This window comes from Delphinus delphis, chromosome 6, assembly GCF_949987515.2.
Source record: "Delphinus delphis chromosome 6, mDelDel1.2, whole genome shotgun sequence".
In the NCBI taxonomy this organism is placed as follows: domain Eukaryota; kingdom Metazoa; phylum Chordata; class Mammalia; order Artiodactyla; family Delphinidae; genus Delphinus; species Delphinus delphis.
This window is the reverse complement of record NC_082688.1, coordinates 41,759,609-41,881,504: the sequence shown is the minus strand read 5'-3', so window position 1 is coordinate 41,881,504 and position 121,896 is coordinate 41,759,609. Positions and strand designations below refer to the sequence as shown.

Below are 121,896 nucleotides of genomic sequence, written 5' to 3'. Positions count from 1 at the left end.
GGGTTCCCTTTTCTCCACACCCTCTCCAGCATTTGTTGTTTGTAGATTTTGTGATGATGCCCATTCTAACTGGTGTGAGGTGATACCTCATTGTAGTTTTGATTTGCATTTCTCTAATAATTAGTGATGTTGAGCAGTTTTCATGTGCTTCTTGGCCATCTGTATGTCTTCTTTGGAGAAATGTCTGTTTAGGTCTTCTGCCCAGTTTTGGATTGGGTTGTTTGTTTTTTTAATATTGAGCTGCATGAGCTGTTTATATATATTTGAGATTAATCCTTTGTCCATTGATTCGTTGGCAAATATTTTCTCCCGTTCTGAGGGTTGTCTTTTTGTCTTGTTTATGATTTCCTTTCCTGTGACAAAGCTTCTAAATTTCATTAGGTCCCATTTGTTTATTTTTGGTTTTATTTCCATTACTCTAGGAGGTGGATCAAAAAAGATCTTGCTGTAATTTATGTCAAAGAGTGCTCTTCCTATGTTTTCCTCTAAGAGATTTAGAGTGTCCGGTCTTACATTTAGGTCTCTAATCCATTTTGAGTTTATTTTTGTGTATGGTGTTAGGGAGTGTTCTAATTTCATTCTTTTACATGTACCTGTCCAGTTTTCCCAGCACCACTTATTGAGGAGACTTTTCTCCATTTTATATCCTTGCCTCCTTGGTTATAGATTAGTTGACCATAGGTGCATGGGTTTATCTCTGGGCTTTCTGTCTTGTTCCATTGATCTATATTTCTGTTTTTGTGCCAGTACCATATTGTCTTGAATACTGTAGCTTAGTAGTATAGTCTGAAGTCAGGGAGTCTGGTTCCTCCAGCTCTGTTTTTTTCCCTCAAGACTGCTTTGGCTATTCAGGGTCTTTTGTGTCTCCATACAAATTTTAAGAGTTTTTGTTCTAGTTCTGTAAAAAATGCCATTGGTAATTTGATAGGGATTGCATTGAATCTGTAGATTGCTTTGGTACTATAGTCATTTTCACAATATTGATTATTCCAATCCAAGAACATGGTGTATCTCTCCATCTGTTGGTATCATCTTTAATTTCTTTCATCAGTGTCTTATAGTTTTCTGTATACAGATCTTTTGTCTCCTTAGGTAGATTTATTCCTGGATATTTTATTCTTTTTGTTGCAATGGTAAATGGGAGTGTTTCCTTAATTTTTCTTTCAGATTTTTCATTATTAGTGTATAGGAATGCAAGGGATTTCTGTGCATCAATTTTGTATCCTGCAACTTTAACCAAATTCATTGATTAGCTCTAGTAGTTTTCTGGTGGCATCTTTAGGATTCTCTATGTATAGTATCATGTCATCTGCAAACAGTTACAGTTTTACTTCTTCTTTTCCAATTTGTATTCCTTTTATTTCTTTTCTTCTCTGATTGCTGTGTCTACGACTTCCAAAACTATGTTGAATAATAGTGGTGAGAGTGGACATCCTTGTCTTGTTCTTGATCTTAGAGGAAATGCTTTCAGTTTTTCACCATTGAGAATGATGTTTGCTGTGGGTTTGTCATATATGGCCTTTATTATGTTGAGGTAGTTTCCCTCTATGCCCACTTTTTGGAGCGTTTTTATCATAAATGGATGTTGAATATTGTCAGAAGCTTTTTCTGCTTCTATTGAGATGATCATGTGGTTTTTATTCTTCAATTTGTTAATATGGTGTATGACATTGATTGATTTGCGTATATTGAAGAATCCTTGTATCCCTGGGATAAATCCCACTTGATCATGGTGTATGATCTTTTTAATGTGTTGTTGGATTCTGTTTGCTAGTATTTTGTTGAGGACTTTTGCATCTGTATTCATCAGTGATATTGGTCTGTAATTTTCTTTTTTTGTAATATCTCTGTCTGGTTTTGGTATCATGGTGATGGTGGCCTCATAGAATGAGTTTGGGAGTGTTCCTGCCTCTGAAATATTTTGGAAAAGTTTGAGAAGGATGGGTGTTAGCTCTTCTCTAAATGTTTGATAGAATTCGCCTGTGAAGCCATATGGTCCTGGACTTTTGTTTGTTGGAAGATTTTTAATCACAGTTTCAATTTCGTTACTTGTGATTGGTCTGTTCCTATCTTCTATTTCTTCCTGGTTCAGTCTTGGAAGGTTATACCTTTGTAAGAATTTGTCCACTTCTTCCAGGTTGTCCATTTTATTGGCATAGAGTTGCTTGTAGTAGTCTCTTAGGATGCTTTGTATTTCTGCAGTATCTGTTGTAACTTCTCCTTTTTCATTTCTAATTTTATTGATTTGAGTCCTCTCCCTCTTTTTCTTGATGAGTCTGGCTAATGGTTTAGCAATTTTGTTTATCTTCTCCAAGAACCAGCTTTTAGTTTTATTGATCTTTGCTATTGTTTTCTTTGTTTCTATTTCATTTATTTCTGCTCTGATCTTTATGATTTCTTTCCTTCTGCTAACTTTGGGTTTTGTTTGTTCTTCTTTCTCTAGTTCCTTTAAGTGCAAGGTTAGATTGTTTCTTTGAGATTTTTCTTGTTTCTTGAGGTAGGCTTGTATAGCTATAAACTTCCCTCTTAGAACTGCTTTTGCCACATCCCATAGGTTTTGGATCATCGTGTTTTCATTGTTATTTGTCTCTAGGTATTTTTTGATTTTCTCTTTGGTTTCTTCAGTGATCTCTTGGTTATTTAGTAATCTATTGTTTAGCCTCCATGTGTTTGTATTTTTTATGTTTTTTTCCCTGTAATTGATTTCTAATCTCATAGCATTGTGGTCAGAAAAGATGCTTGATATGGTTTCAGTTTTCTTAAATTTGCTGAGGCTTGATTTGTGACCCAAGATGTGATCTATCCTGGAGAATGTTCCATGCACACTTGAGAAGGAAGTGTAATCTGCTGTTTTTGGATGGAATGTCCTATAAATATCAATTAAATCTATCTGGTCTATTGTGTCATTTAAAGGTTGTATTTCCTTATTAATTTTCTGTTTGGATGATCTGTCCATTGGTGTAAGTGAGGTGTTAAAATCCCCCACTATTATTGTGTTACTGTCGATTTCCTCTTTTATAGCTCTTAGCAGTTGCCTTATGTGTTGAGGTGTTTCTATGTTGGGTGCATATATATTTATAATTGTTATATCTTCTCTTGGATTGATCCGTTGATCATTGTGTAGTGTCCTTTCTTGTCTCTTGTAACATTCTTTATTTTAAAGTCTATTTTATCTGATATAAGTATTGCTACTCCAGCTTTCTTTTTTTTTTTTTTTTTTTTTTTTTGTGGTACACGGGCCTCTCACTGTTGTGGCCTCTCCCGTTGTGGAGCACAGGCTCCGGATGCGCAGGCTCAGTGGCCATGGCTCATGGGCCTAGCTGCTCCCCGGCATGTGGGATCTTCCCGGACCGGAGCACGAACCCACGTCCCCTACATCGGCAGGCAGACTCTCAACCACTGTGCCACCAGGGAAGCCCATGGATCTTGTTTTTGTATCCATTCAGCAAGCCTGTGTCTTTTGGTTGGAGCATTTAATCCATTCATGTTTAAGGTAGTTATCGATATGTATGTTCCTATTACCATTTTCTTAATTGTTTTGTGTTTGTTTTTGTAGGCCCTTTTCTTCTTTTGTGCTTCCCACTTAGAGAAGTTCCTTTAGCATTTGTTGTAGAGCTGATTTGGTGGTGCTGAATTCTCTTAGCTTTTGCTTGTCTGTAAAGCTTTTGATTTCTCCATCGAATCTGAATGAGATCCTTGCCGGGTAGAGTAATCTTGGTAGTAGGTTCTTCCCTTTCATCACTTTAAATATATCATGCCACTCCCTTCTGGCTTGTAAAGTTTCTGCTGGAAATCAGCTGTTAACCTTATGGGGGTTCCCTTGTATGTTATTTGTTGTTTTTCCCTTGTTACTTTCAATAATTTTTCTTTGTCTTTAATTTTTGCCAATTTGATTATTCTGTGTCTCTGCATGTTTCTCCTTTGGTTTATCCTGTATGGGATTCTCTGTGCGTCCTGGACTTGGGTGGCTATTTCCTTTCCCATGTTAGGGAAGTTTTCGACTATAATCTCTTCAAATATTTTCTGGGGTCCTTTCTCTCTTCTCCTTCTGGGACCCCTATAATGCAAATGTTGTTGCATTTAATGTTGTCCCAGAGGTCTCTTAGGCTGTCTTCATTTCTTTTCATTCTTTTTTCTTTATTCTGTTCCACAGCAGTGAATTCCACCATTCTGTCTTGCAGGTCACTTATCCGTTTTTCTGCCTCAGTTATTCTGCTATTGATTCCTTCTAGTGTATTTTTCATTTCAGTTATTGTGTTGTTCATCTCTGTTTGTTTGTTCTTTAATTCTTCTAGAGCTTTGTTAAACATTTCTTGCATCTTCTCAATCTTTGCCTCCAATCTTTTTCCGAGGTCCTGGATCATCTTCACTATCATTATTCTGAATTCTTTTTCTGGAAGGTTGTCTATCTCCACTTCATTTAGTTGTTTTTCTGTGGTTTTATCTTGTTCCTTCATCTGGTACATAGCCTTCTGCCTTTTCATCTTGTCTATCTTTCTGTGAATGTGGTTTTTGTTCCACAGGCTGCAGGATTGTTGTTTTAGTTGCTTCTGCTGTCTGCCCTCTGGTGAATGAGGCTATCTAAGAGTCTTGTGCAAGTTTCCTGATGGGAGGGACTTGTGGTGGGTAGAGCTGGGTGTTGCTGTGTTGGGCAGAGCTCAGCAAAACTGTAATCCACTTGTTCACTGATGCGTGGGGCTGGGTTCCCTCTCTGTTGGTTGTTTGGCCTGAGGCAACCCAACACTGGAGCCTACCAGGGCTCTTTGGTGGGGCTAATGGTGGACTCTGGGAGGGCTCACGCCAAGGAGTACTTCCCAGAACTTCTGCTGCCAGTGTCCTTGTCCTCAGGGTGAGAAAGAGCCACCTCCTGCCTCTGCAGGAGACCCTCCAACACTGGCAGGTAGGTCTGGTTCAGTCTCCTATGGGGTCACTGCTCCTTTCCCTGGGTCCCGATGCACACACTACTTTGTGTGTGCCCTCCAAGAGTGGAGTCTCTGTTTCCCCCAGTCGAAGTCCTGCAATCAAATCCTGCTAGCCTTCAAAGTCTGATTCTCTAGGAATTTCTCCTCCTGTTGCCGGACCCCCAGGTTGGGAAGCCTGACTTGGGGCTCAGAACCTTCACTCCAGTGGGTGGACTTTTGTGGTTTAAGTGTTCTCCAGTTTGTGAGTCACCCACCCAGCAGCTTTGGGATTTGATTTGATTGTGATTAAGCCCCTCCTACCATCTCACTGTGGCTTCTCCATTGTCTGTGGATGTGGGGTATCTTTTTTGGTGAGTTCCAGTGTCTTCCTCTCCGTGATTGTTCAGCAGTTAGTTGTAATTCTGGTGTTCTCGCAAGAGGGAGTGAGAGCATGTCCTTCTACTCCACCATCTTGAACCAGCCTCCCTTTTTTATTTATTTAATTTATTTTTGGCTGTGTTGGGTCTTAGTTGCAGCCCGCAGGATCCTCGTTGAGGCCTGCGGGGTCTTTTGTTGCAGTGCACGTGCTCTTTGTTGTGGTGGGTGGGCTCTTCTCTAGTTGTGGTGTATGGATTTTTTCTCTTCCCTAGTTGTGGCATGCAGGCTCCAGGGTGTGCAGGCTCTAGTTGAGGCATGTGGGCTTAGTTGCCCCGTGGCATGCAGGCTCTTAGTTCCCTGACCAGGGATCGAACCTGGGTCCCCTGCATGGTAAGGCAAATTCTTTACCACTGGACCACCAGGGAAGTCCCTTGCTCACTTCTTTAACAGGGTTTAACTTTTGTTCTTCCTGAGTTGGCTAGAGAAAGTAAAACAGAGAAAAATAGCATACCCTCTATCTCCCCTGTTAAATTGACTTAGTAAAGAAAAGCCAGCTATTCATTGACAGTATAGGGCATAAAGAATGCAAAAGAAAGAAGAATATCAAACTGTCCTCCACATATTCTGGTCCCAAGGTCGGATACTGTCCCTGGCTGATGTTTTGCTGCAGGGTAGAAATGGCCAAAGATGGAAAAGATATGTAGCCAGGAGCTGAGTTCTGCTGATTGAAGAGTGGTTTGAGTTGCTATTATGGAAGACTCTTGGGAAAATTCCCTGTGTAGGTCTGAGTTCCCCCAACAGACACATATAAGATGTTTTTAACAGAACTGGGACTATTGTTCTTAAGCAAAATGCACTAGAGCTTTTGTGTTCCTTTCAGGAAATAGCTTGTCTGTGTTGTGAGGAAGGAGAATAATGTGGTTTTTCTTGAAAGGGCTAAGTCCCTCTGGAAAAATAGGCTTGGTTGTTCCTTTGAAATATGTGTGTGTGTGTGCGTGTGTGTGTGTGCGTGTGCACACACATCCAAAAGAAGTTAAGGAAGATTGTGATTGGCTGAAACCATGAAATTTTAGTTTTTGTGTTGGGAGAAATAACAAAATGGGAGGATTTCTCAGAACAATTATGTTTTCAGAGGCGTGACTTAACTTCTCAGCATAATCCCTGGTTGGCCACATGCTAAGGAGTGAACTTCACCAGCTCTGGACCCTGGGATGGTTTGGCCTGTTGAAAAGTTTCACTCTCAGACAGATGGTGAGTTCTGTAATTGTACTGATATTGTATTTACAGGGAATAAAGAAGCAGCCCATTTCCCAATTTCTGTCTCTCCGTGTGCTGTGATTTCTCTTTCCTGGTGATAAAAAGAATCAAAGGGTAGAGCTGCTCAGAGAGGCATCCCCAGTTTTGGTTGGCCCTAAAAGAGTTGAGTCTCAGTGTCTCTGAATAAGCAAAACATGAACCTGAGCAGTTCTGGCTCGTAGATGGGCTCACCTGCCCCCATCTTCTGCTATTATCTGTCGAACAGGATCTTCTCATCCAAAAGTGTTGCATCAGAAATGGAACATCAGACCTTCTCCTAAGGCCCATAAGGAGGAGCGGGCTGAACAATTACTGGCTCAATTAATTTGTCCTGCTTAGTTATACCAAAAAAAGAAGTGTGTGTATGCACACATGTGTATATGGCCTTTTATTTCTGGTTTCTTTTTTTTTTTTTAATAAATTTATTTATTGGCTGTGTTGGGTCTTCGTTGCTGCGTGCGAGCTTTCTCTGGTTGCAGCGAGTGGGGGCTACTCTTATTTGCGGTGCGCGGGCTCCACATTGCGGTGGCTTCTCTTGTTGTGGAGCACGGGCTCTAGGCATGCAGACTTCAGTAGTTGTGGCACGTGGGCTCAGTAGTTGTGGCTCGTGGGCTCTAGAGTGCAGACTCACTAGTTGTGGTGCACGGGCTTAGTTGCTCCGCGGCATGTGGAATCTTCCCGGACCAGGGCTCAAACCCGTGTCCCCTGCATCGGCAGGTGGATTCTTAACCACTACGCTATCAGGGAACCCTGCTTATTTTTGGTTACTTTACATTCTAAACCAAATTTTGCTCTGCTGTAAAATTTAAAAAGCAAGATGCAAAGAAGTGCATGTAGTGTGCTACCTTTTGTGTAAAAGAGAGGGAGGGAATAAGTATCTATTTGTATTCGATTATATTTGCTAAAGAAACTCTGGAAAGATACTAAAGCAACTGATAAAAGTGGCTACAAGTGGAGACGGGGTGGGACCTGGAGGGTTAGAAGACTAGGACATTTTCCCTGTACACCTTTTATATGTTCAACTTTTTTTTTTTTTTGTGGTACGTGGGCCTCTCACTGTTGCGGCCTCTCCCGTTGCGGAGCACAGGCTCCGACGCGCAGGCTCAGCGGCCATGGCTCACGGGCCTAGCTGCTCCGTGGCATGTGGGATCCTCCTGGACCAGGGCACGAACCTACGTCCCCTGCATCGGCAGGCGGACTCAACCACTGCGCCACCAGGGAAGCCCCTATATGTTCAACTTTTGAATCATATGAATATATTATCAATTCAAAATATATACCTAAACTAAAATTGTCTTGAAGTTTGGACATTCTCTGTCTACACTCTGAATTTCTAGAATGCTTGAGTATTTTAAAGCGCTCATATGTTACATTTGTCTCAGGAAAACTGAAAATAAGGGGAAAACCATTTTAGAACAACAAATGCTATTTACATTTTTCATATGTAAGGAGATCTAGGAAAACAAAGGCAAAGTACCATATGTGTCTCCAGGGACCAAAACAGTGTGTAAACAAGTGAAGTTCAAAAAATAGGGAAGGAACTTCCCTAGTGGTCCAGTGGTAAAGAATCTGCCTTCCAGTGCAGGGGATGCGGCTTCAATCCCTGGTTGGGGAAATAAGATCCCACATGCTGCAGGGCAGCTAAGACCCAACGCAGCAGCCAATAAATAAATAAATAAAAACTTTTTTAAAAAATAAGGAAGAAGAGAGAATCTCCCAAATGCTGGGCCTTCTATATAAACGAGTCTCAAAATTTATATTGCAAAAAAAATTATATTGCAAACCGGTCAGAAAGCTTCTCCTCCGAGCCATCCCCTTAAGGATGATTTAAAATGTCCCCATGGCACTGAGCAGTTGCAGAAAGATTGAGGACTAGCAAGATGGCAACAGCTAACTTGGAGAAAAACGAATGAAAAGAGGTGAGAAGTAGCTTAGGGTGACGAGGGACCAGAGATCTACAGAGAAAAATGGAAAAGCTTAACCAAGGCTGCTTGAGATATCATGGATCAACTCTGGGGCTGGCAGACTAGGAAGCAGCACCGGTTAAAAGTCACAGGAATGCTGTCTGCAGCCTTGCCTGCTGTCCTGAGAGGATGCAGCCTGTTACTGAGGGAGTGGCCGCATTCCAGGGCGCTCGTGTGGCGGCCTCCTCTGCCCACACACTTCACTTTTTAGATCTTGTCTGCTGCTCAGGTTCAGTTCTAGTTCTCTGAGTTTGCTCTCTCCTGGGAGCATTTAAATGACTTTCCTGACAGCTTTAAATCATTTTAATAAGCGGGGAAGTAGAAGGGTCATACTCTCTGGAATAGAAGGGCGATGGTTTGGTGTCCTCTCCTTGGTCTGATTCACCAGATTCTTGGTGACCCTAGACAGGTCTGTGAGCTGGGTTTCAGCCTTTCCTTCTGTGAAATGGGAGAAGAGATTACAAGCAGGTCACATAGACAGCATCATTTCCACCCCGACAGCATCACTTCACCCCTTGGACCATTTTCCTCATCAGAAAGTGAAGGAGTTGCACTAAGTTCCTGAACTCTACAATTTGAATTGATAACAGATACCCAAAAACGTGCGTGACACACTGAAAGTGCTTCATATTTTGATATAGGTAGACAGCCTTAATATAAAGATGGTGATAATTTCATCCCATTCCCCAGTTATGCAAGCCTCCATCCCAATCTCTGGGCAATCCTCTGGGAATAGCTTTGTGCTGACTTCTAGGGGAATGTAATTTTCCTGCCCACCACTCCAGGACAATGCTGGGAGAGACTGGTTCTCAGAATGTGTGAATAGATGATTCTAGATCACATTCCAAGATTCCTTCCAGCTCTGTGAGCTTGAGAAACAGTTGTACACTACCCACCCCCACCCCCCAGCCCTGCTCCTCTAACTACCTCTTCTTCCCCCATAAAACACATCGCTTCAACAGCCTGCAACTCGCCAAGACCCGTCGTAAACTTTAGGTAGTTGTGCAAAGTCAGAGAAGTGGGATTGGATCCAGTGTCAGTTGGATAGAAGGGATTCCATCGTCAGTGAAAACACTGACCTAGAATTCTAACTGCAGGACGACGTGTTCGTACTTGATGCAGCGACCAGCCTTTCAGCCTCAGCAGAAACACCTGGTGGGAGGATGGGCCTCAGCAGTCACAGGCTCTCAAAAGCTGCAAAGTGGCATCTCAGGGTCGCCAGGGCTTCCTGGTGGTCTCATGCCTCTCCTCACCCCACTATTTAAAAATTACCAACTTTTTAAAAGTTGATTAAGTTTTGAATATTCACTATGGAACGTTCTATAAAAATAATAAATATAATCTCTTTCTCCCAGCAACAAAGACTGTCAGCAATGTCATTTCTTCTTTCTTCCTGCCCTTTATAGTCATTCTAGAAGTACCATACCTCATGCTGGGGTATAGCCGTACATAAGGCAGGCGAAGTCTCAGCTCTCAGAGGAAGTAAGTACATTCTAGGGTAGACAATGAATAAGTACATGAGTGTTTCAGAGACTGGCAAGTTATGAGAGAAATGGCCCAGGAAGTAAAATGATGAGGGACTGGAGGTGGGGCTGGGGGTACTTTCGATAAGGAGGTCAGGCAAGACTTGCCAAGATGGAGCCTAAAATGGACAGAGATGGGCAGAGCCAGCCTTGGGGAGGTTAGAGGGAGAGAATGCTGGGGAGGGAAGGAGCCTGAGAGGGTCCTGGGACTGAAGGAGCAGTTTGGAGATTGAGCAAGTCAAGGGCTGAGCGGAGAGGTGACCAAGGACAAGGTCAGGGGGTTTTGTGGGCCCATTAGGAGTGCGGTTCTAAATGTAATGGCAAGCTGTTACAGGACTTTAGCAGGGCAGTTACATGACATACTCCATGCATGTTTTTATTTATTTTTATTTATTTATTTTTAATTTTTTTTTTTTTTTTTTTTTGCGGTACACGGGCCTCTCACTGTTGTGGCCTCTCCCATTGCGGAGCACAGGCTCCAGACGTGCAGGCTCAGCGGGCATGGCTCACAGGCCCAGCCGCTCCGCGTCATGTGGGATCTTCCCGGACCAGGGCACGAACCCGTGTCCCCTGCATTGGCAGGTGGACTCTCAACCACTGCGCCACCAGGGAAGCCCCATGCATGTTTTTAAAAGGTGACTTGCTGCTGTTTGGAGAATGGATTCTAAGGGGGGCAAAGTGAATGCAAGGAAACCAGGTCTAGGAATCTAGAAGAGCCCATGGGAGCCTGGACTAGGCAAGTGTTAGAGAGAAGTAGATGGACTGGAGAAAAGTTTGGAGGTAGAACAGACTTGCTAAGAGACTGAATAAGACAATGAGAAAAGATAAAACCTCCTCTGAACCCTTGCAGAATGGGGTGGGGGTAGTTCATTAATTATGGCAAGCGGTTTTCTGTCTCTAGAGGTGAAGACTTCAACTTTGGGACACACCTTTCTTTGCTTTAGGAAATGTATCACAGTAGATCCAGTATTTATAAATTCAGTCTTTCGCTCAACAAATCTTTATTGTGAGTTTACCTGGGCTAGGCACTGTTCTAGGTGTATTAGTAAACCAACCAGAAAAAAGCCGTGCCCTCACAGAGCTTACGTGCTACCACACAGACAATACACATAATAAATGAACCAATTATGTAGCATGTTAGAGGTGATTTGTGCTATGGAAAGAAGGAGATGTTAGCAAGGTAAGAGACCTCAGGAGCACCAGGCATGGAGGGGAAGGTTCACATTAGGGTGTCCAGGGCAGGCCTCTTTGGGCAGATGGCCCTGATAAAATATAGAAGAATTCTATATAAACATATCAAACACCAGAAGCTCCCAGGAGGGCAGGGACTGTGCCTGCATTATATGTAATACATGGTAAGAATGCAGTATTTGTTGAATGAATGCATTTGTTAATGTCTTGTTAGGAGCTATAAATTTGTCTACATTTGAGTATTGTGACTCCAAAGAGGTGAGCTTTTTTTTTTTTTTTTTAGTATGGGAATCATTGTTATGTTTGGCTGTGTGTGAAGAATAGAGATGGTTAATTGTTCCAGTGGTGGGGGACAGCTTTGTTTTTATTTTAATTTTTCATACTGGAATAGTTCTATGTCATTAAAAAGTCTGTTTGCCATATACATAAACCATGAAACCTTGAACCAGTCTTCCCCTTGTTCCCATTCACTCCCCTCCGGCCACAGTGCCTGCCTTGCTCTCCTTCCATTTCATTTCTGTGATTACAGAAATGGCTCTCACCCATGGCAGCTTTGAATTTGAATTCTTGTTATTTTTGTATTAATCTTTGCTGCCTTCCTGTACCAAACACAAGCCAAAAAATAAATTAAATCACAATCACTGTTTATTTCTGAGGCAGTGTGTGTGGTCCTTCGGAGTTTGGAGTATGAGAAAAAGGGGAGAAGCAGGAAGATCCAAGTCTTGCACTGGCTCCACCCCCCCACCCCATATCCCTGGCTTTGCTCTGTCTCTTTCCTTTGTCTTAGTATTTGATCAGCCCCCAGAAAGAAAAGGAAAGAACAAAACTACCACCAGGTTATTAACACTACAAAAGTCATTTTAAAACTGAGATGATGGGGCTTCCCTGGTGACGCAGTGGTTAAGAATCCTCCTGCCAATGCAGGGGACACGGGTTTGATCCCTGGGCTGGGAAGACCCCACATGCTGCGGAGCAACTAAACCCGTGTGCCACAACTACTGAGCCTGTGTGCCACAACTACTGAAGCCCACACACCTAGAGACTGTGCTCCACAACAAAAGAAGCCACCGCAATGAGAAGCCCGTGCACCACAACGAAGAGTAGCCCCAGCTCGCCACAACTAAAGAAAGCGCACGCACAGCAAGGAAGACCCAATGCAGCCAAAGATAGACAGGTAGATAGATGATAGATAGATAGATAAATTTATTTAAAAAAAAAAAAACCCTGAGATGATGGTTTCTATTGTAGGTACACATAGACTTTGGACAGGTGATTAAACAAGTGTTCTGTGGTCCATTTTCATGCGTCCACGTGGGACCCTGGAATGAATGAGATAGCCCAGGTGAGTAATGCTGATCGAAAAAATGCATATGTATATGACCAGGGCCAGCATGCTGGGTGTGATGAATAGTGTGTCTACAGCTAGAGAGATGGTGCCAGGAGTTTTGTTCCTTTCTTTTTAAAAAAAAAAGTAGTGAAATAAATACATTTTCAGGTTAAAAATATCTTGATGCTTTTTCTATATCAGAATCTTTTTAGGATGTCAGGAGATATAACCAGTATTCAGTTCCCCGTGTAATGTTGCCCACTGGTCCATAGACATCACTTCTCTTAAAATGATCCCCTTAGAGATTTTACTTGTGTGAATCTTGTGGTGGAATGCTCTCTATACTGATTATTTAGAAATGAAGCAAAAAGGGGAAATTGAGGGATGAACAGGCAGAGCACAGAGGATTTTTAGGCAGTGAAACTACTCTGTATGATACTATAATGATGGATACATCATACACTTGTCCAAACCTACAGAATGTGCAACACCAAGAGTGAGCCCTAATGCAAGCTGTGGACTTTGGGTGATAATGATGTGTCAATGTAGGTTCATCAGTTGTAACAAATGTACCACTCCAGTAGGGGATATTGATAATGAGGGAGGTTATGTGTGTGTAGGGAGAGGTGGGAGGTAGAGGGAAATCTCTGTACCTTCCTCTCAATTTTGCTGCAAACCTAAAACTGCTCTAAAATATAGTCTATTAAATAAATGTTTTTAAAAAAGCAAAATGTGTGGGCTTCCCTGGTGGCACAGTGGTTGAGAGTCCGCCTGCCAATGCAGGGGACACGGGTTCGTGCCCCGGTCCGGGAAGATCCCACATGCCGCGGAGGGGCTGGGCCCGTGAGCCATGGCTGCTGAGCCTGCGCGTCCAGAGCCTGTGCTCTGCAACAGGAGGGGCCACAACAGTGAGAGGCCTGCGTACTGCAGAAAAAAAAAAAAAAAAAAGCAAAATGTGTGAGCCTTGAAGGCATTGTGCTGAGTGATATAAGCTGGTCACAAAAGACAAATTCTGTATGTTCCACTTATAGGAGATACTTTTATCACTGAACCAAATTTGGGTTCAATCACCTGACATGCAGCAAAGCTAGTTTACTGACACCCATCTGTGGTGAAGGAAAGTATACCATTACTTGCAAGTGTCAAGCAAGGAGAATAGGCAGCTAATGTTCAAAAGACCTGAACTCCCAGATGGCTTTCAGGGAAGGGTTTTTAAAGGCAACATTAGGGCTGAGGGTTATAGGCGATCAGCTTGCTTGACTGATGGGGTGGTGGGGGGTAACAGGGTGATGTTTCGGGAATGTCAATCATCAACCTTGTGGTTCCAACCAGTCTGGGCTCTATGTGCTGGTGGGCAGTGTGCAGTTAACTTCTCCCACCTGGTGGGGGCTTTAGCACCTGCAAAACAATTCAAGGATATGACTCAGGATATTATCTACAGCCCTTGAGGAGGGGCTAAACGTCCTTGACTTTGTTTTATGGATAAACTGTTTTGTCTTGCTTGACTGCTTTCTTCTGTTTCTGCATTTTCTCACTTCTCTGATACTAAAATTGCCCTTTGGAACTCGGGGAAGGCCTAGGTGCCTAAAGCTGTTCTACAAACAAGAGGCAGGGGACACAGGGGTCTGTCCCCAGGAAGGCCCCATAGGGTCCTGTTCCGTCTCACTTAGAGCAGTCAAATTCAGAGACAGAAAGTTGAATGGTGGTTTGCAGGGGCTGGGAGAGGGGGAATGGGGACATTGTGTAACGGGTACAGACAGAGTTTCAGTTTGGGAAGGTGAAGAAGTTCTGGAGATGGATGGTGGTGACGGTTGCACAGCCCTGTGAATGTACGAATGCCACTGAGCTGTACATTTAAAAATGGTTTAAATGGTATATTTTACGTTATGTGTATTTTATCACAATAAGAAAGTAGGGTGGGGAAATAAACTGAGGTAACACAGTGAGTAGGATAGATATATTTTCCTATCAGTTGGGGTCAGAATGAAGAGTGTAATAGGATTGTGACTTTTAATTTCTTTTGCTACATAAACTGTGATGACTCCCTCGCCCCATTCCCCATTTTCTCTGGAAATAATGATAAGGAAAAAGGATCTTCATCTCCAGCTACCAAAAGGGCAGCAGAGATAACCTCACCTCATTTCAAATAGGTTTCTTCCTTCCTCAGAGTTGCCTTCTCTTCTCTTCCTACTCCCCTCTAAACAGGACACCAATCTGACTGGAAATGGCAGCGAAGTCCACCTTTCACACATAGTAAGGGCTCAATAAATAATCCCTGTGAAGACTGATATTTACAAAATATTGCATTTCAGGAGAATCTACTAGGAGAGGAGGGGCCCACGTGAAATGCAGGGGTTCCCTGAGCTAGCTTTATACACCTGCACTGCAAAATAGGCAAGGGTGACAGGATAATATTTCAAGATTATATTTTCCACAGTGTCTTCCCTTTTCCTGTTCCCTTATTCAGGCAGGGCGAGGAGGGTGTTCCGTGTTGAATAAGGGGAAATACATGGCAGAATACTATAAAGCAGTCCTTAGAAGGAGAGCTGGTGGTCAGCAGGCTGAACCAGGCCTGCAGGGAAGCTAGGTCCGACCCCTCACAATATTGATCTGTACAGTGTTGTCTGAAATTTGTAGGTGTTTAAAAGTTGTGAAATTTCACATAAAAATCTGGGTTTCTGGTTTCTCTTTAAATATGGGAAGATAGCTTGAGCAACCTTGGTTGCCTCACCTGGCAACAACCAGCTGGATCTGAGCTGCAGCTGTTGCATTTAGAATGGTGTATTAGTTAGGATAACATAGCCCTTCAGATTTCAGTGGCATAACCCAGGAGAAGTTGATTTCTCACTCATGTACAACGAGTCCGGAGCAGGTAATTCAGAGACTGGGGCTCCTTCCTTTCTGTGTCTCCACCATCCCCAAGGGCCTTGGATTCTTTGATTTCAGCCTGTGGAATGGGAAAAAGGCAGTGGAGAAGCACACTATTCTCAACCACCTTGGTCTGAAAGTGACGTCCTCTGTTTCATTCCATTGGTGGGTTCCAGTCACATGACCTGCCTTGATGCAAGGGGAGCTGTGAAATGTGGAGCCTGACAGAGACTCTATTCCATGGAAGGGGAGGCATAAATGTATGGTGGGCTGGTGCAGCTCTGCCACAAATGGGCATGTGCGTTTCAGTTCACCACAATCTTAACCACTGTCTTTCTATCCCTAAGTGGCCCCGGCTTAAGGTGTCTGTGGACAGAATGTGAGGAAGAAACATACAAAGAGATGGATTCTTCTTAGAATGCAAAAGAGATTTCCTTCAGTTGGAAGAGAGAGAGAGACAGAGGTCAGCATGTCCCTGGGCAGAGGGTCTGTGTGCCTTACTTCCCTGTAATATCATCTAGGAAACTGCAAGGCCCTCAGAGGAATGACTGCATGGCATGTCTTGGCAGATGGGATGATAGCCACCCTGACCCCACCCAAATTTCCTGTGTTCCTCAGTGGGTCATAAAAGTGGTAGAAAGCTAATTTACTGAAGCAGCATATAGACTTCAACAGTGGAGAAAACTCAGCTACATTTTCTGGGTAAGGAGGACCAAATGGATGAGTGCTTCCCTCCCTATTCCATACCACAGGACTGTGTAAATCCCTGGGATTAAGGACTCCAGGAAGGAGGAAGGTTAGCCTCCCCCACTTCCCTGGTAGATTAGCTGCTAGGGGGTCTACACTGAGTCATATACAATAATGGATATGCGACAATTCTTGCACACCTGAGTTTATGGACTGACATTCATACCCTCTACTCAGTTTTGCAATTTTCTAAATGAAGGTGCTGAGGAAGGCGGTGACCTTGTTCATTTCAGCTTTTTCTAGAAACTTTGCCCTCCACCTCCCAAACCTAAAGCAGTACCTCCTATCCCAGCCCCATCCCTCCCACATACCACAAAAAAGCAAACAAAAGTCCTAGCCCTGTCAGTTTACAGATCTTTTCACTGAGGTGGTTGACGCTGGCTGGTGTGGTGGAAAGCCCCAGGGCAGGCACTGTGTGTATTTCTGGCGCATCACTTTTGCTCAAAGATTTGGGAAAATATTTTTATAAGAAGATGGGTTAAATTAAGGAGTAAAAGGCAAAATTCACATTTCAAAAAAAAGATGAAATTCCAGACTTCAAAGGAACTTTTTTCTTGCAGGAAGGGGACCTCCCTGTTTCAGAACCCCATGTGGATCTCCACTGGAGTTCTTCTGAGAAGAACACTTCTGTGGAAAAGTTTGAGCCGCGCTGGCTCCGCGCCCGGCCTGGCTCTGGGCCTCTCCCCTGGCTTGGGCTGAGGCTCCTCAGGGGTATCGCGTTCTTGTTAATATCTGCTCACGTTTCTAAACTCACAGCTTGTCAGCGCCTACACAACCTGAGAGGTATTGCCAGGTTCCAGCTAGCTCTTTTCCCGAGGGGAAATGGAGAATCAGCAGCTTAAAAGGACTTGCCTGGGAAGCATCCAGGCTTCCCAGGCCAAGGCTTCACTCAGTGTCCTTGGCCACCTCCATCCCTTAATCCTGCTTTAACCCTTGGTCCCTTGGTGTTTTGCAGAGAACCTCATCCCCCACCCACCCACCCCCGGCCCATAGTTCACCCTGCAATTCCATCCTTGGCGGCCCTTCCTCCCCACTGGAGTATCTGGCGCCCATGGGGGTGCTTAGGAAAGTTTGGTGAATTAATGACCGCTGGTTCAAACAAATGCAGCAGAGCCCAGTCTAGGGTCTGGTGAAGATGTGGTTGGATGGGGGTGAGGGGTGATTTACTCCGCCATCTCCCAGTGCAGCCCAGAGAGAGGGGCTAGGGTCCGCGTTGGAGGACTGGAAAGCGCCTCATCAAGCGTGCAGAAGTACCAACGCAAGTTGGCAGGGGTAGCCTCCTCTCGCCGCCCAAGGTTCTCCGGCGGGAGCGCAGCCGAGCCGCCTGGATGGTGCAATCTCCCGCGCGCCTTGCATTGATCAAAAAAGGGGTTGAAACAGTAAACGCGAGGAGGAGCAACTGCTCTCGAGTCTCGACTGGGGAGCACGACCAATGGGGATGCGAGCCCCGTTGCACGAACCAATCAGTGCAGGGCCAGCGACAGCGCGGGCCAATGGGGGCGCCGGCTCGGCGCTGGAAGAGAGCACAGAGTCGACGCCGGCTGCAGACTTGCGCAGCCCACGCTATCGGTCCTTTCCAGTCGACTCCCAGTTCCCGCTTCTGCACCATGGACTCCCTGATGCAGGTGGTCAACTTCGGGCCCGGGCCCGCCAAACTGCCGCGCTCGGTAAGTCCCCTCTAGCGCGCGCCGGCAGTGCGGTCCGGGCGGGAGCAGGCGCGTGGGTGGCTGTGCATCCCCGCACGGGGCTCCCGGATCCCCACTTCCTGCCCAGATTTCCCCGAACGCTCTGCACTGGCGTGCACTCCCAGTTTAGGATCTATCGTGGGTGGGCCTCTAGAAGGATACATTGGGGGAGGAACTCGGCGAGGTTTGCTTGTGCATCTGTCGCTGGCGCCGGCTACGGGTGCGCCGCATGCAGAACCCTGCCCGCCCGGGAGTGCTGGCTCGCTGCGCTGCGCACCTGCAAACTCCGGCGCTGTGCCTTCAGTCCGGCCGGGCCGCGGGCGCGGCGGAAAACAAAAAGCTCCCAACTCTGCGTTCGCCTCGCCCCGCAGTGCTGCGAACCAGGCAGTGTTGAGTGGATGCGTGAATGGACACTGGGAATGAATGGTGAATGAGGATTGCGTTAACTGGAGGGAACTGCAAACTGGAGGCCCGCGCACGACCCCTCGGAAGCAGTGTTGCCTTTAGCCAGCACTTGGAAACATTGCTTTTCAGAAATGGAAATTTAAAAGCCTTCAGTCCAGCCCAGGCTTTCCCTCTTTGTCTCTCAGATACCCCACCCGTCCCTAAAGCCTTTTTTCTCCCCTCTGTTTCACGCGTAGATTTTTTTTTTTTTCCAACTGGCGTGTCCCCTAAAGGCGTTCTAATATTCAAATTCTGGTAGGCCTTGGGCTGCTAGCCCAGTTCGGTTCACTTTGTTCTGGAGCAAATGAGTGACTAAATTCTCCCCTGGGCCATTACCAGACCTTTCAAGTGCAAGTGGAACTTACTCCCTGCCTTCCCAGCCCCTAGCCGGGTTCCGGCTCCTCCCCTAACCTCCAAAACCCACTCCCTCCACATCCATTCTCCCCTCCCACCGCCCAAGCTGTGAAGGGGGCCAAGTCTCTACTGCGCCTTGGATGCACTGACCCCTGCCGCTGCTGTTATATTTTTATTTTTCTAACCAGGATGACTCTGATGATATGTTGTAGCAACATGGTGCATAGCCAAGTGTTTTACAATTATCTGCTGTTGAACTGAGTAGAATCTCCCTGGGACAGAGACTTCTCTGTGTTGTGATAAGAGCAGAGAATCTTAATTGTAGAAGGGGAAGGACATTTTGCTTTTCTGGGGGCAGCGCTAGTAGGAGCTGAGAGTACAGGGCTTCGTTTTTTCTTAGTTATTGCGGTCTGTTTTAGGTGAGATTCCCTGCCAGAGCTGTGCAAACGTTTCCTCTACCCTCACCGTTTTTTCCCCTCTCTGTGTTTTGGAGTCTTCTGCACATTTGTTTCCTGTGTAATTTGTTCTGCATTTATTATAAAGGCAGTTGTTATCAGTAGTACAATTATTTATTATTTATTTTCCTGGGAGGATTTATGCCCTCCTGTGTGCTCTTCAAGCTGGGAGGGGGGGCAGATGTTGCTATTTATGTGTCTTCTTAATTTAATTGAAGTATAAGGATTAGAGAAGCTTTGCAAACTGTTTTTGACTGTAACCACAATGAAAAATATATTTCACAAAATGAGCAAGTACCTGCACATAATTAAAACAAAAGGCTTATGAAATATTTAGCCTAATGACTACAACATGCACAATTTTGTATCCTATTCTGCTTTGGTCTGTTCTAGTTCATTAAAAAATAATGAACTTTTCATAATTGAACTTTTCATTAAAAAATGATGAACTTTTCATAATGAACTTTTCGTTGTGGTGTGTGGACTTCTCATTGCAGTGGCTTCTCTTGTTGCGGAGCACAGGCTCCAGGTGCACGGTCTTCAGTAGTTGTGGCATGCAGGCTCTGTACGTGTGGCTCGCAGGCTCTAGAGCGCAGGCTCAGTAGTTGTGGCGCACAGGCTTAGTTGCTCCGCGGCATGTGGGATCTTCCCAGACCAGGGCTCGAACCCGTGTCCCCTGCATTGACAGGTGGATTCTTAACCACTGCGCCACCAGGGAAGCCCTAGATTATGTTTTATGAGGTCTTTAGCCTGTATCTTTTAAGGGAACCTCCTTTGATGGCAGGATGCTTCTACAGAGGGTTTATCTCACCTATTTTGTGTACATTTTTAGAGCATTTCTTTCTCTCTTTTTACTTTGTGGCAGATTGCTCATACACAAAGGTAGAGAGGGAATAATATAACTAAATTCATGCACCCACCCAAAATTTAACAACTAAGGGCATTTTGCCAATCTTGTTTCAGCGCTCCCTGCCCCATACCCTCTTTCTCCCCTTCTGCCCCTGGATAATTTTAAAGCCAATCACAGATATCGTGTCATTTCACTCGTAAACAATGCAGCATGCATCTCTGATAAGGGCTTTCTATTCTTCTTACTGAAGTGTGTGTATATATATACACACATATATATATGTGTGTATATATATACATATATGTATATATACACATAAATCTACGTAGATACATATATGAAATAGGTGTTTTTCTTTCAGTGTGTAGTAATTTACATTTAATTGCCTTTGGGAAAAAAACAATGAGGCACCTCCCTAGAAAGTGAGCTATGTGTTTGGGGGTGGGGGTAGGGAATGAGCCTTGCCCCCCACCCGTTTCCTGGCAATGGAAGATTGGCCATAAGATGGGTCCCACCTGTCCAGTTGTCCTTGTAAGGCAGACTGTGGTTATGGGATTGCAGTGATCTTACAAGATGGGTCAAGGGGCTGGACTGGGGCATACAGCGAAGTACCTCTGGAGCCACAGCTGAGATTCTTCACCTGCAAATTGGGGATGAGAATATCACCTTCAGGGCTGTTGTTGAGGGGAGAGTGCAGTACATCAGTACCCCTGACGAACCTTAATTCACAGCAGGTGCTTCCTAATTCCCGCCCACCCCACCCATCCCAGCAGACCAAAAAGATGGAAAATTGAGTTATCAGTTTAACTTGGGCCTAATTGATTTTTTTGTTGTCCCCCAGAACTTTATGATTTTTGTGCCTTTGCTGTCAGAGTGCCAATGCAATTGTGGAAGGGACATTTTTCTAGGGAATTAGACTTTTCCCAAAGGTCTGAAGTTGACAGTTAAAGAACTGTTATCAGAAAACTTCTATACTTGATCTTTTTTTAAGTCCAAGTGAGTTTTTATCTCTAAATAACTTCATACCTTTGGAAAAACTGTCTTAGCATCAGTCACGTTGCATAATTTCACTCTCAACTTGAGTGTAAGTTGCATCATCAGGGCTCTGTGGGGATAGGGGGAGGAAGGGGATTGGCTGTGGGCAGGGACACAAGCTTCTTCACAGGCCTGGTGGGTGGATCCTCTCCCCTGTCCCTCCCCCACTGCAGTTTGTATGTCCAGAGTTGTGCACAGCCTATTGAAATCATCTGAAATTTTCTTTTGTTTTTTTCCTAGGTATTGTCAGAGATACAAAAAGAATTATTAGACTACAAAGGAGTTGGGATTAGTGTTCTTGGTAAGATTTACTTTTGGATTCTGTGAATGTCCAGGATTCAAAGGGAACCAATTAAAATGCATCATCAAGCCTAGAATTTCTACTGGGTCTTCCTGAGTTATTTCAAATCTTTGGAAAAGATATTGTAGATATATTTTTAAATTTTAATAACTTCCGTAGCATGTTTGATCGAAGCAATTTTGAAAGCAACATAAATGCTGGTGAGGGATTTATGTCTCAGCTTACAGTCGCATCATTGGTTTTTGCTGTGCATAGGATCTGAGATCGAAAGATCCTGTACGTTTACATTAACAGTGCCCAAACATTTATAAAATTGCTTCACATTCATTTTACAGTTTTTGCTGTTCTTAAACATGAACTCATTAATGTTGAAAAGTACACAAGCCTTTTTTTGAAGATCTTGCATGTTAATAAGTTCATGAAGTTTCTTTGAGTTCTGAAATTTACTTTTTTTAAAATTTAATTTTCTTTTTCTTTTTTGATATTTCCAAAGGCTACAGACTATTAAGAGACTGTAGGTTTAGCTGTGTGCTCATTGCTATTAAATTTTGTTCCTGTGGGTCTGGCACACGCACCTAGATTTCTGTGAAGTGAGAGCACAGTGTGGAATTTTGTGCTGATGCCCTAAGGGCAGCATTTGCATACAATTCCTGTTGGTGAGAAAGATGTGAGTGATCAGAGACCAAAGGATAAATTAGTACATGGCTCACTCAGTGAATATTGCCGCTTTTGAAAAATCATTGTGCTGTGACAATAAGGTTAAAATGTTTGCAGTTTGAAAACCAGTTTGGATTTTCCCTTAAAGTAAGTGTGGCCCACAATTTGAATGGAAAATAACTGACATTTCCCTTTGTTATTTGATTTGCAAATTTTGTAGTTACAGCTACAGTTAACTTTTGTTGCTTTGGTTTTGAACTGGAATTTTTTTTCTTGTTTTTCTTTCCACAGAAATGAGCCACAGGTCATCAGATTTCTCTAAGATTATTAACAACACAGAGAACCTTGTGCGGGAATTATTGTAAGTTTAAAATTTTAAAGACAAAATTGTGTTACTCTTGTTTGGTAATCCATATACGTGGGTGTCTGTTGCATTATTTTCTAGACTCTGCTGTGTGTTCAGAATATTCCATTCTTACAAATAATCTTGTTAAGATTCTCCCAAATTCACTAGATCAGTACATAATGCTTTTTATTTGTTCCTCATCCTGCGTTTGTATTTTTATTTTATGTGTTTTTTTCAAAGATCTGAAATCATTTTATCTGGGAAAGATTTTTTTAGCACTGTGGAAGTTAAACTGGCTTAAAAGGGATTTAAATGACAAAGAAGTGGTCATCTTTTTTTTTTTTTTTTTTTTGCGGTATGTGGGCCTCTCACTGTTGTGGCCTCTCCCGTTGCGGAGCACAGGCTCCAGACGCGTAGGCTCAGCGGCCATGGCTTACGGGCCCAGCCGCTCCGCGGCATGTGGGATCCTCCCGGACCGGGGCACAAACCCGCGTCCCCTGAATCGGCAGGCGGACTCTCAACCACTGCGCCACCAGGGAAGCCCAAGAAGTGGTTATCTTTGTCAGCATAATTAACTATAACTTAGTTCACTGGCTCTTAAAGTATTGCCTCATACAACCTGTCAGAATCAACTCGTGGGGGAAGTATTAAAAAATTCAAGTGCTGGGTCCCATCCAGACCTGTTGAATCAGAGCCTTTGTACAAACTTCATTTTTAACGGGCTCTTTGGGCAATTTTAAGGGTTCTGAACTCTGGGAACTGCTTCTCAAATGAACTTTCCTAGTTATCTGCACTGCTCTTCTTACCCAGAGGAAACTGTGTTCTTAAATAGATTGCTGCTTAAAGGAGAGGTTTTATATATTATATAAATATATTCACATAGAAATATGAATACGGTCATCTTGAAAACAAAACATTGTGGGGTTTTTTTTCTGCTCACAAAACTAGTGCATGTTCATGGTGGAAAGTTTAGGGAAAAAACAAACTCACAAAATCAACCGTAATTATCCATAACCCCACCAGTCAGCGGTAATCACTGTTAACGTTTTAGGGTCCATCCTTGCATTGTTTCATTAACAAAATTGGAATTATACTAATTATTTAATAACTTTCCCTGTAAATTGCATGGATAGAATGCTTCAGATGGGGCGGGCTTGGTGACATTTTTGTGAGGAGCCCTCGAAACCCATGCTAATGTCCGTGTTAGGAGCCGGTAATCATCTGCTTGGGTTAGCATGCCAGGGCTGCCTGCTGGGTCCCTGTCATGTTCACAGAACAATTGCATCCTTCATGGGGTGGGTACTTGGAATGTTGGCCCAAGAGATATGGCATTTGACCCACACGCTTGTGAGCCTTTCCAGCTTGAACTTCCGGTTCAATTTATGGGCCGATTTCTTTGTACCCCTGAACCTAGACCTCTGTCTGGTGTCCTTCCATCCAGTTCTTAGCCTTGTTCACTGCCCTGCATCTGAATAACATAAACCAGGAACGCTGCCTTGGGCTGCCATCCTCCCAGCTGCTGACATGGTTAGAGTCTCCTAAGACCTGTCTGCATGCTTTGCTAGCCTCCTGAGCCCTGGATATAGGCAGGCACGGTTCAAAACCAGATATATGCACGCCATCCCTCGTGTTGGCGAGACCAAGACCCTCTCACATTGCCCTGCCCTTTGGTGTTTTCCTTACACCTCTGTGCTGGAGCTCTGTCCCTTGGCCGTCTGCCTTCTGTGTAACCTGTTCCCAAGCTCTGACATTGCTCAAAGGCTTGGGTCCAGTTTCCCTGGCCTGAGCTGGCCTTACCCTACTGCCTGTAGCCATGCCAATCACCATTTTAATTTTCCATGTTGCAATCAAATATTTTTGCTGTTAATCTTGATATATATTGGGTAGGTGATAGATGCTTAGGTCTAAAGGATTATCAAAGATCCTTCTCCAGTGTCCACCTGGTTCATAGCATGGACCAGGACATATATACTTTTAGGACTTTTGGTTGCAAGTGACAGAAGCCCAGCTCTTGGCTTATGGAAAAAAAAAAAAAAAAAAGAAAGGAATGTATTATCTCATATAACAGAAAAGTGCAGGAGTGATTTAGGAGCTCACATGATGTCAGGAGGGTCTTTTTCTCCATCTCCTGGCTCTGCTTTTTTATGTTGGCTTCACCAGATGGCCACCAGTGGTTGCAGGTTTAGCTCCTACAAGTTCTTTATTTCCCTCAATAGAAACAGCCCCTCTTTTCTAGAAGTTTGGATCTAGGTCTCAGAACCAAACCACACTGGCCAGCTTGGGTCACGTGCTCATCCCCTGGAGCTGGGATTGGCCACCCTTGAACCAGGTGGACCGAGAGTGGCAGCCGATGCTTCCCTAAAGGAACAGCAGGGTTCCTTTAGTAGCTCTGTCCAAAAAGTAACCATAGGCTTCCACCACAGAGCCCAGTAAATATCTGTGCAAGGAATTGAGTAGATAAATGACTGGGTTGGGGAAGGCAGAGATGGGGCTTGACCATCGTTCTTGTAGTGTACCCACCCCAGGGTAAAGTGCTGGAAGAGCATCACTCATTCTCAATTTTTGACCGTGTTTACTGTCACCTCTGCTTCTGCCCAGAGCCATTCCAGACAACTACAAGGTGATTTTTGTACAAGGAGGTGGGTGTGGCCAGTTCAGTGCTGTCCCCTTAAACCTGATTGGCCTGAAAGCAGGAAGGTGTGCCGACTATGTGGTGACGGGATCCTGGTCAGCTAAGGCCGCGGAAGAAGCCAAGAAGTTTGGGACTGTGAATATTGTCCACCCCAAACTTGGGAGTTACACAAGTAAGTGCTGGGAGCTGAGCTGGACAGTGAAATGCTGGCTGGCAGGTGGTCCCTCCTCAGCTAGCAGGAGTAGTTAGTCTGATACCATTTAGATTGGCTGCCTGTTCCTGTTAAGATTACTAACGGGCTGCTGCAGAAAGAGTATGCCTGGGCTGCTGCAGAAAGAGTATGCCTAGGCTGCTGACTTAGCTGCAAAGCCCTGGGGCTGGTTTGGCTTTAGGTATGGCTTGATCAAGGGCCGCCTACAGTGTCTCCCGGTTCTGGTGTCTTTCCGTGTCTCCTCCACAGTCAGGAAAGCTGCCGCCTCCTTTTTAGAAGATGGCTGCAGCTGCTCCTGACCTTGTATTGTCTCACGTTTCAATGCCTTCGCTCATGCATTCCCAGTAACAGTCTCACGTCTCCTGTGTCCCATTCTGTATCAGTCAAGCGGCCTTGCCTGAGTTGCATTGTACCTTCGGGGCTGTGGGTGGAACCGGTTCTACTGGAACTACATGGGCTGAGAGTCGCGGAGGCTGACGCACACAGGAAACTGTCAGTGGACATAGGATGGATGGATACTGGGCAACAAGGGAAAAACCCAAATACTCACCACGCCATTCTTGAAGATTATTTGCCCCCAGTAACAGTCAAAGGGGTGGGATGGGTCATCCCTTTAGGATGTTGGTGGTGATTGTAATGTAAGGTGGATAGGGTGCTTTCACTTGTGAATGCTCTGGGATCTGTCTTCCCCTGCTAGGGGAGGGGCGTCATTCCTGGTTGCCTCCTATCTCCCTAAGGAAAGAGGGGAGGAAACGTGTGGAGTCCCCAACTTGTCTCCTGTGATAGAAATTCCAGATCCGAGCACCTGGAACCTCAGCCCGGACGCCTCCTATGTGTATTACTGCGCCAATGAGACCGTGCATGGAGTGGAGTTTGACTTTATCCCTGATGTGAAGGGAGCAGTGTTGGTCTGCGACATGTCCTCAAACTTCCTGTCCAAGCCTGTGGATGTTTCCAAGGTAGAGTGTAAAAGAGGCCTGCGCCAGCGGGGGACGGGTCGGGGGGAACCAGCCTCTCGGTTTCTCTAAGGACATTTTAATATATACCAGAATGGGGAAAGGCTGACAGTGTGGGTTGTCAGAATGTTTACGTCCTGACATACCCAGCCCTGTGTTAATCGTCGTCTCCCAGGGGTCACACTTGAGTCCTTGGGGAATTCATCTGCCTCTGAGAGTGGCGCTTAGAAAATTCTTTTGTCAACATCTTGGGAGTTACTTGCTGTCATCAAGGAAAGCTTGGGGGGCTATGAATGAGCCCCACCTTGCTTTGTACCCAGCTCAGCTCCAAGAGCATGGACGTGACATGTAGATTTCTGAGCAGCTCCCCAGGTGCATGCCGTGGGGGGTATGATAGCTGTAAGGAATTTAAAACAAACTAAGAAGTAGCCTGCCTTTTAAAAAGTTGTGGTAAAATACACTTACCATAACTTGACCATTTTAACCAGTTTTAAGCGTACAGTTCAGTGGCATGAAGTACACACACACTGTTGTGCAGCCGTCAGCACCATCCGTCTGCAGAACCTTTTCTTCCCAAAGTGAAACTCTGTCCCCATTAAACAATAACCGCGGTCCTTCCTCCCCCCAGCCCCTGGCAACCACCATCCTACTTTTTTTATTGGTCTCTGTGAATTCAACTGTTCTAGATAACCTCACGTAAGTGGAATCATGCAATATTTGTCCTTTTCTGTCTGGCTTTTTTCACTTAGCATAATGTCCTCAGGGTTTGCCCATGTGGTAGCATGTCAGAACTTCATTTCTTTTTAAGGCTGAGTAATATTCTGTTGTATGGATGTACACATTTTGTTTATATACTGCTTTTTACTTTCACTCACCATGCACTGGCAATTCTAAACAATGTCAACTATAAAATACTCCCTGTCGAGCCACACTGTCCCCCCTCCTCCCACTTGGGATGCCACTGAATTTTCCTACAGGTTTCATGGGGAGACATGGAAGAGGGTTCTACATCTTACATGAAAAAATTTCCCGAAGTATCTTTAAACATCTCTTTTTTTCTAAAATTTCTTCTGTCTCAGGCAGCTTGTCCCATTATTTCTCAGTGTCTTCTGATTATCCCTTTACACAAATATAAATGGATAAAAAAATGGATTTCTTTAGGTTACCAAGGACAGCAGTCTTATTTTAAAGATGGGCTTGGACGTAGAAAAGAGGTATACTAGAGTGAATACGAATAGATACAAGGCCTCCACAGTGATGAGTTTGGGCTGGCCCCTCCCTGGAGAGAAGGATCAGATAGATTTGTAATCTGCAGGCTCTGAACTCTTGAGTATCGATTTGCTGTCCCGGATAGAGATTCCTTTAGAGAAGGGAATGCACTCCGAACGGGATTAAAATAGAGTCACTTCCTCATAAAAATTGTACTTTGGAAGGAGATTGGGAAGTTTGACTACATTTATGAAAAATGACCCAGTGCATCTAGAACAGCAAGCTTTCTCTTTTGCAGTTTGGTGCAATTTTTGCTGGTGCCCAGAAGAACGTTGGCTCTGCAGGGGTCACGGTGGTGATCGTCCGAGATGACCTGCTGGGGTTCGCCCTCAGAGAGTGCCCCTCGGTCCTGGATTACAAAGTGCAGGCCGGAAATAACTCCCTGTATAACACACCTCCCTGCTTCAGGTAACTCCAGGGTATGGCTTGGGGACCAGTGAGGAGGTCTCAGTATTTCCCATCAATACTAGTTGACTTTTTAAAGTAGGGCATGATGCCACGAATCAGTGATCTATTAGCCCAGATATCCTATTACGATTCTCTGCCCAGGTCTTCCCTGGTGGCGCAGCGGTTGAGAGTCCGCCTGCCGATGCAGGGGACACGGGTTCGTGCCCCGGTCCGGGAAGATCCCACATGCCGTGGAGGGGCTGGGCCCGTGAGCCATGGCCGCTGAGCCTGCGCGTCCGGAGCCTGTGCTCCGCAACGGGAGAGGCCACGACAGTGAGAGGCCTGCGTACCGCAAAAAAAAACAAACAAAAGAAGATTCTCTGCCCAGTTCACCTCTCCCTTGTCCCCTCTCTGTGCACTGTTTGATCAGCTTTCCTTGCCTTTCTTTTGGCATGTTTTTGTTTGATCTTGGTAGCCTTGGTGGTTCACCATTAACCCGAAAGCTTTCTGCACATGAAGTGTCATGCTTGCTTCTCAAACAACCAGTGCGGCTTTGGAGAAGGACTTTCAGAGGCCGGGCTACTGGTCTTTTTCTTTCCTTACTGGGTCTGCTTGAAGCTGGCTGCCTGGCATCTAACACACTGGCTGGAACAAACACCTCTCTGGTTTTTCACCCAGTCTGCAGGGGTCCTGTTAGCCTGGCTTCCCCTTATCCGAATGAGAGGCTGCATTACAGCACTTTTGGGGAGAGTAAGGCTACCCCACCGTACAGTCTTTTAACTCCCAGACTCAGGTAGTTTGTGAAAATCTTTGTGACACCTAGGATTTAGCAATTGCCTGAGAGATTTTACTACTAACAAGCTGTGTGACCTTGGGCAAGTTGCTTAACCTATCTGTGCAGCAGGTGTCTCCAGGAGTAATTGGTTGCTGTGAGGATTGAATGATTAATACATATGTATAAAATGTGCTTGGTGAGTGCCTGGCTCTCAGTGACTTATAAATGTTAGCTGCTGTATTATTATTGTGGTTTCTGTTTTATCCCCAGCCTTAGCAGCGGGGATAAAAGAGCCAGAGTCTATAGATTATCTTATCTTTCCAGGGCAGCTATGATGTAAAATAGTGATGTGTATGACCCTCTTTATCTCCCAAGCACCCTAGGAGGTGGGTACTGTTATTATTATTCCCATTCTGCAAGTGAGGAAGCCAAAGCCATACTTGAAGAAGTGGCATAGCCGGGGTTTGAACCCAGGCAGTCTGGCTTGAGAGCCCAGGTATGCACACCCTGTATCTTTGTGCTCTTCTCAAGCAAAACTCTCAGTGTGGGTTTGCGTTGGAAAGATCCCATCTCTGGAGAGCAGTTGGCTCCTGGGAGTCCAGCTCTCTGAGTCTCCCGGGTTTTCCAGGGATGGTAGAAGTTCTCTAAAAGAGCGTACGAAGAGGGGCTCGGGCTGGTACAGGCCGCGGCTCTGTGGGGTTGGGGCTCTGTGAGAGGTCTCCCTCTGAGGCGCTGCCTGCAGGAAATTTCTTCCACATAATTTACCAGGGGAGGAAAGGAGCTTTTTCCAAAGTTAGAATTCTGATGGAAATTTTTGCTGGTTTTCTGTGCGGCTCGCATGGGCCGGAGCAGCTTCTCACTTTGTGTCCCCTGCTTTCCTCGGGGCACGGAGGGCTTCAGTGCTTGCTCTCCTGGTCACCTGTCAATCCCACTCTGTTTCACCCCGGTTGAAAGTGCTTCTGAAGTGCCTGGTAGGGATTGGGGGGCAGGGCTGAACCTCTCTCACCTGCCCGTCTTATCTCTGGGGTTTCTGGCAGTGGAAAAACCGGTGACCACCGGCCAACTGGGAAAGGAGCAGTGCCGTGCTGAGCGGTGCAGGACAGTTGGGGAGCCTGAGTGCAGGGCCCCTGGAGAAGGAGCTTCGGCTCCAGGCTGTGAGGTGGCAGGAGGTGGCGGGAGGTGTCTGTCCTTACCTGTTGGAACGTGCAGCCAGGGCCTGGCTTGCAGGCAGGTGAGTCTTTCCGGGGGTGGGGCAGAGGCCACCACAGCTCCGCGAGTGCGATGGTGGGAGAAGGCAAGGAGAGCCCTGGCCCTGAAATGGGGCCTGAAATGGGGTTGGCAGTTCTGATCAGAGCAGGGGGAGCTGTCACGCCCTCTGGCACCTTCTCCATGAGTGACCGGGAAGCACATTTTTAAAAACTCCAATGGATATGTGTTAAGATGCAGTCGGGTAATATTAGAGTGAAAAATCAGCAGAAACAGTGAGAAAGCAGGTCAGTCTGTCTAGTGGGAGATAAAAAGGTCTGGAGTCAGACCTGGTGGGCACTGAGAGAAAGTCCTCCTGTGAGTGACTCAGAGAGAGTCATTCCCCTACCAGCCCCTGTGCAGGCCTCCACCCCAGGCCCTGACCGGTCGGGTCAGCTGGCCAACCTGGGCACCTGGGGTTGGGGCACAGGCTGGGGGAGGGCAGATACTCCCCGCCCAGAGCCTTCCTGCCCGAAGAGTGGGCTCAGCCAGACACCCAGAAACAAGGGTGGAAAAGGGGCGAAGTTTCCTCTCCAGACAGATCAGAAGAGTGAACACTGAGACCATCTCAGGGCAGGATCGCTAACAGTATTTGATCAGAATCATATAAACGTGGAGGACCAAAGAGATTGGGTTAAAGGTATTCTGACCCAAGACACCCCTTGGTGTCTTGCTTTCTTTTACCCCGAAAGAAGAGAAAAGGAGAAAAGTAAGTCTGTATAATTGAGTAGTTACCCTAAATCTATGACTTGAAAAACTTGGATTTCATTTGGGGTACTTCAGCTTTCAAGATTAGAACATTGTAGTTCATGCAGTGAGAACAAGCAGTGAATGGAGAGAGGAAGCTTTGTGCAGAGCACCCTCCCCCGGCCCTGGATGTAAGAGGATAAGGCGCCCAGAACACTGCAACTTTGTATTACATGGAAGCCCTTGAAAATGTCCCAAGTTTGAAAAGAAGCTCTTTTTTTTCTTTTAAACTCGGAGCCAAGTGACCACAGGCCCCGGGCGGTTTGAACTGAGCCTTCCTGTAGTTGCCTGTAGCCCTGAGCAGTGAATTGGGGTGGAATAAAGGACGGCGTGGGCGTTCCTGGGCACTAAGCCCAGTTCATGGACAAGCAAACGGATGCCTAAACTTCCCTTCTAAGCCCACAAGACATTTTTACTTACCACGACTAACTAGCTGTAGTGTGAGGTAAAGTAACTAATAAGAAGCAAAATGACCCTAGTGACCCAGGCCGCCTTACTTATCAGCATAGGAGTGTGGGCTGCCAAGGGGGCCTAGTACTTCAGAACAGCCAGGGAGAGTTTCCCGGGGAACTTTCTGGTGTGCTTTTCTAATCCCTAGTGCCCACAGAGTATTTCTTGTTGCCTTAAAAAATTAACACATGGTCTTGGCAAAGATTCCTGAGGCGAGCAGAGCCTGCGGGGTAACCATTGTTAACTGCTTGCTGTGTAGGGCATATGCAAACAGAGCCGTATGTTTAATTATAAAGATGGAACTTTACCATATAGGCTGTTCTGTGAATTCTTTTTTCTATCCAGCAACGTTCTGTGAACACTGCCATGTCAGCTCAGACGCCTGCCTTTTTTCCCCCTTTGAATTGCTGAGTGATATTCCAGAGAATGGATCTGCTGTGATTCATGTAGTCATTTAATGCGCAGGCTGAGACAGTGTACCTGCACTGTGTGGGGCAGGGGACATTTTAGAAGTGAAGCCGTACTCAGTTAAAAGTTAACCCTGGTTAGTGGGGACCAAGTTTCAAAGCTGCATAAGCATTTTAGGGCCCCTGTGTTTTGAAGCTTTCGGATTGTATGGGGGTAGAAGCGTGAGTTAATAATGCATCGGCAGCTCCAGTCGACTCACAAGGCCGGACATCCTTTCGCTCCAGGGGCATCTGGTCTCCGGGAGAGCCTGCTTCCTCTGAGCCCCGTACCTCACGCTGAGGCTTTGTAGACCAAGGCTAAAGGTGCTGGTTCTGGGCAGCGTGTAAAATGGGTGGGCTATCTGCTGACTGTGCCTGCTCGGATCTCATTAAGATCAGCCAGAGGGCTTCCCTGGTGGCGCAGTAGTTGAGAGTCCGCCTGCCGATGCAGGGGACGCGAGTTCGTGCCCCAGTCGGGGAAGATCCCACATGCCGTGGAGCGGCTGGGCCCGTGAGCCACGGCCGCTGAGCCTGTGCGTCCGGAGCCTGTGCTCCGCAACGGGAGAGGCCACAACAGTGAGAGGCCCGCGTACCGCAAAAAAAAAAAAAAAAAAAAAAGATGAGGATTGAGAAAGGGTCTCTATATCTGGCAAGCAGTTCATTAGTAACCTTGAAGATAACAATGAATTATTGAGGTTGGAATCAGATTCCAGTGGGCTAAGAGAAAGAATGAAGGCGTGAAGGGAAATTTTCCAGGAAGGGGAAATCAGGACAGATCAAGGTAAAGTTCTTTAGGATGGGGCAGAATTAAGCTGACTAAGGAAACAAAGTTAGTATGGTAACCATATAAAGAAACAACGGGGAACTTCCCTGGTGGCGCAGTGGTTGAGAGTCCGCCTGCCGATGCAGGGGACACGGGTTCGTGCCCCGGTCCGGGAAGACCCCACATGCCGCGGAGCGGCTGGGCCCGTGAGCCATGGCCGCTGAGCCTGCGCGTGCGAAGCCTGTGCTCTGCAACGGGAGAGGCCACAACAGTGAGAGGCCCGCGTACCACACACACACACACACACAAAAGATTAGTCAGAGAGCGTGGGCAGTGAGTCTGGGCATAGGGGTGAGTCACACAGCAAGAGGGAAGTGTGTTGGTGCTGAGGTCTGCCTGGGACTGTGGACCTGGCCTGAGCCTTTGCTGCAGCCTTGATTTGATGAATCAAATAGCAGCAGCTTGGGAACCCTGGGGTAACAGAGCTGCAGGTAGAAGTGAAGCTCGGCTTCCAGAAAGTGCTGTTGAACCGGCAGCCACCCGCAGGTGGCTCGCTGTGATTGGATCACGTGGCAGGGTGTGCGGCTGTGGTTTGTGGGGGAGTGAGCAGTTTGGGGTTAGATGGAAATTCGAGAGCACCTTACGGAACAGAGAAGTGGGAGGGCAGCACTGTATCTGGAACACATGCCTACACGTGCACACACGCGCACGTGTGCTGTGATGCCCCTGGAGCGGCTGCTCTTGGCAGCTGTGTCTGGCTTGGTGCCAGCCTGGCTGCCCCGCTGGCAGGTGAGAGAGTGGGTGAGGGTCCTGGAGCCCCTAGTAACCCAGAGGCCTTTGTTACTGTGGAAAGAGCTGGGGCTTTGGAGTCGGACCATCTGGGGTTGGAATCCTGGCTTTCTCAGCCACTTATTAGATGACTTTAGCCAAGTTAAGCTGTCTGAGCCTGCCTGTTTCCTCATCTGTAAAGCGGGATAATGGTAGTTCTGGCCTCGGATTTTTTTGATCAATATAAGGGAGAGTCCTGGACCGCTGAACAGTCCTTCCCCTCTCTTTCTTCTTTCTCCTTTGCTCCTCTGATTTCTCAGCCCTTATACAGAGAGCTCCAGCCGAGGCTGGAAATTATTCAGAGGCTATTTTCTGCTTTGAGCTCCCTCGCCGCTGCCCCTAGCTACCATTTCTCATTCCTCCCAGGGCTGTCTGGGGAGCCAGGCTGGGGAAGCTTCCACCGGGGCTACCGCATGGTTCTGGGTGCTGGCTGTTCCCTGCCCAGTGCCCGCTGGGCAGCCCAGCGTGGGCTCTGCTACCTTCTGGGGTAGAAACACCGGGATTCTCCACGCGCCTGGAGGCAGTGAACGAGCCAGTCAGGTATCTTGGGCTTCCCTGGGACAAGCTTCTGGTGTTCGAGCGTTTTCCCCTCCCCACCCTGTCATGGTGTTAGTAAGTAAGCGAGGAGGCAGCTGTGTCTGGGGGTCCCCACCCCAGATCTCTGCGGGACATTGATGCTCAGCAACTAAGTTTGCACAGATTCTTATGGGGGGCCTTTGTCCCACTCATACAGAGGCCATTGCTGAGCACAGACCTTTTCCACGCTCCCAGTTCGAGGAGGATGGTCTCTTTTCCCCAGGAGACCTCTGCTCCTGTCCCGTGGGCTTTCAGTGAGGTGCACAGAGAGCCCTCAGCACCTTTTTATTTTTTATTATTTTTTAATTTTTTGGCTGTGCCGCGTGGCATGTGGGATCATCGTTCACTGACCAGGGATCGAACCTGTGCCCCTTGCAGTGGAAGTGAGGAGTCTTAACCATTGGACCGCCAGGGAAGTCCCCTCAGCACCTTTTTAAGCAGAGGGGCTTTCAGAAGATCACTGGGAAAACCATCCGCTGCTCTTCAACGTCTTGTGTTTTGGGCTTAGTTTTGAGCACTTAAACTAGTAAAGATACTACTAATTACACCTGCCATGTGCCAGCCCTGCACTAAGCCCTTCACCCAACCCATTTCCTGCAGTCCTCCCAAGAGCACTGAGGTCTCTAAGGGACAGAGTTGATATTCTGGCTCGGTAAGCGATGCACCCAAGCTCTATGCAGGGCCGAGGTGCGGCGGGTCCTCCTGGAACCGCATCCCACCCCGTCTGCACTCCTGTGTCTCAGATGAGCCTTCCAGAACTGCAGGGTCCAAGACACGGGCGCCCAGGAGTAGAGAATAAAGAGCCAGTGGTAAAAACTAGGGGAAGTGTGGGCAGCGGGCTCTGGGCGTTCAGAAAGTGAAGAGTTAACTGGTGGGGGTGGGGAGCTAGGTGTCTGAGGATGCTTGTGGCAGGGATAAAATGTCAGCAGGGGTGGAGACAGGGAGCTGTGTTCCAGGTGTCATGAAGAGTTTGCGTTCGGGCTTGGGCTGGACTGGTGGGCACCGATGTGACCTCTAGTGAAGAGTCTAATTAACCCTCTTTTCTGAATGGCCCCCAGGGGCCTAGAGTTGGGTTGATCTTCATTTTTGCTCCGTGACACACTCCTGTCCTTGGTGTACACATGGCCCACTTTCATCTTGTCTCTGTCTAATGGTGTCTTTAAGTCTGTTTTAGTACGACTTCAGACTGTTTGCTTGGGTGTCTTTCCACTTGTGCAAAGCTGAACTCAATGGATATATGTACTTTTTAAAAAATTATTTATTTATTTATTTATATTTTAAGATCTTTATTGGAGTATAATTGCTTTACAATGGTGTGTTAGTTTCTGCTTTATAACAAAGTTAATCAGTTATACATATACATATGTTCCCATATCTCTTCCCTCTTGCATCTCCCTCCCTCCCTCCCTCCCTAACCCACCGCTATAGGTGGTCACAAAGCACCGAGCTGATCTCCCTGTGCTATGCGTCTGCTTCCCACTAGCTATCTATCTTACATTTGGTAGTGTATATATGTCCATGCCACTCTCTCACTTTGTCCCAGCTTACCCTTCCCCCTCCCCGTATCCTCAAGTCCATTCTCCACGTGGATATATGTATTTTTTACTCTTTATTTTAGCATCTATGTCATGGGCTTGGTCCTGGAGTGGATTAAGAACAACGGCGGTGCAGCAGCCATGGAGAAGCTTAGCTCCATCAAATCGCAAATGATTTATGAGATTGTTGATAATTCTCAAGGATTCTATGTGTAAGTTGATGGGGTTTTATCTCACATTTTGCCTCTTGTGAATTTAAAAATGGGTATATGCCATGTCCTTTTGGAACATGGGTGCAGCCACCTTTCGCTGAGACACCGTACTCCTCAGGAGCATGAGTTAGCTAAGTCTTCCCTCCTGCATCCCATGCCCAGGAATCCCGGGCTTTGGGACCTGTCTCCCAATGGGTGGTAACGTTTCTCACACCACAGACCCCGGGGCAGACCCCTCTCCCCAGCCTCACCTCCTCTGTATGTCCCCTGGGGACAAAACACGTACTTGCTGGAAGCTCTCAGCTTTACCTCAGGACTCCCTGGAGACCCTTGGTATAAACACCCACTCCTGGCCTCTCCCCTGGGTTATTTACCTTTTTAGGAAAGTTTACTCTTTCGCTTATTACAGGACAAACACTCCCATCCCAGGCCTGCAGTTGGTGAATGGAATTGGCTGTGGTATGAGTTGACTCCTAGTTAAATGTTTCTGTGACGAATTGATTCATGAGCATGTGTTGACCGCTGGACCAACACACCAGAGCGCGTATGGGCCTTGTATTGATCTCCTAGGGCTGCCAGAGCAAAGTACCACTAGCTTGGTGGCTTAAAACAAGAGAAATTTATTTTCAGTGTTCTGGAGCGCAGGAGTTCAAAGGCAAGCTGTCAGCAAGGCTTTGCTCCCTTCAGAGACTCCAGGGAAGAATCCATTCCTTGCCTCTTCCAGCTTCCAGTGGCTTCAGGCATTCCTTGGCTTGTGGCTGCCTCACCCCAGTCTCTGCCTCTGAGAGGCCTTCACATGGCCTCCTCCTTTCTTGTGTGTCTTGTCTTCTGTCTCTTACGTTGGATTTAGGGCCCACCCAGATAATCCAGGATGATTGGTCTCATCTAGAGATCTTAGCTTAATTGCATCAGCAGAGACCCTTTTTCTAGGTCACATTCGCAGGTTCTGGAGGTGAACACGTGGGTAAACCTTTGCAGAAGCCACCGTTCAACCCCCTACAACAGACCTGTCACCAGAATGCCAGATATAAAGTACCTAGTACAGTGCCTGGCACACAAGGAGCTTGAGAGATGATGTTTTCATTTGTTTTTCCCCTCCTTCAAGGTGGGGACGCTGTGGGAGGACCAGACTTTATGCTCTGTATGCACGTGTGTTTATACACTTACATGCGTAAACACTTACACTCATTTGCCGAGCCAGGACCCCCTTCTTAGCGGCCTTTACTCTTTGGAGTTCAGTGTGTTGTAAGAAAAAATATCTGGCTGACCATAACAAAGGAATTTTCACTCTTTGAAGAATTTAGTGGGCCTCGTAGGACAAAAAACTGGTGCCTCAATCCTGCCTTAGAATTGTACGTTTTACCCAAGATTTGCTAACACATCTCCATAAGCATCCGTGGGTGGGGTTGTACTTTTGGGACAGGCCTAACTGCTGCTGTCCCCTCTGCCCTTAAATGCCTGCCTGCTCCTGTGAGTTCTTGGCGTGTGATGACACCCCAGCCACAAGCCCTCAGGGAGTCTGGCTTGGCTGAACGACTTGACCTTTGGGGTCCTCTTCCACATGCCATCTGGGGGAAGGGGTACACACTGTGCACTTCTGCCTGCTCTGTGGTTCTGTGGCTTGGCCCTTGGGAATCTTCCACTTTAGAGCCTGACGTGTGAGAGAGGAGGCCAGGGTACTCCACTAGCGCTGACTGGAGCCATTGTAACGTGCGTGATCAGCAGTAGACGGTCCAAGGAGTTCATGGCCAAGGGCTAAATAAGGAGCCTTGAGCTGGGGGCAGGGAGATACTGCTTTGGCTGGAGGCGAAGGGAGGGCTTTTACACGAGCTTGAGCCTTGGACAGGAGTAAGAATTAGGCAGAGAGGAAGGCGGAAGTACTTTTAGGAATTTTTAGGAAGGCAGGGAATGGCCTCTGCAAAGCACTGAGGGAAGAAAGTAGAGTGTTTGGAGAACAGAGAGTGGGCTACCTGAAGGGCACGGCTCGTGCTGGGATTGGAAAGAAAGTCTGGTCTGAAGACATGTTTAATTCACTAGCTCATTTATCCATTCGTCTATCTACCCATCCACCCACCCATCCATCTACCCATCCATCCACCCACCCATTCATCCGTCTACCCATCCATCCATCCATCTATCCGTCCGTCCGTCCGTCCATCCATCCATCCATCCAGTGGCGCCTGAACACTCCTCTGTGCTAGCCTTGTTCCAGGCTCTGGGGATACCCAGAAGAATAAGTCACCTTTCCTGGCTCCATAAGAGTGATCAGGATCTGAGTGTGAGTAAGAGCACGTGGCAGCTGTTGTGGAGGGGAGACCAATTTTCTATGGGCTTTTGGCTCCGTATGTTTCTCGGGAGATGTGAAGGCACAAAATGGGAGGACAGGAAGCATGGTGATGCCTCCAGAAGAAATCCAGGAAATTAAAAACAAAATAAAGCATAGGAGGAACACCAAGAATCCCCTGAATTCTCTCCCCGCAGTTGAGATCCTTTAACTGCAAGCACCCAACCTGGCGTTTCCCAGAAGGCAGCCTGTCGAAGCCAATGTGGCAGGCAGGTCATCTCCTGAGGAATCTCATCACCGTCCCATGCAAAACTCCTCATTCACTTATGAACAGTCTTGACCCCGAACTTGCATCCTCTTCCGAATAAGCCTCTTTCTGGGAACTTCTATTCACCCCCTGGGCCGCCTGCCCAGAAAAGGTCATCCGGCTCATGGTGTTCCTCTGGGACCTTGTTACCAGGGTCAGTAGCAGGCTTTGCTCCCTCTCTCCTCTATGTTAGCAGTTGGACGCTCACTAGTTGTCTCTGTGTGCACTTGGGTTTTCAGGAAGTTCTTTGCTATGGAAATGTGGCCCCGAAGAGGAGGTGAGCAGTTAAATGCGAATGCATGTGGATAAAGAGTATGTAATGTAGACGTTAAGAACATGGGCTCTTGCACTGGGTAATTTGTGTAAAGCACCAGAAACCGTATTTGGCACTTAGGGAGCATTCCTTAAGGGTTAGCTCTTAATAGTATTTGTGGTTATTATTGAAAGCACCTAGGATGTTCCTGACACATCGTGTTTAATGTGTATTAGATATTAATTTTAATATATAAAGCTGTTGAAGTGATCAAATCCATATCTACATCTGAGGTCACCTTTTCTCACTTTCATGTGGGGTCCAGACCTTAGGAAAGAGAGGGAAGCATGTGATGTGTCTAGTGACAACCCCAAGCTAAAATAAAGCAGGCAGAGCCCTTGGCGCTTTACAGCTATGAATACATTTTATTGTCATCACAACCCTGTGAACAGACAGTGTTTTACAGCAGCACAGACAGGTTAGGGTCAGGTGCAGCGGGGAAGTGGGATCAGGCAGGATAAGAACATGGGGAGAGTCAAGGGTGCTGGTTCCAGAGCCTTTACTAAGGAAACAACAAAAATCACAAATGATATTGACTTTTTATTTCAAAATGCAGGAATCAGTGGAAAAACTAGAAATGATCATGCTCACAATTGTGATCAGTTATGTCTAAATATATAAAAGTCAGTTACTTTCCCATACTTCAGAAATAACAATAAAAAACAAGGAAAGATCCCATTCGCAATAGTCACAAAAATTAGTAAATATCTAGAAGTCAGTTCAGTGTTCACCTGAAAAAGTTAGTGCAAAAGGATAGATGAAACATTTTAAACATACATGTTAACATTAATAAAATGTAATGTTAACATATGATCTATTAACGTATAAAGCCACTGGCAGAGGGAAAGACAGATCGGTGGAAAAGTCCAGAAACTGGTCCATGTTTACTTGAGAATTGCATTTTAAATTAGACAGTTTTAAAGTCTAACGTGACTTTTTGTCTAATTGACTGATTGAAGCATTGATAATTCATTTAAACAGAAATTAGATATTTGCATCACAGCATACACAAATTCTAGTCCATCGAAAAGATGCAAATGCAACTAAATGCAAGTAGCAAATATAAAATACAGGAGAGAATTTATGTGTAAGTGTAGGGAGTACAGAAGCCTTCCTAAATAAGCCATAAAACTCAGAAGCCATAAAGTAAAAGATATTTAATTACATGAAAATTTAAAACTTTTCTACAGTTCAAGACATAAACAAAACAAAATGACAGACACAAAGTTTGGTAGCGTATTAACATATAAAGGTTACTGTTGATATAGAGAAGAACCACAAATAAATGAAAAAGGATAACCAAATTTTAAAAAGGCAGGGGGTGGTTTCTAACTGTATGAGCAAACAACTCAGAAGAAACACAGCTGGTTAATAGATGAATGAAGAGGGACCAACTACTTTAGGAAATGCAGATTAAAACCATGGGATTTTCTTCCCCTCTGATCAGCAGAAATTCTAAAGACTGATAACATCTGGTGTAGGCAAGGGAACAAACACACTTTGGGTATGTTAAGTAAAAAAATGTGTTCAATTTTGGAGCGAGGTTTGCAGCGTCCATCAAAGTTCAAAACTCTGCTGCTCTTTGACCAAAGACTTTTACTTCTAGGCACCTGCCCTCTGCCAGTACTCTGCCTTGCCCAGAAGTGTGCACAAAATTGGGCACCCGCAAGTCCAATGCGGGATACTTACGTTAACGGGGAAAATCTAGAGACAACCCGGGTGTCCTTCAGGAGGGGTCTGGTGAAGGAAATTAAGATCCATCCGTGGTATGGAGTAACGTGTGCGTGGAGAGCGGGGAAGGTCTGTGAGCAAACTGGGAAGATGACCTGATACATCGTCAGGTCAAAAGGAAAAAGCAGGTGTAGAAAAGGACGTCTATTATCCCACTTAGAAACCCACAATGTTTGTATTTGTAAATACTATATATGTATATATGTACATGTGGAAACACACGTATATACATGTGTACACATTTGTGTATCTGATCCTGAAAATGTGCAGAAGACTGTTCATGGCAACCACCTCTGTGGAAGGGTAGATCTTCATATTTTTACTCTAGTTTTCCTAATCGTGTGCAAATTTAGAATTAATTTTTTATTTAGAAGTTAGGCAGTCAGGAGAGGCCTAGTGACTCTTTTGTGGGCTTGTCTCACCTCAGGATGCACTCTTCACGCCCTTCTTGTTTCTGGTTTGTCTTTTGGAACAGACACCGCTGAAATGAGCGTCTTGTCTTCGCTTGCCAACTGCCTGCGGTTTTCTTGCGCCCTCCTAACCCTCGCCACCTTTGTGAGATGCTGTTTCCCACTCAGGCGGTGCCTTTCCCCTCACACATGCCCCTCTGGTACCTTGGGCAGTCCCGGGGTTTCTCAGTGGGCATTCTAGAAGACTCATCCCAGAGATGCAGTGGGTTTTTCAGCCACGTGCATTTGGGGAAAACTCTGTTCCTGTATGAATTATCCTCTTGGGAGTTCACGATTCACCGGAGCTCTTGAGACGCTCTAGGAAGTTGAGTCAAGAAACCCGTGTAGCCCTGTTCGTGCAGGATTTTCTAAATTTCTAGGACTGACTGTGGCACCGCTTTTCCAGTCACAACCATCCTTATCAGCTTCCGTCATAGGCTCCCTGGGGAGCGCTGCTCACACTCTGGCCTGGAAGCTTTGCAGTCCCAGGATGACCCGCTGCTTCCACGCCCACCCGGCCCCCCACCCCCGTGCTAGCGCTCTGTCAGCCTGGCACCTTCTCCCTGCCCCCAACTCATTCAGGCCACAGGCCCTGCCCTCGCTCTGGGATTTAGTGATAACGCCTGGGAGCGGTGGACCAGCACAGCCCACGGCAGTGCTCGGCATGGCTCACAGGGTTTAAAACACACAATTTGAGCCCTTACTGGAACATGGGAAGATGATTTAAATCCAGATGTCTTATTTCATAATCCCCATGTCTCTGAAAGTGGGAGAAAGAGACTGGGGGGGCCATATGTTTCAAGCAAAAGGGAGACTGTTTCTCTGTGGAAGAACAGGCCCTCACAGTTAACAGGTAACGTAGGGAGTTTGTGCTGAGTCTGTCATGTTGGGCCTGTTATACTCATTTATATGACCGTTGGGTCCCTATTGGCATTTGAATTTGCTGCCCATGCTTGAAACTCCCCAGTGTCCCTGTCTTGGTCATCAGGCCTAATTCTGTTGACCTAGAAAGTTCTTTGTGGGAGCTTTCTAGCAGGGCTCTCCCGCAGTGTCCCCACCCTCCAGCCCCTATGTCGTAGTGCTTTTTCTAAAACACAGAACTCGTTGCGCAGACCTGATTGCTCCTTGTTGCTCCAGGATCCGATCGATCCAGTTCCCAGGAGAGTGTGTCTGCAGGGCCCTCCGCGGTCTGCAGTCCTGCCCCCAGCCAGGCACACAGCACCCCAGGTGCTGCAGAGAACTTGCTGGGGTCCCCCGTGCCTTGGCAGACACAGCTGTCTGCCAGATGCCCTTCCTTCATCTCCCCCTGTCCTGACCCCTCCCACCTCCCTTCCTCTGAAACCTTCAACCTTCCCTCGGGCAGAGTTACTTGCTCAGCCCTGTGCTTCCACAGCGCTTGTCCTGTGGAATTTGAATTCCCTCCACAGCCATCTTGCTAGGTTGGGAGCAGCTGATTCCCCTTCATCTTTTTCTTCCTTCCCTCAGCCCCACAGCGGGGACACTCTCGGGCACCGTGCAAATTTAATCTTCAATTTCTAGTTGTTATGACATAGTTGCTGTCATGATACCATCTACGTTCACAATAGGATGAGTAAATGTGTGCGGGACGACTGTAAATACAGACTCTTTGTAAATCCAGGTTCTTAATTCTTCCCCCTTTTTAATATTTTTTCCCCTTAAATCACATGTCCTTTTTGCTGCTCCAGCTCTATAATTGGACTCTCACCTGGGGAGCCTGAGGCAGCAGAATATCAAAGAGGGTAGACACTAAATTTTTAATTTAAATGTCAACCAGGATAACTACTACCTGTGCAAAGGGGGGCCCAGAATTCAGGTTCAAAGCCTATTACCAGATACTTGGTTTCCCTTCTTGTGTCTCTTCTGTCCATCGATGTGCACTTGACTCCTATTAACTTTAACAGGAATTATGTGTGTGCCCTGAGGGGCGAGCATAGCTTTTAATGGGGGCGTCCTCACACTGCTTTTATTTGCTGTTTAATTTTAATGAATCCCACCCTGTAGAAGGGGAAGAATGAAATAGGATGTGCTTGAGAAAATGGAGAGAGTTATTACATATCTTCCTTGTAATCCAGAGTAGCATGTCATCTGTTCTTCTGTTTGTCTCCTTTGGTTGTCAATGGAAGATAATTTTGGCTTGCTTACTTTCCAAATCAGAAACTGAAGTCAAATACTAACGTATCCTAGATGAAATTTGACTCATTCATTTTTGAGAGTCTGTGAGCCCTGTGTAAGGTGCTGAGAATAAAAAGACAAATTTATTGACTTCAATAGTTATTTACATAGCATTGAATGTGTTCCAGACACTGTTCTAAATTCTATCAGTTATCTACTTTTGCATCATAGAACACTTCAAGACAGTGACTGAAAACCACAGCCATTTCTTTTGCTCAGGATTCTTTTCAGTCAGCAGGTGGGGCTGGGCTCAGTGGGGTGGTTTCTTCTGCTGGTCTCATCTGAGATCACTTATTCAACCAAAGTCACCTGGTAATCCACCTAGAGTGTAAATGGCCCCCCTCATCTGTCTGGCAGCTGGTGCTGGCTGGCTGTGGGCTGGGCCTGTTATTTCCAGCAGGCTAGCTCGGGCTTGCTTACACGGCAGTGATGTTTTAAGAGGGCAGGTATAGAAGCCGCATGCCCCTTGAGGCCTCAGCTTGGAAGTTGCACAGCGTCACTCTTGTTACAGTCTCTTGGTCAAAGCAAGTCCACAAGGCCAGCCTAGATTCAAAACGTGTGGAGCACAAGACCCCACCTCTTGCTGGGAGGGCTGCAGAGAATTTGTGGCCATTTAGTCCTCACATCAGAGAGGCACAACAGAGAGATTTAGTAACTCGTTCAAGGTCGCACAGCTTGGGACAGTACAGTGTTTTAAGTGCTTTGAAAGCTGCTGCTCATTATTTTTAAATCTTACGGCCACTATTCGGACCAACTTATTTTTTTTCTCTGCAGCCTTGTAGAAAAAGGGTCATTCACATTGCTGTGTGGCTGCCATGGGTTGGAAGCTTCATATATGTTGTATCACTGAACTGTCATAACTAGTATGAAATGGAGATATTATTATCATTCCCAATATTCAGATGAGGAAACTGAGGCTCTTGGAAATTAAGTATGAGTCGTATAAGAGAATGTTAACTCACTGTTCCATATGCAAGAGTGATCTCCCTAAGTAAATTATAAATGTCCTGGCGCAGATCTTTTTTTAATCTCTTGTTTGCACCTGGAAAATGGTTTTAAAAAATTTTCTGCTGACAATTAAAACAGGATTAGATAGCAGCTGTGCTTTAGGGCATCCAGTTCACATTTATTACATTTACTTCATAGCCTACTTTCACCCTAACTAGTGGCAATAGAATTGCAAGTTGATGGGAACAATCTTACTCTAATCACCTGTACATTTCAGTATACTCCATTATGATGTTTAAATATATAACATACTATTAAAAGAACATTAAAGGGAACATAGAATTATCCCACATTCTCACATCCTGAACACAAATATTTTCTATTTCTCTATGCTTCCTTAGAATCTTTATGTCCACATTTATACTCTAATTAGAGTACCCATGACATCTAAAATTTTTGACTTATTAGATCACAAACCACTTCCATTTTGCAGCCTAATCTTTATATTTATCTTTTTATGTGGCATCTTAATATTTAGTTATAAAGAAATGTTATAATTTATTTTATTTCTATGGTGGCCGTAGGTCGTTTCTAACTTTACCTGTTGTAATTAATTACAGAATATATGGTGTTCTGGATGGGCTTTAGTTCAGGTATTTTGTTTAATTCTATCTCTAAATATGTACTCTCATATTTTTTGAAAACATATGTTCTGAATTTGATTCCCAGCTCCTGTCAAGAACCATGTAAATGTGTGTTGTGTGTGTGTGTTGTGTGTTTTGTGTGTGTGTGTGGTGTTTGTGTGTGTCTGTCCGTGTGTGTGTGTGCGCACGCCAACAGTTTTACTCTGGGAAGTTGACTTAAGGAAATAGTTCAAACATACAAAAAATGTCCAAGTAATCCAATGTTATGATGTTTCTTCACATGTTAGCATAACTTTATTTTTTGTAACTAATGCTTTACTTTTTTTTTCTTTTTGCTTTTCTGTAACCAAATAACTGACATAGAGTTCATGTGGGGTATAAGTTTTCGATCTAAATCAATTTTCCCTATACAGCACTACAATTATCCCTCTCTGTTTATTAAATAATATTCACTTTCCTGGAATTATGTGATCCTTATTTTACTGAATGCTTAAATATAATATATAAATGGGTTTATTTGGATTTAATAAAAATTTTTTTTTCTGTTGCCTTGTTAATGGCAGTTGCACATTGCAGAAAAAGAGCTGGAACAAAAAACATGTTTTTCAGATGTCCAGTGGAGCCCCAGAATAGAAGCAGGATGAATATTCCATTCCGCATTGGCAACACCAAAGGAGATGATGCTTTAGAAAAAAGATTTCTCGACAAAGCTCTTGAACTCAATATGATCTCCCTGAAAGGGCATAGGTGAGTACTTGTCCCATCCAGAAGCTGGTCAGAGAATTGGTTTAGTTTTCAGACGCAGAAGGAGACACATCTAGGAGCCTACCCATCCTGGAGAAGCAGTTATTGTAACTAGTTGGGAAAGACCATTTGTTACGGGGGTTCTCCTGCTGCTTACAGACCCCTTAGCGCGATCCCACGGCCGAGAGCATGGCGGCGGGGGCCACATCTTCTAGGAGCTTTGGTCAAAATTACCTTTGAAAATCTCTGCTCTGACAGCACAAAGAGTGCCATCCCAGCTCTGGTGCAGCTGGCACAGCCTGTTCAGTGTACGAACAGACACTGTTGCTCCCCTGAGCATCAGAGAGAGTAGTTAATTCTGTGAGCTCCATGGAAGATGTGTGTTCTCACGCATGAGAATAGCTGCCTGCTCCCTGCCCCCTGCACGGCAGGCTCATCAAAGAGTTGAGCTAACCTAGGTTCCATGTGAGCGTGACGGTTCTCCACTGCGTTGGAAAGGAATTTTTTAATGACTGAGATGTGTGAAGCTCCTGGCCACCCGCGGGGGCTTTCAGGTGGGAGGTTGGACACGATAGTCTCAGGTGCCGTGACTCTCTCAGGTGCTGATGACGGGAAGGAGGGTTGTCTTGATGCTCAACCAGATGCTCCTGTTCTTAACAGCTGCATCTGTGGTTCTTCTAGGTCCGTGGGAGGCATTCGGGCCTCTCTGTATAATGCTGTCACCATCGAAGATGTCCAGAAGCTGGCAGCCTTCATGAAGAATTTTTTGGAGATGCACCAGCTATGAGCACATCCTAACCAATATACACTCTGCCCTTGAACAATGTACAAAATTGAAAGTCACTTGGGCATGGCTAAAAAAACGAAAGAAACACAGTATTTTTCTCGAATGAACATGCTTCCGATAGATTTTCTTCTTTTTTCAGAGAACAGCAAAACATCCACAGCTGTCCCAAGCTGTTGAAACTTAACCTTAATTCTGACCTGAACTGGAAGCTTTTAAAAAATCTTCTCTTGCTTTTCTACCAAATTCTAACTACTGTTGTCTTTGCTGCTACTTTTTCTGCCTAGATCTCATATTCAAAGCTGTCTATGAGTTTAATTATATGCAAACTGCAGGTTATTATTTTTAGAGACACACAAACACACAGCACGGAGGGTGGGTGGAGCCCTCTCGGTGCTGAATTTTGATCCTTTGCAAGATGACAGCAGTGGGGTCTTCTGAATTCTGCAGCTATTAATTCAGGTCACCACCGACCGTGTTGTGATGTTCCAGACTGAGAGGCAAACCGGAGATCGTTCTTCATACCGTTATTCTCATAAAGAGATAAAAGTGGCATACTATATGTTTCTATAGCAAGGTCTGTTTTTAATACCAAATAGTTTATATCTCTATGCATTTATATCTCTGTGCCTTTATATTTCTAATAATACGTTTCTTGTTGATGTATGTTGAGACTTTGAGAAGCTGTTGGGATCCTTGACCTTGTGCATTAGAGTGTTACGTTCTCAACAGCTGTGTGCCTCCCCTTCCCCCTCCCCTCTCCCTTTTTAAGCTGCTTCACAAGATTTGGAAGCTCCCTGATTCACTTTTACTTTCCTTTCAGTGGGTAGAAGAACGGTTGGTTGGTTGGTTGGTTGGTTCTTTGTTTTTCAGTTGTGCTGTTAAACTAAACATCTCTGTTAAACTCCCTTACTGTTTGTTCACGTGACTGTTCTCTTTCTGGTGTTTGACCAGTGATGCCATGAGTTCGGGAAGATCTTTGCTGAAGAGTCTTTTCCCCTCTTGTTTATCCATTGTCAGTGTTTTATGTTGACCGTGCGAAGGACATTAAAGTCCTAAAACATCTAAACCTTTGTCAATGAATTTCTTTACATGCTTTTTAGACAGATTGTTCTTTTAAAAACTTTATGTTGGGAAAACTTGAGTCTAAAAATAGCATCTGTGAAGGGTATTTTCTTCAAAAAGGTGTAAGACTCGAGTCCTGTACATCCACGTCTTTAATGATTCAGCACACTGGTACCTTTCCGTTGGCTTTTGGAATGGACAGTATCAACAAACCACGTTACAACACAGCTCACGGTATAAAGTTCTATGAACTTTGTCCCCTTTAGGCTGGGAACATGCCGCTAGGACAGTTCTGAGCTATCTTCGTGTTTCGTTGGATGTGTAATGAGGACTATCCTGATCTTTCGTCCCAGCTCTGCACCAATTAGTTGGGTTAGTTGGGTTTCCTGCTTAGGGCTAAACCTTACCAATCTTGGTTCTCTCATCTGTGAAAAGGAGGATTGAAATAACTCCCCCACTTATCTCAGGGATGTTTGAAGAGCTTAAAACGAGGGCTCAATGCAGGATGTGACTGATAACCACAGTACATTTTTAAATGGCAAAAGCCGGCCAGTGCTTGGACGCCATCCAAGTGTTCACATATAATAGTTCTCAGAGTCTATTTTCCCTCCTTCCTCATCCATTCATGTGATGGTGACAAGTCCCTGTGTTTTGTACCGGCCCCAGATCTCTTGAATCTCCACTTATTTCCATTCCCATTGCCACAGCCAGCTCTGTCAGCCCTCAGCGGATCATTTCAGCAGCCTCATCTGCCCCCACCTGCCCCTACCAGCACAGCCCGTTGGACCATCACTTCCCCTTCATGCTCCTCCTTGGTTCATAAAAAAGCCCAGGCTTCTGAGCCCAGCGGTCACAGCTTTGTGGTATCTGGTCTGGCTGCTTCTTTCTTGTGTTTCTGGTTCTTGGAATGTGGCGAGCGTATATGCCCATGCTACGTCGGGTAAGCCTGGAGTTCCTGCCCCCGCTCAGCAAGACTGACGTTCCTTCAAGACACCTGCCAACCTCCTGACCTTGTTTGTGTCTCCTGCTTTGGAAGGATGCGCTTTTCCTTTGTTCTTATAAGCGTGACCCTTTTATCCCGTCACAGCACCTCCATTCTGTGTTTTCCTGTGCCGAGGGTGTCTGCTTACATGCCTTCCCCATCAGAGCAAGGAACAAGCCCTGTTTCTCCACCTCCGTCACCTGGCATCCTGCCTTGCCCTTAGGAGGAGCTCAACGACTGTCCGTTTAATGAATGGAAAGACAGAGCTTCCTGAATTTCGCAAACAGCCTGCAGTAAAGGCAGAGGTACAATCTCACATACGAGGATGTTTTAACTTTTCAAAAGCTTACTATGTAATTTCATTTTTTACTAAAATGTAGAATCTTGGATGGCTCCCAGACTCTTCTTTATATTTGTGTGAAAGTGTTTGGAAAACGGTGAGCAGCTGCGTTCATACCAGGACAAAGGGTAGTCGCTGCTGTCTGGAGCTCAGGTCGCTGGAAGATACTCACTGAGCGAAAACCTTGACCTTTGAATGTCTCGAGTGAGTGAACGGACGCCAGTCTGCTGACCACGTGGAGAGAGGTGGAAGGGGAGATAAGGATGCAGGCCCCGGGTCAACAGGCTGCGGGAGCCACAACTGGCCAGTCTTTAAGATTAAAAGCAAAGTGGACGGACAGGTGTCTTTCAGGCCTTGGGACATCTGTGTAAGGCTTGGTGGCCTCATCTTCCTTTAGATCTTCCAAAGTGTCCTTCTCCCAAACTGATTCTGACTATTTTTCTCTTTCAAGATTTGACAACGCATAATCATGTTAATACCACCTAAGTGAGAAAAAACAGATTTGTTCCCACGTTGCTTATGTTTACCTCCACACACTGCTTCATCCCCAGCACTGCGGCTCTGTTCTTTGCCTGCACAAGAAACAAAATTGGAATTGTTCTGTTCCGTGCTAGTCTGTGTTGATCTAAGTATCTAATGCTGTCTCGTCACAACTTAGCAGATGCTGGAAGGTTTGGCAAGCCCTCAGGTGAACTATGTGATGTAACAGATATTCCCTTTTTTCCCCTTTAGAGCTTAAGGAGCCACTAAGACCCCGTAAAATGGACAAGACCCATTGATAGATGTCCAGCTCTGCCGGAGGCCCTTGCAGGTCTGGCCTTGTATCACTGTGTGATTAATGTTTGTTGTATTGTGTTCTTTGGAAGGAAAATAAAATGAAGAAGAATTTTCTCACACTTGATCAGAATGAACATAATTAAAAAGCGAAATGCTACCCCGTCTGCAAAGAAATCAATCACTTTAATTGGAAAGAAGATTCCTTGCCTCTGTTTGTAATTGGGCTCTTGGTAAGTTAGAATCGGAATCCATGACAGTTTGTGATAAATGGTCTCCTTTGGGGCTAAAGAAGGTAAGAAGTTCTAATTGCCCCTGGATTATTCCAGAGTGGGTGGAAAAGCTTGATCAAAGAGATACTGGGAGAGAGCTAGAAAAGCTAGCAGTGAGCAAAGATTTATTGAATTTCTTTCTAAGAAGCTAAAGAATAAAATAGTTCATTTGTTGTGACAAAAACAAGAGCCTCTGGTATTTGAAATCCCAGAGCAAATTGGATTTTCTAAGAAAATAGGGAACTGGGCATATTAGAAAAAGTTTACTTACACAGAGGTTCTATAGTTAGGTTATAGAAATTGGCTTTGCTTACTCGTTAGCACACGAGAAAATTGACAGCCTTGCGCCTCACTTGGGGAAAAGTATGGAATTCATACTTTGAGTGTTTAAATGTATAAGTAATTGGCACTGAGTTTAAGGAAGTCCAAAATGTTTTATTCAAATGAAAGCGTAATTTAAGTTAGTAGACATGTACTCAGGGTCCTAGTGAATGAATCTACTGACCCAATCCCTGTTGGTATCCTAGCCTTTGTCTCTCTTCAGCTTGCCTAACAATACCTGAAGAATAAGGCGGATTTTAGGTTGATGTATTTATTTTGAATTGTGTGTGTTTATTTTACGTATCTATATAGAGGTAGTTATATAGTTATAGATATAATTTCAAACTTAAAGAAAAGTTGCAAGATTAGTACAAAGAACTCTTGTATATGCTTTACCTAGATTCACCAATTATTAATATTTAGCTTTATTTGCTTTGGCATTCACTGTCTCTCCATATATACATGTTTTTTTCTCCTGAACCCCTTAATGGTAAGGAGACATTGTGCCCTTTCCCCTAGAAATAGTGATTACTTCCTAAGTGAAACAACATTTTCTTACCAAACCACAGCACAGTGGTCTAAGTCAGAAATTTAACATTGATACTGATCTACCGTCCATATTCAAATTTTGCCACTTATTCCAGTAACAATGGCTAATTTTTTCAGGCCAGGAACCAGTCTACCATCATGCATCGCACTTAGTTCTCATGTCACTTTGGTCTAAATATGAAATAATTCTCTAGCCTCTTTGTTCTTCATATTATTGAGAGTTTGTGACGAGTATAGGCTGGTTGTGGTGTAGAATGATCCTCGGTCTGGGTTTGTCCTCTGTTTCCTCATGGTTGTTTCATGTTCTGTGCTTTGGATGGGGCTCCACAGAGGTGACGGTGTGTCTCTCTGTGCATTCTTACAGGAGCCCCCTCATGGTCATCTGTCTCATTAGCATCTTGGTTAAGGTGGTGCCCACGAACTTTCTCCACTGTCAAGTTTTTATTTGTTCCTTTGTAGTTAATAAGTAATTTATGGAGAGATATTTTGAGACTCAGAGTATTCTGTTCTTCATCAAACTTTTGAATTACATACTGGTTCATAGAACCAGTAATTCAGGTGGATTTATTTGATGGAGAAGGTGAAGTGATTCTTAATGCTTATTTTCCACTAGTAGTTTTACAAGCCACTCTTCTCTCTCCCAAAGGAAAAAGAATCCTAAAATATAAGCAGGCGTGTGCAGAACAGTTCATTGAGAAGTCAAAAGGCAACCGTTGGAGGATATATATTCCAGGAGCCCTGAGAGTAACAAACATATTTTGAGAATGTGAGCAGTATGGGCAAGTGTGCTTTTTGGTGAACCAGGGAAGGAGGAAAAGAATCCCCTGATCAGGATATAGGGACCAACTTGTAGACTTTTCCTTCCCTGTCTAGTCTAGTTTGTTTATTTCTCAATAGTTTTAGAAGTACAACCCTTTGGCCACACAGACCTTTAATCTAATAACCAGATCATGAACCACAGAGCCTGATTATGCTTTGAAAGATGTGCTATATATAACAACCTAAAGTTAAAATTGCTTCTAATGACTCTAGCCTAGCAGAATAGCCCCCAAGAGAAATGTAAAATCTTGGCTTCCATCTAGCCAGGTGAAAAGCCATAGGCATCCCGAGAAATGAAACTTGAAGTTGAAACGTAAGAAATGAAGTTGAAATGTAAGAAATGTTACAGGTCATTCTGGGGGAAAAAAAATAATGATCTTATCCAGCAGAGTAAAAAGCGGCTAGAGGCTGAATCATTCTTTCCTGTTCCCTTCCCCCAGTTTAAAACCATAGTTTCTTTAGGTTGAAAGTCCAGAGGTTGAAGCAGAAATCTTTAGGAGTTCTTAGGAAATGACAGGTGAGCAGGTTAATAACCTCAGGTAGCAACTATTCTGCTGTAAAACACACCGGGGAAAACACTCCTGAATTTCTGATGCATTTAAATCGAGGGCAGTCTAACGTATTTTCTGAAGAACTGTGTTCAAATTGAGGCTCCAGCTGATGTTACCCATTCACCTCCCCCATTAAGCCATCCCCAGTTCTCCCAATGGCATATTGTTCAAGATATGGTGTCCTCCATGAGCAAGGTTCTTGTGGATACAGGGGCAAGATATATCAATTAGGATTTCGTTAGTCACAATACATAGAAAACTTGGTCCGAACTGGCTAAAGCAAAAAAAAAAAAAAAAAAAAAAAAAAGAATTATTGGTTGACGTAACTGAAAAGTCCAAAGATGAGGGCCAGCCCAAGTCTAGTTTACTCCAGAGTCCCGTGGTGCGTATTCTTTGGAACCACCTTTCTGGGACTCTGCGTCTTTGTCCTCCTTCGTGTCACGCTTCATGATAACCACATTGGTGACATTGCCTCTTCAGAACAGGTCCGTAGCTCTGCTTTCCCCGCCAGTGTCCAGGCTCACTCTGCTTGGGCTGCCTTAGGTCAGTTTCTCATTCCTTTGCCAATGAGTAGGACCCAGAAGAAGGGACATGTTAACTGGCTGGAATACAATAGGACCCATCCTTGGAGCTGGGTAGGTGGCCAGTCCCACCTAAACCATATAGAAGCCTGTGCAGTTTGCCAAATAAGTTCTGCTTTTTGTTGCCCTTATGGAGCTTACAGCTTAGTCAGGGAGGCAGGCAAACAAATAAGCAAATGGATACAAGATATGAAGTAAAAGAACAGAGCTGTGAGACTAAGTGTCAGAGGGAAACAGTCCAGACGGAGAAGTGGGAAGTGACATTTGAGTTGAGATCTGAATGGTCGAGCAGGAGTCAATCAAGAAAAGACGTTAGGGAGAGACAAAAGCCACGTGAGCATCTGGGGAGACATTTATCACTTTACTTTCTCTTAAGAGAGTTGGTGTGTGATGCTCAAAATATTGAACAACTAGTGTGGTACCCTAGAGAGGCCAAAGTTACTAGTGGCCAAAGGAGGATGACTACAGGAAAGCACCAGCTCGCCGTAGGTGGCCACAGATGAGTGGCCCACTGCTGGGGTCTGAGGCCCACAGGGCTAGGGATGGGGCAGAGACTGTTAACCAACTAGGATGGAAGTAGTAGATAAGTATGTAAATAACTGGTATGGCAGCAGAGGCGTGTACCTGCTGGATTTCAAGCCTGACTGTACCGTGTTCTTCTGGGCCTCTTTCCACTGTTTACTGACCAGCAAACCTTCCGTATGCGATATTCAATAAACATTGACTAAACATATAGATGACTATATTGATAGCATGGGAAAATTATCTACATTCATGCCTGATGGATATTGATAGAAGATTTCGCCCCAGAGCAAATTAGCAAATGCTTCCTTAGATTCCGCAGGGCATCTTAGACGTTGATTTTCAGCTAGAGGCTTCTGGGGTTTGAATCAGCATCTGCCTGAGGTTTGCAAGTTGAGGGGAATCTCAGCCTGGAGATACACATTGATTCCACTGTAGAGTGTTGGAAGCCCGCACGGAGAAATAAACTTATAGTTGTGTTTTGTTTGAACCATTTAATACTTACTAACTTAATGGGCACGTTAAAAAAAAATCATGAGATGAAGCCTTAACATCCTGATTCCTGTCTTTTCTTGAAGGGGGAGCAGATTTGGGCCTGCATTTCAGCATGGAGGTTTGTCTGCAGCCAGTAGAGGCTGCCTCTTTAGATGGTGTGCTCTAACTTGCCTTTCTTCCGCCTTTCTCACTGTTTTCATACTTGTTACGTACTGGCCCTTGGGTACCGGGTCTGAAAATAGCAAGATTTAAGCTCTCTATTAGGAAACCATCGCAAGGTAAGAAGAGTACGATGATCCTTGGCATCACCCTTCTGGCCTTTTCCACTGATTTAACCCCAGCAGCAGGAGCACAAACTTTCCAGCTGTGTGGAGGACTCAGAACTGAGCCAGAGCGATGCCCAAACCAGCTGAAGTTAGTCTGTTAGCTTTGTGCAGGCTGAAAGCTTTAAATAATCATTTCCAGTCATACCTTCTGGTCATTTCCCTTTAGTGTACAGTTTCCACCTCCAAGTTCTTCTCTTACACCCTGAGAGCCTGGCCCAGAACTAACCTAGGAGCCTCCACTTGGGTGAGTAATTGTCATTAGCCTCCTTTTAGTCTCTTAAGCATCTCCTGTTTAGGGCTGAAGTCTAGTTCTATACGATTTCAAGTAAAAACTCCCATCCACAAGTCACTGATCCATTCATCCAACTTTACCTATTTATTTAGCAAAATGGGGAATCATATTGACAAGATCATTATCCTTAAGCGATTCGGAGCCTAGAAGGGAAATTAAAATGTCAACATGCAGTTGTCATACTCTGGGACAAGTGCCTATCAGGTAGGGTTGCAGATAAAATACAGGACACCCGGTTAAACTTGTGTGGTTTATTTGTTAAATCTGATACCCCTACCACCGGGGAAAGTGTTGGGTGCAAGGGAACACAGGTGAGGAGGACCAGGGAAGTCTTCCTAGAAGCACTGCCATTGAGGCCAACACGAGAGGGGTTAAGTCAGAAGAGGTGCAGGATAGGGGAGGGCTCTGTGAAGACAGAGAATAGCACGTGTGAAGGCCCTGACTTGAGAGTCGCTCCAGGAAATTCAGGGGCCTGAGGTTCAGGATGTGGGAATGTGGAGGGTGGAGGAGTATGTCAGGGGAGGGGAGACTGGAGACGCGATGGAGTCCTGCCGTGGAATGTGGACGGGATCCCAAGCACAACGCACAACGGGCCAGCCATCGTAGGAGTTGAAGCGGCAGAGTGACGTAAGATACGCATTTGAGAAAAATCCTTCTGGCTGGAGTGTCGTGACTGATTCGAAGAGGGAGTCTGGAGACAGGAGAAGGCAGAGCGGTGCTTGCTGCAGTAACGATAGTGGGTGATGGCGGTGGCTGTGAGGAAGAGAGAGGAATGGATGAGCTACTTAGACGATGGGTGGGTAGATGTGGGAGATGAGGGAAGAGAAAGGTCGTGCATGAAGATGGTACACTCAGTGGGACAGGAGAGGTAGGGAGAAGTGGGCACTGCGCTGCCATTTGCCCGTTTGCTTCAGACCGGCTCCCTGCCTTTCCACTGCTCTGCTCCGTGTCACAGGGCTGATCCTGCAAACCCCATCGCCCAGATTTCCTGGCCAACTCTTTTCCAGGTAGGTTCAGCCAATGGAAAGCATTGGCCGGAGGTTGGAGGGCAGGGGGTTGGGAGAAGCCAACGTATTTTCCCCTCGCCCTCCGCTCTCTGTTGAGGCAGCTGCAGCGGGGCTGGTGGCCGCTTTGCTCTGAGTGGCTGCCCCACCAGGAAGCCACGCCCTCTGTGCCTCCAGCTCCTGCCTGGCAGCTGTGGCAACACCACTTCCTTCTTTGCCCCCCAGCCCGGCAGTGGGGTGGGTGTGGTTTCCTCTGCTGTGACTCTCTGGGATGTCTCACCATCCCATTTGGCCTTTTAGCTTTTTCATCACAATATGAAATTTGTCGTATTGAACCGTCTGTCACGGGCTGTTTTTCTGAGTGGACATTCGGTAATACGGACGTGATGGATTTGAGGTGCCTTCTGAGATTTAAATGGAGACGTTTAACAGGAAGTCGTATATAGATTGAAAGGTGCAGGGAGTGGTCTTAGATGGAGACAGACTTAGCTGGTAATTGAAAATCGGGGAGAGGATAAGGTCCTGCAGGGAGGTGGCATAGCAGATGAAGAGCAGAGAGCCTAATACAGAGCCCCGAGAAATACCCCTAGGAAGGTCAGCTCAGAAAGAGACTGGGAGGGTGCCGAGAGAGAGAAAACTGTCAGGAGAGTTGGGTGGCGCGGAAGCCAAGGAAAGAGATTTTCAAGACAGAGACGTAGTTTAAGATATAACTCGGCTTGGCGGTCACATAGATAAGGATTGAGTCGTCCCCTGGACTTGTCAATGGAGAAATCATCGGGGGCTTCAAGGAGATCAGTTTCATGAGAGTAGTGGGGCAGAAACCAGGTCGCAGTGTAGATGGGAGGGGAGCAATGGGGGGGCAAGTCAAGAAATTGATGGCAACGGGAAAGAAGGAAGGGGTGGATGAAGGACAGGAGAATAGAATGGAGGAGGGCATTTCCTTGTGACTCTTTAACCTGGCTGGGAGGGGCCAACAGAGAAGGAGAGCGTGAAGATGTAGGAAGAGAGGGTGGCATCCCGAGCCCAAGGAGGACTGGCCCCTGTCTTCAGCTCCCACCAGCTGGAGGTCCCCTTCCTCTAGCTTTCCACGTAGGCTGTGGAAGTTGCCCCTTGCCTCCTTGGATCAGCTGCCCTTGATTCGTTCGTCCTTTTCTTATTTCTCAGCACATCTGGGTCATACATTCTGTGAAGACAAACAAATCACTACTGATGGTTAATTTTCTTGAAAAATCCCCCAGGCAGGTACCATTTTGGAGAACCACATATTGTTTCTCAAAAAGCCAAAGTAGCCCATTCTTCCTCTGTCATCGGGAGAGATTGCTGTTTCTTGGAGAACCCGATGAAGAGGGTGACTCGCACTTAGGAATAATGTTGCTTGAAAAGTGCAAAAGGTGAGATAGTTTGGCTATGAGGGGCGTCTGAGGCCTGAGACTTCCTGAGAGTTGGCAGACTCACAGCTCCCATTTCCCTCTGACCCTGGGCTATGAGCTCATTAAATGATATAGTAAATAAGATCACTGACATGGTTTAAATGATAATTTTGTTCTCTCTTTTTCATTCAGAGCAAATTTAATGGAATTTGTATACAACACATGGATGAAATATCTATACGATGGGGCTTCACTATAGCCTCATGATTCCCCTTCCCTTTTCTACATCTGGCCCCTTTAGCTCTGCAGACTTGACCCCACACCGTCAATCCACCCAGTCGGTCCGCTGAGCGTCTCTTCCTCCTTCGCATCTGGTTGCTGTCGTCACCTTGTTCTCCACTGACGCCTCCTGCAGTAGCTGTTAGGTCCAGAGAGGTTGGTTCACTGTGAGCAAGTAACTGTCAACTCTATGGACAGGCGGAAGTGACTTGGCAGCCTGAATGAGCCCACCCTGAGTTAATTATACCAATGAAGGTATACCAATGAGGGTATACCAATAATTATAACAATGATAAAAAATAATGTCGTAGCTTGACAGAGTGGTTTATAAATTATAGCATATGCTTATGCTCTTAATTCTTCCTCACAACCCTGCTTATCATGGCTGGAATTGCTCCTACACCTGTGGGGTCAGCGGGGGGCTGGCTGTCAGCCGGGCTGGGGGCCTGACTGGGCCACATGCCTCTTATGCCCCAGCTAGTAACTGGGGCTTGTGCTCATGGGGGTAGCAGGGCTCCGAGAGGGAGAGTAGAAGCATCTTGGGACCTAGCTCTGAACTGGCACACCATCGTCTCTGCTGCCTTCTACTGGCCATGGCAAGTCACCTAAGTTCAAGGGTGGGGAAATCAACTCTGCCTCTTGATGGGAGAAGTTGGAATGTCACATTGAAAGAGCAAGGACCCAAGGAGTCAACCTGGAGCCCTTTTTGCAATTTGGGATGTGGCTTGGTGCCTTCCTCGAGGAGGTCGTCCAAAACCATTTTTCAAACATCCCACGTTCCTATAAACCTCCACCTCTGGTTTGGTGGCCCCTAAAAGTTCCCAGTCAGTTTTGGTGAAGGGACACTTGGTGACAGCGTTGTCTTTCGAAATGAGTAGTTCCGTTACCGACATTACATTGCTCCCCATACATTATTTATAAGGTTTCCCTGTTTGTATGTGCAAAATATTTCTGTGTATATTTTGAGAACTAAATTGTACAGGCCTCTTTTTTTCTTTCACACACCCTAGAGATGTTATACAGGCAGTAAAAGTGCCCAAAGTTTTGAGAAATTGGAACAATCAAGAGTTCCCTGTATGGAATGCTGTTAACGATGGCGATTCCCGCTACAGTACCTTTCATCTGAGACACTTAGGGTCTGTTAACAGATTAAAAGAAGTAAAAGACACGGACCTAGAGAATTTTCATTATCTTGTGCTCTGAAAACTTGGATTTTCATTGGTTTGAATGGGCCTGAAAATGCATTTTTATTACTAGGGGCATAGAAGCCTCCAGCGGTATTCTTAATAAAGCAAGGTGAGTTATAAGCAATCATCTGATGGAGGGTAAACGTATCATACTCCATTTTAAGAAAAATACAATATAAAAGTCTTACCATGGAAGAAAATCTTTATATGATCTTTAAAAAAAAAGACTTCAAGAAAAATAAAGACATGACACTATATTAAATTTAAAGTCAATGACTTCTAAGCAAAGCAAAGCAAAGCCAGTCTGATTAAGGCCGTTGCATTGTTCTGGCATTTTTTACGTCTCACCCATTTCTGTGGCCTTGATAGAATGTAAGCTTTCGGGGCACAGAGAACAACTTCATCTTGATGTAGGACTGAGCAAATGCACGGAGAGGTTCTCAATAAATAGGCATTAAATCCTAAGTCCAGAAGGGACCTTGAGATGCCTTCTCTTTACTCCTTAGTAGAACTGTTTTAACCAGCCCAGAAAAACAGATTTTTTTTCTTTAAATCTCAAAATTCAGAGATTCCACAATAAGAGCTTACTTCTCACATCGCCTTGTGGTCTGCTGTGGGCATCTGTCGAATGGTGTGACCTCTGCGTGGGGAGCCTGGCCGACCCTCCAGGCCCGCGGTTTGGGCTGCTACGGTGCCACGCGGTGCTGAGGGGCTCCAGTGAGCCTTGGTCATGTTCTTTTTTTTTTTTTAATTTATTTATTTATTCTTTTGGCTGTGTTGGGTCTTCATTTCTGTGCGAGGGCTTTCTCTAGTTGCGGCAAGCGGGGGCCACTCTTCATCGCGGTGCGCGGGCCTCTCACTGTCGCGGCCTCTCTTGCTGCGGAGCACAGGCTCCAGATGCGCAGGCTCAGTAGCTGTGACTCACGGGTCCAGTTGCTCCGCGGCACGTGGGATCTTCTCCGACCAGGGCTCGAACCCGTGTCCCTTGCATTGGCAGGCAGGTTCTCAACCACTGCGCCACCAGGGAAGCCCTGGTCATGTTCTTTTATGGAACCTTGGGTGCTTGACCGCTCTGACCCTCAGTCTCATTTGCAGGTTCTGGGGAGGATTAAATGAGCTCATGTGATATCCAAGTGACGGAGGCAGAGTAGGCTCGGGATGAATCTTTCCTTCCTTTTAATTAGCTGTGGAGAAGAACATGACCCTAGGGATGAGCTACTAGGACTCCAGCTTGGTGCCTCTCCAACTTTAATGTGGGTATTCCTCTCTTGTGTATCTTGTTAAATGCAGGTTCTTATTCAGTAGTTCTGGGTGGGGCCTGGATTCTGTACTTCTAACAAGCCCCTAGGTGACGGTGACCCTGAGAGCAAGGGTCCCGCTCCTGCCTTTCTCCCTTCTTTCTAGTAGAGCAGGACGTCTGCCCCCCGGGAGGAGAAAACATCTGCACCCTGACTACTGTTAACCAGCTTCCCTCACAGGCAAGGGACCTGTCCCACTGCTCCCTACCATTTTGTCTGAGGCGCAGCAAGCCAAAACACTGACACGCTGAGGTTTGCAGCAAAGAGGAGGTTTATTCACAAGGCAGCCAAGCAAGGAAGAGCGGGGAGAATAGGTCTCAAATCCGCCTCCCTGAAGGCAAGGGGCTTGGGGCTTCTGTGGGGTAAAGAATAAAGAAGCAGGGCAGTATGAGGCGTGGGGAGCATGAGGAAAGGTGATTGGAAAAGGGTGCGCTCATCATTGTTCTGAGCTGGCGTAACTGTGCCCGGGGCTCGGCACATTCTCAGGCTGGAGTTTTCGGCCCGCTGGTGGCAGGAGGTCAAAAGGCACTTGCCCAGTTGGAGGGTCAGTGGTCCTCTCCAGTTTTAAGCAGCTCAGCCTAACTAGACACAGCTGACTCCAAGTTCCTGGACAATACTGGGGCAAACATCTTATTGCTTATGCTACATGCTACTTGGAGGACGTACAAGTCTTCAAGCTACCTTGATGAGTGAAGACAGGATTTGACTAATCATTACACATGGTTTGACCTCCAGGCGAGCAGAAGAGAGTCTGCCCCCTGGGACCTGGCATCGGAGGCAGATGGTTTAAAAACGGGCTCTCCCACCCTCTGTGTGATCTTAGGTAGATTACTGAACCTTCCTGTGCCTCTTTCTCCACCAGCAGCATGGGGACACTCAAAGTCCCTCTCTTGCGGGCTGTTATGGGGGTTCAATGAGATATAGATGCATGCACAGGCACACGGGAGACACCCAGTGTGTGTTACCTTTGTGCTTATTTTTATTAGAAGACCAGTATTGTTAGAAGATACGGTGCCCACAAGACTAAATAGCCTCTAAAACAAGCTCCTACAAAAATGTCAGCCTCCTTCCCTCCTGCATCTTGAACACACAGGAAAGAAATGGGTGGAGTAAACAAGCCCACACTAGGGGCCTCTTGCCTCTAGCAAACAGGGTCAAGGGACTGCCTTGAGGGCCAGTGTGTCGGTCCCTGTCACTCCAGTCTTTTCTTTGATTTCTCCTCCTTATCCTCTGTGGGCGGATTCACCTCTTCTTGCATTAAAACAAACCTATGCATACTTGGAAACTTCAGTACTTTTTAAATTGAAACAACTCCCCACCAAGAGGAAAGAGCCGATTCAGGATTGACTTTAATTGGCCATTAGTGTGCTTACCAGGTGGTGGAAATCGCTTGGCCTTTGGCTTCAGACCATGCCGGGCACCCACGGCAGGCATTAATAGCCCATTAACGCACACCCTGTCATTGCTTTATTTCCTAATTAATACCCCCTGCTTTAGGGATAGGAGAACACAGCTATAAAATTATCTATTGCTTCAGCAATGAGGGAGAAAAAAATGTTATCAGCACCTCGTGCCTGTCACATTAATGGCTGAACGAGAAAATCAGAAGGGTCAGCACAGGTTTTATTTTCTTCATCTTTACCTCAGGGTGGAGAAAGGTCAGTCCCAAAATGAACCCCAAGTTTAGGTCAGGAAGCCCTTGGGTTCCTTATATTAGCTCAGAAATATGGGAAACTAGAAAGGAATGATAAAGTGTAGTGCAGATTAGCCTCATTTTCCTGTGAAGCTTGAGGAGAGGGAGGGAGGAGGTGGATGACCATGGGCAGTTGGGCAGGTTGTGCACTGTACAACACCAGAAATGTAGAACGTTTGCACGTATTATTAGGACAACTTTCCGACAGATGGAAATAGTGTCTTGAGGAAGTACCTTTTTCTGTTTCTCTTAGAGAAATGCTTCTCAGTGGGGGTGATTTTGTCCCCTAAGGGATATTTGGCAATATCTGGAGACATTTTTGGTTGTCACAAGTAGCTGATGTGTTACTGGCATCTAGTAGGTAAGGACAGGGATGCTGCTAAACATCCTACAGCACACATGGCAGTCACACATAAAAAAGAATTAGCTAGCTCAAAATGTCACTAGAGCCGGGGCTGAGAAACCCGGGTCTAGAGGATGAAGGTGAACCTCCCTGTCTCTGGTATCTTTTCCCTGCTTGTTCTGGAGAAATGACTGCTGGAGAGGGAGTGAACCATTTCTGACTCTACCTCCAATATGCTCCAGCAACCTGTAGTATACCATGTACACATAGGGCCAACGTGCCTGGAGGAACCCAAGGCTACCTGATGGCAGAGCTGTGTCCTGCAGAGCTGTGGATCAGGGTGACAGCCATCATGGGAAAAGCCTTCCTGCCTCCAGGCCTTCGGTTCACCAGACCCAGGTGTCTCTTCCTTCCGTCCATGGGCCTTTGAGATGAACCAGCTTTCCTTGTCTCTCCTAAGCTTCCCAGGTTGTGATTCCTTGCCTCTCAAGAGTGGGGCACAGTATCCTCAGGTTTGCCTTCCACGCTGCCTCCTGGACCAATTTTGGAAGGTTTGTGGATGATCAGTTGGGGGATAACAGGTAGAAAATTGAGACAAGACAGAGAACTCCGAGACTGGTGACTGTGTTCAAATTCCAGCTTTTCCACATGTCAGATGTATGGCCTTAGGCAATTCACTGAACCTCTCTGTGCCTCAGTTTTCTTGTCTGTAAAATGGGGGTGAGAATAATAGTGCCCACTTCATAGGGCTATGGTGAGGATCGAGTTAGTATTTGGCATGTAGCAAACAACATGTAAGTGGTAGGTGTTCCAGGCCTCATTCTGTGTTACTTTTTGGTATCTGTATTAGTTTGCTAGGGCTGTCATAACAAAACACCACAGTGTGGGTAGCTTAAACAACAGAAATTTATTTCTCACAGTTCTGGAGGCTGGAAGTCCAAGGTCAAGGTGTCAGCAGGGTTGGTTTCCTCTGAGGCCCATGAGGGAAGGACCTGTTCCAGGCCTCTCTCCTTGGCTTGCAGAGGGGCTGCCTTCTCCCTGTGTCCTCACATGGCTTTTACCCTCTGGGCAGGTCTGGTGTCTCTCTGCGTGTCTAATCTCCATCCCTTATAAGGACACCAGGCAGTTTGGACTGGGATCCACCCTAGTGGCCTCATGTTAACTTAATTACCTCTTTAAAGGCCCGATCTCCCAATACAGTCACATGCTGAGGTACTGGGGGTTAGGGCTTCATCCTGTGAATTTTGGGGGGGACACAACTCAGCCCATGACACCTGATAAGGACCTGGTAACAACACCAGCATGATCCTGAATGTTTAACGGTAATACCAGATGCAAAAAAAGCCAGGGCAGACCTTGAGGCCATTACTCTAAGTGAAATTAGAGAAAGACAAATACTGTATGATCTCACATATATGAAGAATCGAAGAAAACTGAGCTCACAGAAACAGAGAACAGATTAATGGTTGCCAGAGGTTGGAGTGGGGGGTGATGAGAAAGATGGTCAAAAGGTACAAACTTGCAGTTATGAGAGGAACAACTCCTGGAGATGTAATGTACAGCGTGATGACTATAGTTAACAATACTGTTTTTTTTTTTAACATCTTTATTGGGGTATAATTGCTTTACAATGGTGTGTTAGTTTCTGCTTTATAACAAAGTGAATCAGCTATACATATACATATATCCCCATATCTCCTCCCTCTTGCGTCTCCCTCCCTCCCACCCTCCCTATCCCATCCCTCTAGGTGGACACAAAGCACCGAACAATACTGTTTTTTAATTTGAAAGTTGCCAAGAGCCTAGATCTTAAAAGTTCTCATCACAAGAAAATAATTGTAGCTATGTGAGGCGATAAATGTTAACTAAATTTATTGTGGTAATTATTTTGCAATTTATACACATATCAAATTACTATGTTGTACACCTGAAATTAATATAATGTTATATGACAACTATATCTCAGTAAAATGGGGGGGAAAAAGGAATCCAATACCTCAGGTATAAAGCCTCCCTCCTCCTTCCCTTTCACATTCCCGGGAAGACCTCAGGCCCCGGCCTTACACCTGCCTTGATTATATTCCTATTAACTGTGTCAGTAAATGGTAGCTGCTTCCCTTCCACACCTTCCTTTGCTCGTCATTGGGGAATATGCTAGAGCTACACTGTAAGAGTGATCACATATCTCAGATTTTTCTGAACAATCATGGTTTCAAAAATTCTGTCCTCTTGTCCACCTAAGAACGCTGGTATTTTTCATACCACAGGTTCCAAACTGTGGTTCAGAAGTCATGGTCATGGTGCCTGCCATGCCAGGATGGCAACTTGGAGGGATGGGGAGGGCGTGGCCAGAGGCAGGTGGGGAAAGCCAGCAGCCAGAAGGAGGAGAGAACAAAGAAAAAGACCCAGGAAATTCATAACTCTAGAATAAATTCCCAGATAGTAATAGTTTGCTGTAGCAGCAGGTCCTAGCCTCCAGTTTACTGCTAAATCTAGTCCTCAAGTAGCACAGCCGTCAGAACATTTAATACAAAGTTCCCTAGCTGTAAAACGGAAATATTAATACCTACTTGTTGTGTTTGGAAGTTATTTCAAAAAGTAATGCTAATATCAATAAAGTCCTTTATAAATGAGCTAAAGGAACTCGGTAAGTATTACTCTTTTTAGTTTTTCCATCACTCTTCATAGCTACCAAGCAGTAACAGCTCTATTTGTACTGAATCCCAGAAGTGTCTCTGTATCCTGGAAGTATTGCGAAGATCGTCTTCACACCTGCAAAATATTCCTGCACCATGTATACAAATGATTATGGCTCCGCTCTCGGGCCTCATCTAGGAGCTACTGCATGTGAGGATCAAATTGATACACATTAGGGCATCCTCAGCAGTCTTTGGCAAAGGCCTATAGATTACTTCGCTGTCCAATTTGTTAATTGGACAGCAGACCCTGAGTGGAAAGAACAATGCGCTCGTCAGTTGGGAAAAGCTCCTCCAAGTATCAACAGATACAAGCAAGGCAGTCTCAGTGTGAAGGTTGTTTAGAACCGGGTTTGTATTTTGGACAATAAACTCTATTAATGATAGTCTCCCAGTCATTAACTGTCTCTGCTGTAAGAGAAAACTGGGGCTATTAACTTCTCCAGATAGAACCAGAGGGAAAAGCAATCATTTCTTTTATAAGCAGAAGGGAAGGTTCTGCTCAATAAAGATCAATTAAACATCTCTGTTAAAAGACTGCTTGGAGCTGGTGCCAAAGGAAATTCCACTGTATTAACCCGTGCTCCCTCCAGCCCTCCCCACCTCTGTAGCTTGCACTGGGGAAAATTTTAAGAGGACACTGGCTATTGTAAGATTTATAAGGTGACAGTAGCTCTCACATCCGTGGCTGAATGATCTTTGATGTTGAGCGACTTTTTATGCATTTAGCAGGAGTATTCCCAGAGGAGGGCAGGCAAATCAAACGCTCCTCTGAATTCAGCTGAGCATCAGTCATGCTCATGAGGGAGTAAAAAAAAGAATATAACAATAGGTACGGTGGTCCGAGCTACTAATTGCCAGGATGCAGGAAGAGTTTTGGGGGCCCTCGAAGATCCATTGCACAAAGAAAACCCTCCACAATCTCCACCAACATCTTATACTTACCACCTCATTCCTGTCCTTTAAAATACAGTGTGCTTCTACTCTCAGGCTTAGACTGCATCCTCTCATGTAAATTCCATCTATTCTTGCTTTCTGAGCTCCCATATGGTTTTCTTACACTTCAATTATAATACCTGCCTGGCAGTTAATTTTCCAAACGTCTGTCCCTCCTCCAAGGTGTAAACTTGTTTATCTTTTCATCCCCTATCGCCCATCCACCCCCCAATATCTGGTTTGATGCTTTGCATATGACAGGCGTGTTGAAATAAGCCTGCAAGTTGGTTTTGGGTAAACATTATTGCAGTTGGTATCTTGATAATCACATTCCTGAAAGGTGGGCTGTGCACACTGGCCTGAGCCACATGGGAATTCAGACAGAATGAATGAATATAGATTTAAAGGGACACATCCATCTATATTTAAACCCAGAAGTTATCGGACTTAAAAGTCCCCAGCAGTTAATTCCGACATCAAAGTCCTGGGCATCTCTGTAATAGTTTTCTATTGCCTTGTAACAAATCAGTACAAGCTTAGTAGTTTGCCATATATAACTTTATTATCTCACAGTCTCCATAGGTCAGAAGTCCAGGCATGGCATGGCCGAATTCTCTGCTGAGCTGGGAGTCTTATCCGCTGATGTCAAGGCCTTGGCCAGGGCTCCAGTACTAATCTGGGGCTCAGTGTCTGCTTCCAAGCTCACACTGGTTGGAAGAACTCAGTTCCTTATGGTTGTAGGACTGAGCACCCGTTTCCTTGCTGGCTGTCAGCAGGGGTGCTCTCAGCTCCTAGAGGTCACCCACTGTCCTTGCCACATGGCCCCTCCCTCTCTAACTCCAGGAATGGAGACGCTTCCTCCATGTTGAATCCTCCTCTCACTTTAATTCTCTCTGACTCCTCTACCTCTGAATTCCAGACTCAGGTTTAAAGGGCTCCCTTGATTTGATCAGGTCCATCAGGGTGATTCCCCTATCTTAAGGTCAACTGATTTGGGACCTTAATTGCATCTGCAAAATCCCTGCAAAGTAGCACTTAAATTAGTGTGATTGGATCATTGGAGGAAGGTGTGTATTCAGCAGGGGATGGCGATCCTAGAGGCCATCTTAGAATTCCACCTACTGCACTCACCAATGCCAAAGTGAAAGCTTTGCTCATCTGCTGGTGCCTGACTTACGTTTTCCCCTATGTGACAGAGGATGTCACAAGCCTGCATCCGACATTAAAAGTGCTGCTCCCTAAAGAGGGAGGGAAGACACAACCTTGACTTTATCCCTTGATGAGAGTGATGTTTCATGGTGTTGGGAAGATTTTCATTGGGTCAATTGCCTGATTGAGACATAGCCTTAGTGAGGTGACAAATAGCAGGCATTAATGTCTCTTTTTTAATGGTATGATGAATGGTCTAAGAGAAGGGTCAGCAAGCTGTAGCCAGCCGCCTGTTTTTGTAAATAAATTATTGGGCCACAGCCAGGCCTGTTCATTCATGAATTTTCTCTGGCTCCTTTTGCGTTGAGTAGTTGCGACAGAGACCTAGCGGCCCACAAAGCCAAAAATAACTCCCTGGCCCTGGCCACCCCCTGATCTAAGACCGTTCCCATAGTCCTCTGATGATAAGAATCACCTGGATCATTGGTTAAAAAGACAATTTCTGGATCCAGCTTGGAACCCCTGAGTCAGAATCTCCAGGGTAGGGGCTTTGGGAAGGTAGAGTAAACAAGCTTCCCAGGTGATTCTTATCCTCAGGGAACTACTGGTCTCAGGTGTGCCTGCCTACCAGTTGAGGAGGAGGTTTTAAAAGAGGCAGTGGGCGTAGGGTTGGGGGGAGTTTGCCTTGGCGGGCCCAGGCCTCGCGATTTCACTGCTAGGACTGCATCCCGGCTCCGCTTCTCCCTGAACTTCGCCACCTCAGGTAAGTGACTTTTAACTCTGTTTCCTCCGCTGAGAAATGAGGGTAACGGTGCCCGGTTGGCAGTGTGTGTGTATACGCTGAGAGCCTAATACAATGCTCGCTAGTGGTCACCCTCGTAAGAAGAGCAGCGCCGTGTAAACACAGAACACCCCACTGTGGAGACATCTCCTAAATAAGACAGGCCCAGCAGGGCTTTTCAGTAGTCCACGGTGTGTAGCTGTTTTCCTCAGAAGGAAAAACTCCCTTAAAGGAATCTCCCATTACGTTCAGGACGGTATAAGGCCCTTTAGAAACTCACTTCTCCGCAGAATGCTGAGTATTACAAGAGGTTATCATTGGCTGTTTTAGGATATAGCTGAGTTTGCAAAGGGATATTTAATTTTATGATTGAAAACTCTGGTACTTAGCAGGAGACATATATATATATATTTATATGTATTCTGTTTGTGAGGTTAATGTTTTTAAAAAATCTTTGCCTGACGAGATCAAGCAATTTCAGCCGTTCGTGTAGCTGTTGAAAGACAGTTTTTAGATAAATTGCCCATAAGTCCTTGCAAGATACAGGACCCAATAATACTTCAGGTTACCAGGGAGTTTCATATTTTACTAAAAGGGGGGAAAAAATCAATCATGAATCTTTTAGTCTGATGACCAAAGAATTGCTCCATTGATTTTGTTCAGCTACTCAGGTGGGTGTGCAATTGATCCTGATTTGATCTTATTTAAAGTTTACTTTTTCTGGGAAGTATTAATTCGAATGTAGTATGGGTAATACTGGAATACTAGAGCCTCTTTAAAGCCACTTTACACAGCTTGTGTAAACATCCTAGGGTAGTTTCCTCTTAACGTTTTCACAAATATAGAACTTGAGTTTGCTGTATGTTTTTCCTCTTTTTAACAGAAGAGGGAGGCAAAGGCTTGGCTAAACAATGTACCTAAAACCCAGGCTAGAGGGAAATGGATTCATATTCTTAGAGGAACAGGTAAATAAGAACAGGGTGAATTCTGCTAGGTATGATTTAGGTTTGCGAAGGAAGGAAAACAAGCAAAATTTGCAAATGAGTGTGCTTTGCTGATTTCTTTATTTTTAAACTTAGTTTTAAAAGAAAGTACCAGTGGGAACGGAGAAAAACGAATCTGCAGAGGGCAGGGGGAGGGGTATTCTTCATTTTTATTAAATGCGGGGTTGGAATCGTGCTGTGCCCTGAAACACAGCTGGGTGAACAGGGTGGTTCAGGGTCTGCCTGGATTAACTCCCTAAGCAAATTTCTAGGTTGCCAGGCCGGCTGGTTGAGCTCCAGGCTGGTGGCTAGTGATGCGGTGTTATTCCTTTCCGCTCACCTCAAGGGGAAAACCCTGAAGTGCTGACTGCCAGTAGCTGCATGCACCCCTTTTGGGATGTCCAATGCTGAGAGATTCTCTTAGGCTCATGTCTCCTGTGCAGATGCCCGCCCCCCCCCCAAACTCCCAGAGTTCCCATGGCTCACACCTGGTGCCAACCAGCAGCAACGGACCTGCCCGTAGGCCCTCGTGAAGGCCTGCTGCTCATCCTGAAAACCTGCTGCTAATAGAGAATTCAGAGGAGCTGCTCCTAGTGGGGCGCCATCTTGGCTAGAGGCTGCCTATATCTTCTGTGGGCTCTGCCTCCGTGGTTTCCAAGGGGGCAAATGGGAGATGCAGGGCCTTATTTGATGGGGGACATGAATATCTGGGCTAGGTTCACTTCAGAGATTCATTGCTTTCCTGATAGGTATGAGTGATAATTTTTGTTTGCTTTGTTTTGTATGTGGGTGGTATCGTGGAAATACTTGGGGATGGTAATCATTGGAGTCAGCTGAACTGAGTTTGCTGTCACTTAGCAGTGTGATCTCGGACGGGTCTTTTAACCTTTCTGGTCTCCATCTGTAGAATGGGAATTATAATACCAGTCTCATTTTCCTCTGAGATTGTCATGAAGAGCCAGTGAAAGTGCTTTCGGAATGGCAATGTACTCTGTATACAGTGTGTGTGGCAGATAGCATCCCAGTTTGAATTTCAAGGAGATTCAGAACTGTGATTAACAAGGCAAGCAGAGCCAGGATGGGGTGAGGCAAGCAGGGTGGGCAGGGCGCTAAGTGAAGGAGGTGCTCCCTCACGGGGGTGTTTACATGCGGCTCTGAACCAGCAAGATGCTGAGAGTCAGGGACTCCTTAAATTTTGCACTCTAGTCACCCTGCTTGCCTCACCCAAATCCCTGCCCTGAGTGAAAGTAAAATACATGCCCATGAAAATTACACATGTGATACACTTTTGTTGTAACAAAGTCCACCTGTACCTAATTAACCTTGGCCGAGCTTACCACTGGGACAATTTCTGGGGTGTCTTTCCTGGCGTTTTTCATACATGTACAACCTTAAACTAGCTTTTCTCACCTCATGGGCAGCCCAGAAACATGGGGAAGAAACACCAGTCTGATCCCAAAACCTCATGCGTGTCCTAGATCTTTGTCATGGGTGTATTTGTAGACTCTGGAGGGGTCACACAGCACATGACACAGCAAAACATACTGAACCTACGTCACCCAGCTTTCCCTGCCGTACACCAAGTCTTCAGTAGCTGCTCCAGGACCTCCCCCTCCCCCCTCTTTAAAAACTCCAGGTACTTCTTTTCTTCCATCTCCTGGTTGGCTGGCTGGCTGCCTGCCTCTCTCATCCACTACTTCCTCTTCCATCTCTTCTCAAGAAGACAAATTGGGCCATTTGAGGACTCTTAACACTTGTATCTCTCTGTCTCCCAGATCAGTTCCATAAAGGATCTGAGTGGTAAAAAAAAAAAAAAAAAAAACGGCTCCCCTTCAGGAATGGGTGTGAGGGAGAAAGGTTGTCAACAGTTCCATAGGTTTTGTTCCTGACACATAATGTCCACATGTACATCTCCCCTGCCCCTCCTCCACATTTTTGAAATGCGGTCACGCTGTCCCTAATGTCGTCGTCTTTTTTTTTTTAACATCTTTATTGGGGTATAATTGCTTTACAATGGTGTGTTAGTTTTCTGCTTTATAACAAAGTGAATCAGTTATACATATGTTCCCATATCTCTTGCGTCTCCCTCCCTCCCACCCTCCCTATCCCACCCCTCCAGGCGGTCACAAAGCACCGGGCCGATGTCCCTGTGCCATGCGGCTGCTTCCCACTAGCTATCTACCTTACGTTTGTTAGTGTGTATATGTCCATGACTCTCTCTCGCCCTGTCACAGCTCACCCTTCCCCCTCCCCATATGGATTTTAAGAAGAGAAAAAAATGTCACGACGAACCTAGGAGTAAAGACACAGACCTAATGTCTTCTAACTCAGCGGTCCCCAACATTTTCGGCACCAGGGACAGGTTTCGCAGAAGACAGTGGTTCCACGGGGGAGGGGGGGTTGGGGGCTCAGGTGGTCATGCAAGCAATGGGGAGCGGCAGATGAAGCTTCGCCGGCCTGCCCGCCGCTCACCCTGGTTCCCAACAGGCTGTGGACCCCTGTTCTAACTGGCATTGTGTCACTTAACTATGCATCGCAGAGATCTCCAGTGGTACTAACAAGCTGACATCATTGTTTTTAACAGCTGCCTATATTCTACCCTGTCAGTGTGTCATAATTTAACCCCTTCTGTACTAGGAGATGTGTGTTTCTCCTTTTTCACTCTTGCAAATAATCTGCATTGAAAATCCTCCTACACTTTTCACTTCCTTGTGTGCTTAAAAGTTTAATTTGCTGGGTCAAACGGGATGTGCATTTTTTTTCTTTTTTTTTTTTTTTTTTTTTGCGGTATGTGGGTCTCTCACTGTTGTGGCCTCTTCCGTTGCGGAGCACAGGCTCCAGACGCGCAGGCTCAGCGGCCATGGCTCATGGGCCCAGCCGCTCCGCGGCATGTGGGATCTTCCCGGACCGGGGCACGAACCCGTGTCCCCTGCATCGGCAGGTGGACTCTCAACCACTGCGCCACCAGGGAAGCCCGGATGTGCATTTTGATAGCACATTATGGGAAGGTTGATTGTGAGCACAGCATGGGCTCTGTCCCTGGTATTTTTCTTCCTGCCCAACCTGCGCTAGATTCACCTTCACATACAGTTTTCATTTACAGCTTGAGGGCTGTAAGTAAAAACTGTAAGAGCTGTTTTTCTAAAATACTCTCGGTAAGTTATCGTGTATGGCACCAGTGTGACTGCTTTGGGAATGGTAGCTCCCAGGAGGAATGAGATGTTTCCCCCTCTCCATATGGACCGTCCTGCAGTTTGGCCTGCGGAGGCCTCGGGGTGCTTGAAGGCGAAGGAGAGGGAGATGTGTGGACCCAGCGCCACCCAGTGGCCGCTGAGAGGACGACGGCGTTGTTTGCAGGCACAGACACCAAATTCCTGGCAACTCCTAGGAATGCTTAAGGGGCATTTTACTGGACGCTGAAGTGCTGCATGAACAGCAAGGAGATTGGAGCTAGTGACATTTGGGTTATTGTTAAAATGACTCCATGTGTAGCCCTGGCGCCTGAGGCAACTCAGGTGACTGTTGCTTTGGGGTGAATTTGCGTTTTGTGTCTCACACGGTATCTACAGATAGTAGAACGATACAGTGGCAATATACCAGGAGCAAGTCGTTTCTAAGCAGTGCTTATCTGACTTCAGGGACCTCTGCTATAACTCTGTGATCCATAAGTTGGGAACCACTGAGAAGGGATATTGAAAAGCTGAGTGAAAATGAAATCATTAACTCAATGTCAAGGGGAGCGTGCTCTTTAAAGGAATCCTGGGGTGAGTTCTCACCATACGGAAGGAACACCTGGTTACTCCTATTCAGGATCCTAAAATGACTCCCTAATGTAACAAATCAACTTCTCTGGGCAGCTTGTTACCCCTTCATAACGAGTACCCACACTGTAATGAGCCCTGCTTCCCGTGGCCCTGATCAGGGCAGGTGCTGTCACTGCTACCGGCAAACAGAAGGCTTATTTTTGCTTCTAAGTCATTGCTTCTGCTTTTTGTACCTCCGTGAAATGCCACCTCTGCCCCTTTAGTAATCTAAAGCCTACCATCTCTCCTGCCCTTTTTTTTTTTTTTTTTTTTTTTTTTTTTGCGGTACACGGGCCTTTCACTGTTGTGGTCTCTCCCGTTGCGGAGCACAGGCTCCAAACGCGCAGGCTCAGCGGCCATGGCTCACGGCCCCAGCCGCTCCGCGGCAGGTGGGATCCTCCCAAACCGGGGCACGAACCCGCGTCCCCTGTATCGGCAGGCGGACTCTCAACCACTGCGCCACCAGGGAAGCCCTCCTGCCCTTCTTAATGCCCACTGCTCCAAGTCCTCTCAGCAACTTGGGCTTTTAGCGATTTTGGATTTTGTGAGCTCCTCAAGCTTTTAGACTTGGTGTCAGACATTTGCTGTGGTCTCTTTTTCGGGTCTGTCACTTGTCTTCTCAGCTAGGCTGTGATTTCTGACATCAGTGATGCTTCATGTTTTCATAGCTCCTTGAAGGGAGATGCTGGACACAAAATAGTGTAACATTTCAGTGACTTGCATGATGAAAAAATGAAAGCCTTTTTGTAAACGGAGATCTTCATATATTAGATCTGCTTTATGTAGGAAAACTTCGATCACGCATGCGCACGCACGCACGCACACATATACGTACACACGCTCACCCAGGGGTGGTCCCAGGTGTAGGCATAGCCTTCAGCTCAGAACCGAGACGTGTTCCTGCGAAAAGCGTGTCCACCAATGTGGTCAGTCAAGCCGATGGCTCATAAAAACGGAGCCAGTCGGGCTTCCCTGGTGGCGAAGTGGTTGAGAGTCCGCCTGCCAATGCAGGGCACACGGGCTCGTGCCCCGGTCCGGGAGGATCCCACATGCCGCGGAGCGGCTGGGCCCGTGAGCCATGGCCGCTGAGCCTGCGCGTTCGGAGCCTGTGCTCCGCAACGGGAGAGGCCACAACAATGAGAGGCCCGTGTACTGGAAAAAAAAAAAAAAAAAGGAAAAACGGAGCCAATCTGCGTGGATGGGGACTGGGCATCCAGACCACGTGAAGCACGTGTCCACTCTCCCAGGCCTGGCGTGCTGCTCGGGAAACACCTGTTGGGTGAGTCGTGGTCACATATCTACTGGACTCAGCTCTGCTTCCTCTTGCTCCGCTTTGTGTTGACTTTATGTGAACAATGTATTGCTGGCTTCTGCGTTAAGAGGAGTTATTTAATGCACACAGGCCAATGGACAACCGCTAACTGTTGTGAGTTCAGGGGATTTATACCAATTACTTAACTGCCTGAATACCAACCTTCCTATTAGCTTTATAATAAGATGAGCTTGGGTCTCACGTTTATCCCGAGAAGACAGACTTGTCCAAATCATCTATATTTTAGCAGACAATACCAAACTTCAGGCCTCAGAAACACCTTTTAAATAATTTTTGCCATGCCATATATTTTAAGTATCATTAAAAAGCCATTTTCTTTTAAAAATATGTGTGCAGTAGATTTTGTGAAGCCTATAACAAGTCTATGAAAAATTGATTATTTTCCCACAGGGATATGTTCCGATTTTCATTCTGCTTGCCAAATGAAAAATCTAGCGTGCGTGGGTCCCTTATTTTATTTATGCCGTCTGAGTATAATCACCATGTTCCCAAACAAACAGAAATGGGTTACTCGGTTTGAGTAGCCTAATCCCTTCCTGTGGTGGGCAAAGGAGTTCACGCAGCTCTAAACGAGGAAGCATGGATTTCCCTTTCAAATGCCTCATTTTCTTCTTTGCCTTTCAGTCAGCTCCATGTAAACTGCGTCAGAATATAACATGGGTGCTGAGGTGAGGTTCGGCTGCTGGTGGAATGTATGCGTGATGGAAATAGGTCGCTTTAGGGCCCAAGGATGATGCAGAGAGAGGTTTACAGTCGAAGATAATAATTGTTCTGTCCTTTAGTAAGCATCCCTTTTTTAAGTTTTTATTTTTGACTGAACGATATGCGCCAATGGCCCCCACGTACTTTCGTCTCAGTTCTCTGGCCCTCATTGCTACAAGCTGGTTATGGCGTTGGCTGCTTTCCCAGAGTTCATTCTCTCCCTGATAGTGAACCATGGCTCAGCACCTTGGTTGAGGGATAGGGAGGGATGGGGTATCCTCATGCTCCCCTGTGCCTAAGTCTCTTCTGAATTACTCCCTCTCCACCCTTCCATCTGAGAGTCCTGGATACTTGTTAAGCCCCCAGAACAGACAAGGTGGGGGAATTGGGCACCTTGTGCAGGTGACAGTGGCATAAATAATAGCGCCTCACCCATAACTAAGGGGGGAGTAGAAACAGCCTTCTGAGCTGGGGTGGCGGGTGCGCACACAGCTCTCACTTCACAAACAAGGATGAAATAGGCAACACACAGAGGCTCGAGAGACCGTCGTGATGAGTAACTCTGAGTACAGGGGGCTGCGGCGGTGCTCTGTAAGCTTGGACACTCACACTGGGGCTACATTGTGGATGATCTCAAGGACCATGGTGGTGAGTGTGAACCCATTCGGCCTTGAGGGGCCAGGAGGGTTTTTCAGCTGGAGACTTTTGAGACTGTGATTTGACCCGAGGCTTTTGCAATTGTCTTAAAGACAATTGAGAAGTCGTCCTGTCTAGTGGTTTTAAACCTTTGCTTTGATGGTCTCCCGGAGGGGCTGTTCTGGTGGGAGGATCTGGGGAGAGAAGCCGAGAGGCTGGGACCTTCGGCTCCTTTTCCCACTGATTTAGCAGTTCCGCCTCTGTAAGAGTCCTTTCATCCATCCATTACCTCTATCCTTTCCTCCTTTCCTCCCTTCCTGTGGTTAAACACATAAGATGGAAAATTTTGTTAACTGTATTTAAGTGTACAGCTCAGTAGTGTTAAGTGTACTCAGTGCTAAATAGATCTCCAGACTTTTTCCTCTTGCAAACTGCAACTCTATTCTCTTTAAATAACAACTCCCCCTTTCCCCTGCCTCCAGCCCTTGGTAACCACCATCCTACATTGTTTCTAAGAATTTGACTAGCCAAGCAGCCACATAGCACAGGGAGATCAGCTCGGTGCTTTGTGACCACCTAGAGGGGTGGGATAGGGAGGGTGGGAGGGAGGGAGATGCAGGAGGGAAGAGATATGGGAACATATGTATATGTATAACTGATTCACTTTGTTATAAAGCAGAAACTAACACACCATTGTAAAGCAATTATACTCCAATAAAGATGTAAAAAAAAAACACAATCAAGCAGCTGAGAAGGTTTGATAACCTCCTGATGTGTCCATCATTCCTCACTGTCCGCACCCGACCCCCCAGACAATGAGGAAACTGAAATCCCGGAGGTCCTGGGAGGCCAAGGTGGCCACACAATACAGGTGTTATTCACACGGATACTTAAGCCGGATTGCTACGTTCAAATTTTGGTTCTGATGCTCTGTATGTGACACTGGGCAAGTGATTTAACTCAGTGCCTCAGTTCGCTCATCCGTTAAAGGGACATGATGGTAACAGAATCTGCTTTATCTCCTTGTTGTGAAGATTAAGTGAGGTAATCTATATAAAGCACTGGGAATAGGGCCTGACACTTATATACGTGTCTGCTATGATTGATAAGTGACTGCCTAGCATGACACAGTTCCTTTTAAGGAGAGCTGTGACTTTGGGCCTACAACCAGCTCCCGTGGTGCATGTCTTTTGAGTTTCCACTTAAGACTGAATAGATAGATAGCTTTGACTGGCAAGATTTCCTCCTACACATCCCTATCTCTCATCTAGGGCATGCCATGGATCTTGAAGTGTGCTCCATCAATATCTTAATCCTCAGGGAGAAAGCCATGCAGTTCATATCATACAGCACAAGAAGGACGGTCATCTGATGGCATTAATTCAACAAATATTTATGGAATGCTTTGATGTGAGGACACCTGGGGTAGATGCTGGGGGCACTGAGCAAACCAGCCCCAAATCCCTGCTCTCGAGGAGCTTGTGTTCTCTTGGGGCGAACCTTTGTAATGCAGCCCTTTTAATAAATGAAATGTTTTTCCTGAACTCATCTAGCTAAGGAAGACGAAAAGTTGGCTTAAAAATATTCAGGTTTGGAAATGAACGCTCTAGACCTGTTGCTGATGGTGCTTTTGAAAACTGGTTCGTAAAAATAGATACTAAAAATGGTGTAGAAATACTGGTGATTTCAGATTTGAGGCGATTTTTCAGATAAAAGTTTGCAAGTTGGTTGACCTCCAGTTCTTATTCTGGGGTTGTGTGTATAGTACAGTCCCTCATACTTAGAACTCGGTGAGGACAGCATAAGACTCACTTTACCTGTGCTTCGATCAGATGTCAGGAGGAATGTGGGATTCCTCCTGCCTACGCCTCTCCTGGGCTTCCTCCTTTCCTCCTCAGTGTGGGCAGATGACATTCAGACTCAGAGGAAGCAGAAGCAGGCGTAGTGCGGTTGGGACTGATCTTCTAGAGGGAAGAAAACAGGAATTGCCATCACAGGCTGGGGCTTTCCAGCCACAAGGAAAGATCTGCGGTCCAGATACCATGCTGCTTGCTCCCTCCTTGGCTATTTGGGTCATAGCCGGTGCTGTACAGTACAGCTCTTCTTTCCTGGGGTCCTACAAGTACTTCATTGGTAGGTACTTCCCAACACAGCGTTTCCAGGGTGCCACTGCTAGTCAGTCAAGGTTGTTGGATGATAGGCATCCCATGTACTGTTAGAAACTGCTGGGACTGATGTGGTGGCCTTAAAGCTAACAGACACAATCACCAGCAGCTGTGGCCCATTGTTCATTGCCCGCTATCCCCACTTCTTTCCCTTTAAGAGACTGCTCTTTTGTTCAGGTAGGGTGGAGAACCCTTGATCTTAGGGAACAGGGACCCCTCTTTTAATCCTAAGGGATGAAACATGGAGGTCTGGGCCAGTTATAATAAACCCATTCCCGAACCCAAACCCATCCTCCTTTACAACTCCAAGTGGCAGTGCGATACTGGCCAACGAGTCTGGTGGTTTCTAGGAAAAATTTTTTAAAAATTTCCCATATAGGACTTCCCTGGTGGCACATTAAGAATCCACCTGCCAGTGCAGGGGACACAGGTTCGATCCCTGGTCCAGGAGGATCCTACATGCTGCAGAGCAACTAAGCCCATGCGCCACAACTACTGAGCCCGTGTGCCACATCTACTGAAGCCCGCGCGCCTAGAGCCCGTGCTCCGCAGCAAGAGAAGCCACCGCAATGAGAAGCCCGCGCACCGCAATGAAGAGCAGCCCCTGCTCTCCGCAACTAGAGAAAGCCCGCGCGCAGCAGCGTAGACCCAACGCAGCCAAAAAAAAAAAAAAAAAAATTCCCATGTAAAGACAGAACGTAATGAAGTAGCCTTATGCCCCTCCTTCTTCCCAAGGTGGAATGCTATTGTGATGATACAATATCTGGAGCAGTAGCAGCCAATTTACAACCCTAAGTTTAAAAAACGTGAAAATCAGAGAAACCAGGTGAAGCCTGACTGGCAGGCTATTACCAAAACTGGACTACCCACTCCCAGATTTCCTGTTCCGTGAGACGATTAGATGTATTTATCACATGTGTTATTCTGGTTCTGTTACTGGAGAATGGAGGGATTCTAACTGATGCAGCATTTTATAGTTTTTTTGTTTTTTGTTTTTGCGGTGCACGGGCCTCTCACTGTTGTGGCATCTCCTGTTGCGGAGCACAGGCTCCGGACGCACAGGCTCAGCGGCCATGACTCACGGGCCCAGCCACTCTGCAGCACGTGGGATCCTCCGGGACCGGGGCACGAACCCGTGTCCCCTGCATCGGCAGGCGGACTCTCAACCACTGCGCCACCAGGGAAGCCCTGATGCAGCATTTTAATACTCGTCTTTGAGATTAGATGCCCCCATCACAGATGAGTTTCCATTATTGTGACTATTATGTAACCAAGAGAGCACATGGCCTAAATGTACTGAGTCACCTGACTTTTGACACAGGATCATTGGACTTTAGTGCTGGGGAAACAACTTTAGAGAACTTCGAATCCTGGGTTTCCTGCGTTAGGTTCAGTGAAACTTGTAGGCCTGTAAGTCACTTCCACCTAGAAGGGTTCCATGCCCAATTAAGTTTGGGAATCCCTCCTATGACATCCCCCTCTCAGAGGAACAGTTTGTGTGTCTATAGTTCCATTCCATCTGTCACTGCTTTTGTTCAGGACCCCTTTTCTCGCTTGTTTGGACCTCTGCAGTAGCCTTACTTCTGGTATCCTTATTTCTGGTATAAGGCAATCTGGAATAGCCTTATTCCCCACCGTCTTTGATTCATCTTACATGTTACCTCCATTCACTTATGGCTAAGCACGTGCTGGATGCTGGCACTGTTCTACTTGCTGGGGATACAACAGTATCCTGCCCTCATGGAGCTTATATTCTAGTCAAGGGAGCGATGTAGTAGTAAAAAAAAAAAATACAGAGAAAAATATGCAGTATAGGAGAGAATTAGAGCTTTGGAGAAAAAACAAGGAAGGGAGAAGAGGTACAACTTTGAATAGAGTTTCATGGCAGCCGTTTCTGTGAACATAACATTTAGGTGGAGGCCCAAGGTAAAGCTCTCCAGGGAGAGAGAACAGCATGTATGAGGGTTCTGAAGTGGGAAGATTTGTGGAAGAATGAGAAGGAAGGAATCATGGAGTGGAGGGAGGAGAGGAAGTAGTGGGGCCTGTGGTCAGCTGAGGAGTGGAGACCAGTCACGTGATGGCCGCTGGACCCCTGCAGGGACGTGGCTGTGCTGACGGAGGTGGGACGTGTCAGGGAAATTCTGAGCAGGGGAGTGATGTTAACGGACATATATTTTAGAATGAAGTGTCTGCTTGCTGCGGTGAGAGTCGATTATGGAGGTGGTGCTGAAAGGGAAGTAGAGGAGACCCAGTCGTGGGTCACTGCAGCAATCCAGGCAAGAGATGATGGCTTGGACCCCATGTGGTTGCAGGGGGAGAAGTGAGAATTGACTGGATTTCAGATGTATTTTTTAAAAAATATTTATTTATTTATTTATTGGCTGCATTGGGTCTTAGTTGTGGCACGCAGGCTCATTAGTTGTGACGCGCGGGCTTAGTTGCCCCGTAGCATGTGGGATCTCAGTTCCCTGACCAGGGATCAAACCGACGTCCTCTGCATTGCAAGACGGATTCTTAACCACTGGACCACCAGGGAAGTCCCTCCAGTTTGTATTTTGATAGTGACAGGATATCATGACAAATTGGACATAGTTATGTGAAAATGTAGGATCAAGGGTGATTGTAAGCTTTTTTTAAACTATGCAACTAGAAGGATGGACTTTCCTTTTATTATGATAGGGAAGACTCTGGGAAGAGCAGGTTGGGGGGGCCGACAGGAGCTCAGTCTTGGACAACCTTGAGATGCTTGTTAGACATGTAAGTGGAGATGTTTAGTAGTCACTTACGTATAACCCCTCGTAATGCACATCTGGAGTTCTTGGTCGACCTACAGGCTGAAGAGGCAGTCAGCAAATCCATCGTACTAAGTGCAGTGAGACTGGCTGAGAACACCCAGGAGTTAAGGGTAGGTGGAGAAGAGAAGAGGTACAAGGACTAAGTCCTGGAATGCCCCAGAGTTTACAGATCAGGGGTCAGTAAGAGCCTGCGAAGGAGCAGCTAGAGGGAAGAGGAAGAATAAGACATGGTGGAAGCTGAAGACATTTCCAGGAGGATGGAGTGATCAGCTGGGTCACTGAGAAGTGACCCGGGGTTTAGCAAGGAGAGGTCACTTATGGGATTGACAGGGAAGTTTTGGTGGAATGATGAGGGCAAAAGTCAGAGTGGAGCAGAGGAGAGGGACAGTGAGTCTAGACAAGTCCTGGAAGGAGTTTTGCTGTAAAAGGGAAGACAAATGGGGAGGTAGCTGAACGGGAAGGTGGGTCCAAGAGAAGATTTTGTCACAGCAAAAATTATACTGAGCAAAATTAAACAGGCAAGGAAGATTTTATTCAAGCTATTGCAATAGGGAAGAGAGGCCAGATCTCAGTCTGAGCCCAACTCAGATGAAGCAGAGGGTGGTAGGGTTCTAAGGGCTGTAGTGAGAGGGAGCTGTAGGCCATCCATGTTTGCTAATTGGTTTTACCCCAAGGAAGAGTAAACTTCTCATATCTCAGTGATAGGAGGGAGTTTTACAGCTTGGAGCAAGGTGCCCACTGAGGTTAGGCTCCTACCCTTTCATAGAAACTGGGTGATGAACGTGCTGTCCCCTTGGATTGTATTTCAAGAGAAGTTTCCCAGGACCTGGAGAAAGACAGTCCTGGGCTGAAAACCAAGAGGCTTTAAAAAAGATGTACGTACTTTTTAAAGGGGGCAGAGAGAATTTACAAGTGTTCTAAAGAAAATGCTTTAAGAAAAGGGAAGTCAGGGACCTAATGTCAGGGAGAATCCTATCTCAAGTTTAGTCAGCTTGAGGGGATTAAGGCCATCTTGGCCAGTTTCTAAAACAGATACATCATCTTCCTATTAAATTTCTGACATCTTCAGGATAATCAAGACTCTTTCCTAGTCTGCTACAGCCTCATCTGTATCCACCCTGCCTCTTCCTGAGGCCTACTGATCCCCCCAGCACTCTTGGCTGTGTCTGGACCACTCTAGAAAGTGTTGCACAGCCTTACCTCTTCCTACGTGTTTCTCCTCTCTGCACAGGGCCCTCCCTGTGCAGGGCACAGCTCTTTTCTCATCTTCTCTGTGGGACTCTCCCTGACACTCACACCCAGGAGGATCCATGGTTTTCTCATCTATGGACTCCTAGAGTCTATGCTGCTTTTATGGCATTGCCTCAGTTGATTGTGAGTTCCTCAAGGGCATAAGCATATTTTATTCATCTTACTGGTTCTGGCTAAAGAATTGGTTCTTGGTAATCATGTGAGTAAGATATGTATATAAGGTTGTTAGAGACTTGTTCTTTCCTGCTAAAACAGAGATCTCATCAACTAGGGAAAAGGCATAGAGCATTTTATTTATAATACTTGGCATGCTATGCAACTAGTGTTTATTTTGAGTACAGGTCTTCCAGCAGTTTCCACTGCCTAAGAAGTATGTGTGATACAAAGGAAGTAATTGCCTATGTTTCTGCTTAATGGCAAGAATTTGATTCTGAGTCTGTAAGCCCTACTAGGAGTATATTTAATAATTTGGCTACTATGAAATGTGCTGGTTGAGATCTCATGACTTTGAGGCTTCACCCACCATATGGATTCTGAGTAAAGAAGTTCACAGATGATTCCTATTTTAGATTGTATGATGATACACAGAGAGCCGTGCCAGAGCCAGTTTCTATTCCCCAGCTGTGTAAGTTGAGTGTGTGTAACTCCATGAATACAGACTGACAAGTTGGTTTAATATCACCTCGAGAGAGAGCTTCAGCTACAGCATGTGGGACTGATGACGTAATACAGCTTTGCAGGCTGTAATAGGTTTGGCAGGAGGTTTCATAGGGTATGGGGCTTTAGGGTTCAACTTTGGAGCCTCTGAGAAGGGCTGATGCTTTCACCTGTAACTGCTGGGGGAGCTCCCTATAATTAGAGCTTCAGACCTTTGAATGGGGCTAGAGAGGGAACACAAGGCTTTAGAGTTAGCAGGAGAAAATGAACATGAAAAAAAAAACCAATAAGCGGTCACGGAGCTGGCAAGAGTGAAGGCAATAATGAGACAGAATTAGTTCTTACTGACAACTTGAAATTGCCTGGAACATTATAAAATCAATCAGCCTGTGAAAAGCAGACTCACAGTGACCACTGGCTGGTGTGATATTTGCAATTTGTCTGGACACAAATTTAGAGAAGCCAGCGGAGATTTAGCCTAATAAACAGCTTTTGGCTGGTACAAAGCTTTTGAAAAGAGGGCTCAAAATTAGCTTCAACCAGGGTTCTCTTTCTCCAGCAACCTTGAAATCAGTAGAACTGAAATTGGTCGATTACCCATTTTTCCCTTCAAACATCTGTTGCTGTTTTGCTGTCCTTACAATGAATTACAAAAAGTCGTAGTGTCTTTTCCTATTGAATATTCCTTTGTGGATTGTTTCTCTGCTTTTTATCCTCTCTAGTGGCATTTAACACTGTTGGAGTGGCCCTCAAATTTTTGATGAACTACAGGAAACTATTATCCTACTGAAGTTACTCTTCTAACAGTTGCAATGGTTGCTGAGCATATAGGAACTCCTCAAGGAGTTTCAGTCTCTAGAAAGAGGCAGATGATCAGCCCTCAACTGCAATAGGTTCAGAGAGGTGTTTGATTGTATTTGGTGGGTAAGACTTGGCAGAGCAGGGATCGTGTAGGGTTCCTAACTTTATCCCCCGAATGTCAGTAGATGGAGCTTTGCTTAATGGTTTAAAAAAAAAAAAAAAGACTCCCAAGGAGGTGGATGTGTTGAGAAAGGGAATTTCAGACACAGGGGACAGCAAGTACAGTCACAGGAGTATGAACAGATCTCCAGGTTTACGTGATGGCCGGGTGGTGGAGGGCTGCGGGTGGAAGTGCCTGTGGAGGAGGCTTACGTCGGGAAGGGCGCCCTCTGCAGGCCACGTGGAGCAGCGCAAGTTCGTGCACACAGCAGGCGCTCACAAGTGTTTACCACGTGGCTGAAGGAACGAAAGGAAGGACTTCAAAGTAGGGAGACCCCCGATTAGATTCGTTTTAAATTTCTCCTGCCTGCCACTGTGAGGAATGGTCTGGAAGGGGTGAGTCCGGAACAGAATCCTCATGGGGTGGGGGGATAGTGTCCCCCAAGGGACACTGGATAACGTATGGAAGTGTTGTAGGTTGTTATAACTTGGGGCTTGTTACAGGCATCTAGGTACACATCTTAGAATGAAGAGGACAGCTCCTACCCCGACCCCCCCAAATTATCCAACCCCAAGTGCAGATAGTGGTGAGGCTGAGAAAGCCAGGTCTAGAATGAGAACATCCTTAGCACACAGGCTGTAAATTTACTGAAACTACTACTGAAATGTATAGAGAAGATGTTTCTTAAATTTGCTTAGAGCTGGTCTGATATTCCTCAAGAGCCCCATTTACCAGGTTGAAGGAAAAAAATGAACACTATGAAGTCTAATGTGGTTTAGAACTTGGTAGGATCCAGTAATTGTAAAGTCCCTTTAGAGTGTGATCAGTCTTTGGGAGATAATTGCACAGTCTCTTCTGTTGCCACACCCCCTCCTTCATTTTTCCTGATCTTCTCCAATTTAGTATCAGAGTTTTTGAGAGGGGCTCATGGGGGCTCACGAGATCTAATGGTGCCTGGAAAATTCTTTGAGGAGCTCAGGGACCACTGCTGGGTAGAACTGCCATCCTATGATTTTCAGCCTAGACTGGCCCAGCAATATATTTTTTGGTTTACATATTTGGGTTCCATGTAACATTTTGAGAAAAGGGCTGTTCTGCTTAAAAAATAAAAACCCGCGGATTCAAAACACCTTTGAGGCCATCTGCACTGGAATGTGAATTAAAGGCTTAGATTGGTGTCCTGTGACACATGAAGGCATTTTTATGGGTATCATGACATTTGTTTCTAGGTTTTGTTCCTGAGAATTGGGCTACCCAAACCTTTTAGTCATGTCCAATTTTGTCATCATCGTGTAGATGTGGATAAAATCTTTTCATCATGGTCAATATGTTCTTTACAAATGTAGCAATTTCTCATTGAAAACTGCCCTCCTAAGGGAACATAACAGATTTCATAGTTCCCCAATGAAGAGGGAAGGTGCTAACTAGCCGTGTGGCTCCGAGTACATCATTATAGTAACTGCTTCCCTTTAAGGAATGAAGAGCTGGTATTACAGCCTTAAAATTCCCCTTTTTTTATTTATTTATTTATTTATTTATTTTTTTGCGTTACGCAGGCCTCTCACTGTTGTGGCCTCTCCCGTTGCGGAGCACAGGCTCCCGACGCGCAGGCTCAGCGGCCATGGCTCACAGTCCCAGCCGCTCCGCGGCACGTGGGATCCTCCCGGAGCGGGGCACGAACCCGCGTCCCCCGCACCGGCAGGCGGACTCTCAACCACTGCGCCACCAGGGAAGCCCTTAAAATTCCCTTTTAATACCAATAAAAAATCATTTTCACACTTGTTCTGTGAATAAGGTTTCTTCAGTAACTCCTGCATGGCTGAGTCTCTTCTGTTTCACCTGTGAGATTAGAGGACAGTTAGATGAGAGAAGGCTTTTGGAACAGGGCTGCGAAGGGTTTATGATGAGGCATTAATAAGTGTCAATTACCATGACTATAATAGCAGTCCATATTTATTGCTTGCTTACTATGATCTCAGCATTGCTCTGAGCACATCTCATCCGTTAACTTGAATCCTCATCGCAGCCCTACAAGTAGGTGCTGAGACGGGGAACCGAGATGTGAGGAGGTCAAGGTCACACTTGACCGGACTCCGATTCAAACCCCTGTGGCCTCGTTCCAAGGTCCAAGTGCTGGGTTTTCTGTGTGTACTGATTGTTCTCTCTGCATTAATGCTTTCTGAGTTAGGATCGTCCATCTGCCTGCACTAGGAAAGCAACATCATGTCATCAGTGTCCTTAAGCAAAGATTAGGAACACTTACATCTCCCTACCTTGCACTTTAAATATCTATTGGGGGGGGTTTGGTGAAAATTATTCTTCTAGATATCGAGCTGTAAGCGCCAGAACTCTTCCCATTTTATGACTGTCCCATTGTCATGGGTCATCTACCCTGGATTTGTGTGGCTCGGGGACGGGGGTCTAGCAGGGCATTGATGATTCATTCATCCATGCATTTAGCAAATACTTCAAGTCCATGATGGACACAGCACGTGCCAGCATTGTGGGGGTTAGAGAGAGAGATGCCTGCTTCTTCCAGAAGGATTTGATGTCAATATATTTGGTAAAGAAAGAAGATGCACATTTATTAAGCACCAACTGTGTACCAAGTACTGTGCTAGGCATTTTACGTTCTTATTTGATCCCTCTAACAACCTTGAGAGGTAGGTACTGTCTCCATCTGATGGATGGAAAACAATCTCAGAGACTGAGGCAATTGTTTAAGGTCACACAGCCAAAATAAGGGCAAAGCCAGGAATTCAACCCTGGAGCAGATTAAAAAAGAAAAAGCTTTCATGAGATCTGTTATGTACAGATCTCGCCACGTCCAAAGAAAAGAAGAACCAGTTAGTTCTGGAGAACAGTGTTTTTTCAAACCACTTTCCATAGAATTCGTTCCAGAAGATGTTTCTTCCAGGGGTGGTGGAGGGGAACCAAATTGTTTGGTAGTCCAGTGTGAGGAGTGCCATTTTCTTCAGTGGTCCACAGTGCTCATTAGCATGGCGAGACCCCCAAAAGTACTGCAGAAGGAAGTTTTTTGCCTTTGTTTAATCCATGCAGTGTTTCCAAACTTCAAGGTGATCAGCAGAAGACCAGCTTGGGAAATTGTGATTTGAAGGAAGGAACCTTTAGGGGGAGAAGGAAGAATATGGATAAACTACCACTGGATAGTTAAAGCCTCCTTGGGTCACATTAGAGGCTGAGGGAGAGGGGGTCCAAACCACGCAGCACAAACTCTTCTCTGCCAGGAGTAATTTTATCTGTAAGGTCACGTTTGCTGCCTGTTTTATATATATATATATATATATATATATATATATATATATAAATTTTCAATGAATGTATTTATTGGTTGAGGTACAATTCTCAAAGCATAAAACTCACCTTTTAAAGTATACACTTTGGTGGTGTCAGGATATTCATAAGGTTGATATAAGGATATTCATAAGTACAACCATCACTCTGATTCCAGAACATTTTCATCACCTCCAAAAGCAACACTGTACCCGTTATCGTCACTCCCCATCCCCCTCCACCCCACTGCCTGGCAACCGCCAATGTACTTCCTGACTCTGGGTTTGCCTATTCTGGACACATCATATAAATGGAATCACGTGTGGTCTTCTGATGCCTGGCTTCTTTTGATTAGCCAAATGTTTCCAGGTTTAACTGTGTTAGAAATATGTATCAGTACTTCATTCCCTTTTATGGCTGAATAATGTTGCATTGTTGGGTGCATCGTCTTGCATTTGCCATTTGGGAAAGAAAGATGGTAGCCGGAGAGGACCCTGTCTTCTCCGCGACTGGGGAAGGGTGTGAGGTGGACAGCTATCGTTTTTGCCCCTCTGTTCCTTGCTCAGAAGCCATATAAAAGCTGATCCTCAGGCCAGGGCAGGGGAACCAGGCCTGGTCCATCAGAAGCTTGGATCCAGTTCAGGTATGTGACCCAAGCCGTACCTGGATTGGTTGGAACAGAGGCCTGGCCCTCGGCTGGGGTCGCTGCGGGACAGTGTGCTAACCTTTGTCAGCACTTGCAGAGAATCTGCCTGAGCGTGGGTGTGACATAAAGGAAAGCAGGGGTCTTGTAACCTTACCTGAAACAAGTGGGTCGTGTGAAACCCTGAGGTGGTGTTTGACTGGTAATGTTAACCAGCAGAACGTTTGAGGTGGGTAGGGCTGACTGCTCTCTAACCTCGCTTCCTGATGATAAGGAAAACCGGTCTCACACAATTCTATCACGTATACAGACAGCTAGTAAGTACATTGAAGTGTGACCAGGAGCCCCGTAGTTAGATTTATTCTATTAGCTTTATGAATTTAAAACTCCTTATTGTTTTAGGTCCGCAGTAAAGAGTCTGACTTCCTTTTTTGATGTTTGCTGCCAACTTTTAAGCCTCTTTCCTTCCTCTTCCCCTCCTGTCCCACACGTGGGTAAGCAGGTCAGAAAGCCTGGGTGCTCCTTCCTTTGGTGAGGGGGTGGGATTCAAACCACGCACCCTTTTCCTTGTGCAAACTCTCTCCCCATCCCCACTTCCTAATCACAGTAAGAACGCGGGCCAGTCTCCTCTTCTTCAGTCTTGACCTCCGAACCCAGAATTCCACTCTGAATTTCTAGAGTGCTAGAAATTCAGCTGGTGTGACTTGGGTTCCTGTCAGTTACTCCTAAAACACTTCTGAACAAAATAGAGTGCTAGAAATTCAGAGTGGAGGGTGGACAGGCCTATATTTGTCCCTCCTACTCTGTTTCTCAGTTTTCTCCAACAATTTCTGAAAAGCACAGGAGTTCCTCCTGTGTCTGCAGAGTGGCCACATCAAGGTCTTTGTGTGGAAGGTTCGCTTGAGGCAGAGATGATGGTATCCCAGAGGCAAGATTCTTTTCCATTAAGATCAGCATAAGTAACTAGAAATCTTCCAAACCCATGGCTTGGCACATGCCTGGTTAGGGGTGAAGCCCTGGGAGGGGATTGCCAGGGGGTAAAAGCCAGAGGTCTTGCAGAAATGATAAGCAAACATTATTCTTGCAAGGTGAAGAATGTCTCAAAGATTTGCCAGTCCATATATCTTGAATATCTTTAACTTGACTGTTAAGAACTTAATCCTAACATTCATCATGTTCATTAATTAGCCGCTATCTTCTTAGTCTTACTGTTAATTGGCAAAGCCTCTGTGTTGATAGAGAGTTGGATAATAGAACTGTGTGTAGTTGTCTCTTGTAGGTTCCCTTTTTTTGTATAATGTTTCTATTAGGGCTACAGATTGTCCCTAGAGTTGAAGCTTAACCAACATAGACATGATTTCATATGTCTGTGCTGAAGCATTTGAAAATTACAGATCTTCTAATACCTGACCTTTGTAGAGATCCTGGGTCCAGTTAAGCCTGATGCTAGATCTTTCTGTGAACTTGACAATTTCATGAGCCAATCAATTCCTTCTATGTTTCAGCTTAAGCTGGTGTGAATTGGGTCCCTGTCAGTTACTCCTAAAACACCTCTGAACAAAACAGAGTGCTAGAAACTCAGAGTGGAGGGTGGACAGGCCTATATTTGTCCCTCCTACCCTGTTTCTCAATTTTCTCCAGCTAAACAAGTTCTGAAATTTGTGTAGCTGAATTTTTAAGGAAAATAGTAAAACCTTCAGTGTTCTTACCCAGACCCAGTTCTTAGTGGCAGAAAATGCAAATCTCCTTGGCTGCAATGTTAAGTATTGTTCTAAATTTCAAAGCTGTCTTACTGAAATCATGTTCCAGCTTTATTCCCCTCCAGCCAAGCTTCATGGGTGGGCTCTTTGTTCAACAGTTTTTCTTAGAAGATTGAAGCACTGGGAGGAAAATGGGAAGCTCTCCTCAGCCTCAGAGCACATGTTAACAGCACAGGAGGTACTAGGGTCCTCAGAAATAAAGATCATTACAAAAGAAGGGTACTTGTTTGCTTTTCACGCAAATCAGCATTTCCAGAGGACTCCAACATTTAAAAAACCAACTGAGGTTAAAAAAATGACAGAGTGCTCTCCGGATAAACCCCTGCCTCTGCTCCAGGGTGAAAACAGGGTGTCTTCCATGGGGGTCTCTGCCTTTTTGGGTCTTGGAGTCATTCAGTGTTGATAACAGGAAGAAGAGCCCCAGTGGTTCGGGCAGCACTTCTGATGCCTAAATGCAAGGTGCTGTGCTCTGCGCTGATGCGGTGATGGAGCGAGAGACAGACGTGCCCTCATGGCCTTGCCCTCATGGCCTTGCCCTCCAGTGGGAAGTGGGCAATGAGCAAGGGAAGAGACACGTGGGTCTCTTTTTTTAAATTGAGTGAGTAGTGCTACAGAGAAAACGAAGCGTGCTGGACCTGTTGGGAGTGACAGGGCTGAAGGATGTCGGGGGGGCGGGGAGGGAGGACTCCTCTGCCTCTAGAGGTGAGCCAGGGGAGCCTTCACATGAGAAGGGCTAATGACCCATTTGTCTGCGCACCTGAGTTGTTTCTAGTGCTAAGCAGCCTAAGTGACTGAGGTCTTACCGTGGGCTTATTAGACAGGAGAATTGGTAGGCAGACGTAGTCATTTAACAACTGGTCGGTGGAGGTAGTCATTCAAACCTTGTATTGTGTACTAAGCGCTGGCAATATGACATAGAGGCTGGGTTTGGGTTTGAAGGTCAATTAGGGCCTGGCTACTGGGAGCGTGGTCCACTGACGGGCAGCAGCGGCATCCCGGGGAGCCTGTTAGAAATGCGGACTCTCAGGCCCCACCGCAGACCTGCTGAATCAGTCTGCTTTTTAAGTAAGATCCCTAAGACTCAGGGTTTGGAGGATCCTTAACGTTGGAGAAGCACTGGCTTAGGCAGCAGAGTTAGGAATGAGCAGAGCTGGAACCTGCCCGCAACTAGATCTTGAGTTTGTTGATGGAGACAACAGACATGCAAATACATGACTTCCTAGTGTGAAAGCTACAAGCAAGTAACAAGGGGCTGGGAGTAGGGAAGAGGGTGTGAGTTCCGCTCACCTGGCCCGGGTGGGGTGGGGAGGGGAGGAAGGTCAGGGGAGGCTCCCCAGAGTGATGACACCACAGCTTGACGGGAAGAACTGGTCAGATGCACACACGACTTGTAAACGGGGAAAGGCCGCACAGGTGGGCGTTGGAGGCACTGCTGGGTTTGTGGGAAGATGGAGCGGGGGAGGGTGAAGCAGAGCTCAGGGGGCCAGTGTTCCAGATGAGATGAGAAGGACCTGAATCCTGGTGGTCGGGTTCATCCTGGCTTGGGAGGCCTTGGGAGGAAGCACCGCTTGAAAGTCTAGGAGAAGACAGCACGGAGCAGGCAGGCCTGGAAGACTTGGAAAGAGCACGGTGTGCCCTCTCGCTGCTTGAGCCGACTGGACTCAGTCTTACCAGAAAAGCTGGGAGGTTCCCCGGTTCCGGATTTCCCCCCAGCTGGCCGGCTCCCTCCCTCTGCACAGATCTGCTGCCTTTGCATGTGGAGGTCAGGAGTGCGCTGACCCAGCTCAGAGCTAGTTGGCCTGATAGGGGGGTTGGTGGAGACAGTAGGGGAGGGCAGCCTGCTTCAGTGATTGGCAGGTCATCACTCCTCCTTTCCTCTCTGGGTTCCTTGCTCATAAACACACATAGACTTCCTCAAAGTGTTGGAGAACTTTCGAGGGAAGGAGAAAAAACAGTGCCATTGACTGTTTGCAATTTAGTGATTCTGTATTTAGCAGACGGTGAGAACAGATCTGAGATGGAATGCCTGTTGCCAGGGACCAAGTCTAAATGTCTCCATGACTTCATTTTAGAACAGTGGTTTCCCAAACTCTTTTAAACAGGAAAACTTAAAAAAGACCTGTTTCACATACTGAGCTGCTGTGTTAAGCGGTGCTCCTGCTGCTTTTGGGGGTTGGCGAGGGTGGTGATCATGAGACTCCCCCGCAGTGGGCCTCCTACTTACCCAGAAGGACTGTGGAACCACAGGGTTCTTGAGACACCAGTTGGAAATCAATGTTTTGGTGTAAAAAGAAGATAGGCCAACTCAACTCCTATATAGAGTTGCATGTATGCATATAAGCATATATACATATTGCTACAAAGCCATCAATGTTATCCTCACACAGTAGGAGTAAAACTAAAAAAACACCCCGAACAGACAAGACAATTGACCGCTATATAAATGCTTAACAACGTGGATTTTAAAAAAAGACATAAACTGTAAATTGAGTGTTAAGTCATGAGGAAGCACAGTGAAAGTTCTTGAGAAGCCGGTGGGATGTCTCCCAGCCCATTTCATTCGCCCCTCACTGCGGGGAGGGGAGAGACCCCGGTTTAGTCTGCCCGCCTTTTTTCCTGTATGATTAGGTGCTGGCGGGAGCAGGGCAGCCGCAGGAGAGCCCAGGTAAGCTGGCGAGTTTTCTAGCAAACAGCCTTGCGGGGCGAGTCAGTCTGGCCTCCCAGGCGGCAATCTGGAGGCCGCGATGGAATATGCTAACACACATATATGGAATCTAAATAAAAAAAAAAAAAGGTTCTGAAGAACCTAGGGGCAGGACAGGAGTAAAGATGCAGAGGTAGAGAATGGATTTGAAGACACGGACAGGGGGAAGGGTAAGCTGTGATGAAGTGAGAGAGTGGCACTGACATATATACACTCCCAAATGTAAAATAGATAGCTAGTGGGAAGCAGCTGCATCGCCTGGGGAGATCAGCTCGGTGCTTTGTGACCACCTAGAGGGGTGGGATAGGGAGGGTGGGAGGGAGGCGCAGGAGGGAGGGGATATGGGGGTATATGTATATGTATAACTGATTCACTTTGTTATACAGCAGAAACTAACACACCATTGTAAAGCAATTATACTCCAATAAAGATGTTAAAAATCAAAAAGTCTGTTTGCTTCTTCCTTCGTCCAAGCCCCAGCCTCCCCTCATAGACTGAGAATTCGTTAAAAAAACAAATCAGGGAAATTCCCCAAAGAGCCCTACGGGAGGGACAACAAAAACATCCACTGTAAACAGCAGGTTTGTCTTCTGACCGGTTTTGTTTGCAAATGATAACAATCACAGGTAATTTTTCATTTCAATTGGAGGAGCTGGTGTTAAAAAGAGAGGGGGGGGGCGGGGGAGGACGAGGGCCAGCGCATCTCCCAAGTGCCTTATTCACTCCCAGGTCTACAACTGAACGCGAGCGCGGAGGGCTAGGCAGTGCCTCTCACTCCATCAAGCGAGATCTAATTGTGGCGGCTCGGCCTGTTGGCAGATGCAGTTTCTACATAACAACAGCCCAGAGACAGGGCTGCGTGATTAATGCCTCCAGCTGTCGTATGCCCCATTATCTGTGCATTTGCATAACTTAATGGTTCAGGACAGGGGAGAGAGGATGCTTAATTTAATGTTTAGCAGGCCCTTGATAGCTGAATAATTTGAGAACTGTCAAGGGGGGTCAGTCCTACAGCGATTCAGCAAGACGGCTATGATTTCTGCATGTCGTTAAAATTCTTACTTAGGATACATTTTTTTTTTTAAGGAAAAAGAAAACAACAATGCCTGAAAGCAAGCACTGATTCCCGCCCCCGTAACCATTTCCTCCCCGAGGCAAATGGAAATGTTGTTTTTGACAGCAGTTAGATGTCTGAAGACAGCTGGGAGGGTGGGTTCACACTCACCTCCTTCCTTCATCTCTCCTCCCAGGACCCCCAGGAATCTCCCCTCTCCCCCTCTGAGTTTGTCTCCTCTTGTTCTTTTTGTTCCCTCAACCGTCTCCCCCTCTGTGCTGTGTTTTATGACCCATTTGCAACCCTTCCCCCTCAAGCCCCCGCCCCGGCCTCTAGCTGAAAGGCGGGGGAGGGGGGAGGAGCAGATTGCTTGAAATCAACTAACAGCCCAAACTGCTTTCAGTAGGAAACACTGTCAGTTTCATTAGTTGCTAATGAATATTATTAAACTAATCTGTCATTTGTTTTCTAATTACGTGTCACCAGGCATCACAGTGGCAGCTGAGGTGACTGCTGGTGAACAATTTTCCTCCTTGAATCCTGTTTTTAAAAGAAGTGCTAGGAATGATTAGGAATAATTTGAACCTGGTAAGCTTTTCCGCCTTTCCCCAGCCTGTCAGCAAATTTTCTCCCCCACGTTTATAATACTACCAGGACCTTATCACCACCTGGCCTCACCAAGCTGCTCCCAGGGTGAGACCCCAGCCCACTCCAAACTTGGGACAGCCCTACTTCTGAAGTCTTCAGCTCCACTGAGACCCACATCATTTCCCATCTTGGTTTTGTGAGTCTGGAATGTAGGCAGGACCCAGCGTGTTGAACGGACTGGGTCATTCAGTGCTCAAGTGGTCTGGAGGGTCCTGGTGGGTTTTGCTCGCATGCCTGGTCCCCTGACGGAAGGGGCTAATTGGATGCAGGGCTCAGCTGGCGCCCTGCTCTCTCTGTGTGGTCTCTGCCTCACCACGTGGTCCTCCAGCAAGGTAGTTGAACTTCTGCCAAGGCTCCAAGAGAGTGTTCCACAGACCAGAAGTAGAAGCTGCCCGTGTCTAAAGGCCTGACCTAGAAGCTCACATAGCATCATTTCTACCATATTCTGATGGACAGTGCAGTCAGGGTCTACCCAAACTCGGTCTACTCCTAACTTGAGCTGTTGAGTGCATCCCAGAACATTGCACATCCCTACAAAGTGGCCCCTCTGACAGCAAGTGGGTTCAGATCTCAGTTGGGTCATCAAAGCTTCCTGGTCAGCCTTCTCTTGTGTTTGATTTCTCTCCCTTCCTGTGATAGTTATAAGAAACGTTTACCCCCTCCTGGAATGCCCAGTGTAGCTCTTCCTCTCGAAGGACCTCATTTGAGCTAATTCTTAGCAGGTGGCCTTGCCTTCTGTTTCTCAGAGGTATGAACATTCTCTGTCACTTGAACACGTCATCTTCAAACCCCTGTCTCAGAGATGTCCTGCCCTCCTTTCAGATTGGCCCTATACTATTTGTACCCTTCATTTCCACACTTTTCCTCAAGGTCTGACCAGTATTAATCATTCTTTCTCTGGGTCCCTTCTCTCAGCCTAAAAACATGCTCAATCTTGTCATTGAAATACTAGCGCTGTCTTTTTTGAAAGAGTTGTCTGTATGTCTAGAAATTGGTCTCACTTGCTTCCTTGCTCATTGCAATCAAATCCTTGGATCTTCCTGACAAAGGTTACCAGGGGCCCCTGATCGCGGTATCCAATGGTGGAACTAATTTTTAGTCCTTACCTTGCTTGGTTTCTCTGCACAGCTCACCACTCCTTTCCTCTCAAACTTCTTTTTTCGGCCGCGCCGCGCAGCTTGCGGAATCCTTAGCACCAAAAGCAGATCACTGGTGGCCTGGGGTGGAGGGAGGGAAAGACCGCAAAGGAGCACAAGGAAATCTGGGGGCTGGGGTGGGAATATTGTGTGTTTTGATTGTGGTGGTGGTTTTTTATGAGTGGAAGTATCTGTCAGAACTCGTCCGGTGGTCTGCTTTGATGGATGATGTTTATTGTATGTAAATTATACCTCGATAAGGTTGACACCTCCCCCCTCCAAATCAGTCGGGGGGGCGGGGCCAACAGGCCTAGATACATTGGTCTGTCACTAGTAGACAAAACTGAGTCATGACCCTGCCTGCCCACCGGACTGTCGCTCTGAGCTTGAACCCAAGTCCAGCCTGAGCCCTCCCTCCCAAGCCAGTCTCCTCAGGAAAGAGCAAGAGGGGTGTCCCAGTAATAGGAGTGGGTGGGCAAGGGAGAAAGGGGGGAGCGTGCGGGGTGCTGGGCTCCAGTCAGTGGCCATCCAGGGGATCTTTCTTCTGCTCTTATGTAACCTTCATCAGCGGCCTTTGGGACAGGCATACCAGACCCATTGTCACCGGAGGGTTAGGTGCAGTATGCGGGATCTTAGTTCCCTGACCAGGGATCAAACCCGTGCCCCATGCAGTGGAAGCACTGAGTCCGAACCACTGGGCGGCCAGGGAACTCCCTCCTCTCAAACTTTTGCTGGTTTCAGACTCATTTTACGTTTTTTTTTTTCCTTGACTTCTCCCTCCCTCAAATGTTAACATTCCCCTGAAGTCTGTCCTCGGGTCTTTGTCATGCTGTCTGCTTTCCCTCCATGTGCAATTCGTGGGCGTGTCAATTGCTGTCTAATCTGAAGACCCTCAAGCACATCTAGCCCAGATCCCTTTCCTGAGCAACAGGCTTATATATAGAGAATTACCCACTAGACATCTTGGCCTGGATGTCCCACAGACAACTCAAACTTACATATCCAAAGTAGGACCTGTCACCTAAAGAAAAACACAACCTAAACGACAGACCGATTTCTTAGGCTGCTTCATTTTCCTGTTTCGAGCCTTCAACCTGCAATTCTTGTACTCCTTTTCCTTGCTTTTCACATTCACTTAATCACTAAATTGTATTGATTCCCTCTCCTAAGGATCACTCATCTTGCCTTCATATCGATCCTTATCATCTGGTCAGGATGATGACAAATAGGTAACTGGCTTCCTTTCTCTTCATCTCCTCTACCGTTATTCTGTTACTCACAGAGCCACCAAAGACATGCTTCCAATCGCAGATTTGAATAAATCATTGCCCTACTCCTGATCCTTCAATGGCTCCCCATTGTCTAGAAATTAAAGCTCAAACTCGTAGCCTGGCATAGTAAACACTTTCTGCCACGCAGCTGCCTCCCTCCATTCCCTTCCTCACACCCTACGCTTCAGCCTCATTCCTGTTTTCTTACCTTTGCATTTGATGTTTTGTTCCTGCCTGAAATCCCTCCCTAGCTCTCTCATTAGGCAATTCCTACATACACTCTAATTCTGCACTTACGTTTCTGTAAGAGATTTTAGATCTTGCTCCCTGAAAACATTTGGCCATGTCTAGAGAAATTCTTAATTGTCACAAGTTGGGCATGATATCAATCAGGGCCGCTGCTAAATGTGCTGTAATGTAAAAGAGAGCTCCCCACAGCAAAGAATTCCCTGGCCTAAAATGTCAGTAGTGCTGAGGCTGAGAAACTGTTTTAGGTCAGTTTTCATTGTGCTACTATTCCTTGATATTGCTAAGTTTTTCCTGCCTACTGTACTGGCTGTTCTTGAAACTCTTATCAGTCATTTACACTTTAGAGTGAATGAGGCTTGGTTGGTTTCTTGAATAGATTGATTGGTAAAGGAAAGTAGCTTGAGAAAGAGACAGGATGCAAAGGAAGCACTGCAGTTCTTGCTTGTCTTGCGAGCTTATCCTCTTCCATTCTCTAGATTTTCAGCTTCTCCCTTTTCTTCTTTATAGTCGCAAACAATTCTCAGAACATCTCCAGGCAACCTTTATTTGCCTTAGTTTACTAGGACTTCTGACAGTGAAGCTCGAGAGGAGAAGTGCTACTTAACAGTCTCTTGGCTTCAGGCTCCATTTCCACTCTTCCATGCTCTACTGTGTGTCGTGGCGGGCTAGAAGTCTGACAACTGCATCTCTAAAATCCCCCTGCCCAATGGTTTCTAGCTACTTTCTACAAATTGGAGGCACAGGTGGGAGATTGGGAGGCATGAGGAAGGAAACACTATTTTATGCGCTTCTCCAGTGCAGCAGAGATGGTAGTGGTGGTAGACAAGTCTAGACTCGAGGCATCCTGCCCAGGCGGTGGGTATTCCAGCAACAAAGCACCAGTAGACTCTGGTTCCAGTAGCAACCATGACTGCTGTGGACAATTTTAGACTCAACTTTCTACAAAGAAACCCTGGCTGTTGTCCCAGCGACACCAGCATGGAATGTTCTGGCAATGGTGTAGGGATCGTGGATGCTGAGTAACATTTTCCTTTTGTTCCTCCAGTCCTGGGATGGGAACAGCATCTTGCAATTACTGGCCTGTGGCTAAGTTCATCTGTTCTCTTCTCTCTCTGTCAGCTCTTTCCAGACTTTTGCTTCCTGTACTAAATTTCCTGTCTGCAATACCTATAGTGGTTTCCGTTTTCCTGATGAGACATGGAATGGTACAGCACTAGTACGGCACAATCCCATTCCCAGGAATTTTTCATTTTTCTGGGTTATTGAGGTTTAGATTAATCACTATAAAATTTTACTTCCTGGAGATTAGGGTGTGAATCCTAGTAAATGAGCTGTTTGAACTCCAAAATAAAGAGAAAAATGGTCTCTTGCAGAGGTAAGATTTTAAAAACTTTTCTGATTGAGAAGTGCTTCAAAGCAAGATTCCCCTACCTCACTTCCATAAATCTTTTTTTTTAACATCTTTATTGGAGTATAATTGCTTTACAATGTTGTATTAGTTTCTGCTGTATAAGAAAGTGAATCAGCTATACGTATACATCTATCCCCATATCCCCTCCCTCTTGCGTCTCCTTCCCACCCTCCCTATCCCACCCCTCTAGGTGGTCACAAAGCACCGAGCTGATCTCCCCATGCCCATAAATCTTTATAGTCTTCTGACACTGAATGAATTGATAGGTTTGATCTAATTGTCTCTTCTCTGAAGTTAAAAGCAAGTCCTGATTTTATTTTATTTTTCTGAGGAAATACGTTCCTTGGATACAACCACTCTGAATACCAACCACAGCGGTACCTGCTTTGACAACCTTGCCTGCTGTATTAGCATGAAATAATTATGCAGGAACCAGAACAGCCTCATTTGCTTCATCACGTAATCATGTACCAAGCAGGCATCTTTTCTGAGAAAATAACTGAAAACTTCTGATGCCTTCCTTCCTATGATAATTAGAAAACAATTCAAACTACCCTCGCTGTCCGTAGTGAGGTCCTTGGCTCTGCTGTCCCCCACCCCATGCCAAACACTCACATGCTTACCATGCAGGCTGCTTTTCTGTTGTTCAAATACTAAAAGCTTATACCCGACTTTGGGTTTTTATATTTGCTTCCCAGAAATCCTCTGCCTCTAGATCTTCTCGTGGTTAGCTCTTTACCGTTCAGTTCTCAGAGTTAATACCACTTCTTCAAAGATGATTTCATTAATGTACCTGTACAGAGTTGTTCCCCGCTCCAAGTTATTCTCCACTCCATAATTCTCTTTAATGTTTCATAGTTCATATTGCTCTATCATCATCGGAAATTATGTAATCTGTTTACTTGTTAATTATCTGCCTTCTACCACTATAAACTCTACCAAGACAGGGAGTTTACCTGTTTGCCTTTACGACTTTATCTCCAGAGTTTAAGGTGCTCTGTGGAAGACAGTAAGTGCCTAACAGACAGTTGCTGAATGACTTGATTACTGTCCTCACTGTGCTTTCTATTCTGTTCAGCAAGTGTTGATGACGTCTGCACTCTGGGGATGGTACTGTGGTGAGGGGCAGAGGACACGGTGCCTCTCAGCTAGTGTTCAGTGTTGTGAGAATGGGGTCTGTCAATAACTACAGCCTCCTCCCCAACAGAAACCAGTGTCTACTCAGCACTCACAATATGCCGGGTACTTGGCCAAGTGTCTCCAGACTTCATCTCATTCAGTCCTCTCAGCACTTCCTGACGTAGGTATGAATCACCCCATTTTACAGGTGAGAGAACTGAAATCTAGAGGGGTCGCAATTACCCTAAATCATGCAGGGAGTACATGACAAAGCCTCAGACTGCACTTAAGTCGGCCTGAGTCTAAAGCTGTACTTGTTACCACTTTACAACACATGTGTTTTCAAATACCTTACTTTGCTTTTCAGGATACTTGTTACATAACAGGTAGGATTTGATTCGTTAAATCACCTTCTCAATTTGAAAGAAGTAGATGAGGGAAAGAGAACTTTCCTGTCGTAAGGCAAGGATGTGGGTTAGCTAAAGAATAAGGATTCCTCCAAATGCTGGGTTCTTGCCCTTGACTTTTGTGCTAACTCAGAGCTCCCTCTTATTCTTGATCTACTAGGAGAAAGTAGTGAGGAAGAAAGAGATGAATGGGGTGCAAGAAGGAGGTAGATGTAGTCTGATAAAGTTGAGAGTTCAGGCTAAAAGTGTGCCTCTTCCCCGCAATGCTTAAGGAGATTCTCTCCCCTTTTGTCTCATATTCTGCATTTCTACCAGCTAGAAATTCATTCCTATTACCTACAGTACACCTGGAAGCAGAGACTAGCTCTAGCTAGACTAGCTCTAGGATGGCTATCAGCCACTCACACCTCAGGTCAATTAGTTTAAGCTTTAGAATGCTTTCCACCTATTTGGTCTCTGTTGATTAGAGGAAATGGGACATCTGATGAAAGAGGATTTGGGGGACCTGCGTTGGGAGGGGAGGTGATGTTTTAGGCTGTTGTGGGACTGTCACATAACTCTAGGGTGCTGTCTGGTTTGGGTTCAGAAATGGGGGTGATGCCTAGTGGGAGAGAGGATTAGGCACCCAAGGTAAATGGTTTTCTAGCTCAAAGGACCAGAGGTGACTGGATCCTATGGGGCATATGGTGATAACTCTGACATCTTGTTTGCCCATGCCACAGCAATAATACCCTCTCTCCGTGTGCCGGTATTGGAAACCCTGCTTTCATCTTCCTTCTCACCCACTTCGATTACACCATTTTTTCAAGGGAGATGAAGGGAGCAGAGCTGGCCTGTTGTCTCGAAAATTTCTATCTAGTTATTTGACAACCTTGGGATTTCCCTGATTAACCTTCTGAAGTCATTCACCGCTAGTCAGAGTTACCCCTCGGGGTGTGGAAAGAAGTAGAAAAAAACAGGAGAGGCCACACATAAGCATTAAGAGCATGGAGTGATGATTCTCTACAATATTCTTTGACTTAGTTCTTTGTCCATGATTCTAGAATGAGCTTTGAGGGGGGTTGGGGATGAGGATAAATCTGCTTTCATTTCAGGGGAAGTGGAAGAGAAGGAAATCCTAGCTTTCACCAACTTTTTGTAGGAAACAGATCTGCTTCACTCTCCTGGAAACTATCAACTTTAAACAAACAGACTCTAGGAAGCTTCTCCGTAGTGGCAGAAAAAAATCTGTCCTTACATTTCTCTTGAAACAACAAGGAGATGAAATACAAAGAAGAACCCTTGCGCTCGCTAACATAAATCAGTCCCGTTGTTGCGCTCAGCACAGATGGTGTGATAACGTTGCCCACTGCTCGGAGACCCACTGATGGAAGGCCAGATGCGCTTCCACAAGAGCGAAACACAGCGGGCCTGCTTTAAGACTCCGTGGCGGCCTTGACGCTGAACGTCATCGTAGTTGTTGCTCTGTGTCTCTGCTTTAGCCCTGTTCTTACCACCATAGTCTCTCACCTTCCCTCACTCTTCCTTTCCTATCTTTCAGGACTTGAGAGGGCTGGGTAATTTAACAACTTGGGTCTGGACTTTGTAGAGTTCTTTTCGTGGGCAGTGGGCTTGAGGGACAAGTACCAGCGATGGATGGTGCCTTTAGGACAGAGCGAGCTTCCTGCTGGAAGATTTGCCTTCCCCCTTCCCCTAGCTTTATTGAGGTAGAACTGACGTAAGACAATTGTATATATTGAAGGTGTATACCATGGTAATTGGCTATATGTATACATTATGAAATGACTACCACGGTCAAGCTAATGAACATCTGTCACCTCACATAGTTACCTTTTTTTTTGTGGTGAGAACACATAAGATCTACTCTTTTTACACATTTCAAGTATATAACACAGTATTAACTATAGTCACCATGCTGTACCTTAGATCCCCGGAAAAAGACTAATTACAGGGAGTTACAGGCTTAGATTTAAACAAGGATGGAAAAGAGGTTTTATTTATCCCCCCGGACCCCGCTTTCTATTTAAATGTAGACTTTGAAAAAAGTGGGAGGGTCCAGTGTTCACTTTCGTACGTAAACTTAAAGTACATGCATGAATGAATGAAGCAGGCTACATAGGTGCTTGTGTTACTGCAGGTACGAGCACAAATGAAAACCAGAGAAGTTATCAACAGGACCAGATGCACAGCATGTCTCTTGGGACCTCAAAGAACCTTGTGCACAAAAATGCATTTATCTTTGGAATGGCCCTTTGAGAGTGGTATCTGGTTAACATATTACTCTGATTTGCAAGGGCTCACACTTAGCTTTTTTTTCTATTCACAGGAGATCCTAGATAGGTCTGAACAAGCCCATGATAAACGCCAGACCTCATGTACACAAAGATTCTAATAGGAGAGAAGTAAACAAACAACAAAGAAAGCGTACTTATCTTTTGAATAAAAAGCAATAGTCTAGTTGTCATATGAATGAAGACCTAATTCAGTTACATTGTTTTCTGGGTCCCTGCCCGTGGCATCCCCACCAGACCAAGGTACCTGCCAGGACCCTGCTGTGCAGACCACGTGGCACCTCATTGTCCAGCTGAGGGACAAAGGTTTTGTTATGAGGCCCTGCGTATCCACACAGAGGGTTTTCCTTGCTAATTCATCCTATGCCATTTCAGGGCTATGGAATCCTATGGTTTCCAAGTTAACACTCACCCTTTAATCCTTGAAACCTTGGAAGTGGCAGCCACCCTGAAAATCATGTGCTATGTTTAGAGACCTTTTCTGGACTTGGGAGACCACTGACGTCCCAGCTCTAAAAGGGCTTGTGGCTACGCCCGCAGCAGCCTGACGCGGTGGGATAAGTGCCGACTGTTTTAGGTGCGTTAGGTAGGGAGGGCTGGCAGTGTTCAGGGCAGAAGACTTCCTCCCTGCTTCCACAGGCTGTGGGCTAAGTTAGCCGAGGCTTCCTCAGGGCTGCACTTGTTTCTGTTCCTCATGTTCACGGTGGCACGACTGACAGAGATGAAAAAGGAGTGGCTCCCCATTTGTTTCATGAAACGCTCTTGTATTTTCCTCCTCTGTTCTCATCAGAGGCCCGGTGGAGTGTGATGTAAAGCTCCAAAGACAGGCGAACGTCGGGGCAAACCTGCACCTCCCAAAGCAAAGGGGCTGAACTGCAGGCGAGGGCACATGCTCTTACCATCTCACCAGGATGGGATTGGGGTGGGTGGCATAGCCAGAGACCCAGTCTCTGACCCAGTACAGAGTAGAACCTAAAACAGCATGCTGCTTGAAAAGTTAAGGAGTTCTCCTAAATGTCTCTAGATGGAGAGAGACTATGGAACTGAAAGTGCAGTCGTCCTTGGAAGTCTTTCTATAATCTGGGGTAGGTACTCTTTGCTGATCAACGACAGTAGAGCTGATGCCACTTCTTATGATGAAGGAGATTGTCTTCCTCGGTCACAAGGGTTCAAACATTTCGACTCCTCATTAGAGTGAGCCGTACAGGTTGCTGGTGACAACGAGTGTCTTTTATCTCCCCGGAGAAGGGGAGGTCAGGAACTCCGTGTCTGATTTTTCAGGCTTGGCCCACTTGGATGGTTCCAGAAGCCAGGATTTAACATAAGTCAGTAAGGCAGATGGTGGAAGGCCTGGTTTAAGGGCATGGCTGTCATTCAGCCCCAGTGATGGTGGCTTTTTGGGAATGTGAACCCAGCGTTGCCAGATCTTTTGAATTTTTCCAACAGCAACTGGAGTTCCAGGTTTTCATGATGGCGGACAACTCAGATTATATATATACACATACCTTACGTGCTTTTGAGGGTACCCTGCTGACCAGTACTAGAGTAGCCCCCTTTCCATGTTTATTGCTCATGTGAAAGAACCCCTTGAGCTTTTGGATGATTAGAAGTAAGCTGAGGTTGCACACACGCAGAATGCCCCACAGGTTCCGTCTGTTCTTCATGTTTATTGTGATGGAATCCAAATGATAGAAGCTTGAGGTTAAAAAGTAGGGCATGACATGTGGTCTAGCTAATCCCTCCAAGTGACCGTGTGGGAACTGGGGATCTGAGCGAGATTCAGCAGGACTGCTGCTTATGTGGCCTTTCCGTTGAATAACACAGTATACAGTGCTCCTTGGAGCTGTGTGGTGGGAACCACACAACTGCACAGTCATCCATGTTGGTTTAATATCATAGAGGTTCTTTCTGCCAGTGTTGGGTGTTCTATCATGGACATACTTCCTCTTTCCCATACCCAATGGCCCCTAACCTTGGGGCTAGGTCCTTTTTTTTTTTTTTTTTTGCAGTACACGGGCCTCTGACTGCTGTGACCTCTCCCGTTGCGGAGCACAGGCTCCGGACGCACAGGCTCAGCGGCCATGGCTCACGGGCCCAGCCGCTCCGCGGCTTGTGGGATCTTCCCGGACCGGGGCACGAACCCGCGTCCCCTGCATTGGCAGGCGGACTCTCAACCACTGCGTCACCAGGGAAGCCCTGGGGCTAGGTCCTTTTAATGCTTTCCCTTCACCTGAAGTTCCTACCTCCCTTCTCTTCCTAAGCTGTGGCTTTCCCCAGATTCCTCCATACTTTGACCTACAAAGTTGGGTATAAATCATAGCTGTGACCTTCCTCCTACCTATTTTCACTTTTGGGTCGGGGTGAAACTTAGAATGCCGAGAATGGTAGAGGAAGGAAAGGAAGTCATGGTGGCCTTGACACCAGGTGGTGGCTTAAAATTTTTTTCCCCCTCTTTTAGTTTCTATGGAGATCTGAAAAAAATTTAGGTATCTCTACTGTAATATTTAAAACTTGGCCACTAAGTCAACATATGAGACACATTTGCCACATCTGCATAACTTGTAGGTCTTATTTTGCTAAGAGAGCATCTGTATCCTTTGTGATTTCAAGTTGTATTACAACTTGCACTACATATCAGTCAGGGTCCTGGAGAAATCAAATGTCATACCCTAAAGGGATTGATAAAGGGATTATTTATGTGTGGAGCAGAATCCCAGGGAGTTGTGCCATCTGCTGGGGCTAGAAACAGTGGGTTGTTTGTGGGGGTCTGTGAGTACTACCCTCAATGGAAATACCAACTTGTGGAGCCAGGTTGTATGGAAGTGGCTAATGACAGGAGACTGCCAGCCTGCGGTGGCCCTGCAGAAGGAAAGCCAGAGGGATAAGTATTCCAGCCTCATTCTCCTGTCTACTGTCTGTTTGCTCCATTGGCCAAACCCAATTGGAAGCTTGTCAGTATAGATCGTATGGGTCACAAGGTGGAAAGGGTGGAGAGGGGGCCTGGAGAGGCACATGGAAGCTATCGAGCACAGCATTTTAAAATATCAGGGACTTCCAGATAGGGTAATGAGATGCCAGTGTGATGTGGATTCGGGTGAGTGTAATTCTTAGTTTTAGTTTGAACAGACTAGTATGGAAATGCTATCTCAACAGAAGCATTTGAATAAACACTATTAAAGGAATGAAATACATGACAGAGGGTTAACCACATGGTTGTTTATAAAATTCAACAAATATTTATTGACTCCTTACCACGTCCCTAGTATTGCGGTCATCTCATCTATGAACCATATTGGTATCACTGTAATAAAGGGCAGGATTAAATGATATTTATGTGAGGTTCAGCTGGCGCTATCTTTCCTTTGTAAACTTGTTTGGGTAAGAGATTGTCCATCTGCCCTTCGTGTATTATGTAAAGTGATTCATTCTTCTGTATCAACCAACCTCTATACTGTTGTTATTCTATAGGAGAATGGTTTTAGGAGCACATAAAGTAATCTTTTAACAGCTCAGTTATTAATGTGCAAGTTTTAATTTATGGAACAAACATTAATATTGCACTTACAGTTACCTCCTTGTAAAATGGGGATTAAATGACATAATGCATATATCGGACCCTTTGTAAGCTCTTAATGAAGGTGAACTGATTTGGAATAAAAGAAACAACTGCCAACCTTCCTACCCTGAAAATCCAATGTTTTCATGTTTCCTTATTCTCTTTTAAACTTGTTCTTGTGCCTATATAATTTGTGCATGTTAGGAGGCTTTTATTAGCAAGTGAAAGAAGCCCAAACTTCAGGTGACATTAGGAGTGAGGTCATCAGGACATTGTTTGCATTTCTTTGTCTCAAGAGGTCTGCCCTTCTTCAGAAGGCTCCATCCTCAGGCTGGCTTTCTTCAGGGGATAGAAAAGGCCCCTCCTGTTTCAGGCTTCACACCTACATACCGTGTGTCCTGGTCAGCTTTGGCTGCCAGAACCAAATACGACAACCACAGGAATTTATTTCTCACCATTCTAGAGACTGCAAGCCCGAGATCAAGGTGCCAGCAGAGTCAATATCTGGTGAGGGCTCTCTCCTTGGGTGCAGACTGCTGCCTTCTCTTTGTTCTCACATGGCCTTTTCTTGCTGCCTGTGGGTGGAGAGAGAGAGGAAGCAAGCTCTTTGGTGTCTGTTCTTATAAGGGCACTAATCCCATTAGGGGCACCCCCACCCTCATGAACTCCTATAAACCTAATTACCAACTTAAGGGCATATCTTCCAATGTAATCCCATTGGAGGTTAGGGCTTCATATGAATTTGGGGGTGGGGGATGCAGTTCAGTCCATAGCACTGGACTTGCCAGACAGATCTTTTCCCCCAGCTGTCAAACAGAAGCTCTGTCTTCACTTTGATTGGACTAGACAAAACCAGTCATTGTAGCCAGGGAGTGCCACAAACTGATAGGCTGGGTTTTTGCCCACAACTGATAGAATCATTGTAGCAAAGTGTGGGAAGATGAGATGATTCGCACTGGCTTGTATTGGGGGTGGGGGAAGTTCTGCCCAAGCAGCCTGGCTGCCACACAAGGCGGGAAGGGAGGCGTCAGCAGCATACCCTACATTTAACTCATCTGTTCCCCTATTATTGGAGAGTCAGCTTGTTTTCAGTGATTCCTGTTCTATAACATAACTAAATTGAATTTCAAAATTTCACATGAAAGAGCATTAATGTTAGGTTCTCAGAAGTTTTGTCTGACATGCTCAGCAGTGGTTGCTGCTTAATGGACAAAAGCTAGTACTACTGAAACCAAGTTTTCCAAAAAATCAATATTACTACAACTGTGGAGCCCTTGCCTTCCATCTAGTCACGCCATAATGAAATTCAGTCGCAGCATGAGTTTTGAGCTGCCTTTCTCAGGTCACATTGTTCTACAGAATATGTTAGTGGGTTATTGTCAAAGCTCAAGGCTGTAACCTTTTGTTCCCTCCTAGAAGCAAAGGATATTTAAAAATTAATTATTTATGGGTCCTTAAATGATGAATTAGGTCATTGGCGTTGGGTTTGCCACAATTAAGACTGATGTTTACTTATATTGAGGAAACTGGATTGTAATCCTCAAGTCTGACTTTTTGTTATCCCATTTTCAATATTTCATTATTATACGTAGTTATCTAAACAACACATTGAAACTCAGCCTCTGCTATATGATCAATGTCATGCTAGATACTCTGGGGAATAAAAATGTGTGAAGGCTACTGTCTAGGTGGGGGAAGCAGACTAATCACATGGAAATGTTGGCCAAAACAACCCCATCCTGAGTGTGTGATAGAAGAAGATTGGAACAATAGAAATTTAGAAAAGATCGCAGTGGGCTGAACTTTCATGGGGGCTTCATGGTGGAGTGGCACTTGAACTGGGTTCTGAGGGATGGATATGCAGGTTCTGGTAGGAAAAAGAATCTGGGAGGGGCATTTGCCAAAGGGTGAGAATAAGTGCTGGCGTGCTGTGTGCTGGGATCCCTGAGAAGTCCAACTGGAGGGGCAGTCGTGTGTGTGGGAGAGGTGGGACAGCAGGGTGATGGGTAGTCGTTCTTTCCTGTATCTCTTAGTCCAGAGTCTAACTGAAAAAACATGAACACAGGGCAGAAAAGGATGGAAATTGAAACCAGGAACTAAATGCAGGAGTGCAGGGCAGGTGGATTCTGACAAGTTAAGAAATTAAAACAGTTCCGTAGATTCTAAAGCAAACCTATAGTTATGGGTTAAATTAACATTGATATTTTCATTGTCAGTATTTAGGTGGAGTTAAACTTTGGGAATATTAAGACATGATACATTTATATTGATTCTTCTAATTGACTTAAAGCATAATAAAATGTTGTATGCATAAATGTGTATATATATAAGTAGATGTTTTCCAACATTGTTAGAAAATGAATTTTAATTTACTGAAGAATCATCTTTCATGCTTATTGCTTGAAATTTTGAATTTAGATTTTTTTTACTAACTTCTGGAGATGTCTATTTGTAATCACGTCTTGAAAATTTTCTTGAAAGTGGCAATATATGTGTCTGCATCCAAGGCAAGCCACAATGACTCTGGTTCAATGTTATTGCTTTGGGTTCTTTGATTTACTGTCCAGTGGAATGCCAAGTCTGCTTATATTCTAAACAAATGAATGGTCAATAGAATTTATTCTCCTAAAATTTTTGTTGGGTTTATATGAAGACTGGCATCTGAGTAGTAATTGGAAGTAAAGTATTTTGTGAGGAAAAATGGCTCAGTGTTCCACCTGATAGGAAAACAGGCAATTGTTCTCAGCATTTAAGATAGGTGAAACTTTTCTATACTCATCTTGATTGTGACATGTTCCATTTACACAAATGTAGTTCAGTTAACTGTTAGTTTATTTATATATTTGTAGTTTTTAACCTGTAATAATTCTGATGTAGTTAAATTGCCAAACATTATTTTGGGAGTTGATGCCTTAGGCCTTTTTCTAAGGTGGCTACTTTTCTCCTAATCCTCAAATTTTTCTCAATCCTAGCCGTTAAGGCTCTCTTGCTCCCTGCTTCTCTCCTTCTTTTGACTCAGCTCATTATTATGAGCTCACCTTTGGCTCCTTTAGCAATGTGGTGGTTATGAATGTACGTTTAGGAGTCTAATCCAGTTGCATCACTTAGTTGCTGTGTGATCTTGGATAAGTTACTTAACCTTTCTGTTTCTCCATCAGTGAAGTGGAATCCTAATAGAATCAATCTTACTTTTGAAGAGTAAGTGAAATAATGCCTGTGAAGTGCCCAGCACTGTGACTGACCCCATAGTAAGCATGTGTATTAGCCAAGGTAGGCTAGTTGTGTTATTGTAACAATCAACACAGGATTTAAGTGTCTTTAAAACACACACATTTATTTTTCATTCACATAATATTGGCTGTGGGTCTGGGAGACTCTTCCAAGGGTTGGCTCAATGGTAAAGGCTGCTTCAATCTCGTGGCCCCTCCATCTCGACACATACTTCCGTGATTGATGATGTAGGTGGAGGTGAGTGGAGGGTCTCACTGTCTGTCAAGTGCTTTGGCCCAGAAATGACACATATCACTGCCCCTTAGAACCAATTGGCCAGAACTAGTCACAGGACCCAAAGGTAAAAAAAGTAAAGATGTAATCTTTCCCTGTGCCCAGAAGGGGATGAGCCCCACACTCGATGTCTCCATAGATAAAGAAAATGTCGCAGTACACAATGCAGCCGTATACCAGGCGAATGTCCTCCGGGAAGCTGGCTGATGTGGGAGCCACAGAAGTTTGAAGTTTTACATTAGGCCTTAAAGAGACCTTATGTTTTTCATTAGTCCTCATAATTGAGGGTTCCGTATGGCCTGGGTAGTCTAAAATAAGGCCCAAATTTAGAATAAGGATGTTTCATAGAAAATACATGAAGGATAAAATGAGATGATTTGTAGTAGTTCTGAGAAATCTGGTGCTGGTAATGAGGGTGCGGGTGTGACGATTATTTATCTATATCCCACGTGGTGTGGTTCACTAAGGACATAGATCTGGTATTTTTTTGTTTGTTTGTTTGTTTTTGCGGTACGCGGGCCTCTCACTGCTGTGGCCTCTCCCGTTGCGGAGCACAGGCTCCGGACGCACAGGCTCAGCAGCCATGGCTCACGGGCCCAGCCGCTCCGCGGCATGTGGGATCCTCCCAGACCGGGGCACAAACCCGTGTCCCCTGCATCGGCAGGCGGACTCTCAACCACTGCGCCACCAGGGAAGCCCCAGATCTGGTATTTTGATCTTTCCCTTAGCGTTATTTTCCCAAGGGAGGGCTTGGCACTGCTCTTGATGGAGAGGTTGGAAAGACAGCCCAGTGCATCTTTGGGCCTGTGAACAGGGAGAAGTCCCTGCGCCCCGATGGTTGGATCAGTCCTCTGTCACACCAGCACTGAAAGTTAACAAAGTACAAAATAAGCCACGGACGTAGAGTCAGGTTTCCATTCCAACAGGACTGGCCCCAGCAGTCAGCAGTTAGCCATGCGCCACTAATGGGGGCTGGCCGGAGAACCTCATTCACTGTGTGTCACTAATAATCCTGTTCATCAGGGCTGGGTCCACTAGACTGCTTTTGGGGTGACACGAAAGGAACTGGCATTTCTTGGAAATGTTGAACCTTTTTGGTGCCGAGCGGAGAAGTCCCTTTGTCAGCGCTGATTTTGTTTGGAGCAAAGGTGTCAAGAGTGTGAATATTCCTTATCAGCTCAGGGAAAGGAATCACTGAACATGGAGAACTGGAACAGAATTGCTATAGAAACTGAGATTCCTTGATTTTTAACATCAACTCCTATAATAACTTGCTGTGAGAACTTGGGGATGTCACGTAATTTTGTTGGACGTACTTCTTTTTCTTTTTTTTTTTTTTGCGGTACGCGGGCCTCTCATCATTGTGGCCTCTCCCGTTGCGGAGCACAGCCTCCAGACGCGCAGGCTCAGCGGCCATGGCTCATGGGCCCAGCCACTCCGCGGCATGTGGGATCTTCCCGGACTGGGGCACGAACCCGTGTCCCCTGCATCGGCAGGCGGACTCTCAACCACTGTGCTACCAGGGAAGCCCGGACCTATTTGTTTTATTAAAAAAAGAATAAATGCTACACTACCTACTTTAGAAGTTTAATGGGAAAAGCAGATGAGAAGAATGCAGCCCCTTAAAAAAGCATGAAGGTGGTGGAATGGATATTTTTCTTGTTACAAAGAAAAATATTTTATGATAAAATTTTGGAAAATATGAATACGGGTAAGTAAAAATGTAACATGAAAATCTTAAAACCAAACAGAATGCCACCACAGAGATAATGGCTGTTAATGAATGAATGGGTATATGTCTTTCCAAGAGTTTTATAATCTACTCTTTCTATATAAAGTACATTTTGAACATCTTTTTATTTCATTACGTGTTTTAAGTGGATGTGTGGTATTGCACCGAATGAAGATGAATTGTAAAACCAGTGTCCGATTTACAGATATTTTAGGTTATCTTCAGTTCACCTGGCTCTAGTGGTTATTTAGAACTTCCCCTTGTCCACTGCCTGTCAGCTACATGGTCAGGGTAGGATTTCCCTTCTCCCTCCCTGCCCCAAATCAGCCCTGCTTGGTGTAAACTAACCCAAGGTGGCCCCATGCCCTCTTGCCACAGGGACTGGGTCAGGAGCAAGCAGGGAACCGCAGTTAATTCCGCTGGAATGAAGCCCAGTACTGTGTTCTGTGGCTAGGAAAAGGGGAAAAAAATGCCTCTCCTCTAACAGCTGCAGCCATTAAAAAAAAAAGGCACATGGAAGCCAAGTTGAGGACAAAGTGTGCACTTGGAGGAAGGCAGAGCTGGGAGAAGTGGCAGAGAAACCCAGGTAGAACCATGGTGGAAACTCGAACTACTACTGAACCTTTCAGTGGGTGAACCGGCAGACTCCCTGTATTACTGAGCCCAGTTTGAGTTGAGGTTCCTGTTACTTGAAACCAAAAACATCCTAGTTGACACATCCGTTTAAAACAGCACTGCAACAAACATACCCAGTTAAATCTTTGTGCCCATCCATGACTTTTTCCTTTGCCTATATTTTAGTAGAATTGTGCAATTAGGGGGTGTGTGTTTGGCCAGATTCCCTTGAATTCCTTTTTACAGTTTTTATGTTCCCACTGGCTTTGATGTGCTTTCACTGCCGCAGTAGGTACCTGGGACTCTTTTTGGGAAAACTGCACTTGGGCTACTGGAGTTTGTCCGAACACCTGGAGAAACGGAAGTGCCTGAAGGTTGACCGTGGTGCCTGGAAATCACTCTGGTGTAGCCCTTAGCCAGTGACGGGTAGATGAGGGGGTAGGAAAGCCCAGCTCTGAGGTACAACTTGCACTTCAGAGTACCCTGAGGGACTCGGGTGTAACTCCCCTCTGCAGGACCTGCTGGGCGTGTGTCTTTGCGTGGCTTCCTCTCGTCTGTCCTGCTTCCCCCCTCCCCTTGCCAGTCTCCCTGGGAGCACATGCACGAGTCCTCGTCTTAGGGTCTGTTTCTGGGGAATGCAATCAAAGCCAGCTTGTGAACGATCTTCAGGTTTCTGACGGCACAAACGTTTAATGTAAATGATTAAGGGCTAGCATGCCTGCTAGTCAGATGGGCCGTTACGATGGTCTGGCCGGTGACATTGGATCTCAGGTACGTTGGGAGGTAGATGAAAAAGGGAAGAGGCTTCACAGCTTCTGACGGTGGTTTGCCGAACACACTTGAGTGCAATTTTGAAACTGGCTTTGGATCGCTGAATGGATGTATCAACTCTTCCTTTGGGAAACTGAATATTATCCTGTCTAATAGAGCTCAATATTATGGTCTTTTTTTGGCTGAAGTCTAAATCCCCTTCATTTAATACCATCCCATTTTCCTTAGTTATAGTCTATTGTACCATCCTAAAAGCTCTTTATACTTGGTCCTAACGATTCTCATTTGATACAAGACAGGCTGCTCTTACATTGGAAAATGCATGAGTCACCCTGCAGGAGAGAGTGATGGGGAGGAGGGTAATGGCGTATAAAGCCCTGCGAGGGGCTCTTCCGGAAGGCGTCTCCAGCCCCCGTGTGCTTGGGTTGGTAACATTAGTGCTGTCTTGATTCCTCTCTATCCTTCACAAGATCTTCTGTTCGTCCTTCCAAAGTCCCTGTTGTCCTGTCCTTGCATTTCCATTGTGATCACGTGCTTTGGTCCAAGTTCACACCGTTTATTGGGAACTGAATTGTATCTCCCCTGCCCCCACCAATTCCTGTGTTAGAGCCCTCACCTCTAATGTGACTGTATTAGGAAATAGGGTCTTTAAGGAGGTAGTTAAGGTTAAATAAGGTCATAATGGCGAGGCCCTAATCAGACTGGACTAGCGTCCTTATAAGAAGATAGAGCCATCAGCGGCCTCTCTCTGTCCATGCACACACACAGGTAAGACCATGTGAGGATGCAGTGAGAAGGCAGCTGTCTGCAAGCCAGGAAGAGAGGCCTCAGAAGAAAGCAACTCTGCTGGCACCTTGATTTTAGACTGCAGAATTCCAGAACTGCGAGAAAGGAAATTTCTGTTGTTTAAGCCTCCAGTCTCTCGTGTTCTATTATGGCAGCCCAAGCAGACTAATGCACCATTTTATGTTGTTTTTTTCCCCCAGTAGAACAGTACCTATAATAGTAGACTAGCATCCTGGTCCCCAGGTCATTCTGGTTCAGTTAAATTCTTAAAGCAGCACTTACATCTTACCTCACACTGAAATAAATCCTTTTGTAACACGTGGGTGGTACAGAGTGGAGCTTAAAAATTTAGCGCGCCATCGTGCTCTCTCTAACCCACGCCTCGAACCTGCCTTATAGCATTCTTCTTTCTCTGCTTCCCAGTCCAAACCCTATGTTCCAGTCTTTTCCCTGCCCCCCATTTATAGTGCCCACTCCTTCCTTGCCCAGTTGGAATTTTCTCTAGCTTCCATGGCGACTGTCCAAACCCCATCTGTTCTTTAGGGTCATCCTAAGGCTTACATCTTTGGGGTCTCTTCTCAATTTTCCAGCCAACCTCTGCATCACTCTGGTACTTCCTGCCTTTGCAGAATTTAACAGAAAGAGAGGAGGTGATTGAGGGCATTGTGCCTAAGGTCTCAGGTGGATGAGAATCTTCCCTGCAGGCCAAGTGTCGGGCTGTAAACAATACCTTCAGGGCCTAAACTGAGAATAGAGGGATAGGAAGTGACTCCACTTTGGTGTATGTATGTGTTTATACCCATGTACGTGAAGACTGTGTTCTTGGAGTAGAGCCCCATTCATTTAGAGAGAAAAGAGCCTGCTCCAAATTCCCCGTCTGGAGCTAGAAAGTTTGTCCTTAATGAGGCACACGTATAACACAGGTTATAGATTAAGACTGACCTGAAGAGCGCACACTGACTTTCGTCTAAGCACATCACACGTCAAAGACAGCTAGACGTGGGAGAAACCAAGAAATCAAGTGTGGGATTTCCCAAACTGCAGTTAGTTACCAAATTAATCACTTTTTTAAACCTTATTCCCATTGCATCAAAGGGATGCTTTGATGCACTGCTGAGGTCTTCTCAGCAAAGCTCATGGGAATTTGGTACATGAGGATCCACACTAGCGATCCGTTTCATCGGTGTCAATACTTCTGGACAGTTGGGGTGGAAAGGACAATTCCTGAAGGTGCGATACCTTCACCGCATGTACTAGCATTGGGTCTTGCTTGTGTGTGTGTCACTGACTTTAGCCTTGCTGAAGCAATAATAGCTAAGATACTGTAGAGCTGAGAGATATTTAAGTATTTATTTCCATGCTTGGTAGTTATAGACATAAGATAAAAGCACCTAACTTTTTCTACCTATTGCTTAATTTTCATAGTGGTGTGCACAGCACACTTTAGGAAACAGTGATGTAGTCCAATTGGTCTTCTCATCTGAAGATGAGAAATGAAGGTCTGGAGACCTTTCATTGCTCAAGGTCATTCGAGTGTTAAAGGGCAGGATGCTGGGGTTCCTGACTTTCAGGGAATCTAACTCTTCTCTTCAATTATACTGCCACTTAACCTCTTAGCAGTACATAAAACAAATATTGGTGACCTGGTGGCATGCCAGCCCTCGGGTGAAATGGAGATCTGTGATTGGCTCTAATCTCAAAGTTTTAAGAGATGGGAGTCTAGGAAAAAAACCCCAAAACAGTCATGCAAAGACTCACTGGGCTGGAAGGGAGCCCGTGGTCATCTAGCTCAGTGCTGGGCTGAATCCTGGATCGTCCAAGGAGGGTCTTGGAGACCTCTCTGCAGGCCAAGAAGTCAAGGCAGGTTTGCTTCTGTGTCTTCATGTTATTTTCATGTAAGATCGCACTGAAAATTTCAAAACCAACACTGGAAACGTGCTGTGCTTGTCCATTTTCATCTTATAGATAATGACATGAAGGCTCAAAGGGGGATCGTCTTGTTCTAGTTAATAACAGACAACATTCCTCATCCAGCATTCCTATAGCTTAAAAAAGCAATAGAGGCAAGTGGGTCCATGAATGTGGGTTTTGTGGTCACGCAGATTTGAACTTGCATCCCAGCAGGGCTTGACTGGAGTTTTCCTCTCCAAATTAGGAAATTGTTTATTCAAGGATCATGGGGCAGTCAGTGTTGTTATAGGGGAGTGAGGTAAAAGCATTTTCCTCACCATATCCTGCCCCAGACATGTTATCTGAAAGGAAGCAAGGAAGGGAAAATGGGAGGGATATATGGAGAAAGAAGGAGGAAACAAAGGTGGCAGAGAGCATTCCTAAACGTCCTCCGTGTTACTTCCGCTGTGCTTCCACATGCTCCTTGGGACCTCGCTTGCCAACAGAAATGTTGATTAAGCACTCTAGTTCTTACGTACTTTCTGCATTGGGAACACTTATAGTTAGGTTTCAGGGCTCTGAACTCCACAAACTGGGGAACTTGTCATTAAAAAAACACAAGTGCCCCAAAGTTTAATGGCATTAGATTTTGGCAATGATTTCTTTTTTTAAAAAACTTAATTAAATAATTAATTATTTTTGGTTGCATTGGGTCTTGTGCTGTGTGCGGGCTTTCTCTAGTTGCGGCGAGCAGGGGCTACTCTTCATTGCAGTGCGCAGGCTTCTCATTGTGGCTTCTCTTGTTGTGAAGCACAGGCTCTAGGTGCATGGGCTCAGTAGTTGTGGCACACGGGCTCAGTAGTTGTGGCTTGTGGGCTCTAGAGTGCAGGCTCAGCAGTTGTGGCGCACGGGCTTAGTTGCTCCGCGACATGTGGGATCTTCCTGGACCAGGGCTCGAACCTGTGTCCCCTGCATTGGCAGATGAGTTCTTAACCACTGCACCACCAGGGAAGCCCAGCAATGATTTCTTGAATATGACACTGAAGGCACAGGCAACAAAAGGAAAATAGAGAAATTGGACTTCATGAAAATTTAAAAAAATTTGTGCATCAGGACACTATAAACAGAGGAAAAGGGTAATCACAGAATGAGAGAAGATGTTTGGAAATCATATATCTGATAAGGGATTAATATCTGAAGTGTACAGAGAACTCGTAAAACTCAACCACAAAGCAAACAACCTGGCTAAAAAATGGGCAAAGGACTTGATTAGACATTTCTGCGAAGAAGATACATAGATGGCCCATAAACACCTCAAAAGATGCTCAGCATCACTGATCATTAGGAAAATGCAAGTCAAGACTACAGTGAGACACCACCTTACACACATTAGGGTGGCTGCTATGAAAACAAAAATAACACGGATTGATGAGGATGTAGGAAATTGGAACCCTGTGCACTACTGGTGAGAATGTAAAATGGTACAGCCATTGTGCAAAATATCATGGTGGCTCCTCAAAATTAAAAGTAGAATTACCGTACGATCCAATTCCACTTCTGGGTATATACCCAAAATAATTGAAAGCAGGTTTTCCAAGGTATTTTGTATACCTATGTTCACAGCAGCATTGTTCACCATAACTACAATGTGGAAGCAACCCAGCTGCCCATTGACAGATGAATAAGCAAAACGGGGTGTATACACAACAGAATATTATTCAGCATTAAAGAGGAAGTTCTGACACAGGCTACAACATGGATGAACCTTGAGGACATGATGCTAACCTACCAGTCACAAAAAGACAAGCGCTGTCAATTCCACTTGTATGAGGCACCTAGAGTGGTCAAGTTCATACAGACAGAAAGTAGAATGGTGGGCGCCAGGGGCTGGGGGTAGGGGGTTGCTGAAAGGACATAGAGTTCCAGTTTTTCCGGAAGAAAAGAGTTCTGGAGATTGGTTGTCCAACAACATGAATGTCCTTAACATTGCTAAACTCTACACTCATAAATGATATGGTGATAAAATTTTATGTTATGTGCATTTCACTACAATTAAAACCCAAACATGGACTTCCCTGGTGGCGCAGTGGTTAAGAATCCACCTGCCAATGCAGGGGACACTGATTCGATCCCTGGTCTGGGAAGATCCCACATGTCGCGGAGCAACTAAGCCCGTGTGCCACAACTACTGAAGTCCATGCACCTAGAGCCCGTGCTCCGCAACAAGAGAAGCCACCGCAATGAGAAGCCCACGCACTGCAACGAGGAGTAGTCCCTGCTCGCCGCAACTATAGAGAAAGCTCACTCGCAGCAGCGAAGACCCAGTGCAGCCAAAAATAAATACATAAATAAATTTAAAAATTAATTAAAAAAATTATTAAAAAACCAAACACAACACAAGTGCCCCTCGGAGACACAGTAAATATTTTTGTCGTTCACAGTTCAGAGCTGCCTCATTGTCAGGGTGCTAGTCTTCAGTCAACTAGCTGAGAGCTGGTACGGAGGGGATGGGAACTTCCATGAAAGAGCTTCTGAAGCTAAGTAGCCTGGTGCATTTCCTAATTTCTTAAACGAATATCTGAGTGCTTGCTGGAGCCAGGCACTGTACTTGGTCCTCGAGATAGATAGCTGTGAAAAAATTATACAAAGATCCTTGTAGTCTGGGAGTGAGAGGTGCGGGTAGGGAAGGACCCCCAAATAAAAGCATGGAAGTTTTTAGCATGTCACCAGATGATGAAGGTTACGGGAACAATAAAGCATCAAAGGGAAAGAGGGCTACCCTAATTAGAAGGGGACACGTGGACAGACTGGAGGGAGCAGCCCCTGTAGATATGGAGAGAAAGAACATTCTAGGCAGAGAGAATAGTAAGTGCAGGAGGCTATGGGGAGGGAGCTGCCAGGGACAGCCAGGGACAGTGCGCCAGTGTGTCTGGAAGGGCTTGAGGGAAGGGGAGGGACTGTGTGTGTGTGTGTGTGTGTGTGTGTGTGTGAGAGAGAGAGAGAGAGAGAGAGAGACAGAGAGAGAGAGAGACAGAGAGAGAGAGAGAGACAGACAGAGAGAGGGATGGGGAGGGGAGAGGGGGAGAAGACTGCTTTTATTTGAATCCAGGTGGGAGCCTCCGAAGGGTTTTGAGCTCCGAGTGACACGATCTGACTAGGGACTTACCAGGATCACCGTGACCTCTGTACCTAGAACAGATTGAATGGGAGGGGGCAAAGCAGAAATTCGGAGAGGGTGCGCGGAAGGGGAGAGCAGGGCTGGTGGGACCTGAGGGGAGAGGTTTTCTGTCCCTTGCAGGGTGCCGGCTAGGGTCTAGTCTGGGAGTGGCGCCCCGCTCCCCGTCTGCAGCACTCTGCCCTCCTCACCTCCTGTAAACGGAGGCTAAGTGCATCCTTGAGGCTCTCCCAGAGAGTTGATGGCCTGCCTGGGACAGTCCTGAGTCACAGCCCCTTGGCTGTCACCAGCTCCAGGGATGCTCCTGTCCTGAGCATTAACCTCCCTCAGGGGGAGTCCTCATTCTCCAGGGAGGAAATGGATATCTTGCAGCTGTGGGCTCTTAACTCCTGTAAAGCTGCAGGACAAATGACTTCGCTGAACATGCTTCATGCAGGGAGGAGTGGGTAATCTCAGAAAAGGGAATAAAACTTCTCAAAACTCCGAACCAGGGGATTGCAGAGAAGCTCGCTGTCTTCTCTCTTGGGTGCTGTGTGTGAATCGGGGAAGGAGAGGGCGGGCACCGATTTCGGTCTCGGTTCGCCCCCGCGGACCATTCTTCCAGGGCAAGCTTTTTCTTAGCGTCATTCGATTTCCTGAATTGGGAGAATGAATACCCAGTGTAGAAAAGGAGGGAAGAAAAGCGTGTTAGTTAGCATGAAATATGGTCATCTGATGACTTGTCCATTATGTATTTGAGGAAGCGGAGATTCTGAAGACCTTCACCTACTCAAGGAGAGGAAATTGCATCTGTCTAGACCAGGACCTCTTACCTTTGCCACTGGTGACATTTTGTGTCCGATAATTCTTCGCTGTCCTGGGCATTGTAGGATATTCCTATAGTGTCCCTGGCCTCTACCCAGTAGACGCCAGTAGTACTTCCCCAGCTGTGACAAGCAGAAATTGTCAGCCGTCCCGGGGGCGGGGAGCTGGTGGGGAGGGGTTCAGAGTTATTCTCAGTTGAGAGCCCTTGACCCAGGCTCAGCAGGCACATGGGTGAAGTCAGGACTGTGTATGTCATGTCCTCTCTGGTCTAACAGTCTATGGAGTTAAAACTAATAGTGGTTTCTGCTTGGTCCCTGGGATAGCAGAGCATTCACTGTTCTTCTGCCTTGAGAGAACAATCTTCCTGTGTTTCAACTAGTAAGGCCCTTGTGATGGCTGGACTCTGGGCACCCCAACTAATAAGCATGCCTGTAAGGCAAAGAAACCCAAACCAACGTCCTCCCTGATTGCCAGGGTGGGGGCATGTTTTCTTTCCCCTCCCTCTCCTGGATCCATGCAATAATTAGCCAAAGTAAAATGAATATTAGCTCATGCTTAATTGCCTTTACAGCGTACTCGCCAGCACTGACCCAGTAGTGCTAAACCAATTATTTTTTGAACTTTATGGCTTTAAATAATCCTTTGCTCTGAAATTCCCTGTACCCCTGGGCTACTTAACCACAGGCCCCTCTGCCCTAAATCCTTTTCTTATACTTTGTAGCTTTTTAAGCAAGGCCCCTCTTTAAGAAGACATAATCCCTTCTCTGTAGAAAACATGAAAGACCTTGAACAAATCAAGATTTCTCCATGGAGAATTCAGCTAATCCTGTGCTTAGCTCCTAACAAGGAAATCCATCTCTCCACCAAGCACGCCATTACCCGGACTAATGCCTGACTTGAATAACAAGCAAATTATTGTGCTTTTAATTGTACCCTGCTCGGTCACAAAGCACATCTGAGAGAGGAATGTGCCCAGCTTCTCCAGGAGAAACAGGTCAGGCCTCTAATCCTCCTTTTCTGTCGCCTTCCCCTCCCCTTTTCCAATCCTTTCTCTTCCCAGCAGAGCAGAGGGGAAAAAAAGAGACAGCTAAATTATGTTTCAAATGAAAGAGTCTAAAAAGAAGAAAAACGGTGGTCAGTACTGACTTGGGAGAGGATGCATTATCTATCCACAGCCTCTGCAGTGTGGCCCATTTGAGGACAATCAGTGTTCTCACCGGCCTGCTGGAGGGCGATATCTGCGAGCCTAAACCAGGCTTTCTCAACCTCAGCACGACTGCTGTATGGGGCTGGATGCTTCTTTGTTGTGAGGGCCTGTCCTGTGCATGGAAGGATTTTTAGCCTCCCCTTAAGTTGTGACAATCCAAAGTGTCCCAAGACACTTTTAAATGTCTCCTGGGTGTAAAATGGCCCCTGGTTGAGAACCACGGCCCCACACCCTTCCTTATTGGGATATACTTGCTCTCCCATTCTCTCCCCCCCACCCCCGTACACAAAACCCAAGAAAATCATGGTTCCTGTGTTAAAACTGGGGAGATCAAGGTGCTCCTCATGTAGGTAGAATGAGCGGAAAGGAAAAAGACACTGACTTGTGTGTGGGCAGGAGACAGTGGGAACCCCCTCAACGCCAAGACTGAAAAGACTCTTAGAATCTGGGTGTGTTTCTGGCTCCCGCTGGGAAGCGGCAATGCCCCTGGTTGAACAAGCCAACTTTCGAACGCCTCTACCCTGTGCACTTTGGAATCGGGCTTGCAGTGGGCGAGATGAGGAGTGAGGGCGAGGCTGCAGAGATGAAGGTGCCTGTGAAGGTGCTGACTCTCTCCTCCCATACTACTTGGGACAGGGGAGAACTACCCAGCTTCACAGAGGTACCCATTGCTCAGACAATGACAATCCTGTCTTGGACCCAAACATCGGGATGAAAGAGGGCTACTGACAAGACAGACGTTGTGCAAGCATGGGGTTGCACTCTCATTACAGACATTGAGGCCAACATTTCACTCCTGGTGATATAAAGAGACCCCCCTATTTTTAGGAACTTACAAGAAACATTATTGCTTGTCCTTTCCGGCCAGAAGGAAAAGCGGCAGAACGAGCACACTGCAGTGAGCCCCCATCTCCACTAGATGGCGGTGTACATCTTCCTCAGAAGTCAGGCGGCCAGAGCTCACGACAGCTTGTTGGCGTAAGCAAGACAAGGGCCACTCTTCTTTCGGGAGACAGGCGTCTCCTCTCATTGTCGGCACAAACAGCCCCAAACAATTGCACTGACCACACAGCTCTAAGCCACATTCCAGGGCACTGCCGTCTGTTCAGGAGTGAATGCTGGGAAAATGAACCACGCTGCTAATTTGCTTGATTGGGGGGAAAAATAAGATCTCAAGTGACAATGGGTGTAATTTATTTTTCCAACAAGAATAGGGGCAAAGCCATTTCATCCCCCGCCTCACAACTGCTACCATAAATGAAAGCAATCACCTAATTAGTCCTGAATTACTAACTGGCAGGGTAAAGATCTGCTGGAAGTCAAGCTGAAGTGGGGAGTCTGGAGAAAGGGATGTGATTTCTGTGGGAGGAGGGGTTGGGAGGGGCGGGAGGGGAGGGGAAGGCCTGAAGCCCATTGTGAGGCCCTGGGCCCCTGTGGTCTGGGGGCCGTGCTGGCCCTGACCCTGGGAGAAAAAGAGCCTCAGTGATGTCTTCAGGCCGTTCATTTTGTGCAGGCGAATGACTTTCTAAACTGAAGGAAAAAGAATCTGTTGGAGAAAACCTATCTGGGAGTTTCTCTGAAAATGTTACGGATGGAGATGAACTGGCTTGGGAAGGAGAGCACAGCCGTGTGGCGCCTGGCCACCCCGCTGCTGGTGAACCCCCCAGGAAGGTTCTGGCATGGAAATGACAGGCAGATCTGAAACCAAGTTGGGCTTTACATCATTAAGAAATCCCCCAAAGGAATGGAAAAAGGCCTCATTTCACACTTTGGGTTTCGCCTGTGTCCTGAGGAAGCGCCTCGTCCCCAGCTGAGACAGCGCGCTGTCCCCGTGACCCAGTGAGCGGCCCTCGTCCTGCGGGGAAAGCAAAACAGAAGCGGGGTGGGTGTGCGCCCAGAGCTGCCCCTCGAAGGCTCCGCAAATTCCAGTCGCAATTGATTTGTTCAGGGATGACTTCTTGCGTTCTAGTTAGATGTGACTTTAATCGAAGTGCTTTCCTAAGGAGCTTTATCACAACTGTGAACCGTCCGTTTGCACAGCTGCTGCTTTTTTAGGGAAACGCACGGGCTCGGGAGGCGGAGGGGCCGGCGCGGGCTCCTCTTTTTCCCACGGACCGGTCCGCGGGCCCCTCGCCCACCAGAAACGTGTGCGCCGCGTCCTCAGAGGCCGGCGCTTCGGTGTTCGGGCTCCTCTGCTGTTTCTGGCTGCTGAACAGCCATCTCCTCTCTCCTGGGAGGGGCAGCTTGTTTCCTTTTGGGGCGGTCCCCTTCTCCCCGTCTCAGCTCCTGCAGAGGAGACGAGGCTACCCCTCTCTGCTTGCATGCTGTGGGCTGGGTGTGCAACCCGGCTCGGGCCACAGTCCCCCCCCCCCGTCCCCCCCCGCGACCCCCGACCGCGCTCGGCGCCCACGACTGGCTGTTAGGTTGCCAGAGTCAACAGAGCGACCACAGCCGGCAAAGCCCACACGGGGCGCCCAGTTAAAGCTGAACCTCAAATATAAAATAGATGGCTAGTGGGAAGCAGCCGCATAGCACAGGGAGATCAGCTCGGTGCTTTGTGACCACCTAGAGGGTGGGATAGGGAGGGTGGGAGAGAGACGCAAGAGGGAGGAGATATGGGGATATATGTATACGTATAGCTGATTCACTTTGTTATACAGCAGAAACTAACACACCATTGTAAAGCAATTATACTCCAATAAAGATGTTTAAAAAAAAAAGCTGAACCTCAGATGAAAACCACTGCTTTTTAGGGTGTCTTCAGTATTGCATGCAACATACTTCTACTAAAAAAATTATTGTTTCTCTGAAGTTCAGCTTTAACGAGGCAGGCATCCTGTGTTTTGTCTGGCAACCTTTTTGGTTCTAAAGAGAACGTTCGTCCAGAGCAGGTCAAATTGGAATCAGCCTAGGACTTTTAACTAGAGCTTTGGGGAAAAAAATACTTAAAAGGTATCTGTTGGGATTGCTAGGCTGGTAGGATTCATGCTTGCAACCGCTGGGAGCCAGCGTTGCTATCATGTGCGGACAGCTGCTTGAATTAGAAGCCAACACCACGGAGAGCAGACCTGTTTCATTTGAACAGGTGGATCCAGCTGTTCTTGAAGCTGGCCCGGTGGGTGGTGGAGGTCAGGGTGCTGATGGCCAGGAGGGATGATAATTTTCTACCCCTCAAATCTGGGAAGTGAAAACAGCAGGGCTGAATGTGCCCACGGGGCCTGGCTTCTGTTCAACTGGAAGAGTGGTGAATGGCTATTGGGTGACAAAAACAGTCGGTCTACTATATTCTTACTCTGTTTGCTAATTGTTTCGCTGCGTGTAAACTCTTTGTTCTGCTGCATTAGCTCTTGTTCATGACATCATGTCTGGAGACAAGGTCTGTTAGACTTTCGTGTGGAATTGGAGACTTCAATTTCAAATCTGCCTCTGCCTGGTTGAGTGGCTTTAGGGTCCTCGTAACCTCTACAACGTTGAGTTTCTAGGTTTGAAAACTAAGGACAGAGGTTATCTTAATCCATTTGGGCTGCTATAACGAAATACCAGAGTCTGGGTAGCTTATGAACAACAGAAATTTATTTCTCATAGTTCTGGAGGTTGGAAGTCTTAAGATCAGGGTGCCAGCAGATTCAGTGTCTGGTGAGTATCCTCTTCCTGGGTCACAGTTGACGTGTTTTCTCTGTAACCTCCCATGGCAGAAAAGTCGAGGGACCTCTGTTGGATCTCTTTTATGAGGGCACGAATTTTGTTCGTGAGGGCTCTACCTTCATGACCTTATCACCTCCCAAATGCCCCACCTCCTGATACCATCACCTTGGGGATTAGGATTTCAACATATGAATTTTGGGGGAGGCAAACATTAACTCCATAGCAGAGGTACTTTGCCCGTAGGGTGGGAGAGAGGGAAAGTATGTAAGCGCCCGTCACAGGGCCTGGTGTGGAGTAGGGGCCCCACAGAGATCTCCTCTCTTCTCTTTCCCCTTCTGAGAGAGAGAATATTTGGGTTAACACCTCTCCTACATAACTTAAGAAAAATGATCATCACAGCCTGCGGACAAGTATTGCCAGCACTACAGCTGTTCCCATTATCACCGCGCATTAGCTGATCGTTTGTATACACTTGGTGGTTTCAAGCATTTTCACAAACATCTCACTTCCTATTTGGCACAGAATCTCCCTTCTGTTGGTTTACTGCTTATTGTACTCTCAG

The 121,896-nt window shown here is 46.0% G+C and overlaps 1 protein-coding gene across 2 annotated transcripts; it reads left to right on the top strand.

Moving 5' to 3' along the window:
- Positions 1–17,723: 17,723 nt before the first annotated feature.
- On the top strand, positions 17,724–46,820 carry LOC132427278 (phosphoserine aminotransferase). 2 transcript variants are annotated; one of them, XM_060014591.1, is made up of 9 exons: positions 17,724–17,862; positions 21,259–21,319; positions 22,268–22,337; positions 24,921–25,126; positions 25,952–26,124; positions 27,629–27,798; positions 35,226–35,354; positions 44,833–44,970; positions 45,649–46,820. In XM_060014591.1, the coding sequence occupies exons 1-9, from the start codon at positions 17,803–17,805 to the stop codon at positions 45,752–45,754; spliced, it is 1,113 nt and encodes a 370-aa protein (XP_059870574.1). In that variant the 5' UTR covers positions 17,724–17,802; the 3' UTR covers positions 45,755–46,820. The 2 variants fall into 2 exon arrangements, with proteins under 2 accessions (XP_059870574.1, XP_059870575.1); XM_060014592.1 differs by lacking the exon at positions 35,226–35,354.
- Positions 46,821–121,896: the final 75,076 nt, after the last annotated feature.

Bases quoted from the DNA above. Each gene is read 5' to 3' on its own strand.
- LOC132427278 (XM_060014591.1), top strand. From the start codon at position 17,803: ATGGACTCCCTGATGCAGGTGGTCAACTTCGGGCCCGGGCCCGCCAAA. The intron at 17,863-21,258 runs GTAAGTCCCCTC...TTTTTTTCCTAG, and splicing joins CCGCCAAACTGCCGCGCTCG to GTATTGTCAGAGATACAAAA. The intron at 25,127-25,951 runs GTAAGTGCTGGG...CTCCTGTGATAG, and splicing joins CAAACTTGGGAGTTACACAA to AAATTCCAGATCCGAGCACC.